Consider the following 144179-nt stretch of genomic DNA (forward strand, 5'->3'; position numbering starts at 1 on the left):
GTACCTGGATCGGGACATTCCCACCCAAATACTGCACTTTTCCAATGGCTTTAGCAAACTGCACATCAGGAGATTATATCCCGTGCCTGGCTCAGGGGGGTCCCATGCCCATGGAGCCTCGCTCACTGCTAGCACAGCAATCTGAGATTGAACTGCAAGTGGCAGTGAGGCTGGAGGAGGGGTGTCTGCCATTGCTGAGGCTTGAGCAGGTAAACAAAGTGGGTGAAGCCCACTGCAGCTCAAGGAGGCTTGTCTGCTTCTGTAGACTCCACCTCTGGGGGTAGGGCATAGCTGAACAAAAGGCAGCAGAAACTTTTGCAGACTTAAACATCCTTGTCTGACAGCTTTGAAGAGAGTAGTAGTTCTCCCAGCACAGAGTTTGAGATCTGAGAACGGACAGACTGCCTCCTCAAGTGGGTTCCTGACCCCCAGGTAGCCTAACTGGGAGACACCCCCTAGTAGGGGCAGACTGACACCTCATACAGCTGGGTGTCCCTCTGAGATGAAGCTTCCAGAGGGAGGATCAGACAGCAACATCTGCTCTTCTGCAATATTTGCTGTTCTGCAGCCTCCACTGGTGATATCCAGGTAAACAGGGTCTGCAGTGGACCTCCAGCAAACTCCAACAGACCTGCACTGAGAGTCCATGTAGATTTGGTCTTTTCACATAGTCCCATATTTCTTGGAGGCTTTGTTTCTTTTTACTCTTTTTTCTCTAAACTTCTCTTCTCACTTCATTTCATTCATTTGATCTTCAATCACTGATACCCTTTCTTCCACTTGATCAAATCAGCTACTGAAACTTGTATATGCATCATGTAGTTCTTGTGCCATGGTTTTCAGCTCCATCAGGTCATTTAAGGACTTCTCTACACTGTTTATTCTAGTTAGCCATTCATCTAATCTTTTTTCAAGGTTTTTAGCTTCTTTGTGATGGGTTCAAACATCCTCCTTTACCTTGGAGAAGTTTGTTATTACCGATCGTCTGAAGCCTTCTTCTCTCAACTCGTCAAAGTCATTCTCCGTTCAGCTTTGTTCCATTGCTGGGAGAAAAGTTTTACAATCTACCTGACAAAGGGCTAATATCCAGAATCTACAAAGAACTTTAAAAAATTTACAAGAAAAAAATCCAACAACCCCATCAAAAAGTGGGTGAAGGGTATGAAAAGACACTTCTCAAAAGAAGAATACATGTGACATTTATGCAGCCAACAGACACATGAAAAAATGCTCATCATCACTGGCCATCAGAGAAATGCAAATCAAAACCACAATGAGATACCATCTCACACCAGTCAGAATGGCGATCATTAAAAAGTCAGGAAACAGCAGATGCTGGAGAGGATGTGGAGAAATAGGCACGCTTTTACACTGCTGGTGGGACTGTAAACTAGTTCAACCATGTGGAAGACAGTGTGGCGATTCCTCAAGGATCTAGAACTAAAAATACCATTTGACCTAGCCATCCCATTACTGGGCATATACCCAAAGGATTATAAATCATGCTGCTATAAAGACACATGCACACGTATGTTTATTGCAGCACTATTCACTATAGCAAAGACTTGCAACCAACCCAAATGTCCATCAATGATAGACTGGATTAAGAAAATGTGGCACATATACACCATGGAATACTATGCAGCCATAAAAAAGGATGAGTTTGTGTCCTTTGTAGGGACATGGATGCAGCTGGAAACCATCATTCTCAGCAAACGGGAAGGATGCATATCACATGGTGAAAACCAGAGCAATAGAGAGAGAAAGAGTGGGCAGCAGGAGGTGCCACACAATTTAAAATGACCAGATCTTGTGTGAACTCCGAGAGCTCACTTATCACCAAGGTGTTGGCCCAAGCCATTTATGAGAGATCTGCCCCCATGATCCAAACACCTCCCACCAGCCCGACCTCCAACATTAAAGATTACAATTTTGCATGAGATTTGACTTGGTACAAATATGCAAACTATATCACTCACAAAGGTAAATACATACTTAACATATGGCACAACAATCCCACTCCAAGGTATTAATCCAAGTGAAATTAAAACTATATTCATATAAAAGCTGTGTATGAATGATACCACCACAAGAAATGGTGCAGTATGGACCTTACATAACAAATTTCCACCCCATTTTTAATAACAAAACAACTAGACAAAAGATAAAGAAATACAAGACTTGAACAATACTATAAAGCAGCTATATCTGTCACCAGGGAAGACAAACATGTATAGAACATTCCACTCAGCACTAGAAAAATGAAGTCTTCTTAACTGTATGTGGAACATTCTCCAGGATAAACCATAAGTTAGGCCATAAAATAATTCTCAACAAATTTAAAAAGGTTGACTGAAATCATACTAAGTATTTCTTCTGAGCGTGATGGAATAAAATTAAAAATCAGCAACAGAAAGAAATTTGGGAAATTCACAAATATGTGGAAATTAAACAAAACACTCCTAAGTAATTAGTAGATCAAAGAAGAAATTATAAGAGAAACTAGGAAATATTTTGAGATGAATGACAATAGAAACACATCATACCAAAATTTATGAAATTCAGACAAAGCAGTGGAAAGAGGAAAATTTATAGCTCTAAATATCTATGTCAAAAAAGGAAATCCCCAAATCAATAACCTATCCTCCACTTATGGCATAACAATCCCAAAGCCAACCCAAAGCCAGCAGAAAGAAAGGAAGAATAAATATTGGAGTAGAAGTTAATGAAACCGACAATTTTAAAAACAGACAAAGTCAATGAAACCAAAAATTTGTTCTTTGACAAGATTAACGATATTGACAAAACTTTGGCTAAATTGATGGAAAAAAAGAGAAGACTCAAATTACTAAATAAAATCAGAAATGAAGAGACATTATTTCTGACTTCTGAAAAATAAAAAGGATTTTAAGGGAATACTGTGAACAATTGTATGCCAACAAATTAGATAATCTAGATGAAATGGACGTAGATTTAAGTCCCTAGATCTGGCAATGTGTCCCTAGACCAGGCAATGTTCTCTTAGATATAATCCCCAAAGCACAAACAACAAAAGAAACAATAGATAATTGGGCTACATCCAAATTAAGAACACTTGTACTACAAATGATACCATCAAGAAAGTGAAAAGACAGCTCGCAGAATCTACAAAAGAGGAGAATGTATTTGCAAATCATAACCATGATAAGGGACTTGTATCTAGAATGCATAAAGAACTCTTAGCATTCAACAATAAAATGACAAATTCTGCAATTTAAAAATTGGCAAAAATTTGAATACACATTTCTCCAATTAAGATGCAAATGGCCAATAAGCACAGAAAAATGCTTAACATAATTTAACCGTTACTGAAATTCAAATAGTGAGGCAACATTTCACATCCACTAGGATTGCTAGTGTGAAAGTTAATTATTCAAATTGGGTCATTCTTGTCATACCCAAATAAATCAGTCAAGGGGCCACGGGGAAAAAGCTCTGGGAGCTCATAGTACCTGCTCCAATAATTAAATCTTCTACAAGCCCAGCTGGCAAAATGGCCTGCTGTAACCCAAAAAACAGCTTTACCTAGCAGCTGCTGAAACAACCTGCTGGGACCCTCACACTGGTTTTACTTACCACCATCACTCACTAATCAGAGCTAGCAAGAAGCTTGCTATCTCCCAAAAGCTTCTCTAGTGTGAATGAACTTTCTTTCCAAACCAGAATACGTCTCTTTCTAATAAAATTTCCAACGTTCTCTTTGGGACATACTGAGGACCACTTGGTCTGTGTGTGTGCCCTGAATTGCAATTCTTGCTTTCCGAATAAAACATTTTAAATGTAAAGATTCATCTCTACATTTCATTTTAGACACTACAATCAACACAACAGGCAATAACAAGTATTGACTCAGATGTGCAGAAATTGGAACGCTCATGCATTGCTGGTGGAAATACAAATTGGTACAGCCACGCTAGAAAAAAAAATGGGCAGTTCCAACAAGTTAAACATGAAATTATCCTAAGAGCTAGTAATTCCACTCAAAGTGAATTGAAAACGTACATTCATACAACATTGTACGTGAGTGTTCACAGCAGAATTATTCATAATAGCTATAAGTAAACAACCTAAATATCCATCAACTAATGAATGAATAAATAAAATGTGGTGTGCCTATACAATGTAATGTTTCCTATAAAAAGAAACAAAGTAGGGATACATGCTCCAACACTGATGAAACTTGAGACAAGCTAAGTGAAAAAAGCCAGAAACAAAATGCCATATATTTTGTGAGTGCATTTATATAATGAAAGGGGAAAATCAATAGCGACAGAAAATAGATTAGTGGTTGCCATAGGCTGGCAGCAGAAGCAAATTGGGAGTAAGTGCAAATGGATATGGGGTTCTTACTGGTGCGACGAAAGTGTTCCGGGATTAGATAATGATAATGGTTGCACAATTCTCTGAATATAGAAAAATTACTGAACTGTACACTTCAAAATGATGTATTTAAAGGCATGTGAGTTATAGCTCAATTTTTTAAAACTATGTATGAGTGTTTATAGTGGGTTCATTTTTTTGTAAGCCAGATAAGGAAGAGGAGGGGCAAGGGAAGAAAAGAGCAGAACAACTTCAAGTTCCTCAAATGGGGAATGGATAAACAAACTCACACAGTCATACATTGGAATACCCTTCAGCAATGCAAAACAGAATGAACTACTGAAACACAATGACATCGGTGTATAGCACATTCATTACACGAAGTGGAATAGCCAGACTCAAAAGACTACATACTGTATTATTTCATTCTACGACACTCTCGCAATGACAAAATTATGGGGATAGATTACAGATCAGTGGTTACTTGTAGCTGGGATGGTTGTAGTGGCTGACTACAAAGGAACATGGGGTACACTTTGGGGGTGGGTGATGGAACTCTTCTATTTTTCATGGTGGTGGTGATGATTACACAACTGCCTACATTTGGCAAAACTCACAACAGTATACACTAAAAAGGGTAAATTTTGCTTTCTGTGCATTATACCTTAATTTTAAAATGGGTTGTTTCTTCCTTAATGACTTAGAGTCCTGTCGGTACGGGGAGTGTTTGAGTACTGCATAGATTCCACACTACAAATATATTCTAATCTGTTTGTCTAGTCCTTAATTGATGATCACTGAGGTTGTTCCTTTTTGTTCTTTTTCTTTCCTTTTCTTGCTGTTATAGCATTGCTTCGGTAAATATTCCTGTACTTGCTTTCCTATCCCATATGTTTTTATTTCACTAAGACACACACGTAAAAATGGAATTCCTAGGTCCAGTTTTGCAGAATATGGAAAACTCTTGGAGATTTTTCTGCCAAGTGGCAGCCTGGAGCCTTCCTGTACAGCGTAGTATGGGGCTGAATGCTGAGTACTGCAGCTCAGCCTTTCATTTTGTAAGTTAGTTGATTTTTGGCTCAGAGACTTGTCTCCAGCATTATTTCTCTGTTTGGTGGGTTGAACTGGCTGATATATATCCCATCCGTGGTTCATTTATCTTGATTGCCAACAATCCTCCGTTTCAGGAGGTAGCCAATAGATGTGATTCTAAAGCTACACAGGATTTCTTTGGCAGAAATATTAATAATTTTAAAGCAATGCTTGACAACCTTAGTTACCATAATCAATGGCCTTTTTTACCTTCCATGGCTGATTGCTGCAGTGTGTGTGTGTGTCTAATTGAAAATCCCCAGGAAGGAGAAACAGTGGTTTCCCACAGTAACGTAATGTAAATACTATATTTTAAAAATATATTGTTACCCATGGACTCTTGAAACTAGAAGGGATCCACTAGACTCATAGGGAAGGAACCACAGGTAAGATATTCACTGTGAAATTCTCAGTGGCTAGCAGTTCCCGGCATGGAGGAGGTATGCAGTAAGTGTTGAGTAAACAAACCCCCAGGCATTCAGTCTGGGCCAGCCAGTTCATTACAGCATTTATCCTCCCAGGCTTTGTAATTAGACAGGACAGCTCCCGCAGCTCTTTCTCCACCCCAGCATTCTCTTCTGAGCCCTAGAGGTGCATGTCTGTTGCCTACCAGACCTCTTCGCTGGGATGGCCCATCTACACCTCAATTACTATGTGCTTAAAACTGGACATGGCTTCCCCACTCTGCTCCTCCTCCAGCATCCTCACCTTGGGAAAGAGTGGGCAAAACGGCCCACTTGCTTGGCCAAACCAGAAACCTGGGCATTTTCCTTCTATATCACTTCCCACATCTAATCAATCCCCAGTCCTAGTGAGTATACTTAATTTTCTCTCATAAATGTCTCTGGAAATTTCTGACTGCTATCCATCCCATGATCACAGCCACATCCAGACTGTGCCCAAGAAGGACTATAAGCTTTTCCCGGCTGATCTCTTAACTGGTGCCTTCCTTAATGTCATTCTCCTATTAGCAGAAGTGTTATCTTTTGAAAGAAGCCTGCTTAACACCCCACAACACCATCCTTGGAATAAAGTCGCGACTCCATGTGGCATCCCAGTCTGCTATGACCTGTCCCTTGTCTACCTCTCCAGCTTCACTCCACACTCCTGTCCTCCTTCTCCTTCACCTTCATTTAATAATCTTTGTGGTCTCCATTAGGTATTTCTTTCTCCCGTAAGCCTTTGCTGTCCCCTAAGTTGGGTTATTTGCCTGCCCTCTGTGCCTCGGTAACGTCTGGCACATTCTAGCTCTTTTCGCAACATATTGTGATCACCTATTTAGTCATTTGGTTCTTCCACACGGTGATCATGAGCTCTGTAAGGAAAGAAGGCATAAATGTGTTCTTAGTCATTTGGCCTCCAGAAGTGACTACGATTTCTCTCAGTGTAAGTAGTAATAAAATAGTAATTGGAAAAAGAGGACAAGGAGAAAGAGGGAGAAAAGGACAGCAGTGGAGATGAGGGAAGAGAAGGAGGAGGGAGAGAGAAGGAGAATGGGGAGAAAAAGGAAAAGGTGCTCAAAATATTTGTTGAATGAAGGATAGATGGGCAGATGGGTAAGTGGGTGAATGGATAAATGGATGAATAGATGGATGGATGGATGGATGGATGGATGGATGGATGGATGGATGGATGGATGGATGGATAGGTGGGTGAGTGGATGGATGGAAGAATGGATGGATGGATGGATGGATGGATGGATGGATGGATGGATGGACAGATGGATGGGTGGATGAGTAGATGGATAGATTAATGGATGCCTGGCAGCTCTGGGTTTTGAATCTCTGATTGGCCACTTAATCTTTGGAATGTGATGATCTTTGGTGCTACCTATGGATACAGAGCTTTCTCTTTCCTCTGACTATCTGGTAGACCACACTTCCTGCCTCTATATGGTAGATGGGGCCATGTAGCTATTTATTGTCAAAGAGTTGTGAGAAACGACCTATATCACTTTTGTTCCAGAGAAGTGTGAGGTCTTCTAATGCTTCTTTCTCTTTCACATGGCAACTGGCAACACTCAAGATGGTGGTTGCTCCCATCAGCCTGCGTCTTGGAATTCTGCCCTTTCCTCCTCCTTCTCTTTCTCCTCCTTTCCCTCCTTGAGTACAGTAAGCAGAACTCCACTTCCAATTTGCTATGAATATACAGTATGAATGAGAAACACCATTTGATATTTTAAGCAATTGAGACTTTCCAGTTGCTTACAGTGTAACCCATCCTATCCTGACTGATATAGAGTCTGAGAGAAGTGGTTAGCCTTTGTGAATCAAAATCTTTTCTGTAAATGAGAATAATAATGATACAACCATAGGATTGAATAAGGCAATTCTATGTGGTACATAACCCAGCACCTTTGCTGCTCCACCCTCCAGGGCCTTCCAAGGGGTGCCATCAGCCCAAGTTATCCTTGGGAAGCCAGTCTCTTGGTTCTGAATCCTCCAAAACTTCTCTGAGATATCAAAACTCTGCTTCCCCAGCTCCAATCACCTGTTGTTATGTACCCTCTGACCCCTCTTTCCCTAGCCCATCAATTTTATCTGCTTTTGTCCAGGAACTAGTTCTTACATCACTGTACATTCCTCTAAATTTTGTTGTTTATGTGATACTTCTTGTGTACTGAGTCCTTCAGGTTTTGACCCTTAATGTTCAAAGGCAAAATTTTGTAACTTCAACAAAATACTTGCTTTTACAATTGATTGAAACTGTCTTTCGCAACTGTTGTGTTGGCTAAGAGTATAAAAATAATGTACATAGAAACACAATTGACAACTTCGTTCTCTCAAATGTTGGCCATTCCCCTGAGGCTGTAAGCCTCAATCACCTAGTACACTTTTAGTGTTGGAATGATTGTGGGTAAAAAGGAATTACCTAGAATTAAACAATATATGTGTCAATATTTCAAAATGTTCTCCTTGCATCCTATTTGGGAGCAGAAGAATAAATGATATGAACTACACTGGGAACCTGAATGCTGAAGCTGCCATGGACATCTCAGAGGGCCACTCAGCGGCCAGCTCCATCTCTGAGTCTGGACCTGTGGGACTAAAGTCTGAGAAGCACCTGGACAGTATCAGTTCTTTGCCTTCATTAGTCACATGAGCACCTCTGCCATGTGTGGTCACCACATCTGCCACATCAAGAAGGAGGGCAGATGGGTGATCTACAACCACCTGAAAGTGAGTGCCTCTAAGAAGCCACCTGGAATACATCTACTTCTACCAGAGAGTGGCCAGCTAAGAGCCTGTCCTTATCCCTATGTAGCATGAGGGCAAGGGAAGACCACCTAGCATGAGGGAGAGGACCTGAGGGATGGACTTCAGCCCCCCTGCTCTATAACCTTTTTCCCTTTGTCTCCAGCAGCAGGGAAGAAGCTGGAGGCCATGAGAGAATGACCAGACAAAGCAGAGAAGCACTCAATAGACTCTGGGGATGCAGCAGGAAAGGGGACAGGAGGGACCAACCACTGATCCATAAGGAGACTTTCTTGCTTCCCCTGCCCCTGGAATCCACAGTGCTCGACTTCTCTCCATCACCCTGCCAAGCACCCTGTCATGGAGGGAAGGGATCTTCCTTGTGTGCATGTGTGGGTGTAGCTTTGTGCATCCTCTTCCAGGGGAGGGATCATCTGCTTTGTGTTTGTCCCATGTGTGGTTGAGAAAGGAGAAGGGTGATATGGTTTGGCTGTGTCCCCACCCAAATCTCATCTCAAATTGTAATCTGAATTGTAATCCCCATGTGTCAGGGGAGGGACCTGGTGGGAGGTGATTGGATCATGGGGGTAGTTTCCCCCGTGCTGTTCTCATGATAGTGAGTGAGTTCTCACGAGGTCTGATGGCTTTATAAGGGGCTCTTCCCCCTTCACTCTCTCTCTCTCTCTCCTGCCACCATGTAAGACATGCCTGCTTCCCCTTCTGCCATGATTATAAGTTTCCTGAGGCCTCTCCAGCCATGTGGAACTCTGAGTCAATTAAACGTCCTTTCTTTATAAATTACCCAATTTCAGGAAGTTCTTTATAGCAGTGTAAACATGGACTAATATGAAGGGATATGAGGAAAATGGGGACTCCCCTTGCCTTTCTATCTCAGTCTTTCTGCTACCCTGTCTCTTCCTTGTCCTTCTCTGGAAAATGCCAAAATACACAATGTGAATAAAAGTGTAGTGGCTAAAACTAATAATAATAATGTGAGCTCCACACACACGTAATGGACAGGGAAGCCTGATACCTGGGCTAAGATATTCAGTTCTGATGAGAGTAATCACAATAGCAGGTCCACTTCTTATTCTGTCTTCAGTTATGGAACAAAAACTTAAAGTTGATAAAATTTAATTTTTTTTCCTAAGAATCAGGATGTGCTAGAGTTATATAACTGCAAGGAATAGAAAACTACTCAAGTGAGTTCAAATACAAATGGACTTACTGAAATGGCAGTGGGAGGCTCATGAATATCAGGTATAGGGAGTCTCTGAGACTAAAAGGTGTCCACTCCTGCTGCCCACTGGCTTATGCACAGACGTGGTGGGGGTGCCTCTTGGATCAAGTGGTTGAGGGCAACACTGAGGAATGAGGGAATAATTAGACAGAAGAAGCCTGCAGTCCAGCAACTTTGCAGAGTAGAGCTCAGCAAACCAAGTTTTCCAGAGTGTGGAATGAACAGATGTGCTGCCCCATTTAGTAGGTCCAAGAAGGTATTCATGATGATAACACAGGCTCACTTGGATTGAATGCATCAGTAGATTCCCCAAAGTGATGATACTCAGCTTGGGAAACAATTAGCTAATTAGCATAATAATCCATCACTGGAAATCAAAGCCATTACCCAGGCAACCTGTCTCCTGCTGCCAAGCCTCTCTTTGGAGAGAAGGCAGGATGCCCATGAAATCTGCCTGTGCTCCGTCAGGTGGCAGGGCACCCCTCCCAAGGCAATGCAAGGTGGGGCCCCTCTGGCAATGCCAATGGCTCAAACACTCATGCTCATGCCCATCCTTTTCAACCAGGTGATGGCAAGATTGGTTTACATGTATGGAATACAAGACAAAGAGCTCCCTGTGGAGGAGCTGAGGACAGAGATGATTTGTGGTGGCCTGGACATTTACTTGGGGCACCTGCCTTTAGGACACCCAGAGCCAAAGACTGGGAAGTGGATCAGGCAGGCTGTATGCCTTAAGGTTACTGAAAAGATCTGAAAAGATCTAGGACTTGGAGCTTATGAACAAATAAAAAAATAAGTCAATTAACTATTAAACTAAGAATAATAGTAGCCTTTTTTGAGCATGGCTTATGTGCAAGTACTGGAACAGGCACTTTCTATTTAATTTCATGACAACCCTATGATGTACCATCATTGTGCTCACTTTACAAATGAGGAAACTCTTCGAAGTCCAGGTCTTGAAATGTTTCCTCTTCAACACCTGGAAGCAGGCATGGCCATGCCACACACGTCAAATCTCAGCACTGTGTGTTCATAAAATGTGGAAAATTCCATAAGCCTTTGGACATCCTTCTTCAACCAGAGAATTCTTTTTTAAAAAAATCTATATGCCAGGCATAAATACCACCCCCACCTCCCACATGCACATATGAGCACAAAATATCACACTTAGAAAACAAAATTTTAAAACATCAAATCAGATCTGGTTCTGAGCTGCTCTCATAAAAGTTTCTGAAAAGCCCAATATCTAATGCTGGAGGATTCCCTCCCACCTCCTTCAGTTAAACCAGAAACCCCAAAGCTTACGCAGACCCTAAAATTGGGAGAGAGACCTGCACTCTCCTCTGTGGTACCTATGTTCACTATTCTTATCCACAGTGGCTGTTTGTGGGAACAGAGTCCAGCCACACTCCACTCCAAGACACCCTAAATCAGCCCCTTTCCAAGCTCAAGACCACTCCATGCCCCTTCTCAAAGCTCAGAAATAGGCTCTTTTATGAGAAGAATCAGCTTAGTCATGAAAAACACAAAATTATTAAATCTTTTTGAGGCAAGAGAGCCTCCAACTTGGAACAGAAAGCCTGGCTGCCCATCCTATTGGGGTAAGGATGGACAAATTCCTTTTCACTTTTCCTGAAGAGTCCTCAGCAGTCAAAGAAGCCAGACATCAATTAATTTCTCAAACACTCACTCAGTCACATCTGTCTTACCCACTGAGCTTCTTTGAACGAAGTATGTCACAGCAAAAAATAAAATGGTTGAAACTGGGGCCCACTGTTTGCATCTTACAGATGAGAGTCAGAGGTGAAGAATTACTCCCAAGGTCTCTGAGCTACCAGAGAAGCTCATCAGTCCCAAGTGTTGCCAGATTCTAGGCTCAAAAGCTCAACAGTTACTAGATATTGGTTTCTTAATGTCAATTCCACTAAAAGAAACCAAGGCTCCTTGGAAGAATGACTGGTCCCCAGGCTGAGAAAGAAAAAGTATGACACGGGCCTATAACATCTAATTGTTTCTGAAAAGTAAGTAAGTGCTCAAAAAGAAAAATGATTGGAACATATAAAAAGGACACAGAAAGCGACCTGAATCAATTTGAATGGCCAGATTTCACAATGTGAGCATTAGAATAATGATTCTTGTTATGAACTCAATTGTGTCCCCAAATCGTTATGTTGAAGCCCTAATCCCCAAGGTGATAGCATTTGGAGATGGGGCTTTTGGGAAGTGATTTGATTTAGATGAGGTCATGAGGGTAGGGCCATGATGATGGGGTTAGTGCCCTTGAAGAACAGACACACGAGAGAGCTTGCTACCTCTTTCTCCACCACATCAAGACACAGTGGATGGCGTCACCTGCAACCCAACCATGCTAGCGCCTTGATATTGAACTTTCAGTCTCTAGAACTGTGAGAAAATTAATTTCTGATGTTTAAGCCGCCCACTCTATGGTATTGTGTCATGGCATTGCTAGCAGACTAAGACAATAGTAAGATCGTAGTTCATTGAATAAAATAAGAATCCAAGAAGTTCATACAGATAGGAAAGGAAACCTCTTTTTTCCCCCTTGGTCCAGAGAGGGTATTTCTAGACTCTTCTTGGAATATGTCTATCCCTGGTAGACTGTGAGATGTAATCACTCATAGTCCAAGTTTGGGTCATAAAGTAACGTCCAAGGCTGAGAAGCTGGAAGGTGGAGAAGTTGTCAACCTGGTCTAACCACTCTGTGTAACTATTGGCAAGGTTTTTGGAAGAAAAGCAGGGTTTTTAGAGCAAAAAAAGACCAGGGTGGGTGTGAGGCAGGCAAAAACAATAGATGTCAACAACATCCTGCCCTCTGACTGTCCAACTTCCATATACCAGTCTTCCGACACCCTCAAAAATGCCTGCACTTAACAGAATGCAACAAATCATGTACAACCAAACACTGCCCTCTCCCCTACCCCAAATAGAGACAACCTAAAGTCATGTTCACATCCATATCCAGTTCCCAAATGGGTAAATTTCACTAATCTCCATTAGATCTGAATGTAGTTTCTAGAGTTCCAGTAACCTACAGCTGAACTCCGCCACTCAGCCTATCTCTTGTACAACAGTGGAGAGACAATAAAAAAGAAAAATTGCAAGAAAAATTCATTTGGGAAAAGAGGAAGCAGCACAAGGTTGTCACTTCACATTATTTAGCTTATGCATAGCCGCTAGGGGTTCCTCCTGGCAATGGATGAGTTCCTTGCTTAGCCATGTTTGGCTGCCCCTGTTTCTGCTCTCTGGGGAGATCTCCCTCAGCTGCTGACCTTTACTGCTGGATCATGAAGGATGCTCCTTTGACAGTTACATGTCTTTTGCAATCCAGTTCTTGTTGGTGTGGGCTCAAAACTTCACCATTGTCTTGGGGGTTGAGTAACTCAGGCTTTTAATTCCCACGATTGGGATTTCTCTAGAAGTCCAGTAACTTGCAAACTCATTAAGATTCTGGTCTATTATGTCTGGACAACTCCATGGACCAGCACCCAAAGCTAGAAGTTTGTTCAAAGTCTAGTGCTTGCATGCAGGTTGTGCACAGCTTGGGAAATTCTACGGATTAGAAGCAGACCTCCTTCTGTTCTCTCTCAACCCCAATCATCCCTCAACAATGTGGCCACCACCTCGGCTAGGCAACCTAACAAACAAAGTGTGGAGAGGTGAACGTACTCACCTGCTCTGTGCCCAGGCTAAATCCTAGTGACGTCTTTTCCTGGAGCAACTCTCACCCTGGTGGTTGGCACACATGGGACATGAGATTGATATTTGGAGGGAGTGGAGTGTGAGGTGGATGTCATACTTTTCCAGGATCCTACATGTCTCTCTCTGCTTCTTTCCCGCAAATTGACCTGATTAAGGAACAGAACTGGTTTTTCTAATTCTGTAAGGAGTAAGATTATCTGACTCTCGGTCAATTTGGATTATTGGCCAGAGACCAAATAAAGCCTCTTGCAGGAAAGCCAGATTTTATTCTCTCTCACCACTTGGATGTGTCACTTTCCTTCAAAGCTCATCTCTTTCTTGTAAGGATTTACTGAAGTCTGTAAGAAGCAGCCAGCATGCTCCAAGATCCTTTTTCCTGCCATGTCTCTTAAAGTTCAATACCAGTCGGCACGCAGCCCCAGTCCCAGGACAAGCAAGCAACTCTCAGGCAGCTGATTTGCTCCTGCGTAACAGGGAAGGCCAACTTCTCACCTGCAGTTAGAGAAATCCTTGTCACTCTCACACTAGTCCCTTTCAGCTGATCCTTCATTCCAGGTTCTATCACTTGCAACGTCCCATTTCTGCTACCAACTTTAACACTGAGTAAGAGCTTTTGGTTGCAGGAGACAAAAACTCTAAATTATTTTTTCTGGTAGCTGAAAAGTCCAGGGGTAGATAGGCCTTCAGGCCCCAAAGGATCCAGATGCTCAAATGCTGTTACTGGAAACTCTCTCTTCATTTCTCAGCTCTGCTTCCCTACTTGTTGACTTTGGTAGGAAGATGGCAGCTAGCAGTTTCCCGTTTATAGCCTATCAGGTTAGCAGCTTCTCAGACTGACAGTTTCTCTTTCCAGTCAAAACGCCAAGGCTCACTCTCATTGGACCACCTTGGGATCATGTGTCCTCCCCTGAATAAAATCGCCCATGGTGATGAAGGATAGGATCAGCCCAGCTGAACTCCTTGGACAGAGAGTTGTTGATGGGGAAAACTGGAGCACAGTAACCAGAGGAGGGAGAATGAAGACTGGACAGGCACAAACATCACATATCCACTTTAAGGTGCCAGACACACAAGGCAGCTGTACTTGGACAGCACAAAACGAGAGGGAAAGAACACTTTTGGAATATCTACTATGTGTCTGTCTTCTGCTTATTTTTTCAACATAAAATTTTTAGCACCTATTATTACAAATAATAGTAACAGCTAATTCATAGCCTTTTTGTTGACTTGGCTTTACACTATTAATTCATTTAATCCTCACATATCCACAAAGTGAGGACTATAATTATCATTCTCATTTCACAGGAAACTGAGGTACAGAGCATAAGCAAATTGTTGAAGATTAGACACCATGAGTTGTAGAGTTTAGCATCTCTTTTCATTTCCTGGGGCTACTGCAACCAAGTATCACAAACTGGGTGGCTGAAAACAATAGAAATTTGTTCTCCACACTTCTGAAGGCCTGAAGTCCCTAATCACGATGTCAGCAGGGGTGTGTTTCCCCAAGAATCCTGGTGGAACCCCTCCTTGCCTCTTCCCTGCTCTCGTGGTGGCCGGCAGGCCTTGGCATTCCTCGGCTTACAGCAACAACAGTCCCGTCTCTGCTTTCATCATCATGCATTGTTCTTCCTGTGAGTCTCTGTGTCTCTTCTCCTTTTCTTATAAGGACATGAATCATAAGAGATTAGGACCCACCTTGTCCTGAATGGTACTTCCTAGGTTTTCCTCTAGGATTTTTATGGTATTAGGTCTAACATTTAAGTCTCTAATCCATCTTGAATTAATTTTCGTATAAGGAGTAAGGAAAGGATCCAGTTTCAGCTTTCTACTTATGGCTAGCCAATTTTCCCAGCACCATTTATTAAATAGGGAATCCTTTCCCCATTTCTTGTTTCTCTCAGGTTTGTCAAAGATCAGATGGCTGTAGATGTGTGGTATTATTTCTGAGGACTCTGTTCTGTTCCATTGGTCTATATCTCTGTTTTGGTACCAGTACCATGCTGTTTTGGTTACTGTAGCCTTGTAGTATAGTTTGAAGTCAGGTAGCGTGATGCCTCCAGCTTTGTTCTTTTGACTTAGGATTGTCTTGGAGATGCGGGCTCTTTTTTGGTTCCATATGAACTTTAAAGCAGTTTTTTCCAATTCTGTGAAGAAACTCATTGGTAGCTTGATGGGGATGGCATTGAATCTATAAATTACCTTGGGCAGTATGGCCATTTTCACGATATTGATTCTTCCTATCCATGAGCATGGTATGTTCTTCCATTTGTTTGTGTCCTCTTTTATTTCACTGAGCAGTGGTTTGTAGTTCTCCTTGAAGAGGTCCTTTACATCCCTTGTAAGTTGGATTCCTAGGTATTTTATTCTCTTTGAAGCAATTGTGAATGGAAGTTCATTCATGATTTGGCTCTCTGTTTGTCTGTTATTGGTGTATAAGAATGCTTGTGATTTTTGCACATTAATTTTGTATCCTGAGACTTTGCTGAAGTTGCTTATCAGCTTAAGGAGATTTTGGGCTGAGACAATGGGGTTTTCTAAATATACAATCATGTCATCTGCAAACAGGGACAATTTGACTTCTTCTTTTCCTAACTGAATACCCCTGATTTCTTTCTCTTGCCTAATTGCCCTAGCCAGAACTTCCAACACTATGTTGAATAGGAGTGGTGAGAGAGGGCATCCCTGTCTTGTGCCAGTTTTCAAAGGGAATTTTTCCAGTTTTTGCCCATTCAGTATGATATTGGCTGTGGGTTTGTCATAAATAGCTCTTATTATTTTGAGGTACGTTCCATCAATACCGAATTTATTGAGCGTTTTTAGCATGAAGGGCTGTTGAATTTTGTCAAAAGCCTTTTCTGCATCTATTGAGATAATCATGTGGTTCTTGTCTTTGGTTCTGTTTATATGCTGGATTATGTTTATTGATTTGCGAATATTGAACCAGCCTTGCATCCCAGGGATGAAGCCCACTTGATCATGGTGGATAAGCTTTTTGATGTGTTGTTGAATCCGGTTTGCCAGTATTTTATTGAGGATTTTTGCATCGATGTTCATCAGGGATATTGGTCTAAAATTCTCTTTTTTTGTTGTATCTCTGCCAGGCTTTGGTATCAGGATGATGTTGGCCTCATAAAATGAGTTCGGGAGGATTCCCTCTTTTTCTATTGATTGGAATAGTTTCAGAAGGAATGGTACCAACTCCTCCTTATACCTCTGGTAGAATTCAGCTGTGAATCCATCTGGTCCTGGACTTTTTTTGGTTGGTAGGCTATTAATTATTGCCTCAATTTCAGAGCCTACTATTGGTCTATTCAGGGATTCAACTTCTTCCTGGTTTAGTCTTGGAAGAGTGTAAGTGTCCAGGAAATTATCCATTTCTTCAAGTTTTCCAGTTTATTTGCGTAGAGGTGTTTATAGTATTCTCTGATGGTAGTTTGTATTTCTGTGGGGTCGGTGGTGATATCCCCTTTATCATTTTTAATTGCGTCGATTTGATTCTTCTCTCTTTTCTTCTTTATTAGTCTTGCTAGTGGTCTGTCAATTTTGTTGATCTTTTCAAAAAACCAACTCCTGGATTCATTGATTTTTTGGAGGGTTTTTTGTGTCTCTAGCTCCTTCAGTTCTGCTCTGATCTTAGTTATTTCTTGCCTTCTGCTAGCTTTGGAATGTGTTTGCTCTTGCTTCTCTAGTTCTTTTAATTGCGATGTTAGAGTGTCAATTTTTGATCTTTCCTGCTTTCTCTTGTGGGCATTTAGTGCTATAAATTTCCCTCTACACACTGCTTTAAATGTGTCCCAGAGATTCTGGTATGTTGTATCTTTGTTCTCATTGGTTTCAAAGAACATCTTTATTTCTGCCTTCATTTCGTTATGTACCCAGTAGTCATTCAGGAGCAGGTTGTTCAGTTTCCATGTAGTTGAGCGGTTTTGATTGAGTTTCTTAGTCCTGAGTTCTAATTTGATTGCACTGTGGTCTGAGAGACAGTTTGTTATAATTTCTGTTCTTGTACATTTGCTGAGGAGTGCTTTACTTCCAATTATATGGTCAATTTTGGAGTAAGTACGATGTGGTGCTGAGAAGAATGTATATTCTGTTGATTTGGGGTGGAGAGTTCTATAGATGTCTATTAGGTCTGCTTGCTGCAGAGATGAGTTCAATTCCTGGATATCCTTGTTAACTTTCTGTCTTGTTGATCTGTCTAATGTTGACAGTGGAGTGTTGAAGTCTCCCATTATTATTGTATGGGAGTCTAAGTCTCTTTGTAAGTCTCTAAGGACTTGCTTTATGAATCTGGGTGCTCCTGTATTGGGTGCATATATATTTAGGATAGTTAGCTCTTCCTGTTGAATTGATCCCTTTACCATTATGAAATGGCCTTCATGTCTAAAACACCAAAAGCAACGGCAGCAAAAGCTAAAATTGACAAATGGGATCTAATTAAACTAAAGAGCTTCTGCACAGCAAAAGAAACTACCATCAGAGTGAACAGGCAACCTACAGAATGGGAGAAAATTTTTGCAATCTACTCATCTGACAAAGGGCTAATATCCAGAACCTACAAAGAACTCAAACAAATTTACAAGAAAAAAACAAACAACCCCATCAAAAAGTGGGCAAAGGATATGAACAGCCATTTCTCAAAAGAAGACATTCATACAGCCAACAGACACATGAAAAAATGCTCATCATCACTGGCCATCAGAGAAATGCAAATCAAAACCACAATGAGATACCATCTCACACCAGTTAGAATGGCGATCATTAAAAAGTCAGGAAACAGCAGATGCTGGAGAGGATGTGGAGAAATAGGAACGCTTTTACACTGTTGGTGGGATTGTAAACTAGTTCAACCATTATGGAAAACAGTATGGCGATTCCTCAAGGATCTAGAACTAGATGTACCATATGACCCAGCCATCCCATTACTGGGGATATACCCAAAGGATTATAAATTATGCTGCTATAAAGACACATGCACACGTATGTTTATTGCAGCACTATTCACAATAGCAAAGACTTGGAATCAACCCAAATGTCCATCAGTGACAGATTAGATTAAGAAAATGTGGCACATATACACCATGGAATACTATGCAGCCATAAAAAAGGATGAGTTTGCGTCCTTTGTAGGGACATGGATGCAGCTGGAAACCATCATTCTTAGCAAACTATCACAAGAACAGAAAACCAAACACTGCATGTTCTCACTCATAGGTGGGAACTGAACAATGAGATTACTTGGACTCAGGAAGGGGAACATCACACACCGGGGCCTATCATGGGGAGGGGGGAGGGGGGAGGGATTGCATTGGGAGTTATACCTGATGTAAATGACGAGTTGATGGGTGCAGCACACCAACATGGCACAAGTATACATATGTAACAAACCTGCACGTTATGCACATGTACCCTACAACTTAAAGTATAATAATAATAAATAAATTAAAAAAAAAAAAAAAAAAAAGGACCCACCTTAATGATCTATGTTAACTTGGTAACCTCTGCAAGATCCTACTTCCAAGTAAAGTCACGTTTAACAGGTTCTAGGGGTTTGGAATTCAACCCCTAGAACCTGTATCTTTTTGGGACATGCATAACAGCATCTAGGCCAGCCTGGTTCCAGAGTCTTTGCTAACCTTTAGCCCCAGTCTAAGAGATAGCCACTGGGTCCCAGTGGCAAGGAAGCCAGGAGTGTATCTTCCAGGGACTTTTAGGGTGTAGGCAGATGTATCTGGTATGGTAAGCAATGAGTGCTCCAAGGAGGGTGGTCACAGAAACCAAGTACCCACTGAGAGCCAGCAGGTTCTGAAGGAGGGGATGTCTTCACAGAGCCATGAAGGAGGAGGAGGATGCAGCAGAAGGAGAAGGAGAGGGAAGGAGTGTGCTCTAGGAGGAAGGAACACCGGGGCAAAGGCTGAGGGTGCAGAGGGAGCATGGCTTGTTCGGAGAGGACAAATCAGTTCAAAGAGATGGCAGAGAGTGAAATGAAAAAGAGGAGTTAAGAGGCCGGAGGGAGGGCAGAACTGGAAGGGCTGGGGCAGCCATGCTGAGGAGCTCAGACATCAAGATATCAGGACATCAGGTCCTAGGTGATGTGAGGAGCATCGCAGGGCAAGTGAGGGGCTCAAACAGAGGCACTGAGATTGCAATTCAGTCCTGGCTGTCCTGTGAGGTTGGTAGTATTAGCTCCATTTTATACAATGTAGAAAGAAACAGAGGCTCTCGAGATTAAGTTGCTAGGTCTGGGCAGAGGCAGAATCCGGACCGTGCTCTCACCCTGCAAGGTTCCCAGGGGACTCAACTTACTCCAGGAAGCAGTGGGGCATGAGGCAGTGGCAATTACCAGCCTAGATGCTGAGTTCAAGGCCTACCTTTCAACTCATGAGCTGGGTGTCATTAGGAAAGTTGCTCCTCCTCTCCGAATGCAGACACCTTGCCCTGGCCTGGGCTGCCTTGTGGGGCTGCTCTGGGGAGTGACTATGTGATGGGTGCTAAGGGCTGGGAAAATCGACATGCAGGGAGACAGGAGCAGGCTGGAGACCACGTGATCACTGTCATCACAATTATTGTTGTTCTGCGAGATGATGGGACGTGGCTGCCCTGGGCAGGCAGAGCTGCAGGAAGAAGTATCTTACAATTTGCTTCCTGTATCACCACTCCGCCACCCTCCCCAGCAGAGCTGCATGTTCCCCCATCATTTCCTTCCAATGCAATCCGCATTTTACTTAAAGCGAGTTCATCAGACTCTTTGGAGGAGCAGCCAACAAAGGAAGCAAAAACAGCAATTACCTTCTGGGGATGGTGCCTGGAGATTTGCAAGTTTCCTGTGAAGAAAAGCAAGTGTGGGTGGCATGGAAGGATTTAGCTGGGGCTTTGGGGAGGAGACACTTTCCTCTTGGCATGTGGGAGAAGCTGGCAGGCATGCAGTGTGGGTTGGGATTGGGATTACTGAGAGGGATGTGGGCTTCCTGAGAGTGAGCATTCATATCCCAGCTCCCAGTTAAGGTGTTGGGTCCAGGCCTGGGATGCCAGGGTAGAGGGGGCTGTCATCTTCAAATACAGCATGGCTGCATTTGAAATGGCTCTGTTTTGTCTGCTTGGGAAACAGGGGCTTTATTCTGGTTAGAATTGCCTGTGCCTGGCTCCCTTGCTGGAGCACTTTGTCTGTTCCTTCTGCTTACGTGTCCCAAACCAGTCATCCTCGAGGGCCACGAAGCCAGCCTAGCCCCCTCCAGTCCTCCTGCATCCCAGCCCGGTCTCATAGATGAGCTGTACTGCGAATGGACGATGCCAGTGCTTGTCAACAGAAACAGACTGCAAGCCACTTGGACAATGTAAAATGTTCTAGTTGCCACTTTAAAAACATGAAAAAGAAAAGGGGGAAATTAATTTTAATAATATTCCCTTTAGTCCTGTATATCCAAAATATTGTCATTTCAACATGTGATTAATATTAAAAATCATTAATTCTTTTAGACTAGGTCTTGGAAGTCATGTATTTTACACTTACATCTTAAATTGGACTGGCCGTGTCTCAAGGGCTCAGTAGCCGCATGTGGCTGGTGGCCACCATGCTGGACAGTGCAGTCTGTGCTGTGTTTTAATGTTGGGTGTGGCCTTGTTTCCATTTATCAACTTGGTTCATTTTCCTCCTATGGAACGGTGGTCGAGGAAGGTATATTCACCCCCAGGGACCCTGGCACAATGCCTGGCTCTTGTAGGAGCTTAGTAATTGCTTTGGAGTAAATGAATGATCGGATGTGAGGGTTCCTCTGCTCTCACATTAAGAAATCATGCTAGAAAATGTGGATATTTAATTTTCCCAGTGTAGCAATGGTGAGGGCATCCTGCTCCTAGTGCCCTTTTCTTTCCCAAGCTGCAGAAACCTGGTGTCAATGAGGAAACTGGGACCAACAGGTGAGCTTCTGTCCATCTGAAAATCACTCAGTACAACTCTCAGCCCTGCCGGGCGCGGTGGCTCCCGCCTGTCATCCCAGCACTTTGGGAGGCCGAGGCAGGCAGATCACGAGGTCAGGAGATCGAGACCATCCTGGCTAACACAGTGAAACCCCATCTCTACTAAAAATACAAAAAATTAGCCGGGCATGGTGGTGCGTGCCTGTAGTCCCAGCTACTCGGAGGCTGAGGCAGGAGAATGGCGTGAACCCAGGAGGCGGAGCTTGCAGTGAGCTGAGATGGTGCCACTGTACTCCAGCCTGGGCGACAAAGCGAGACTCCGTCTCCAAAAAAAAAAAAAAAAAAAAAAAAAAACTCTCAGCCCTGATGGGTGTGCATGGGCAAAGGAAAGCAAGTGGGACCATTGAGATGGGCATAGGGAGATGTTTACTTTCCGCATTCTTCTGCCTACTTTCATCCATCCACTTACCCAGCCATAGATGCTTATGAGCTCATTAGTTTGTTCATTCGTGAAGCATTCTCAGAGCACTCCATTCAAGCCCAACATCTCCAGGTGCTGGCATGTTTTGTGGATAAACAAAAAGCTTTCCTGCCTCTTTTTCTGTAATCCTCTGGTGCACTTGTTCTAGCAGGACATTTGTTAAAACTAGAACAAACATAAGCACACGAGCAATCCCTGCACACAACAGGCCCCTCCCTCCCCCTGCGGTCTGTAACCTTCCTTCTATACTTCCACTGACAGAGTGCCTACTATGTGCCAAGTATGGCGCTAGGCGCTCTTACCACCATTTCATTCAGCCCTCCACTTTTACAGACGAAAATGTTTGGCTCAGAAAGGCTAAGTCGCTTGCCCGATGTCATCAGCTAGCAGGGTCAGAGTCAAGATGCAAACCTGATTCTTCAGCCTCCCAAATAGGCAACTTTTGGCCATACTTCAGCTCCTTGTCACTGCTGTTGAAACTCTGCCACTCTGGTCACCCTTTCCAGGCATACAGTGCTCAGCACATAGTAGGTGCTCAGGAAACATGTATTGGATAAATGAATGGAATACCTGCTGAATAAAGGAATGAATAGGTGAAGGAATGGATTAATTCTTCCTCATTTTAATTATTTCTGTTTTTGCATTGATCTGACTGAAATATAGATACAATAGCACAGAAGACATTGGGACTTTAGACTCATCTGGGTCTGGATTGAAATCCTGGATTTGCCCATATTTGCTCAATAACCTGAGCAAGTTAACTTTTCTGAGCCTCTGTCTTTTGTAGTTTACTCATGTGTGGCATAGTGTGATATGCTCAGTAAATTCTTATTAAATTTGAATTGATTTAAATTGAATCAAATTGAGTTGAACTGCAATTTCATAGCAGAGTCCTAGGGAGCCCTAGAAAAGAGAAGGCTTAATTTGGATTGGAAGAAAGATGAGTGGGCATCAGACTCACCTGGAAAAGCTGTAAGATCCACATTACAGAGCCCCCCTTCCAGAGAACCTGGTTCAGGAGAAATCTGTGTTTTAACAAGGTCCCCTGGTGACCCAGATATCCAGATACTAGGGTCCAGGGGTCACCTTTTCCAAAGTGCAGGGGGGAGGGACCCCCTGTAGAGAGTGGTCAGGGAAAAAAAATGTGTCTTACTGAGTGAGCGGACACAGGAGGGAGTGCTGGGGCCAGGCCTTGAAGGACAGCAGGATTTCCTGTGCATGTTGCTGTCCCTGCTGGCCTCAACTGCTTCTGCCTGTTAAAAAAGGGTGGGTCATGGGCTAGGTCCACCCACTGCGATGTGCCTTGAATAATGTATGAGGTCACTCAGTGAGAAGCTCATGAATGCTTAAACCCTTTTAAGGGCTTCCCAGGGAGGCAGTCATCCAGCCCAAGGCCTCTGTGGACCCCTGCCTTCTCCATCTGGATCCCAGATGAGGCATAGTGACAAGGTCATGCCCCCCTGCTATGGCCTTAAGGCCAAGAGCCTTTTAAGGAACAGAATGTTCCTTCTCACAGATTCCAAGTTCTCTGCACACATGAATTATGCATCTAGCACTTGGCGTAACAGCACTCTGGAGAGTGTTCCAAGATCCCAAGGTGCAGTCCCTGACTCCATCCCTGCGCCACACTGCCCAAGAGCGTGCAGGTGGCCCGGCCCGAGACTCGACTCCAGGTCCCCTTCCTCTCACCTCCAGCCCTCACCAGCTCTGTGTGGCTGGGTTAAATCACCTTGCTGCTCCTGGCCTCAGACGGGATAATTAGGTGATCTTGCCTGACTGCTGTGAGCATGGGAGGAGAGGACATGGAGGAAGCCCTCCGGTTCAGCTCCTCGTGCAGATCAAGGGCTGCCAACACAAAAGCTGGTGCTGTTTTCCCTGTTACTCTTAAAGGTTTTCCCCACGCCTCTGTGTCCCCAGGGAGTTGACACTTGTCTCATGATCAGTGTCTCTCATGCACTGGGTTGTATTACAGGAGGGCAACACAGAGCCTCGAGGATTCAGTGCTTTGAAGGTGAGCAGTGAGTGAGTCTGCTCTGTGTCCATGGGGAGATCTGACCCCACTGTCTCTAGGTGCTCACTAAAAACAGAATCCTTACTTATAAGTGGGAGCTAAACATTGAGTACACATAGACATAAATATGGGAACAACAGACCTATTAGAGGGTTGAGTGGGGATGGTTAAAAACACCACCTCTCTAGGCTGGGCCTTGGTTATTCACACCTGTAATCCCAGCACTTTGGGAGGACAAGGCGGGCAGATCACCTGAGGCCAGAAATTCGACACCAGCCTGGCCAACAGGGTGAAACCCTGTCTCTACTTAAAATACAAAAATTAGCTGAGCCTGGTGGCAGCCACCTGTAATTCCAGCTACTCGGGAGGCTGAGGTAAGAGAATCACTTGAACCTGGGATATGGAGGTTGCAGTGAGCTGAGATTGTGCCACTGCACTCCAGCCTGGGCATTAGAGTGAGACTATCTTAAAAAAACAAAAATCAAAACCAAATAAACTATCTCTCCAGTACTGTGGTCACTACCTGGGGGATGGGATTTGTACTCCAAACCTCAGCATTTTGCAATGCTCCCATGTAACAAACCTGCATGTGTACCCCTGTATCTAAAATAAAAATTCAAGAAAAAAAAATGCAACCCTGAAAAGTAGCCCAGGAAAAGAATCACCAGAACTTTGCCTTCCTGCCAACCCCTGTAAGACCTTACAGGGGATGCTCAGGGCCCATGGCAGGTTGCTTCTCCCAACAAGTAAATAATTTTAAAGTGGAGAAATGCTATGGAAAACACAAAACAATGTGCTATGATAGAGAGTGGCCAATTACTTAAGCTAGGGTGATCAGGGAGGGCCTCCTGGAGGAAGTGGCTTTTGAAATGAAATCTGAACCATCAGAAGAAGGATCTAGAGGGAGTCCCAAGTAGAAGGAATAGCAAAGACTAATTCCCTAGGGAGAAACACAGCTTGCATGGTGTGCTCCTGGGACAGAAAGAAGCCTCCTATGCTGGAGCACAGTGAACTCAAGGGTTGGTGGGCTGAGAATGGGTATAAGAAAGAGAGGAGATGAGGATGACTTTGTTAATTCCCGCAAAAGACGCTTCTATGAATTTTAGGCCCTCCCTGCCTCTCCACCAGGTGCCCTTGTGTAGTGCACAACCTTCAGAATCATACATGGAGGACTCGGGTAGTTCCATTCATTACTTGCCTGTGATGGAGCCAGGTGGGCAGGGAAATCAGCTCAGTGCTGGCTAGGCTAAATGTGAGATGCCATCAGCCACTCAGGAGACAGTGCTGAGGAGACAGTGGAATGTGCCCCTGAAGCTGACAACAGAGGTCTGGGTGTCCTCAGTGGGTCATTTTACAGGCCTGGATGAGGTCACTCACGCAGATCATGTAGGGTGATCTTTCTAATGTGTATATCTGCCTGGGAGGTGCTTACCAGATAGTGGGTGACGCCAGCAAGGAGCCAATGAATCAAAATTTAAGGAGGCACTCACTGCCAGGCTCCTGCCAATGTAGGGTTGGTGCCTGAGAGTGAGTGCAACCTTAAATTTTGTGTCTCCTTAAGTCTAGCCCCAGTCCTGGGTAACTGAGCAGATAGGATGGTGCTTACAACAAATGGTGCTGGTATAATTGCACATCCCTTTAGGGAAAAAAAGAACCTTAACCTTTCATTCAGACCATACATAAAAACAAAAATAGATTGGAACCCTAAGCATAAAGGCTATAACTATAAAACTTTTAGGGAAAAAAGGAGAAGCATCTTCGTGATCTTGAGGCAGGCAAAGATTTCTTAAATAGGACACAAAAAGCATGGACCTTGAAAGATAAAAAATAAATCAATAGGATTTTTATCAAAACTAAGAACTTTGAGAAACACTGCTAAGAAAATGAAGGAAAAAAGCCACGGACTGACATAGCTAAGTGTTGATGAGGATGTGATGAAAAAGAAATCCTTGCACACCATTAGTGGGAATGTTGACTGGTACAGCCATTATGGAAAAAATATAGAGATTCTTTAAAAATTAAAAATAGAACTGCCACATAACCCAGCAATCTGTCTTCTAGGTATATATAGAAAGGAAATGAAATCACCACATTGCAAAGATACCTGCATGCCCACATTCATTACAGCACCATTTATATAGCCAAGATACAGAAACAAACTACAAATAAATGGATAAAGACATTGTGTGTGTATGTGTGCACATATATAGTGGAATATTATTCCACTTAAAAAAAAGAAAGAAACCCTACTATTTGCGACAGCATGGACAAAACTAAAAGACATTATGCTAAGTGAAATAAGCCAGACACGGAAAGAAAAATACTGTATGATTTCTCTTACATACGTAAACTTTTAAATAAGCACATAGAAGCCTAATAGAACAATGGTTACCAGGCACAGAGCTGGGAAATGGGAACCTGTAGATCAAAGGGTGCAAAGTTGCACTTACGCAGCATGAGGAAGTCTAGAGATCTGACGGCAAGAGGACTGTGGCTCATCATATCATATTGTATGCTGGACATTTGCCAAAAGAGTACATTTTAGTTACTTTTACTATAAAGAAAGAACAACAGAAAGAAAGAAAAGGAAAGGTAACTATGCGATGATGAGTGCGAATTTGCTTGACTGCAGTAACCATTTCACTATATATGTGTATAAGAAGATAAATATATCAAAACAGCATGTTGTACACTTAAATATATACAGTTAAAAGACCAGAAACAATAAAATTAAATAATAAATAAAAAATTTTTAAATGAAAAAATACCATGGATTATTGCAGCATATGTATTTGACACAGAACTTGTACCCAAAATACATAAAGAACAACTCAATAATAAAAAATAAGAAAAAGACAAGTGATCCAATTTTTTAAAAAATAGGTGAAAGATAAGAAAATAAAAGAATGGCCAATAAGCACATGATTTGATGCTCAGCATCATCCGTCATCAGAGAAACGCAAATGTAAGCCATAATAAAATACTGGCTTACACCCATTAGAATGGCTAAATTAAAAGCAACGAAAATACCAAGTGTGGCAAGGAATGTAGGGCAATTAGAATTCTCATACACGGCTGGTGGGAATGTAAAATGTACAAACACTTTGTGAAACAATTTGGCAGCTTCTTACAAACAAGCAACTAAGCAAACAAAATATCTACACAAATTCTGACACACAAATGTTCATCAGCGTTTTGTTCATAATAGCCAAATACTTGGAAACAACCCAAATGCCCGTCCACAGGAGAATTGATAAACAAGTTGTGCTATATCCACACATCAGAAATTATTCAGCAGTAAAAATGGAACTACTGACGCAGGCAACAACATGGGTGATTCTCAAAAATATCATGCCAAACAAAAGAGTCAAACGAAGAGAAGAGTACAGTCGTATGACTGCATCTATAGACATTCTACAAAAAAAGGATATGCCACTGGCAAATAAGCATCTGAAAAGATGTCCAACATTGTTAGCCTTTTCTTAGGAAACCATAAAGTAAAACCACAATGAGATATCATGTCATGCCTATCATAATGGCTAAAATAAAGAAAAAAAAAAAGGACGATGCTCATATTAGTCAAATTTCTCCAGAGAAAAAGAACAAGTAGGACATTCCTAGAGATAAATAAGAGGAGGTTTATTATGAAGAGTTGGCCAAGAAGTCCCAGAATCTACCATCCACAAGCTGGAGACCAGGAGAGCTGGTGGTGTAATTCAGTCCAAATCGGAAGGCCTGACAATCAGAGGATATAGATATGATGCATATCTATATCCCAGTCTGAGAGCAGGACAAGATGAGATGAGATGTCCCCAGCTCAGGTAGTAAAGTAGGGAAAAAAAAAAAAAAAAAAGCAAATGCCTTCTTCTTCCAGCTTTTTGTTCTATGTAGGACCTCAATAAATGAATGACATTCATATGGTTTGGCTGTGTCCCCACCCAAATCTCACTATGAGTTGTAATAGTCCCCACGTGTCAAGGGTAGGGCCAGATGGAGATAATTGAATCATGGGGGTGGTTCCCCCATACTGTTCTAGTGGTAGTGATTAAGTCTCACGAGATCTGATGATTTTCCAAATGGGAAGTTCCCCTGCACAAGCTCTTGCCTGCTGCCTTGTAAGACGTGACTTTGCTTCTCCTTTGCCTTCTGCCATGATTCTGAGGCCTCCTCAGTCCTGTGGGACTGTGAGTCCATTAAACCTCTTTCCTTTATAAATTACCCAGTTTCAGGTATGACTTTATTAGCAGCATGAGAACAGACTAATACAGATGCCCACCCTCCTTGGAGAGGCCAATTTACTGTACTGAGTCCACTGATTCAAATGCTTACCTTATCCAGAAGCACCTTCAGGGACACACCCATAAATAATGTTTTATCTGGGCACCCGATAGAAACTGATTCATAAAATTAACTATCACAACACCAAATACTGGCAAGGATATGGAAAACCCACTCCTACGTTGCTGGTAGGAATGTAAAATGTTATAGCCACTGTGAAAAACAGTTTGGCAGTATCTTTGAAATGAAAACTGTAACTACCACATGATCCCGGGCCCTTATCCCAGAGAAGTGAAGACATGTTTATACAAAAAGCCATACACTATGTCTATAGCAGTGTCATTCATAACAGCCAAAAACTAGAAACGACCAGGATGTCCTTTGACAGGTGAATGGTTAAACAAACTATGATACATCCATAACATAGAATAATACCCAGCAATGCAAAGGAACAAACTATTGATACAGGCAACAATCTGGATGGACCTCCAGGGAACTATCCTGTGTGAAAATTGCTGATCTCAAAAGAGTATAAACTGTATGATTCTTTTATAACATTCTTGCAATCACAAAATTATAGAAAGGGAGGGCAGATGAGTGGTTGCCCCTGGTTAAAGAGTGGGTGGGGCAGGGAGGAAGTAGGTCTCCTCGTAAAAGAGCAAAGTGAGAAATGCTTGTGCTGATGGAAATGTTCTGTATCTTCACTATATCAATGTCAGTATCCTTGGGCCGATACTGTACTCTAATTTTGCAAGGTGTTATCATTGGGAAAAACTGGATAAAGGGTACATGAGATCTCTGTATTATTTCCTACAACTGCACATGAGCCTATAATCATCTCAAAATAAAAATTTTTAAGAAAGGCACCATGAAATGATTTCAGCAAAAGATTTGCAAGATCTTTATATAGAAATACTAAAGAAAAGTTAAGCATATAAAGAGATATGGCATGTTCTTGAAGAGAAATATTTGTTATCTGTAATATGTCAATGATACCCAAAAAGAATTAATAGAATTGTGTTCAAGTCCAGGTTATTTGGGGCAGCTGATGAGGTCACCCTAAAATGTATCCAAAGAGCAAAGAGCCACAGGTAGTAGGGAAACAAAGAACGCAGTGAGGAAACCTGCTCTCCCATACATGGATTAGCATGAAACTAAAGTAACTAATTCAGAATAGCATTAGTATTAAACAGATGACCAGCCAATGGAACAGAACAGCCTAGAAACAGACTCATGGCTAGATGGACACCTGACAAATTTGGTGTTGCAGATCAACAGGAAAGAGCCGATCTAGTCAATATGGGGCTGGAATAATTGAACATTAATATGAGAAAAATAAAATTGCTTCCTTACTCCCGCCTCACACACAATATATCAGTTATACAAGGCTGAAATATGAGAAAAAGTATTTAAATTTTTACTAAAATACTACAGGACAATATCTTTATGGTCTCAAATTGGCAAATAATTTATTAAACAAGGGCTAACTATAAAAGAAAATGTTAAAAATTTTGACCAAATTAAAATTATTTACTTCTGTTCATGAAAATACATAATAGAGTGAAAAGAAATGTAAACATGAAAGATGATATTTAAAAACCTATAACTAACAAGACTAGTATCTAAAATATATACATACTTTTCCTGAGTCAATAAAAAAAAATAAGCAAAATCTTAAAACACGCACAAAAGACCTGATGAAAGGCATTTCTCATCAAAGGAAATGAAACTGATCAATAGGTGTGTAAAAGATGCTTAGTGTCATTAGTAGTCAGAGAAATGAGGATCAAATCCGAATGAAACACTACTTCATCATATCATATTTGCAAAATTAAAAAAAAGTCCTAACAATACAAAGTGTTCGTCAATGTGGAGCAATAAGAACCCATGCCTGCTATAGGTAGGACAATAAAATGGGTGAAACCGCCTTGGAAATCAGAAACTGGAAAACAATGGGCATCAATTAGTAAAAGCACAGAGGAGCTGACCACAAGACCCAACTGTTCCATTCCTGAGGACCCCTTGCACCTGTGCATCCGAAGACAAGATCGAGAGTGTTCAAAGCAGCATTTTTTTTTTTTTTTTTTTTGGTGTTATCAGAAAACCTGGAGATGACCAAAGCATCCATCAAAGGGCTAGTGCATCAGTAAAAACTGTGATAAAGACATACAAATGGGACATTGTGTAGCACTGAAAAACAATGGACATCAACTACACAAACAATGCTGAGGAAGGAACAGAGAAGACATGGAAGAACAAATTTAGAGCAATTTAATTTTTCTACAAAGGGTTAAAGCAGGCAAACTATAAAGGTAAAACTATAAAGGAAAGCAAGAGAATTGACATGAATGAATACTAAATAGGATGGAGATGACCCTGGAAACGGGGCAGGTACGAGATGCCTTAGGAGGGATACACAGTAGGATTTGAAGACTGTTTTTTATTGTTCCATTTTTTTAACCTATGCAAGGCTATATTATATTTCAAATTGCACACACACAACATACATGCCCTTTGATTGTGAAGTATGACACTTCACAATAAATGTACATATTTCTCACAGCAGACGGGGAGCCCTGGACAGCCCTGGGCAGGCTGCTCTGCTATTGGCCACAGGAAGGATGGAAGGAGGTGGACGGCTGTTGGCATGGACTGTTTAGGCATGCCCCGTGTGGACGACGCTGGGAGGTGGCAGGAATGATGGGTGTGGCGAGCACAGTACTGACTAAAAACAGGGAGGGAAGGGAGGGCCAGGGAATTGTAAGGTTTAGAGACCAGAGGAGGAAGGGAGGAGGCAAGCATGATGGGAAAAGTGAAGAGAGAGAAGAAAGAAAAAAGTGGTGGGGGGCGGGTAGGGGAGAAGGAGAGAAGGAAGAGGAGGTAGAAAAGGAGAGAGAAAGGAAGGGAAGGGAAAGAAAGGAAAGTTATAGGAAAGATGACACTGAGAGCCTTCTATAAGTCAGTGAGGTTCTGGTCCCATTCCCACAGCCACAGTCCCTGCTGGGCCCCTAGCTGCTGCGGGACCTTGAACAAACCCCTCCATCTCCCTGTGCCACAGCTTCCTTGCCTGTGACAAAGTCTGGGAGTCCCAGGCTGCCCCTCAGAGAGGCTCATGATGACCATGAGTGTGAAGTACCTGGAAGAGATACCACCCGAAGGGACCAGTGGTACTCTACACACACACACACACCCACACACACACTGTTCCCCTTACTTGTGGCAGCTGCATGAGTTTCGATACTTCTTTGAGCAGAGAGCCATAGAGTACCCGCTGTGCAACTTGAGCACCGTGCAGTCCTCGAAGACACCACTCACAGCCTCATCTCTATTGCATGATTAGCCATGTTAGGGCTCTCATTTATTGGACACCGCGTGCTGTCTTCCCTATCTCATTTAATTATTCGGTTCTGTATTGTCTTTTCACAGATGAGGAAATCTAGGCTCAAAGACACTATCTTGTTCAAGCCTCACAACAAAACAGAGCTAAGATTAAACCTCGTTCTGCCCAGATGCCGAGCCGGGAGCACACTGGACTCTGGGAGGAGCGTTGGCGTGGAAAGCCAGGTCACTCCGATCTTGGTCCTCAGCACTGGATAACGTGTCAGCCCCAAGAGAGAGCTGCCCACAGCCCCGGGTGGGTTGGGCTCAACTGCACGGGGCGGGGCGCCAACAGCTCAGGACTTGGGTTCCAGGCTGGTTTTTGCACCAACCAGCGGGGCGGCCTCGGGCCTCAGTTTCCCTATCCCGCGCACGAAGGGAGGCGATTGTGAGCGCTTGGGGTTTCTGACGGACCCCGCCCCGGGGGTGGTCACGTGGAGGGGCGCCCCGTCCCCCGAGCCCCGCCCCGCCCCACCCGCCCCCGCGCTCGGAGCCCTCCGCCCAGTAGCTGTCTGGAGCCAGAAGCCCAGAGACAGCCGAGGGCGCCGTGCGGGCTCCGGACGCTAGCTGCTCCGCCCGATCCCCGCCAACTGTGCAGGCTGCTGACCCACAGCGGCAGCTGCAGCAGCGAGGACTCGAGCGCGGGCGGCAGCAACAGCCGCGGCGACAGCGACACCATGGATCTCTCCTTTATGGCCGCGCAGGTAACGGGGCGCCCTCTCCACGCGCCCCTGGCCACCAAGTTTGGGGAGGTTCGGGGCCACGGTCTCGCCCTCCACGCTGGGACTGGGCAGTGGCGCCCTCCCGCGATCCGCGTTCCGGTCCTTTGTCCCGAGCCGGGCACCCCCACCTGGTGCACGCGTCGGGGGCGGCGATCGCGGCTCTCCCGGGGTGGGGCGGGCTGCGCGCCCCGCACCCCCGTGGCTCGAGCTGTTCCCACTCGGGCCCCTCTCTCTGGCAGAGAGGCTGCGAGGAGCCTGGGCAACCCGAGTCGCCCCCTTCCTGCCCATCCCCCACTGCTGTCCCCCTTCTGGGGTCCCGGAGCCCTCCAAGACCGGGGCGGCTCAGACCCGCGCGAACGCGGATGGGCGCACAGTCTGGCTCTTCCTCGCTCTGTTTTGCCGAGGCGCCGGTAATCTGTCTCTTGCCGGTGACCTCGAGCGCCCCCTCTGCCGCCGCCCGAGGAAGGCGCTGAGACCCGCTTTGTGACCGTGAGCCGCCAAGCGTCGACGCGCCGCGGTCATTTGTCCTCTTTTGCTTTGTGTAGAGTCTAATGGAGCCACCAGTGCCCAGCGCGGCCGGAACCCTCCCCCGACACAAACAGGCTCCCAATGGCCGGAAAAACAAATCTCTCACAGCTTGAATTTTCCTCCAGCGGAATCCCCTGGAGTTCTGAGCTTGGGTGATGATTCTGTTTCTGTGCCTTAACTCTCTTGAGCCAGAACAAAGACAAATCCCGGATTTCTCCATCCGTCTGGGGCCCTAGAGAAGACCCAGAGCTGGCTCCAGGGAAGGGCTGCATTTGGCTTGGGAGAGTAAGTCCCAATCTACCAAAGCCACGTCTTGCAACTTCTCTGGTTGTGTTGGTTGGTTATGGTGGGAGCAGAGAGGTCGGGAGGCCACCAAGGCTCCCTTCTGTCTCCATGGTGTGTGGCAGGGACCCCATCTGCTGCTGTTTTCTTTTACAGGGAATGACATTTGAGGGGACGCTTTCTTTTTCCCCAAGCTTCACCTGTAGTGGAAGCCTGTTTGAAAAGTGACAGCAAAATCCAGGCTGTGTGTTGGCAGCGAGTCTGCAAATGGAAGCATAAAAGATGCAGAAGCCCCAAGTTAGCTCTAGGGGTCTAGATCCTGGCTCTCTGGCAGCCTCTTAAGTGTTCCATGATGCTAATTGCCCTTCTGAGTATTGCTGCCGCCCCTTTTTTTTTGCCTGATTTTACATCTCCTATGCCTAAATCCATACTTATAAATATTGTCATGTAAACATCATTTTAGATAATGATGGTTTTAGCTGCACGAAAACTAAGGAGGCTTTCCGGGATTTATTTCTAGAGTGGAGAGGAACTGTGTCTGCCTTCCCCTCTGGATCCCACCGAACCTCCGGAATTTCCATGGTTACAAGATGAATTGATCCTTGCTAACCCTGGAGCTGGCTGGAGCATCAGTGCTGCCATGGCAACTTGATAAAATAAACACAGGGCTTTTCAACGTCTTTAGGCAGAGTCTGCCCAGAGACCAGGTTCCTAGTTTTCCTTTTTTGTTTACAATTCACATTCCACTTGGTCAACGTATTCTCCTTGACACATTTTTGACACTGGTTACATGCGCAGTACTGTGCTAGCTACAAGGGACAGAAACATGAAGTGCCACACACGTGAGAACAGACCCTAAGGTTTGTTGGGCACCTACTAAGTGCCAGATGCTGGGTACTTGGCATATTTTATCACAGCAAACCCTTACAAGTCCATGACGGAGGCCCCATTTTACAGGTCAGGACACTAAACGAGATTAAATAATTTGCCCAAGGACATGCCGTTTGTAAGGAGGAGAACTGGATTTCAAATCTGAGTCTGAGTGTCTGCAAAGCCACTGGGGTTTCCACCTTATTGCTGCAGCCTGAGAAAGATTTGATGTAAGGTACAGTACAGATCTATTTCAGAGCGATTTCTCTCTTCTCCTCCCTCTGGGAAGTGGTCTTACTATTGTGCCTTTCTAGTGGATTGCTTTCTGTTGTTGATTCATCCCATTATCCCCATAAGGATGGGAACTGTTACTTCACTACCTGCAACACTTCGCAGTGCTTGGCTGGAGTAAGTGCTCAGACCCTGCCCCTGGTGTGTCCTGTGGCCACCAGGTGAGGGTGACAGTCACGGTCTCCCTGTGCAGTCTTTCCCTCAGCAGGGAGCAGTTTGCAGAGAAATGTTGGTGCATCCATCCACTTGCTCAGCAAATGTCTAGTACCTGCCTTGTAATAAGCTCCGTGTCAGGCACTGGGACAGGGATCCTGTGGGACAAACTTGAATGGAACGTAGATTTTCTTTCTGCATGCTTATCAAATCTTGGAGAAATGATGGGCCCAGTCAAGACCCAAAGAAGGGAATGGCTAAAGTGCTGGATTGAAGAAGGTGCCCAGCACAAAGTAGGTCCACAAGTATTTGTTAGAGGATTGGATGAGGACCAGATGTATGTTCACGAAGAGACATTAACAGGAAAAGACGGTGAATTCAAAGTGTCAAATGCCAATGCCACTGAACAGCTGTCATCATCAGGACTTTGAGAATGGGGACTGCAGATGGATTAGAACTATAGGCATATATCTCCTGGTGGGCCTGGGCGTTAAGACTGTTCTAGGTGGAGAGGTATCAAGATAGGGAAGTCCAGGAAATATTCACAGAGTCCTTCAGAAAGTTAGAGGATAGGGGTGCAGGAGGGCTGGGAGACAGAGGCCAGGGCCAGATTATAGAAGGTGCTGATTGCTGGGGTGAGAAGTTTGCATCTAATTGGTAGGCAGTAGGAGCCATTGCAAGTTATTGAGCAGGGGAATGGCATAGAGTTGGAGCAGTTCCTTGGGAAAACCTCAGCCCCTGTAGAGGAGAGAAGCTGGAGGGATGCCTGGGGCTGGGCGTGCACACTTGTGTGATTAACTAAGTCAGTGAAGCCAGATCCACGTGACTCCAAGCCCACGTTTCTTCTTACCCATGTTGTTAAATGTGATTCCTGTTTTTGGCTGAAGAGGACCCAGAACACATAAGCCATTTTAGAAAGATTTTCCACTCGGAAGCTAAGCATTAAATAGATATCCTCTTTGGGTGTACAGAGTAGACACCAGTTATCTGGCAAATCCTCTTATGCAGAGGCACCCTCCCTGGTGCGGTATACGTGGCTGTGTGACAGCGTAAGAGAGGCTGCAGGCACTGAGGGTGTGCTCATGGGCCCCATCTTGCTTCTGAGCCCTGGAGGCTCCTGGTTGCCCTCTCCCCCACCCTGGAAACACCCCAGCCCCACTCCACACAGTTCCTGAGTCTCTGGAGAGTCTGGAGGATGTAAACAGTGAAAAAGGGCATCCATTTCTCTTTGACCAGGCGTCGCCAAGAGGACAGGGTCACCTGGGCGCCCAGTGGGCTGGGGATAAGGGGAGAATCAGTCTTTTAGGACTGAGTCCAAAATCCCTGTGTCATTGGTGGGGTCACCCATGTTCAAAGACAGCTGCTGTGCATTTCCTCTCTCCCTCCTGGACACACTTGCTGCCCACCACTTCAAGAGCTGGAATCTGATTCTTCTCCCCTTAAATCTGGGACTATCCTTGGTGAAGAGAAAGTGTAATGGCTTTCTTGGTGAAGAGAATGCAGTATTGGTGACATTCTGTGGTTAAGTCCTAAAAAGCCTTAGCTTCCACTTGGGCCTGTTGGGACGCTCACTTGCTCCAGGGGAAGCCCACATCATCCAAGAAGTGCATGGTGCTGGGGGAAGGGAGCGAGCATTTCAGGAACGTTCTGCAGGTTAAGCCAGCACGTGTTACGGGGGATTGGCATGGACAACAGAGACAGGAGGACTCCTTTGCTTGTTCTTACGGTGTAACTCTCCTGTGAAAGCATGCCTCGGGCGTAAGAGCTCAACCTTATTTTTGTCTTGCACTGTCTCGTCCCTGTAGTGAGTGGTTTCAACCCAGTGGTTCTCAAATGTTGTTGCCATTAGAATCACCTGGGAGCTTTCAAGAGTCCTGTTTTTGCCCCAGTGGCATCAGCTGGAACAGCAGGGGCTGGAGTCTAGGCTTCTAGCCTGTAGCTTCCTCCGAACTTGTCTGGTGCCTCCAGGCAACTTGACCACTCTCTCCTCTTGGGATTTCATCCTGCAAGGGCTTCTTCAGGTGGCTTGGGCTTCCTCCCAGTATGGAGGTCCCAGGGTTGTTGCTCTTCTTGCATGGTGTTGGCTCCCCCAAGAGTATTCCAGCAGTTCTAGGTAGAAGCTGCAGGCTTACTAGACCTGCCTGGAAGTCCCAGAATGTCATTAACACTACATTCTTTCGGTCAAGAAAGTCTCCAGGCCAGCCCAGATTTAAAGGAAGGAGAGTCGGATTCCAGCTTTTGATGTGGCGTGTGTGTCTAGGAGAGAGGGACAGAATGGATGGTCATTGTCCTTGGGGACTGGCTACTACCTGGACCAAACGAAACAGGCGTGTGGGCTGGTTTCGTCCCGGGGCTGCCAGTGTATTATCTCTAGACTAAATAATGGTGTGTAGAGCTTGGCAAAACCTTAAAACACTGCCAGGCCCAGTAGAAAAGTCACTTATTCCTAAGGAGGTAGGCCATGACCTTATTAGGCTAAACCATGTGAAACTGCTGACATCTGACCATTTTTGACCTATCAAATGACCATTTTATTTGGTTCAAATTCATACTAGGGAGATCCAAGTAGGCTTCCTGTGCTTGAGGAGCTGGGAATTCCCCCACCTCTCTCTTCCGCCTGTCTCTTGGAATCTGGCCCTTGCTAGGTGGGAGGATTCAGTCTCACCTACATATTTACATCATATTAACACTGGGCCTGTCCTTCTGGGAGACACCGCACGTGTATCTAATCACAGCTGAGATGCTGGCATATCCCCTGCTAATTCCCCTTCTCTTTACCCCCAGGACCTTGAGAGACTCAGTTAATTTGCATTTCTGTCATTTTTCAGGAGGAAAAAGACACAAAAGACATCTCTTCGTATTGGAGAGGTGATTTTTTTATCTCCTGAAACTCTCTTAGCTACGGGGAAGGGCCTCATTCTGACAGATACGCAAGAGACTGGCAGAAATTGTCCATCCCCAGAGGAACATATCACTGTCCAGAAAAATAGAATTCCAGGGCATCTGGCAGTCTGCTTCTTGGAGAATATTTTCTTCAGCCAATGAGTGCTTCTTTTCCTTCAAGCAAGAGTTATCATTAAAATACAAATTGTCTGTTATCTTAGGGCTTGTCTTGTTGTACTTCAGGTTTCCATTGCAAAGATTTAAATATTTTATCCTTCCAATTAGACCCGCTTCAGGAGAGAGTACAAGGCTACATTTTATGCAGAGGTGTAATGAGCAGTTCAAGAAGTAAACATTCCAGTGATTTTTGTAGACTAATTTTCTAGTGTTTTAAGATTTCAGACATTTGACTTGAACAATGGAATCTCACAAAGCTAAGAGAACTGGGACATATGCGAGTGGATGGCAAGTCTCCAATGAAACGCTTGAGTGTTTAGGGAGCACTTGCTGTGTGCTATGTTCTGCTGAGGTCCTGTACCCCAGCTCTTTCTACACTGAGGTGATGGAGACCCATCTGTGTTCACTCCCTCCTCACTGTGTCCCCTCAAGACGTCCCTGTACCTTCCCATCACAGCTACCATTCAATGATGCCTTTGAGGTACCAGACAAACCCTGTGCTGAGCAATACACAGAATCTCACTGAATCCTTGCAGTGGCCTCGTGGAATAGGCACATTCAGATCCATTTTATAGGTGAGGAAACTGAGGCTTGGAGGGCACACAGCTGGGGATAAAACAAAAGCCTCTGCATCACGTCAGCCTATTATTTTTAAGAACTTTTTTAAAGAGACGTTTTAGGTTCACAGAAAAATCGAGAGGAGGGCATAGAGATTTCTCAGATACCCCTCTGCCCCTGTTTATGCACAGCCTTTTCCACCATCAGCATCCCCACTGGAGCTGTGCATTTGCCACAACTGATGAACCTCCATTGACACATCAGAATCCTCCATAGTCGCTGGGCGTGGTGGCTCATGCCTGTAATCCCAGCACTTTGGGAGGCCGAGGCAGGAGGATCACTTGATGTCAGGAGTTCAAGACCAGCCTGACCAACATGATGAAACCCTGTCTCTACTAAAAATACAAAAATTAGCTGAGCGTGGTGGTGGTCACCTGTAATCCCAGCTACTTGGGAGGCTGAGGCAGGAGAATTGCTTGAACCTGGAAGGTGGAGGTTACAGTGAGCTGAGATTGTGCCATTGCACTCCAACCTGGGCGACAGAGTGAGACTCCATCTCAAAAAACAAAAAGAAAAACAAAAACAAAACACTCCAAAGTCCATAGTTTACATTAGGGTTCTCTCTTGGTGTTGTACATTCCGTGGGCTTGGACAAATGTATAATGACGTGCATCCACGTTATAGACAGTATTTTCACTGGCCTAAGAGTCCTCTGGACTGCATGTATTCACCTCTTCCTCCCCTCAACCCCTAGCAATCACTGATCTTTCTACTGTCTTCACAGTTTTACCTTTTCCAGGGTATCATAGTTGGAATCATTCAGTATGTAGCTTTTCAGATTGGCTGCTTTCACTTAGTAATATGCACTTAAGGCTTGATAGCTTTTTCTATTTTATTTTTTATTTTTACTTATTTTTTATATTTTTGAGATGCAGTTTCACTCTGTTGCCCTGGCTGGAGTGCAGTGGCATGATCTCAGCTCATTGCAGTCTCTGCTCCCCGGGTTCAAGTGATTCACCTGCCTCAGCCTCCCGAGTAGCTGGGATTACAGGTGCATGCCACCATGCCCAGGTAATTTTTGTGTTTTTACTGGAGATGGGGTTTCACCATGTTGGCCAGGCTGGTCTCAAACTCCTGACCTCAGGTGGTCTGCCTGCCTTGGCCTCCCAAAGTGCTGGGATTACAGGTGGGAGCCACTGCGCCCAGCCTGCTTTTTCCATTTTAGTGCTGAATAATATTCCATTGTCTGGATGTGCCACAGTTTGTTTATCCATTCATCTATTGAAGAACATCTTGGTTGCTTCCAAGTTTTTGCTTTGCTTTTTGAGATGGAGTCTTGTTCTGTCATCCGGGCTGGAGTACAGTGGTATGATCTCAGCTCAATGCAACCTCCACCTCCTGGGTTCAAGCAATTCTCCTGCCTCAGCCTCCCAAGTAGCTGGGATTGCAGGTGCCCACCACTACATCCAGATAATTTTTTGTATTTATAGTAGAGACAGGGTTTCGCCGTGTTGGGCTGGGCGTGGTGGCTCACGCCTATAATCCCAGCACTTTGGGAGGCCGAGGCAGGCAGATCGCCTGAAGTTTTGGCAAGTATTAATAAAGCTGCCATAAACATCTCTGTCCAGGTTTTTCTGTGGACATAAATTTTTAAGAGCCTATTTTAAAATCCAGTCTAACAATCTCTGCTTTTTAATTGAAGTGTCGAAACTTTTATTTTATTTTATTTTATTTTATTTTATTTTATTTTATTTATTTTGTTGAGACAGAGTCTCACTCTGTCACCCAGACTGGAGTGCAGTGGCATGATCTCAGCTCACTGCAAGCTCCGCCTCCCAGGTTCCAGGATGGTCTCGATCTCCTGACCTTGTGATCCGTCCTCCTTGGCCTCCCAAAGTGCTGGGATTACAGGCATGACCCACCACTCCTGGCCAAAACTTTTTACATTTAATGTGATTACTGATATGGTTGGGTTTAAATCTATCATTTATTGCATTTATTTTCTATTTTTTCATCCTTCCTTTGCTCTGTTTTTCTTCTTTTTCTGCCTTCTTTTGGGTTGGGAAATTTAAATGTTTCCATGTTATCTCCTCTGTTGGCTTATTAAACACAACTCTTTGTTTTGTTAATTTATGGTTGCTTTTGTATTTATAGGATAGATCTTTAACTTATTATAACCTATTAAAAGAAGGCGGAAAAAGAAGAAAAACAAAGGAAAGAACAGATGAAAAAATAGAAAACAAATACAGTAAATAATAGATTTAAACCCAACCATATTAATAATCACATTAAACGTAAACAGTTTAAACACTCCAATTAAAAAAGCAGAGATTGTCAGATTGGATCTGCAGGTGTACATACAGAAAGAACTTTAAAACAGTACAACTCTATTTCTCCCTTCTTAGTTTTTGTGCTACTGTTGTTATACATTTTACTTGTACATATGTTATAAACCTCAAACTACATTGTTATTTTTGTTGAAAGTCAGTTTTCTCTTAAATGGTTTAAATAGTAAGAAAAATTTTCATTTATTTTCCCATGTTGTTATTATAGCCAGTGCCCTTCCTTCCTTTGTGCAGATCCATGTTTCTATATGGTATCATTTCCCTTCTGCCTGAAAGACTTTTTTAGTAATGCAGAAGTGCTGATGAATTCATTCTTATATCTTTTGTATGTGTGTGGGGGAAAGGGCTTTTTTTTTTAAAGTTTGTTTGTTTGTTTGTTTTTTCCTGGGTATAGAATTCTAAGTTGACAGTTTGTTTAAAGATATTGTTCCATCATCTTCTAGTTTACATTATTTTTAGTGCAAAATCTGCTGCCATCCTTATTTTGTTTCTCTGAACGTAATGCATCTTTTTGACATCTGGCTGCATCTAAGATTTTTTTCCTTATCATTTTTTTTGGGCAATTTGATTGTGATGTACTTTAGTGTCATTTTCTTCATGTTTCTTGTGCTTGGAGTTTGGAGAGTTTCTTGCACTTGTGGATTTATAGTTTGCATCACTTTTGGAATTTTTCTGCTATTATTTCTTTGGATATATATATATACACATATGTCTATATATGGAGATATATATATATATATATGCATCAACTCAGGGAGTCCATTGAGCCCTGACTGAGTTTCCTGCTCCATGGCCTGGAAACTTTCCACAAGCAGTAAACTGGAGCACCTGTATGGCTCACCTTGCTACTTTCCCATCTCTCAAGGGTCACTGTCCTTCATGTATATATATGGATATATATATGGATATATATATATGTATGTATACGTGTGTATATATATATACTTATAGTTCTGTCTTCTCTCTCCTCTTCTTTTGCCACTAATACACATATATTAGGTCACCTGAAGTTGTCTCACTGCTCACTGATGCTCTCTTCTCTTTTTTTTGGTCTTTGTTTCTGTTTGTGTTTTATTTGGATAGTTGTTATTGATATGCCTTCAAGTTAACAAGGTTTTCTTCTGAATATCCAATCTGCTATTAATAATAGCACCATCCAGTGTACTTTTGATACTAGATGTTATAGTTTTCATCTCTAGAAGCTAATTTAGATCTTTTACGTAAAACATATCTCTTCCATTCTCTTCTTAAGATGTTCATTGTTTCCTGTAGCTTTTTGAACCTATGGAATATGGTTATAACAACTGTTTTAATGTCCTCACTTATTAATTATGAATATGTCAATTCTGGATTGCTTTTGATTGATTGCCTTTTCTCCACATATGGTTCATATTTTCCTGCTGCTTTACGTGCCGATGATTCTTGGTTGGATGCCAAACGTTGTGAATTTTACTGTGGTGTATGCTAGATATTTTTATATTCCCATAAATATTCTTGTGCTTTGTTCTGGGATGCGGTTCAGATGCTTGAGAACAGTTTGATTTTTGTAAGTACTGTTTTTAAGATTTGTTAGGCAGGATCAAGCCATATTTAATCTAAGAGTAATTATTCCCCATCACTAAGGCAATGCTGTTCTGAGTATTCTACCTACTCAGTGCCCCATAAATGATAAGATTTTCAAAATGGCTGAGGGAAACAGGCACTGTTTCTGGCCCTGTATGGGTGCCAGGCACTCTTTCCTGCAATTTTTTGGGTGATTCTTTCCCTGCCTCAGGCAGCTTCTGCACAAACATGCACTGTTGAATGTTTGAGTGGTCCCTTTCTCAAAGCCCAAGGTTCTCTCTCTGGGCAGCTGTCTTCTCTCTGTACTCTGCCCTGTGGTCTCCAGCTGCCTCACTCTCCCCAGACTCATTTCCATTCTTCAACTCAGGGAGTCCATTGAGCCCTGCCTGAGTTTCCTGCTCCATGGCCTGGAAACTTTCCACTGGCAGTAACCTGGAGCTCACCTTGCTAATTTCCCATCTCTCAAGGGTCACTGTCCTTCATTGTCTGATGTACAGTGTCTTGAAAATCATTTTCAAGTATTTTATCTGGTTTTCAGTTGTTTCAGTTGGGAAAGTAAATCTAGTCCCTATTACTCCATTTTGACTGGAAGTGGAATTTTCTTAAGCCTGTGTTTTTAACAGCTATATTTCCACCCTTCTTCCTTTTCTCCAATTGTGGGAAAAGGAATGTTAACACTTGAATCTAAATCTAGACCGTCACCCTTACCTCCCAGCTATGGACCCTGGTCCAGCCAGCACTTCTCTTTCTCCCTGTCTCCCAAATGCCACAGAATGTGAGTAACATACATACATACTCTACAGGTCAAGTGAGCATGGGGAACATCAGTGAGAAAACCAAATCATGCATGGACCAGCCTAACTCCTTTCCATCCTGCCATTGCCACTTGGAGTTCTTCCGGGTATCCTGTGACAGGATGTTCCATGAGACATTGAGGGAGCCAGTCTGTAATTCAGGTGTGGGGTCTGCATACCAGGAGCCAGAATTGGGTAGTTCAGTGAACAGGGATGGGTTATTTAGGCCTCCATCCCAAATACCTGGGCCCTAGGAAGTCTGGTTCCCCAGAAGGATGAAAGTGAAGGGAAATGGTGGAAGGAGGATGCTCCAGCCTGAGGCCCATGCAGTTTGCCAGCCTACCATTTAGCCAAGAGCTGGAATACTGCTTATTTCCTCCAGCCCTCGTGAAGACCCCGCATCCATTTCCTCAGCATGAAGCTCTGGAAGCTGATTAGAAATGAATTAAGACTTGGTTTCCAGCAGCTTTGAGGGACACCTGAGGGGGGGTGACTAATGTGCTCTCCCAGGCACCCTGCACCCCTGTCTCTCTGCACCGAGTCCTAGCAGCCCTTCCTGCATCTCCTGCTTTCTCTCTGACCTCCTGCCAATCCTTCTTCTCTCCCTGAGGAGGTTCCATCTGGGCCCTGCTGCATATCCCAATAATCAAATCAATCAGGCAGGGCCAGCCTTGCAGGCAGGCTGTGTTGGGGAATGTAGAAAGCCAGAAAGAAGTGATTGCCAGCCTTCATCGTCTTTGTCATCCTTACCAACAGCATGAGAGCACACATTGCATACAGAACATCATTCCTAGGCACGAAGACCCGTGAGGCAGGAGCCCCACCCTCTGGTGGAAGAAGAGGACAGATGGTGTAGGTGAATCTTGAGCACCTGCTAACAGCCAGGTTCTGTGCTGCACGGGCAGCCTATGAAGGCAACACATTCAGCATGCCCATTTTAGAGAAGAGGATATTGAGGCTCAGAGAGCTTTGGGGCCTTGCCTAAAGTCATCCAGGTGAGAAGAGGCTAAGCTGGGGTCAAGGCTAGATCTGAGCCCAAGGCTAGGTCTGAGTCACAGCTGATGGATTGTAGAGTGTTGGGGTGAGATGGAGGCAGATCTGAACCCCAGAGAGTGTGGTTCTCTGTCACAACCCCTTCCAGCCTTGCTGTCTCTGCAGCCTGTCCGGGCAGAGTGGATTGTGGCTGAAGACAGGTGTCCCACGACTCAGACGGGCTGGTGCCAGAGGTGGAGGTGAGGACCCCACAGGAGGCTGAAAGAACTGAGAGGGGCATTGGAGGACAGGAAGCTTGCTCCCCCCAGGAGGGGCCATGCCTCTCCTCTGCCCCTGCAGCTCCAAGCAGCTCGCCATCAGGGCATCCCTCCCTTCTGAGGTTCCCTTGAGGGCCCAGCAGCAGACTCCTTTCTGCCAAACATTGCAGGAGTGATGTCTTCTGCAAAAGGGGAATCTGTTTGGCCTCCTGCTGATGAATGATGTCTATCGGCCCTTGGAAGTGGAGTCCATTTTTTATATTTTTGGTCAGGAAAATCACACGGTGCTAGCAGACATCCTGGGAGAGGATCCTGCAGGCCTCCTGTAGTCTATCTGGAAGGAAGCTCGCCTCCACCCCTGAATCCTTTGTGGAGACCAATGTGAAGGCACTGAAGCTTTTTCCTTCTCTTGGTTCCTATCATGAAGGTTGGAGAAGCTAACCTTCAGGTGCCATTGGTCGCTTGAGTCACCATAACCAGAACTGACCATACCGACCATGCTAACACCTGCCTTGCTGTGTGCCAGGCTCTCTGTGTTACACGGAGCAGCACAGCTAAGCCTCGCCACCATGCTCTGAAGTCGAGATTACAATTAAGCCCAATTTTCAGGTGAAGCAACTGAGGTGCAGATTTGAACCAGCCACCTGGCTCCCACGTGCTGCGTCTCATGGCTCACTCCCTCAGCTCAGGGTCTCCACTCTCCTCCTTGCCCACACTTCATGGGGCAGATCCTCCTCACTCGGTCACTCTACACCTCTGTCTATGTCCGACTTACTCACAAACACAACTTGTGGCTCCTGGAAATAACTGCCTCTGTGACCCAGTGCTATTTTATTCCACCGGAATAAAGATCCTTAATGACACCATTTCTACCTCCCCTCTTCCCTGACTTCCACTCTCAACTCACCTTCCCCTTCTTTTAAGAATCTTGTGAACATTGGCTTATTTATACTTATGCACCATCTCAGACCTCCCGGGGCAGGTTTTAATCATCTACCTTCTTGCTGGAGACATCTTGAAAGACTCCAATCCCTCACCCGTGCTGAGAACATTTCAAGCAAAGCAAGATGCATGAGAACAGTTTTTAATTGAAGTTACTATTGTGGCTTTTCCCACACAGCCAGACACTGAGGCATGTTGGGGAGATTAAAAGTGATGTCGGAGAATGTATCCACGAGTCTGTGCCCTCAAGCAGAAAGCAGCAGCCACCTGGGCTCATGGATCAGACAGGATGCATCTCAAACAGGGAATGAGAAGGATGGGCCTCCATAGATTCCCCTACCTGGCCCAGCCCACTCAGGTGCCTCCCGAAGCATTGTGGCAGTAGGGCTGCCACTGGCAGGGCTGGGAACAGCTGGGGGCTATCTTCTGTGCAGGGTAGCCACAGGTTGCCCAAGGGGCTTCAATTCCCCAGTGAGCCTGATTGCATGTCCCCAGAAAGTCATGACTGAGCCTGTTTGCATCTTTGAAGAGAGGCTCAAGATTACATTCCCCAGGCTGGGCGCAGTGGCTCACACCTATAATCCCAGCACTTTGGGAGGCTGAAGCGGGCAGATTGCTTGAGGTCAGGAGTTCAAGATCAGCCTGGACAACGGAGTGAGACTCTGTCTCTACAAAAACTACAAAAAAGTTAGCCAGGCGTGGTGTTAAAAAATTAGCCTAGCCAGGTGCACACCTATAGTCCCAGCTACTCAGGAGGCTGAAGAGGAAGGATGGCTTGAGCCCAGGAGGTCGAAGCTACAGGGAGCCATGATTGCAGCACTGCACTCCAGCCTAGGTGACAGAATGAGACACTCAGAAAACAAAACAAAACAAAAAACCTGCTCCATGGGTTTATTTTGAACGTTGGAGGGGGTAATTTGTGCAAATAGCTTTGTAAATATAACAGATAGTAATGACACAGCTTGACATGTATTGAGCACTCATGAAAGGCCAGGCTCTGCTCTCAGCACTTCTTATCATTCCCATTCTATAGATGAGAAAACTGAGGCTCCAGGGTTATGGCACCAAGCCACACAGGGAGGAAGTGGCAGAGGGGGATTTGCAGGTCATGTTTGGGCATCCTTGCTGTCAGCCACTGTGCTGTGCTCACCTGTCACACGGCAGCATAGCTCGTAGGATATTCTTTAACCTGGCAGCAGTTTCTGCCGAGGGGGTCCTAGATGGGCTGGGTATTTCTTGACCCAGTAACATCCGTCCAAATCGCCATGCCACTGCTGCAGCCCTCGGCCCCGCCTCTCCTCCTCCCTGGACCACTGCAGGTGCTTCTCACCTGGGGGGTGTCTCCAGTTGCTTCCTGATCTGTTTCCTTTCTTCACCCTTGCCAGAGGGAGCTTCCTCCTGCTGAGGGTCTTCTGTGGCTTCCTCCATCCATGGGATACAGTGCCAAGGCCTTGGTCCAACCCTTGTTCCCATGAACAGACCCCATCTCTAGGCCTGGGCCCGAAATGCGTCTTCCTGGTGCCCACACCAGCCAGGCTGAGACACATGTAGCTCTCCATAGTGGTGTGCCAAATTTTCCGTGCCTTGTCCCTGGGATGCCCCCCTCCCCTCCTTCAATGCTGGATTCAGAATCCCCTTCCCACAAAACCAGGTGCCTGGATCCCACACTCTAAGATGCTGACCTTCTGAGTGGCCAGTGCTCTTCTGTAGCATTCCCGGGGACTTCTCCCTCCCTATCCGCTAGGTTGTCATTTGTGGAGATGATTGGCCGGTTCTTGTGTGGCTCCCCCTAGCACAGGACATAGGGCTGGTATGAAGTCGATTCTGCACAGAAGATGAAGGAGGTGGGATTGGTGTCACAGGCCCAGGTCTCTGCTGGCCCCCACACTGGCTGTGGGATCTTTGCAAAGGTGACCCCCTACAACCACCGTCTCTGCAACAGTAAAAGTGGAATGACAGCCATTCTATTGTCACAGCGAGCACTGACCAGCCAAGGGAGCTGCGATGTGCTTTGTGACATGTAGAGAGTTCCAGCGCCGTGCATGTTTGTTGCTTGAGTGGCTAAACAGAATGTTGAGTTTCTTCAGCAGATTTTTTTTTTTTATCCTCTGCACCCTCATTCTTGTGCTACCATCTGGGGACTCAGGGCTCAGCTTCCTGACAGAGCAATGTCCCTCCTCACTCTGTCTTCCTCCCTTGCCTCACCCATTCACCTGATTTCCTCGTTAGCCACCCCAATTCCCACGCTGCGTGCCTGAAAGAGGCGGGAACTTCACCTCTATGCTTTGGCCAGAGGCCTCTTCCCTCCCACCCGTGCCCAGTGCCAGGGACGCAGCCCAGCATCAGCAAATCCAGCAAACACATCTGTCTAAAGAGGAATAAGTCCCACATCTCTCATGCCAGACTTCCAAAGAGCTGAGATGGGAAGGGTCTGGGTAAAGGGTTCCCTAGGCCCCGAGACACACCCCTGCGCATTTCCATAGCCCGTTGTGTATTTGCTGTAGACCTTTGAATAGGAACTGAAACAGTAAGCTCATAATTCTCAAGTTTGAAAAAGTTCTTCCCAGAACATGCACCATCTTAAATTAGTAAAAACAAAGACAGTGCCACGACCGTCACCTACTACTAGTGCTACCAAAACTAAACACAACGGCAGCTTATTAAATTACCATTTCCCTGGTGCTAGGCTCTGTGCCTAGAACCATGCACTGGGTCTCATTCTCAGGGCTTTTCTTCTGTCAGCTCAAGAAGCCTTCACAGCACCTCAAGGAGGGAAATATTTTCATTACCCACATTTAGAGATAAGAACGATAAGGCCCAGAGAGGGTGAGGGATTAGTCCACAGTCACACAGCTCCATGGTAGCCAAGTCAGACAGGGGTGCGGACGGCCCAGCTCTTTGTTCCTGCACCTTCTCCCTGTTGGAGTAGCTGGGGTTGGTGTTATCTGTTGCCATTGGGCATGTGTAGTCACACCCCTCATTTTAGTTCATAGGTTCATTTAAGGAGCTACCTGTGTGTGTGACAAACAGCAAATGTGGCTGCCTGGAGAGCCCACTGCCAGAGCTAGAGCTGTGTGTGATGAACGTCTGCAGTGGCAGATATGATTCACGGGGATTCTGATTGTGTGTGGATTTAACTTACTGTGTTTTCTTTTAGGTAGCACTAATTAGCCATCATGTGCTTTTGGGTGGGCAATATTCAAAGAAATAAACATCTCAGGGTGGGCGCAGTGGCTCACACCTGTAATCTCAACACTTTGAGAAGCTGAGGCAGGAGGATGGCTTGAGGCCAGGAGTCGGAGACCAGCCAGGCCTGGTCTCTACAAAAAATAAAGTTAGCTGGGTGTGGTGGTGCATGCCTGTAGTGTCAGCTACTTGAGAGGCTGAGGCAGGAGGATTGCTCGAGCCCAGGATTTCGAGGCTACAGTGAGCCAAGATCACACAACTGCATACAGCCTGGGTGGTAGAGTAAGACCCTCTTTCTAAAAATAAATAAATCGATAAATAAATAAATAAATAAACATCTCAGCATAATTCCACAACTTTCTTACAAATGCTCAACAGAACCATTATTCTAATACTTTGTCTCTATCTAAGTCACCACATTCCCCCTTAACGAGGAGTTAATCAAACTTCCTGAGGATAAACCCTGTATCCAGCTGGTCTGGTCCTTTGGTACAGGTTGAAGTCAAAAGCCCTTGCAGGCAGCTTTTCTTATCTGCTCATGGCTTTTCTCCAGCAAGTCGCTCCATGGATTGTGTCCCTGCTATGTACATATGTCATCTCTGAACCTTCCACAGTCTGCCCACTGGAGTGAAATGGGCTTGGAGTGAAGGAGTGGATGTGTGGCTATATTACCAGTTGGAGACAGAGCCTGACTTTGCACCCTGGCCTGAACCCCCAGTCTTCTTTCCCCCTCAACCATGAGATGAGCATCACCAGCTCTAAATGTTCCCCATTAAGCAAGAAAGAAAGCAAAAAGGACCAATGGATCTTCGTGTTTTCCTTTCATTAATCTACTTTATATCTCCCCTGCCTTTTGCAAAAGCTGACATGGGGATCGCAGCCCTCCACATGTGTCTTTATGTGAATAATTTGAAACACCAGCACTGTCTGTTTCAATTGGAAAGGAGGCATTTTCTGCCTCTTAAGAAAAAGTCCTCCTGTCTAGCTCCCTTCTCACAGATGCTAACGCTTACAACCCCCTCAATTCCACCACTCTGAGCTGCGTCCGTATCAGAACCCCTAGAGAGTGGCCCAGATCCCTTTGCCAAACATTTCGGCAACTGGACTCAGGTTTTTCAACAGCGGATTAAAGTGCTGTCTTCTCTCCTGGGCTGCCAGGTACATTCTTTCTCGGCCTTCGGAGTGCCCTTACATACTCTCAGGACGAATCCAATCTTGTTTCTGAGATGATTTTCTCTCCAACAGACAGGTTACTTATGGAGCAAAATATAGACTTGATGTTGCCCAAACAAGCCACTGAGCGTTTATTGAGTGCCTGCTATGTGCAAAACACTGAGGATCAAAGAGATACCACAGACCCTTTCTGCCCAGAGTCACAAAAAGAGTGGGTATCAGTACCTTTATTACAGAAAATGTTTATTTTCATCTGATGCTTTTAAAGAGTTTGGGAGGTGGATGAGGCAGGGATCATCATGTCTGTTTGAAAGCTGGGTAAGCAGAGGCCAGGGAGCTGTGAAGCAGCCATTGACTTGCAGCTGGGGTGAGTCTCAGGCCTCCTTGCTCCTGTCCAAGCTGCCGTCCCCTCAGAAACAGAGGGTGAATAGGAAGGAGGTTCCTTATAAGAACTGACCTCTCGAAAAGTGCTGCCCACCCAAGGAACAGGACTGTGGCATCGGCATCCTTTTTGTTTGTTTGTTTTGGTTTTTTGAGACAGAGTCTCTTCTGTCACCCAGGCTGGAGTGCAGTGGTACAATCTTGACTCACTGTTACGTCTGCCTCCTGGGTTCAAGTGATTCTCCTGCCTCAGCCTCCCTAGTAGTTGAGACTACAGGCAAACACCACCGCTCTCGGCTAATTTATGTATTTTTAATGAAGACAGGTTTTCACCATGTTGGCCACGTTGGTCTTGAACTCCTGACCTCAGGTGATCCACCTGCCTCAGCCTCCCAAAATACTGGGATTACAGGGGTGAGCCACCACGCCCAGCCATGTGGCGTCCTTTTGAGGAACAACAAAAGTCACGTCCCTACATTGGCTTAGGCAAGGATTTCATGACCAAGAACCCAAAAGCAAATGCAGTAAAAATGAAGATAAATAGCTGGGACCTAATTAAACTAATGAGCTTTTGCACGGCAAAAGGAACCGTCAGCAGAGTAAACGGACAACCCTCAAAGGGGAAGAAAATCTTCACAATCTACACATCTGACAAAGGACTAATACCCAGAATCTACAACGAACTCAAACAAATCAGTAAGAAAAAAACAATCCCGTCAAAAAGTGAGCTAAGGACATGAATAGACAGTTCTCAAAAGAAGACATACAAATGACCAACAAACATATGAAAAAATGCTCAACATCACTAATGATCAGGGAAATGCAAATCACAACCACAATGCGATACCACCTTATTCCTGCAAGAATGGCCATAATCAAAAAATCAAAAATAGTAGATGTTGGCATGGACGCGGTGAACAGGGACCACTTCTACACGCTGAAGGGAATGTGAACTAGTACAGCCGCTATGGAAAACAGTGTGGAGATTCCTTAAAGAAATAAAAGTAGAACTACCATTTGATCCAGCAATCCCTCTACTGGGTAACTACCCAGAGAAAAAGAAGTCATATGAGAAAAAGATACTTGCACACACATGTATATAGCAGCACAATTTGCAATTGCAAAATCATGGAACCTACCCAAAGGCCCACCAATTATCAAGTGGATAAAGAAACTATGGTATACATACATATATATATATATATGAGATGGAATACTAGGAAGCCATAAAAAGGAATGAATTAATAGCATTTGCAATGACCTGGATGAGACTAGAGACTACTATTCTAAACGAAGTAACTCAGGAATGGAAAACCAAACATCCTATGTTCTCACTGATATGTGGGAGCTAAGCCATGAGGGTGCAAAGGCATAAGAATGATACAATGGACTTTGGGGACTTGGGGGAAGAGTAGAAGGGGGCATAAAAGACTACAAATGTGGTGCAGTGTATACGACTCAGGTGATGAGTGCACCAGAATCTCACAAATCACCACTAAAGAACTTATCCATGTAACCATAAACCACCTGTACCCCAATAACTTATGGAAAAATCAAATTTAAAAAAATTAAAAAAGAAAAAAGTCACATCCTAGTCTTAATTTGCTTTCCTGGCATTTTGCATTTTCCATGCTGGGATTCTGTTCAGGCCAGCTCTGTTGAACAGGCTTGCTGGTTGGCAGGGATTGTGCACACACATGGTGCCACCTCCCTTAGCTTTTCTGGCCCTGTTTTCTTCCTAACACAGTGTGCACTCTTCCTCCCATACACAGGTCGGGGGTTTTGACGTGACTTCCTGAACATCATGTGTAGTGGTGGGGGGAGTTTTGTCTGGCTTCTGACCCAGCTGGGTGTACTGAAATAACTTTGAGGCTGCAGAGTCCTGAGCCGGATTGTGTTGGCACAGGATGGCCACCTCTGTGCCTTCCTCTTCTGCTCATACAGGTGCCCCTGGGGAGGAGGGTGCAGTGCGTTCCCCTGAGAGCTACATTGGTTGGAGGAGACTGTAGCATTTTAGAATGTTCTCCTGGAGATTCCGATGTGCACCTCCAGTGGAGAATCTGGCCTTTTGTTGCTGTTGTTTCATGCTGTGATTACGACTGAAGACAATTTTGCCATATAGAGGAGAAGATGTTTAAAAATAAACCAAAAGGATCCACTCAGGGAGGTAAACATGCTGGACTTGCCATTGCCCCAGCCCCCGCTTCACTCCAGGATACACATGCTCACTGATGGAGAAAGATGCTCAATTTCACTTTCATTCCTTTTGTCTTCTCTTCTCAGCCTTCATCACCCACCACCACTTTCCCGTTCTCTCTCTCTTCCTCCAAAATAGGGATTACATAGTTTTTCTCTTGGTACCTCTGGCTTCCAACCTGACTCCCTGGCATGTCGTAGGTGCCCAGTAAAATGTCTGTTTAGCCAATGAACGAGATAACAATGAAACAAACAAATTCCCCACCCATCCTCCTAAGGCCCTGATACTTTATTCTCCACAGCGGAAAGGAATCTAATCTGATTAGGAGGCTGCTGGCCCACACAGGGGACATCCATTTGGTTCCAATGACACTGCTGAATCACTTGAAAGATGCTATCGAGTTAATTGGGGTAGAATAAATACTAATTTATAGCAATCTTTGCCAGCTATTCCCTAAGGGAAAATTTTTAAACTCCCCATCCTCTTGCTTTGCTTGACTGCTGAGATCCAGTGAGAGTGGCCTGAACTTCTCATAGCTGAACAAACAGAGGCACAGACTCCTCCCCGCTATCCCCACCTCAGGAAGCCACAGCCAGGTGGAGGAGCTCCTCAGGTACAGCCAGGGAGGTGAGGCATCTCAAACTGGCCTTGGCTGCTGCTTCTTAAGGTTCTTAGCCAGCCTCCTCTGAATGCAAGCTGTGGCTCTGGGGCTTGTCCCAGTCCCCTGAGTTCTTACCATGGACCATGGGATGCATATGGAGGACAAGGTTCCCAGGGCCCTGGACAACACCATCTGAGCCTTCCTGTCCCCCCAGGGCAAGTGCTTCCTCCATTATTGCTAATCTGAGATGATGTACTCTGATGACACAGCGTTTTCTCCCCCTGCGTTGTGCTGAGTTACTATGGCAACACTTTCAGAAGAGGTGAATTTGCTTTTTCCTCTTAATTCTGAAATGCTCTCAGGCTTTCCAAAAATATCCTTATTTCCTTGGGTCCTACATGTCGGACACACAGAAAATACAGCCATCTCCTCCACCATGTATATATTATACCAAGTAGCTCAATGCACAGCTATTGATTGGGTACACTTTTTTTAATAAAAAATATTTTTAGCATCTGCTCTATGTCAGTAGATGTGCTAGGCACTGGGATTCAAAGAGAAGTTAGACTCAACTCATATCCTATAAGTGCTCACAGTCCCTAAGAAAAATAGATAAGTACACAGCTAACTATAATGTAACGTAAGTACACATCTAACTATAAGGTAATGTAACATAACATAATATATTGTAAAGTAATATAATGTAATGTACTATAATACATGCAATATAATAAATATAATGTAATGAATATTTTGTCAGTTCTAGGAATAAATTAGCATTTATTCCTTTCTCTACTGGGAGAGAAAGCTGTTTCTCTCCCAGTAGAGAAAGCTGTTAATTCAGCCTGGAGTGAGGAGGGTTAGGAGTTGGTAGATCTGGAGTTTGATTCCTGATCACTTACATACGAGCTGTGCCAGCTCAGGGAAATGAACATCCCTCTCTGAGCTCCAATCCTCCATCTCATCCTGAGCTGTTGTGAAAATAAGGGGACACCACAAAGTTACAACAGCCAGTCCCGGAGCAGCTGTTACTCGAAAGATACTGCTCCTCCCTGCCCAGGTGCTGGGGCGCCCAGAAGGGGCTCAGGAGAGGAAGTGAGCATAGACAGAGGGACCCGCAGGCAGCGAAGAGGCAGGCCAGCACTTCCGTCAAAGTCAGTCGCGCCAGCAGCAAGGCGGCCACGTGAGCACACCTGACACATCAGTTCGGGGGGAGATAGGACAGCCAGTGTGGCCAGTGCGGGGAACTGGATCTGAACCCATTGCCATCCTTGGGCTCTGGGTGGGACCCCTTTTGAAAGTTTCCGCTGAACCAGAAAGATAGCACAGCGGTAAAGTGCTTACAAGGGAGTCACCGCAACAAACATGAACACTGCTCTAAAAATTAGCATGCACTTTGGGAGGCCGAGGCGGGCCGATCACCTCAGGTCGGGCGTTTGAGTCCAGCCTGACCAACATGGAGAAACCCTATCTCTACTAAAAATACAAAATTAGCTGGGCGCGGTGGTGGGCGCCTGTAATCCCAGTTACTTGGGAGGCTGAGGCAGGAGAATCGCTTGAACCGAGGAGTCGGAGGTTGCTGTGAGTGGAGATCAGACCACTGCATTCCAGCCTGGGCAACAAGAGTGAAACTCTGTATTTAAAAAAAAAAAAAAATTTGCATGCACTCAGCTTAGGTCCCAGTGTCATTGTGCCTGGTCACATTTGGAGTGCCGTAGGTGTGCCCTTTTACCTTCCTCCAGCTTAGATGCTCTTTGAGGGAAGAAAGCAGCCCTCTTTGTCCTGCGCAATGTAAGGACATGCAGGTGCCACTTACAGGGGTTCCAAAGAGGGTTATGTCTTCTTTGCCATGTGTGCCTGTGTCCTCGCCTGTCAAACAAGGGTGACAATAGTACCCACCTCATAAGGTTGCGATAATAAAACCCAATCATGCCTGTAATGTGCTCAGCCCATACCTGGCACAGAGCAGGCTCTCAATAAATATTAGCTTTCATTTTTATTTCATCCACCTCCTTGTAAATTGAAGACTCTCCAGCATAGAAACATTAGCCAAGGAGAGTGGCAAGTACTGATATCCAGTAGCAAATCTTGCCCTTAACTGCAGCCTGCATGGGCGAGCAGCACAGAAAGGCTTGGGAGCTCCCTGTGCACTGGAAAGCTTAATGAAAGGGCAGATTATGTTTTTTCAGCAAAACAGCCAGATTCGGAGGCCAATTCTCTGCAGGATGTCACCCCAACGTGTTGCAGGGCTGGGCAAGTTAACGAGAAAGCCTTTGGGATTTGGGGATCGGAGGAGGCCTGGACGCCATTCCCAGGTGTGTGATGTGAGTGATCTTAGGCGGGGTGCTCCATGCCCCGTCCAGCAGGCACTCACTGTAGATGCGTGGGCACTGATTCCAGCCTTCAGCCCCCTGTCTGTAGAAAGAGGCAGACCCCACCCACTGATAACCTCTACAGGGAGTAGAAAAGAATTTCTCACTTCCAGATGTGACCAAAGCAGGGACTCTTTGGAGCTCTCTATTTCCACCTCCATCAGGATGAGCACACGGACCACATAGAGAGCAGCAGCCGCTTAGTACCCCCGGGAGAAAAGCTTGGCCACATTCATCAGCAAAAGCCTATGTACCTGGCTTCTGTGCAAAATTCTGCCCATTAGCTCTTGTCACCTTTAGCACGTGCTGTGCTCCAGGCGCTGTGCTGAGCACCAGGGGACTGTGATGGTTCATTTAAGGTGTCAACTTGGCTGCACCCTGGGATGCCCAGATTGGGTGTGTCTGTGACAGTGTTTCTGGATGAGGTTAGCGTTTGAATCCGTGGACCCAGTAAAGCAGATGATCCTCCCCAATGTGGGTGGCATCAACCAGTCCACTGAGGGAGAAGGAAAGAGGAATTCACCCCTTTTATCTCCTGCCTGCCTGCTTCAGCTGAGACATTGGCCTTCTGCTCTTGGACTGGGTTTTACCACTCTAGCTCTCTGGTTCTCAGGCCTTTGGATTTAAGACTGAATTATGCCACCAGCTTCCCTGGGTCTCCAACTTGCTGGTGACAGATGGTGGGGTTTCTCAGTCTCCATAATTGCGTAAGCCAATTCCTCATAATCTCTTCATATATGTATGTATGTGTGTGTGTGTATATATATGTTATTAGTTCTGTTTCTGTTCATATATATACATATTGGTTCTGTTTCTGTTTCTCTGGAGAACCTGGTCTAATACAGGTTTGATAGAGACTATTGATTTCTATAATCCTGGAATATTGCAGAGTATACCATGATACTCAGGCAGTTTGAATTTAGTTTCTGGTTCTCTGGAAATATTTAAACTGTCAAAGTCTCAGTTATAATACCTGTGTGGTGGGAAGACACCACCTCCACCTCACTGTGAGACACACCGTGATTAGCCAGGGCAGGCACGGGGTGTGCATGAAGCTGTACAACAGGCAGCCCAGTCTGGAGCTGGCACAGTCAGCCTGGGCAGACAGGCAGCTTTCGAAGGCTTCAGCCTCCTGCACTGGCTTCAAGGGCCCAGGACTCAGAGGCTGACATCTGACCAGGGACCTCCATGAGTTACTCATGTAATGGTGTTGAGGGCCTTGATGATGTGGAATTGCACGCCACAAAATCCTGCTTTTTTATTAAGTTTTGAAGGACCTCAATATGTATTATTTTAGAGAGGATGGCTTTCTACTTTGAGATCCCTTCTTCCCAGCAAACACCAATCAACCTTTATTTTTACAGCCTGGAAGTTTGTTTTGATGCTCTTGGCACAGACATCTCACTAAGGAGAAGTCTTCAACCCTGTGCTCGTTAGCATTTCTTCCAGGGCCTTCCAAAGACCCCTGGGAGGAAATTCACAGAGCATGCTATTGTCCTGCTTCCACTTAATATTCCACAGCGGAGAGCCCTGCCCCAGGAAGAGGGGTTGACTTTTGTACTAAGCCAGGCAGATTTACTGAAATGCACCCCCAGACCTCACCTCCATTTGTAGCCAGGGCTAAACCAAGAGCCTGTAATGTAGGAACTCTGTGGACAAATGAGGGTTTTCCACTGTGGAGGGCACTCAAGTTGTGCCCCTTGGAATTGTCCCTTTTCCTTGGTAATTAAGTCTAGGTGCCTAGAGTCCTACGTTCTTTACCTGGTTGTTTACTTTTTAAATAATTGATTGCCTACCTCAGTGTGTCATGAGCCAGGTAGCCATCCTTCCCTTGGATCACTGGAGCTGACCTCAGCCCAGCCTGCCTTTTCTGGAGCCGGTTACCTATCGCTGCCTCATTCTTCTTCTGCACCATCTAAAGATCTCTCCTTTTCTCTCTCCTTGAGGAAGCCCATGGCAGATAAAACTGAAGCCAGGTTTGTAGAAATGCAAGTCCTCAGGGAGGAGGAGATACTTGAGGCATGTCCCAGGAAACCCAGATTCTGATTTGAACTGGATTGCAAAGGTTCATTCACCAGTGTACATGAAGTCTCTCTCTCTCTCTCTCTCTCTGTCTCTCTCTCTCTCTCTCTCTCTCTCTCTCTCACACACACACACACACACACTGCACTGACCCCTTCTACTCCTTGCTAGCTGAGGGACTAACCTTGGGCAAATCACTTAACCCTTTCTAGGGGCAGTTTCTGCATCCCCTTTTGTTAAAGGCATGGATAGAAATTACCCCACCAGAGTCACTGGCAGTTCTGAAGATTCCGATGGAAGGTGTGCAGGGGAGTAGCTGCATGCCCTGCATCCTCGTGGGGTGCACCTATATCACCTTAGTTTCTTCATCCCTAGGGTGGTAGGGTCTCTGAAAGGCAGCTAAACCACTGTGAGTTAATGACTGCCGCACTGTGAAGGTCATTGATCATTGTCTGCCATTTGCAGAGACAGCTGAGCTCACTCTGAGCCTTCGGTGATGTGCTGAGAAGGGGAAGCAACATCCAATGAGGTTTGTATTAGTCCATTATCATGATGCAAATAAAGACATACCTGAGACTGGGTAATTTATGAAGGAAAGAGATTTAATTGACTCATAGTTCCACATGGCTGGGGAGGCCTCAGGAAACTTACAATCATGGCGGAAAGGGAAGCAAACACATTTTTCTTCACATGATGGCAAGAAGAAGTGCTGAGCAAGAGAGGGGAAAGCCCCTTTATAAAGCCATCAGATTGTGTGAGAACTCACTCACTATCACGAGAACAACAGCATGGGGGTAACTGCCCCGGTAATCCAATTACCTCCCACCAGGTCCCTTCCACAACACGTGGGGATTTAGGGAGCTATGATTCAAGATGAGATTTGGGTGGGAACACAGTCTTTTCACTCTCCCTCTGTGGCCCATGTCTCCCTTCAAGGCTTCATCACCAGGGGTCTTTCTCCTATAGTGAAATGCAAGCAAGCCCCTGTCTCTTCTCTACCTTCCCTGGATTTGGTGGCATAAACTCAAGTGTTCTGATTGTCATCATTGCTACTACTGTCACCCCAATTAAGCCATGAACACACACACTTCCCCCTGGGGATCCCCAGTCTTTGACCAGCTTGCCACAGTCCCAGCCCTCTCTCCTGAAGGGGTTCAGGTGGCAGCCTGTGGACCCAGCCTTTTGCCACTCTGAGGGATGGTGCCGCTCAACCTTGGGAAGCTGGGCCCTGGTCTGTGGTGAGTGACAGCCCCAGATGTCTCAGCAGGAGACCAACCCCATGGGGAGTATGGAGAGCTACAGGGAGGTGGGGCACACAGGGTGCTCTGCCAGGGCTGGTGGACGTCTCCTTGTGCCTGTCCAGCCCTGGGCCTTCATCACAAAGGACTTTTGCTGAAATCAACCACCTTGAGCCTCAGCTCCAGGGCATGCCTGGGAGAGCCATGTGAATGTGGCCTCACAGAGAGGTGAAGGGAGACCTGGTGTGAAGGGAGAAGCTCTCTTTGCAGTTGCCTCTGACTCAGACTCCACACTGATCATGCAGGGCTCAAGAGAGCCCCCAGGTCGGAATGGACATCAGGGTTAAGGTGGGAGATGTGAATGGAAAGGCCTGGGACCTGGAGAGCCGTGCCACGCTGCTGGAGACTTCCTTCTGAGCACTTCCTCAGGAAAGCTGTCACATGTTCTGCAGGCCCTCTGCAGGCCTGTCGAAACGCCACAGTGATCTCGGCTGTGGGCCGAGGTCCACTGAGTCTCGATTTGCCAAGCACCTTTGTCATACATGCAGTAAAATCTTGGCGCTGTAGAAAGAGCTTGGGACATGGAGGCAGATGTGGTTTGGGGTCCAGCCTGACCCTGGGCGCTGGGGCCTCAGCTGAGAGACTGTGCAGTTGGAAGGCCACCACCACCTCCCAGGGGCCCTGAGGACTGCATGGAATGGCGAACGCTGGGCTTGTCACAGCGCCTGGCTCAGAGCAAATGCCGCAGTCTCCTTCCCAGGTGTGCTTTTGATTTACTTGCTAATATGCATACCAGAAGATTGTTTTGGTGGAGGGGATGATATGGTTCTCTAACTGGTAACAGATGCACAGAACCCTGTGACCATGACCACAATCAAAATTTAGAACTTTCTATCGCCCCAAAATATCTCCTCCTGCTGTCTCTTGCAGCCAACCACCCCCTACTGCACACACCCCTGTCTCTGCTGTTGTCCACCCCATTGTTTTTTGCATCATCCAGAATACCATCTAAATGGCTTTTCCCATATAGCTTCATTCAGGTAACCTAATGCATTTGAGATTCACCCATGTCATTGTGGACATCAATAACTTCTTCATTTTTATTGTCAAGTGGAATTCTATTGGGTGAATGTAGACAGTTCACCCATTTACCAGTTGAAAGACACTTGCATTGTTTCCAGTGTGGGGCAGTTATGAATAAAGCTATTGTAAACATTTGCACACAGGTTTTTGGTGAACATCAGTTTTTATTCCTCTTGGGTAAATATGTAGAAGTGGGATTTCTGGGTCATATGATAAACATATGTTTAACTTTGTAAGAACTGGCTTAACTGTTTTCTTTAAATGGCTGCATAATTGCTTCCCATAGCAAGGTACAAGAGTTCCGGTTGCCCTACTTTCTCATCAGAAATTAGTAACACGAGGGTTTTTTTTTTTTTTTTTTTAAGTTTAGCCATTGTGGTAGATGTGTAGTGTTATCTCATGGTAGTTTTAATTTACATTTCCCTAATTAATGATGATGAGCACCTTTTCAAGTGTTTATTTGCCCTCTGTGTATGTATCTCTTGTTCAGGGATATATTTCCTATTTAACTGTTCAGATCTTTTACCTATTTTTAAAAGTGGGTTGTTTTCCAACCCCATTAAAAAGTGGGCAAAGGACATGAACAGATACTTCTCAAAAGAAGACATTCATGTGGCCAAGAAACCTATGAAAAAAAATTCAACATCACTGATCATTAGAGAAATGCAAATCAAAACCACAATGAGATACCATCTCACACCAGTCAGAACGGTGATTATTAAAAAGTCAAGAAACAACAGATGCTGGGAAGTTTGTAAAGAAAAATAATGCTTTTATACTGTTAGTGGGAGTGTAAATTAGCTCAACCATTGTGGAAGACAGTGTGGCACTTCCTCAAAGATCTAGAAGCAAAAATACCATTTGACCCAGCAATCCCATTATTGGGGCTATACCCAAAGGAATATATAATAAATTATTCTATTGTAAAGATACATGCATGCATATGTTCATTGCAGCACTATTCACAATAGCAAAGACATGCAATCAATCCAAACGCCCATTGATGATAGACTAGACAAAGAAAATGTGGTACTTATATGCCATGGAATACTACACAGGCATAAAAAGGAATGAGATCGTGTCCTTTGCAGGAACAAGGTTGGAGCTGGAAGCTGTTATCCTCAGCAAACTAACACAGAAACAGAAAACCAAGCACTGAATGTTCTCACTTATAAGTGGGAGCTGAACGATGAAAACACATGGACACATGTGGGGACACTGGTTTCAGTGTTCTTTATACATTCTACTTATAAGTTTTTTTTGTCAGATAGATGATTTGTAAATATTTTCTTCCAGCCTGTGGCTTGTCTTTTCATTCTCTTGATGGTGTTTTTCATGGAGAAAACTTTTATAATTTTAATAAGATCCAGTTTGCAGTGTTTTCTTGTATGGATTATGCTTTTGATGTTGGAGCTAATAACTCTGCCTAACACAAGGTTACAGGCATTTTTCTCTTACGTATTTTCCTAAAGGTGTTATAGTTTTATGATTTCATTTAGGTCTAAGATTCATTTTGAGTTTTTGGTATGAGGCATGAGTTTTGTTTTATTGCTGCAGCTGTTTTGTAATTTTTGTGTAAGAGATTGGGTTCCAAGTTCACATATCTATCTCTCTATATATTGTTGCATATTGATGTCCACTTGTTCCAGTATCATTTGTTGAAAAGACTATCCTTTTTCCATTGAATTGCCTTTGCAATTTTTTCAAAAATTAATTGGCCATATTATGTGCATCTCATTTCTGGAGCTTCTATTTAATGTGTGTATCCATCCTTTTGCTAACACTACACTGTCTTGATAACTGTAGCTTTATTATAAGTCTTGAAATACGGTAGCATGAGCTCACCAAATTTGTTTTCTTTCTCAAAATTGTTTTGATTATGCTTAGTCCTTTGCCTTTGCAAATAAATGTTTGAATCAGCTTGTTGGCATCAACAAACATTCCTGCTGGGACCTTCATTGGAATGGCATTGAGGTTCTACATCAATTTGAGGAGGATTCACATCTTAACAATATGGAGTCTTTGATTTCATGACCATAGTATTTCTCTCTATTTATTTAGATTTCTTTGCTGTTTCATCAGTATGCTGCTTTCATGAAGCATTCGGATCCTGCACGTATTTGTTAGATCTAGGCTAGATATTTTATTTTTTGGTGTTGTTGTAAATAGTGCTTTTTGGCTAAAGTTCATATTGTTTGTTGCTTGAGTGTGGAAATACAATTGATCTTTTAATATTGACCTTGTGTTCTCTGATCTTTCAAAATTCAGTTATTAGTTATATTCTGTTTTGGAAATTCCTTGAGATTTTCTGTATAGACAATCATGTCTTCTGCAATTAGAGACAGTTTTATGTCTTCTTTACATATAAGGCATCTATGTATATATGACTTTTATTTCTTTTTCTTGCTTTATTGTACTAGCAAAAACTTTCAGTGTGATTTTGAATGGGAGTGGTGAGGTTAGACATCCTCTCGTATTCCCTAGATCATAGAGGGAAGCTTTCACTCTTTCACCATTAGGTGTGATGTTAGCTATAGGTTGTTTGGTTTTGTTTTCTAGATGTTCTTTGTCAGATCCAGGAAGTTCCCTTCTATTTCTATTTTACTAAGTGTTTTAAATCATGAGTGGATGTTTACTTTTGTCAAATGTTTTTTCTGCATCTACTGATATGACTGTTTTGTTTCTTCGTAGTTCTGTCAGTGTGGCATAAATTATATGGATTGATTTTTTTAATGCTGAATATTTGAATGCTTTGCATTATCTTGTTTATATATTGCTGGATTTAATTTGCCAATATCTCGTCGACTGCTTTTTGTCTGTGTTCAATTGAGATATTGATCCACAGTTTTCTGCTTTTGTAATGTCTTTGATTTTGTTAGCAGAGTAATGCTGCCTCATTAAGATGATTTGGGAAGTGTTCCATAAAATGAGTTGGTAAATGTTCCCTCCTCTTATTTTTTGGAACAGAATGTCTACAACTGGCATTTTTCTTCTTCATATTTTTGGTAAATTCTTCAATAAAATCATTTGATGATTTTTCCCAGGAGATTTTAAACTAAAATTTTAATTTATTTAATAGCTAAAAGGACTATGTGGTTTATCTTTTTTCCTTGAGTAAGTTTTGGTAGCTTGTGTTTTTTAAGGAATTGGTTCATTTCACCTACATTGTCAAACCTATGGGTATGTAGTTGTTTTTAATCATCTCAGTAATTCCTTATTGTCTGTCCTTTTGCTGTCAGTAATGTCTGTGGCAATATCCCTTTTCCATTTCTGATATCGATAATTTGTGTGTTCTCCCTTCTTGCTCAGCCTGGCGAGAGGTATTTATCATTGTTATAGATCTTTTAAAAGAACCCTTTTTTAGAGTCATTGATTTTCCTCTATTGTTTCTGTTTTCAATTTTATTGAGTTTTGTTCTTATCTCTATTGTTGCCTGCCTTCTGTATGCTTTGGGTTTAATTCAACTTTCCCCTCGTCCTAATTTCTTAAGGTATAGTTTAGATCGGGGGTGTCCAACATTTTGGCTTCTCTGGGCCACATTGGAAGAAGAATTGCCTTGGTCCACACATAAAATACACTAACACTAGTGATAGCTGATGAGAAAGAAAAGAAAAAAAAAACGCAAGAAAATCTAGTAATGTTTTAAGAAGGTTTATGGATTTGTGTTGGGCCACATTCTGTCCTAGGCTGCGTGCAGCCCGTAGGCTGTGGGTTGGACAAGATTGGTTTAGATTATTGAATTGAGACCTTTCTTCTTTTCTCATATAAACAATTAGTACTGTAATTTTTTCTCTAAGCACTGCTTTAGTTGCATCAATGCATGCTGATAACTTGTATTTTCACTTTTATTCAGTTCAGAATATTTGCGAGTTTCCCTTGAGACCTCCCTCTTGACCCATGGATTATTTAGAAGTGTGTGGTTTAGCTTCCAAGTTTTGGGAGATTTCCCCGATACCTTTCTGTTATTGACTCCTAGTTTAATTCCATTATGATCAGAGGACATATTTCATAGGATTTTGATTCCTTTAAACTTGTGAAGGTTTGCTTTGTGACCCAGGATATGATCTGTCCTGGTGAGTATTTCACGTGCCCGTGAGAAGAATGTGCATTCTGTTGTCAGGTGGAAGGTTCAGTACACTTCAGTTAGAGCCTGTTGGTTGATGGTGGCATTCGGGTCTTCTGTGTCCTTGTTGATTTCCTATTTCTTCCTATACCAAGAGAGAAGTGCTGAGGTGTGATAATTTGGATTGGATTCTGGGTGTTTTGAATATTATGTTGTGAGATGCTGGCGGCTATGGGCTGAGTTGTTGCCCCCTGCCCCACCCCCGCAATTCCCATGCTGAAGCCCTAACTCCCAATACCTTAGACGTGAGTGTATTTGGAGATAGGGTCTTTAAAAGTTAAAATGAGGTCACTAGGGTATGCCCTAGTTCAGTGTGATTGCAGTCCTTATAAGAATGGGAAATTAGGACACAGACATGCACAGAGGGAAGACCATGGGAAGACACAGGGAGAAGGCGGCCACCTGCAAGCCAAGGAGAGAGGCCTCAGAATAAACAAGCCCTACCTACGCCTCGATCTTGGACATCCAACCTCCAGGACTGTGAGGATGTAAATCTCTGTTGTTTAAGCCACCCAGTCTGCAGTACTTTGTATGGCAGCCAGAGCAAACTAGTATACTATGTCTTGTTAAAAGTTTTAGAGCATTGCTTTGTTTTAGCAGGTTGCGTCTGGTCTGAAAATTCTCTGTCACCTTCTATAAGCAGTGGTTGCATGTCGCTTGGGTGTGTCTTGCAAGTGCACCCCTCAAGGGTTAGTCTCGACATGGCAGGGGTTTGCACCGTAGTTATCAGAGCCTTTACTGTGCTCCTTTGAATCTCTTTTGTGCATGCAGTTTGGGGTGAGCCCAAAATGCGTAGAGGTTCACACAACAAACTTAGGGCATTCCGTTCTCCAGCTTCCTCCCTCTGGGTTCCCCTGACACTGTCTAGCTCCCAGGAGCCTTTCTGTCTAAACCTCTGGCTGCAAAGCCGGTGTTTCTGCCTGCTGCATCCTCCTGTGCTGCTACACCGGTCTGCACCGCCGGGGCACCCTGCAGGCAAAGCAGTGAGAGAAAATGGAAGAGATCAAGGGAGCCCCCCACACTCTTCAGAACATGAGGCCCTTCCCCGGGTTCCTCTGGCCAGTGGGAAGGTTTTCTCTTGTGTTTAGGTCACTGTCACTGCTGCCGTCGCGACCGTGGCAACACAGCTCAGCAACTGACACTGCCTTGTGAGGTAGGGCCAGGAGATAAAAAAGAGAAAACAAGCAAAAATCAGGGATTCCCCTCAAACTGCCAGCTCACAGGAGCCTGGCTTCTCAGTCTTCTGTCTAGAGAGAGGGGGTTTCTTCTAGAGCTTTTGTGCTCAATCCTGGGAGATAAAAAAGTCAAAAACCCCAGTAAGCTCATGACGCCTGTCTTTCTCCAGGTTTATTTTCCCTCCCAGAGCCAGCTGCTGCGGCTTTCTTGTCAGGGGCCTCGCCGTTGCTTATTGGAGCCTGCCTGGGGTTCTTAGTTGTAATCTGCAGTGGGCTTACTCTATCTGCGCCGGCACTGCAAGCATTTTATCATATTCTCCTAGTTTCATAATGGTCCCGTGGGTCCCAGGCAGGAGTTCTCGTGTTGAGACAGGGAACAGATCCAGCAATAGAAGTGGCCTAGTCCAGCAGGCAGACTGGGCTGGCACCAGGATCTTACATCTCCCTTGGGGCCCCTTCAGGTACCACCCATCCCTTCAGGAGGACCTGACTGCCTGTTCACGGTCCTGCGGTCCTGCCCGTCCCAGGTCAGGAGGCCACTGTGCCATTCAGAGCCCAGCCTCCCAGCAGTTCCTGCTGATTTGTAAGAGCCCATGAGTGGGCAATGAAAACTCAGGCGCCTTTCCATCCTTTGCTGACCCTCCTGCTCTGTGGGGCTTCAGCCCTCCCCATCAGAGGACATTATGAGGGGATCAGCGTGTACCTCGCCATGCGCCTTTCATTTCTTCTCTTACGTTCCCAGTGGAATCCACATAAAGTAAACCAGACCCAAAAGTGGAAAATGGAGAAAATCAAAAGAGACCCCACTCTAGAGAGACCCTGAGACAGCAGGTCCAGCTCTTTGCCTTGGAAGCCACAGGGCCACACGGCAAGGATGAAACTTACAATGACAGCTCACGAGCATGGAACACACACAGCCGGGTGCTGTGAGTTTCTGTCACCCCACAGCACCTTAGGAGGTGGTTCCTGCTCTTATCTTCATTTTACAGATAAGGAAGCTGAGGCATGGGATGGTTAGTCATTTGCCCTCATCATACAGCTAAAAAGGAATCACGCGGGAGCTCAGTCTCATGCCTGATTCTGCGGCTTTTGTAAAGAATCCCGGCCTGTGTTGCTTCTTTCTAGCCGAAATGTCTTCACCCCATCAAAATCCCATCGCCTTTTTCCTCTCTCTGTGAAAGTGCACACGACACTATTTTATGACTGTGTGTTTAAGTCTATATTCTTTTAAAATGTTGAGCCCTTCAGAGGTCATGAGTAACCCTTGGTGTGCCTAATGTCTGTCTGTCACTTCCTGGTGCCAGTGGGCCTTCGGTATTTGTTGAATGAATGACGAAAGGATGGATGGATGGTATTCAAATCTATCCGGGCTTTATGTTTAGACCACAGAGAGCCTGCGAGAATTTAGCAATGAGAGAAATTATCTTTATAATGTTTGTACACTAATTGGAGGCTTCTCTGGAATTTTCTGATGTGCTAGGTCCGCCAGAGAGCCTGGGCCACAGATGGTGTGTTCTGAAGAGACAAAACTGAAGGCGTGGCCCCTTGTACAAATTCTGAAATTGCTGCTATTTTTTAGATTAGCCACATATTGAGTTGTCAGATGTAGCAAATAAGAGATGCACAGCTAAATTTCATTGTCAGATAAACAACAAATAATTATTTAGGATAAGTATATGCCATGCAATATGTGGGATACACTTATGCTAATATGCGGGATATACTTATGCTAAAAATTGTGTTGTTGTTTATTTGAAATTCAAATTTAACTGGGCATCTTATATTTTGTTTGAGAATTTTATTGAAGGCTTTGTGTGGCAATATTTGCCACACAGGCTGTCACTTTAGGCCTGTCTATAACTGATTTCAGCCTTCTTAGTATTGGGCAGGGACTTCTGACCTTAGATATCACCCCATCCAAGCTGCTCCCTAGTATGTAAAGCTCCAAGACAGGGCAGGGCTGGAGCAGGGCCAGATCTCAGCTCTCCAGACCCAGAGCAGCATGGGAGCAGCACAGCCCACTGAGGACATGGTTGTCTTTACCCCCATACAAATTTAACTTTAAAATTCACAGCCCAGGAGCATCAGATTCTAACTGTTCTGGGCCAGGATGCCACAGGACGGGCGAGGCCAAGCCGGGCACTGAGACTGCATCTAAGGGAGGAGGGTCTGGTGGCCCCGTATCACAAGCCATCACAATTACACTTCTGTTGTTTTGTGTTTACCCGTCCTCTGAAAGGCCTGCCAAGGTCACCTCTGATAACCATGCTTTGAAGATTTCCTTCTGAAAGCATTTTCCATTCCTTTCTCTGTAGAGGTGGCGCTTAGGGGAGATTTATATAACAGTCACCTCCTTAGCAGGAACAGGTGGAGACCTAAAGGCCACCCCACTCCTTAGAGCAGCTCTGCTCTGGGAGCAGGATGGAGACTGTCGGGAAGGCAAGGCCCTCTGAGGCCCCTGGGGGGTGTCATCCCATTGTCCACAATGGCCCGGACCTCCTAGAACACCCCACATCACACTCAGCCACCACATGCCACATGGTGCCCCAACACTGCAGGGCAGGGACTCCGAGCCTGGGGCACCCTCCTGAATTCAGAGAGTGCTTAATCCCACAGCCACGATCGATTGTAACCATCACGCGTGGTGCACTCCAATGCTCGAAGCACTGCTCTTAATTTTAGGAAGTTCAAAAATACCAGACTATAGCAGACACTCATATACCCACTGACCAGAATAGGCCATTTATGATATTTCATCATGTCTGCCTTGTCTTTCCTTATAAGAAATGACTTCTGATGAAATCAGTCTCCTTTGTCCCATCTTCCCCTTTCCCAGAGGCAGCCGTGATCGTGAATCTGGCTTCGCAATCCAAGTTGGTGCTTTTACTAACATTTGTATAAATCCATGCATACTACATGGTAATATTATGCATGCATGTTTTTGATTTCAAGAATGCTGAGTTTATTTTGTGACTTGCCTTTTTCCCCTAGAAAGCATTTTTCATCCAGTGTTAAGAACCTCCCAGCAGCCCCCTTCTATGAGCTGTCTTTATTATTTTCCCTGTTTTTAACTGAGAACCCTCTGCCTCAGACAGGTTAAGAAGTGGGCCTAGATCACACCAGGAGGCAATGTTGGCCCTGGGGCTAAATCTCATCATGCCCTCAGGATTCTTGACTGATGGTCCTACTATTCATTCATTCACCAAATATTTTTTGAGTGTCTGCTCTGGTCTAGGCATTGGGGATACTGTGATACTGTGGAAGATCCCTGCCTTCTGAAAAGTGTAGGCAGAAAAATACAGCCTTCTCTCTTCGACAAGCCAACCAGTGTTTCTGTTTTCTTTCTTTTTTTTTTTTTTTGAGACAGGGTCTCGCTGGTGCCCAGACTGGAGTGCAGTGGTGCCATCATACCTCACTACAGCCACGATGTCCTGGGCTCAGGTGATCCTCCCACATCAACCTCCCTAGTAGCTGGGACCATAAGTGTACACCACCACACCCCGCTAATTTTTTTTATATTTTGTAGAGATGGAGTCTCACTACATTAGCCAGACTGATCTTGAACTCGTAGCCTCAAGCAATCCTCCCACCTTGGCCTCCCAAAGTGCTGGGATTGCAGGCATGAGTCACCGCACCCAGCCAACAAATGTTTTTTTTTTGTTGTTGTTGTTTGTTTGTTTTTAATCTTGACATGAATATCTCCTCCAATAAGGAATCAAGGCCACCATCACCCCCCAGGTCACCTCGTGTTGTCCTGGTTGCCAGTGTCTAACTCAGCAACAGGAGACTAGTTTTCTTGTTCTGCCCCCGTAAGCCACTCTCTCTTCTGCACAGTAGCTTTTCTAGGGTTTAAGGTTAGGATCACACTCCCAAATCTGAGTCAAAACCTCATCCAAGAGTCCCATTCTCTGAAGGCCGGTGGCCACCCCTGCCCACTGGTGTGAGAAAGCCCAGCTGCTCGCTTCCAGCAGTGGCGTGCCACCAAAAGGGGCAACAAAAGTAGACTGGAGCTGGTTGGGCGGGCTTTGAGAGTGACATTCTCTCACCACCTGCTTCCAGGATGACCTCAGCCAATACCCCTTGTGCTGACCACAAGCTAGATCCTCATCAAATTTTTGTAACTTCCAAATGTTGGAATTGAGACTGACTTTTTGTTTTCGAGTCATGGAATTCTGCTGTTTGAAGTTATTTTTTTATTTTTATTTTTATTTTTTTGAGACAGAGTCTCACTCTGTCGCCCAGGCTGGAGTGCAGTGGCAAGATCTCAGCTCACTGCAAGCTCCGCCTCCTGCATTCACGCCATTCTCCTGCCTCAGCCTCCGGAGTAGCTGAGCGCCCGCCACCACGCCTGGTTAATTTTTTGTATTTTTAGTAGAGGTGGGGTTTCACTGTGTTAGCCAGGATGGTTGCAGTTGTTTTTATGTCTAACTCAGCACTTTCCATTTAGAACCTATTTTACAAAGAAAAAAAATATCAAAACAAAATAAAACCAACAAACTTGAGACGGATGGAGCAACAGGGCTGACCGGCTTTGGAGCACCTCTCAGCCGCCTGTCTCAGCATACGGTGGGGGCACGGGCGGCCATCTGCTGACAACTAAAAATGAGTATCTAGTTATCGATCACACAAAAAGCACATGACTAGAAATGCCGTGTTCCTGATTTCCTCACTTCAGCTTAAGCAGCTGGATAAGAGATGCATGTAATACTCTCCTACAAGGACGACAGAGGGAAGGAATACTGCTTGGTAATTGTTGTGTAACTGTTTGGGGCCATGCTTTCTTATACATGATCTTATCCATTGCTTGCAACAGTCTCGCTGGTTGGACTGCATTCTCTTCATCACTTCCAGAAGGGAAAGTGAGGCAAGTGGGTAAGTAACTCACCCAAGCCCCACCGTATGTGGATTCACCCCGAGCCTTTCTGACACCAGAACCCACCCTCGTTTCCTACGCTCTGAGACAGCAGAATCCATCCAACACTGACCATCCTCTCTGGCAGTTCTGAGCTCCCACCACAGGTGCAGGGCAAAGGGGACTCCCCATGAGGCCTGCCCCACGTCTGGGAGCTCCAGGATTGGGGTTTATGAATCACCACCTGTGGGGAACCCTCCTGCTGATTTCATATTCATTAATTCCGCATGCTTTTACTTGTCACTTTTTTTGTATGTTAAGGATGGGGCTGAGGGAGTTTGTGATGAGTAGACCATATCCTTGCCTTCAGGAGTTCTCTGTCTAATGGGAAGTGGACATCCAGGTATGCACACCATCCTGACTCCTTTCTGGAACAGAAGTCCGGGGTGTGTTCGGCAGAATGATGCCCCCACCAAGGATGTCCACATCCTAACCCCTAGAACCTGTGGACGGGTTACCGTTCATGGCCAAAGGGACTTTGCAGGTGTGATTAAGTTAAGGATTTTGAGATGGTAGGAGTGGCCTGGATTAGCCAGGGGAGCTCAGTGTCATCACAAGGACCCTTATAAGAGTGAGGCTGGAAGATGAGAAAGAGAGATTGGAAGATGAGAGAGAGAGATCGGAAGATGCTACACGGCTGGCTTTGAAGATGGAGGAAGGGGCCATGAGCCCAGTCATGAGCCCAGGAATGTAGGCGGCCTCTAGAAGCTGGGAAAGAGGAGAAAACAGATTGTCCCCTAGAGCCTCCAGAAGGAGTGCAGCTCTGCCAACGCTTCGATTTTAGTCTAGTGAGGTCTCTGAAACTGTATGATAAATTAGTGCTGTTTTCAGCCACTGTGCTTGTGGTAATTAGTCACAGCAGCAACAGGAAACTGACATGCAAAGGTATTAAATAAATACCTGCAGGGAGGCAGAGAAGTGAGGGGTGCAGAGGCTGGAGGGCATCACTCTGACCTGTTTGGCAGGAGGGTTTGGAATACAGGTGCCGAGTGCCTCCTGGCAGGAGCTCATCGGAAGCAGGTGCTCAAGGGCACGGGAGGTGCGGGAGTCCTACAAAAGGATCTGTCCAGATTCCCTCCCTCTTTCCCCAGTAATTTGGATGAAAATACTCATCTCATTCACATTTGCTCTAAAGAGAGGAGAGAGACAGAGAGCTCCATGGGGTGGAAGAGTGGATCAGATCCCATGCGTGGAGTCCAGGAAGCCATCTGTCTAAGCACCCAGCAGCATGGGCCTGGTGAGGGAGGAGAGACAAGAAGCAATGAGTGGGAAGGGACGGGAACTCTGGTTAATTCCGGGGAATCTGGCAGGGGTCATGGGGGGATGTGGGGGCAGAACAAGCCCCCACAGCCCTCGTCACACCAAAGAGGAAGAAAGCACAGCTTCCTACACTGAGCCTGCTTTCCAAGAGGCCACCAGCAAATGTTGGTGACTTTACCTTAGCCTGGGAGGCCTTCTGTTGTGGACAGGCTGGGCAAAGGCACTGACGATGTCACCTGGGGAAGGGGAAGCCGCCCATTAGGCTGGCATGTGTCTGATTCACCCGCACCCCATCTGACCTGCAATTCTTTTGTTTCCACTTATAATTGTATTTTTAGCCTAAAAAAGCTGTTGTAATATTCTTGTTTGCATTGGTCATTATATTTAATTTAAATATATTAATAGAATATGTTATACATATAAGAAGTACTTATATAAAAATGTACCCCTCGAGGGGTGAACACAGCATGGTAACCTGCAGCCCCCACTCGGAAATTGCACCTGGTCTGCCCTGAGCCCCATAACAGTCCCTTCTAGTCACTGCACTGTCAAGGTCCACAACTGCCTTGCTCCATCCCCTCAAGGACAGCACCATGTTAGGAATATAGGTGCCGAGTGCCTCCTGGCAGGAGCCCATCAGAAGCAGATACTCAAGGGCCACCTGGTGACCTGGTAATGGTCATCCTTTAAGAAGAGGCCACCGAGACTCAAAGCAGGCCAGAGAGCTTCTGAGCAGCAGCTGCCCAGGCACCCGTGTGCCTCTCATGTTCCAGGAGCCTGACCCTGAAGCCCATGGGGCTGCATGCGGAGCAGGGAGTACCTGGGCTCATAGTCGGACACTCCTGGCACTCAACCCTGACACCACCACAGATTAGTGCTATGTCCTTGACCTCTGCTTATCCATCTGTAAAATGGGGTTGCAGTAGTAGCCTCCGCCAGGATAGTTGAATGATTGAGAGTATTTTAATATCTCTAGCACCGCCCCTGACCATAGCAGGAGCTCCACGCAGAATACGGTTTCATGCAGTGCTTGGTAACTGTGCATCCAACGCAGGCATCACTGTGTCGTGTTCATTCACTCAGGTTCCCTTCAAAAGAAACATTGATTATAGGCCAAATAGGTGTCGGTGCCAGCCCGGGAATGCAGATGCACATTCTGCCTCTGGAGAGGGCCTGGGAAGCCTGGATGTGGGCCTCCTGGGCTGGGGCAGGGAGGGGCCTCCTCTTCACTGCTGTGTCCAGGATCACCCCCTCCCTTGGAGCACCTCACCTCCCACCTGAAGTCTGAGCAGCAGAGAACCTTTAAAAACAGAGATGGGAAGTTCTGATCCATGAATGCAAACATTCTGGCGTCCCGTGTGCAGTGGTGTGCGGCGCAGGCGGTGGGAATTAGGGTCACTCTTCTGGGGCATTTGTTCCTATCCACCGGAAGGTATACAGTGTTCATACTCATTGACTCAGAAATTGTGTGTCTGGGAGTCTGCCCTAATAAATAACAATGTGTGTACAAGGATGCAGGTACATGCTAAAGGATGTACAAGGATGTTGATCGGTGCATTATTTTTCATAGGAAAAGTGGAAATTGCTAAATCTCCAACTCTAGGGCAGTGGTTACATTTTGGCTTATGTTCGTGATAGAATAATACACAACTGTTAAAATGGAATTTTGATGGTCATTTTGAAACATGGATTAAAAAACACATTTAAATGTGTTTTCACTCGCTCTCTCTCTCTCTCTCACGTACACACACACACAGAGGAAAAAAGATTGGAAATAAAAACCATCAAAATGTTAGCAGTGATCATGTGGTGGGATCATGATTCTCATTTTTTTATCCTGTTTTGTGTTTTCTTAGTGTTCTATGCTGAGCATATATTATTTTTAAAATTAGAAGAGGAATGAAGGTATTTTACAACCCATATTGTCATGGAGGAGCCTGGCATTGGGGGAGGGGAATGGCTGGAGGGGTTGCTGTGAGTCCTAGTGAGTCACCAGCTAGCTGTTGGGTGAGTTCCTTGATGCTTTCATCGTAGCGTGGGCATGACAACGTCTGCCTCAACAGGCTGCTGTGAACACTAATTTTTTTTTTTTTTTTGGAGACAGAGTCTCGCTCTGTCGCCCAGGCTGGAGTGCAGTGGCCGGATCTCAGCTCCCTGCAAGCTCCGCTCCCGGGTTCACGCCATTCTCCTGCCTCAGCCTCCTGAGTAGCTGGGACTACAGGCGTCCGCCACCGCGCCCGGCTAATTTTTTGTGTTTTTTTAGTAGAGACGGGGTTTCACCGTGTTAGCCAGGATGGTCTCGATCTCCTGACCTCGTGATCCGCCCGTCTCGGCCTCCCAAAGTGCTGGGATTACAGGCTTGAGACTAATTTTTTATAGACTACCATATGCACCATCAATTATAAAACCATGAAAGCAAAGCCCTGTTTTGCAGGTGCAGTAGAAGTTGTAGCTTCATGTGGGGCTGTTTGGCCAGGCCACTTCCCTTTCGGAGGGCACATCTACCCAAGCTCCCATGGCCCTGGATAATTGTCTCTCTCTCTCCTTCTTTGCAGCTGCCCATGATGGGAGGAGCTTTCATGGACTCGCCCAACGAGGACTTCAGCACCGAGTACTCCCTGTTTAACTCCTCTGCCAATGTCCACGCAGCTGCCAACGGCCAGGGCCAGCCGGAAGATCCTCCTCGGTCCTCCAACGACGCCGTCTTGCTATGGATTGCCATCATAGCCACGCTGGGGAACATCGTGGTGGTGGGTGTGGTGTACGCCTTCACCTTCTGAGGACGGCGCACCCTCCACCACCATGGGGTGAGGCTTGGCATGTAGCTCTGACTTGCTGTTGGCCTTTGGCTGCTCTCATGTTCTAGAACCAGGAGTTTTGACCAGAGGCAGCAGCCATCCTTCTGGAATTTCCCCCCAGCAGCCCTGATTTCAAATATCCCACGTTGTGGTCAAGCTGAGTCAGAAGACATGGAAGTATGGGTCTCCCACCCCTAGAGGCATGATGGGGCAAGGCCTTCGGAGGGCAGATTGGGGATCCTTGAAACTACATTCCAGGAACAGGAGACTAGATGGAACAGCTAGTTAGGTTTAAAACATAGGCACGGTTTGATGGTCGCTTGCTGGTGGTAAATAATCACTCGTGTGTCTTGTTTTTATGCAAACTTATCGAACCTAGGGTGTGGGGTGCTGGGGCAGGAGCGACCCTCAGGACTTCTGTGTTCCCGACCCAATTCTGGTTTAACATTCAGTCCCTTGGCCATCTAGTAGGGCCATTGGATGTTCCTAATTTGACTTTGAAATGGCACCTTTGTCACGAGACACCCGGTCCCTTCCAAGACCCAAGTGCATCCGGAGACCCAGGGATAGGGGGTTACTGGTCATAGGGTGGGGTTTCTGGGAGGGTTGTTGGTGGTTTGTATCTCCTGGCTGGACTTTCTCTTCTTTTTAAGAAGAGGAGGGGAGAGGATGGGAGAGGATGTCTTTAAGAGCTAGATCTGCCAGGCAGTGGACTCTTCAGGCCACCCACGTGAGGATGCTCTTTCTTCTCTGAGGAATCGTGGAATTTTAAAGATGAACAAGATTCATGTCCACTGAATTATTCAATGCATGGGTCAGAGATGGGGGTGATTTGCCTGTGGTCACCAGGCACGTTCATGGAGGAGTTGGGACAGGAAGATGTGTCCTTTCTGTTTCAGCTCACTGCTCTCTCTCACTGCTCAGCTCACTGCTCTCTCTCACTGCTCAGCTCACTGCTCTCTCTGCCCCAACTAAGCACTTCCCTGAGGAGGTTGCTGAGAAGCTGCCCTGGGGAGAATGTCCAGGCATCTTGAAGGTGGATGCAAGATTGGCAGGCTGCTCAGTCACCCGTCCTTTACACTCAGTGTGGATACCGTGCATTCTCCTGCAGCGTGAAAGTGCTTCTGCCCAAGCCACTTCCTTAAATTCTCAAAAATCAGCATCTGAGGTCCTGGCAAACAAGGAAGCTTCCAAGTAAAAACCAGAAAGAAGGGCACACTTTTCTTTCTTCCTTAGGAAATCGTATTGCACAGGACCGACCCCCACCCCCACACCTTCCCAAGGCAGCCTCCCTGTGCAGATAGAGTGGCAAAGGTCCCAGAAGGGGGCTCACTCACCTCTAGGCCCAGAGAGGCTTTCTCCTCACTTTGTACACTGCAAAAAAAAAAAAAGAGAAAAATTGTGTCAATAACACCCTCTGTGGTAGAGAAACTTAAAAAGCTGGTTAGGAAGCTCGCGTGTAGGTTTAGGGACAATTACAAGAAAGCTGGACTTTTCACTCTGGTCTCGGGAGAAATGAGCGTTCTTGACGACAGGCAAAGGGACATCTTAGGTGTCCAGAAGCAGCATTCTTCCCTGGAAGCCGCCATGGTAATAGGATTCCTAGCTTGGCTCCAGACAGTGCCTGCTCATGGCTGCCAGTTCTTACTGATCACTTCCGTCACTGCCGCCGTATATCATCTGCCAGTGCGTCAGCTTCAGGGGAGGTCACGAGTGCAAAGAACCTGACTTTGGCATTAAGGGAGAAGGGACACGGACCACCTGCCTGGAATTCCTGGAATCACTGACAGGGCGGAGGCTGGGCTGGGGAGTTAGCCCCGGCGTTCGTGGGTGGCTGTGTCTCCAGCAAGTCTCTCTCCATCAAACCCCAGGTCTGCTCCATAGGCAAGATCTTTAACAGATGGATGTCTCCATGAGAAAACCCAAGGCGAGAAGCCCAGAGCCAAGGCGGGGTTGCGTGATGTCCTCATGGAGTCACTCTGCCTCACATGCTCAGATCTTCCCTTCTGGCCCCACATCCCCAGGAGGGCCTGACCCCTGTAAAGATGCAGGAGGCAGCTGCCTGGCTTCCAAATGGCCCGTGGAGATGGCAGTCGAGAGAGGAGGTTCTGTGTTTGCTGCGGCAACGGGAGGAGAAGGCAATGGCAGGAGAAAAGGATGGCTTCTAGCCCTGAAGAGGACTCCAGCGTCCCAGGAACTGGGCCCTTCTGGCTGCAGGAGTTTTCCCTATGGAGGCCCCTGAGCCTCCAGCCCTTAACATAAATATCAGTTAAATTCAGTTTTCAAGCCTCTCTCGCTTTTCAGTATCAGAGCGGTAGATGGTCCAGGGCATTGGAGACCTCGACCACTCTGCATTGCAGATTACAGTGACTTCCTTGGGGTTGCTCCATCTTGGTCTCCTATGGTTTCTTTATCAACTTTGTTTACCACCATCTCTCAAACAACAATGAAGATAGATGTGCCCGTTAGTGTCTGATTAAGGAGCAAAGGATGGATTTCCGGCCAGAGCGAGCTGCACTCTCCCTCCTGCCTCAGCGGGGGTCCGTCTTAGCAGTTCGGAAAGGGGAGAAAGATGCCGGTCCTCACTGCTTGAATTATGTGTCCTGGTGCCGCTAGACTTGCATGCACACTAACTCCTTACAATCACCACACAGCATCATCGCCCCAGTGCACAGATGAGGAACCAGAGGCTCAGAGGAATGAAGTCGCCTTCCTGAGGTCACACAGCACGAAAGTGACAAGCTAGGATTTGAACCTGGGAAGTTGGGCTCTAAAGCCAGGCTCTTTCTGCCACACAGTACTGCCTTCTGTGACTGGATGACACCTCCAGGGCACATTTACACCAGGCCCTGAATCTGCAGAGGCTGTTTCTCAAGATGCCCGTCATGGTGTGGCCTGGGCCAGCTCTGGCTTCCACAGGTCCCTGACCACCCTCAGAGTGGAATATGCTCAATCTCCTGCCCAGTGCTCTCTCTCTGCCCAGATTTCAGGGGTACTGGTCCCGAAGGCATGCCCGCTTCTTTAAGACTGAGCTCAAGTCTCCTTGGAAGTCTCCGGTGACGTTCCCAGAGACTGGTTTTCTTGGGATGCAGGCAGAAAGGCGACCCTCCCTGGCCAACACCCAGGACCCCAACAGAAGCACCCACACATAGAAAGAGGCTCACAGCGGCCAGAAGTGCAGAGTCAGAGTCCTGGGACCATCTTGTTCTGCAAGGTGACAGGGGAGAGGGATCACCCCTTGTTCAGACTCTAGCTGGGACCTCTGTACTGGCTTCTCCCTTGATGGGGTTGCCTGTTAAATAGCTGTGCCTCAGAGAAAGTGTCCTGCATTTTCTGGAATGTTCTCTGTGCTTGCCCTTCTGTGTGCCCCTCCATTGCTCCTCTACAAGCAATTAGGTGATTCAAAAGAGCAACTTAGCCTGGGCACAGTGGCTCATGCCTGTAATCCCAACACTTTGGGAGGCTGAGGCGGGCAGGGACAGGAGTTCAAGATCAGCCTGGCCAACATGGTGAAACCCCGTCTCTACAAAAAAAAAAAAAAATTAACCAGACATGGTGGCATATGCCTGTAATCCCAGTTACTCAGGAGGCTGAGACAGGAGAATTGTTTGAACCAGGAGGCAGAGGCTGCAGTGAGCTGAGATCGTGCCACTGCACTCCAGTCTGGGCAACAGAACGAGACTCTGTCTCAAAAAAAAAAAAAAAAAAAAAAGAGCAACTTGCTGCTTTGTGAGGTTGTGAGCGGCCACCACTGGAAGTCTTTGAGAAGTGGCCAGACACCACTGTAGCCAGGCCTGTCTTAAGAGGACTTGTGCCTCCAGGGACCCAGGCAGGCAGGATGATGGCGCAGCTCTTCCTACTCCAAGACAATGCTGTCCTTCCCCTTTCCCATGAAGTCAAGGTCAAGAAGCAAATAAGACTCCCTGCTCCACTCTACCCCCAAGAGAGAAATGATTCTCTCTCCTTTCAGATCCCCCAGGATCTGAGGGAGAAAGGCTGGGAGGAGGGGCAGCAGCACTTCGCTGGAAAGGCAGCAGACGCTTTTCCAGCCCCGGTTCAGCTGGAAGGCTTGGAGGCCGGCCAGACCACTCTGGCATATCCCGGAGTGGGTCCCTGGAGACTGAAGAGGCTCGGTGGAGTCTGTCTGTTGTCAGCGCTGCTGCCTGATCCCTGCAAGACAAATGGCACTTTCCTTCTTCAGAAGCATGATCTGCCTTTGTTATTAGCAGTAATATTATTACCAGTTATTATTCTTGCTGGTGCCAGTTTTGCATATCTTTTTGTTGCTCTATTTGTATCTCATTTACTTCTCAAATTGCCCCTGGGGGCAGGAATGAGGATGCAGAGAGATGCACATTAATTACTGTCGCATTTTTCTGTGGAGAAAACTGAGGCCAGAGCCGATTGCTCACAGCTAAGGAGCTGTGATTCAGACCCAGTTCTGTCAGCTCTAGAGGCACCTGCATCCGTGCCCACCAGGGTGATCCCCCTGGGATGGACCATCTCTGGATATGGGGCCTCGGAGACTGGAGTTGAGGTTTGGTCCTGAAGAGCTTGTAGCCAGATTGCCATGTTCAAGTGTAAGTCCAGGAAAGGGGCAGGCAGCAGTGCACATGGATTTATCAGTTTCAGAACCTCGCAGTGATAAAGAGGCTTTACAGAGCATCTAATCAAGACCTTTAATTTTGGGGGGAGAGCAGCTGAGGCCACATGGAGAATTAGTGGAGAGCTGACAAGAGTCTGGGCGCCTGGCCCAGGGGTCCGTCGTCCAGCATGTTGTGCATTCAGTGGGAAGCAAAGGGCTTGCCCAGGATTGCCTGCTCCAGCCCCGAGGTGGCTTGTACTCACTGCAGCTGCCACCGGTCCCCTTTGCTTCATCCTGGCAGATGCCCAGTGATTGTCCCTGAGCAAGTCCCAGGGTTGGGCTGAGCTGCTGTGACAGGGAGGCCCAGGGAGCTCTGCTCAGGGAGCCAAAGGGAACAGTCAGAGCCTGAATGTTCTATGTTCACCTGCCCCAACCCCTCCCACCCTGGCCCATTCCACAGGCCCCTGACCATGGTCACTCCCTGAGAGGGATGGAGGAGACGGTGGTTGAACTGAGTGCTGAGAACCCAGAGGGACAGAGTCCACAACTTCCAAACAGGAAAAGGGACCTCTCTGAAAAATCTGGATAAGCAGAATTATCACAGCACCCACACATTCCCAGTGCGTCCTTCTGAGATCAGACCTTGAGCATTTACTGGGTTTCTTTTTGAGGAGGAGGGAAAGTGACAAAGGACAAAGCAATGCAACCCATCATGACTGAAGACGATAAAAGACTCCCTGGAGCGAGAAAACAGTTACTGCCAGAAGCAGAATGGAAGAGCCAAAAAGTACACAAAATTGACTCCATAAATTTTGAAATAAAAGTGTGTGGTGTGTTCTGAGTCACTGTAGAAGCCATGCGTTTATCATCAAGATAGAAAATAAAAGCAGAGAATGACGTGGCCATTGGTCCTTGCAGAGGCTGCACAGGCGGTGCGTCCCCGGAGGGTTCCGGATGCTGGTCTTCTGACCGTGGCGGCCGCCTCACCCCTGCCCAGATGGCTCCATCCAGACATCTGGTAAGGTCGTCATCTGCTCCTGGATCCTTTTTCAAGCTGGTTTCCTGCCTCCCCAAGAGGAGATTTGAGCCCCATTCTGCCTTGGAAATAAATCCTGACAGTTGTGCACAGCATATTTGCAGGGAATTTGCAGGCCTTGGTTATTGGGAGAACCAGAGCCCACTCCACACCGAGCCCTGTCCATGTGGCTGAGCAACACCCCTGTGTCCCCTGTATCTGTCTCACTGGCTTGCTTTCTGCCAGTTTCTTAAAGAACCACACCATTACCGCGTTTGCCGTTCGAAGCATTGTCCCAACAGTGCAGATGGTCCTGACAAGGGCTCTATACGCTGGCAGAAGGGAGCTTCCAACCTTTTAACCTGAGGAAACTGAGTCTCTGAGAGGCTTGGGAGTGTTGCCAGGTGGAGCTTCTCAGAAGACAGGGGTCTTGAGCCCAGGACACCTAACTATCGAGTTTTCACTAGAAGACTTAGTGGTGACTTTCATGAGGCCGGTCGTTCTCAAGGAAGGGCTAGGGGCCATCAGCAATGTCTGGAGACCTTTTTGATTCTCACAGCTTGGTGGGGACTGCTACTGGCATCTCATGGGTGGAGAGCAGGGATGCCACCGAACATCCTACAATGCACAGGGCAGCCCCCCACAAATAAGAATTATCCAGCCCCAAATGCCAACAGTGCCGAGGTCAGGGAACCCTGCCCTGGACCATCCTATCTCTGATTCCAAAACGATGCGTGCTTTCCACTTTTCCCCATTTGTGAGTCATTGAATAAATCAAAGCTCTTCTGAGCAGCAGCGGTGATCATGGTCACTGCCCTGAGTTCAAATAATGCCAGCTGAGGACAGTGATCTGGAACTCCCAGCATGTCATATGGGTTTCTTAGAAATTCATGTGACTGTTTCCACCATCTTGGGCATTTGTGGGGACCCCCAGACTGAAGGCAGAAAACCCTACAAAGTGGATGGGAGTGTGGGGCTGGATTTTTCCCCACCCCTAACTTTGTGTCTCTGGGATCTGCAGGGACCTGGCCCCTCACCAGTGCCTCTGAGGCGCATGCTTGGGGAAGAGCTTAGGAATGGGATGGGCGTGGGAGTGCTGAGTAGCAACCTTTGAGCAAATCTGCATCTTATTTCTGACCTTTTTCCACATGCTCAGTCCTATTTCCGCCAGTTGAAGGCATACTAATATTCTTTATACTATTTAATCTTTTGCAGAAACCTTATTATTGTAACTTGCTGCTCTCCGGATACCAGTTCTTCGTGCCGAGAGCATCGGAAATGTTTCTGTGTCTTACTGGTGTTTTCATGATCAACTTGTAAATGTAAGCAATTGACTTCATAAAAGGTATTTTAACTATTCTTGGACCTTTGCTACCCAAGCACCTGGTTTCACCATGCGATCACTCACTTTTCTACAGCGAAGACTCTTTCTTAATGTAGGATTTCGATGTGCTCTTTTGATTAAAAATATCTCACCTTAAAAGATGTAAAAATGTATCTGTGAAATCTTCTCACTTTGTTAGCATTGTTGCTGTTGTCGTTTTCTATTATGATAATTGAAGAGAGAAAAGAAGAAAACATGAACACCTCTGTGTCTGGTTCTCATCTGTGCTTTATATAAAGCAGACAATCTACTCAGCTTTAAAAGGCTCAGCCCCAGTGTCACCTCCACTCTGATGCTTTTCCTGCCCCACTGGGGCAGGACAGGTCCCCTGCTCCCTATCCGCTCCTGATCCCACTTCATCATCACACCTGTAGCAAATCGAATCACAAAGCTACATTCAGTTTTCCCAACTATCTGAGTCATCTAAGAGCAAAGTTTATCTTATTCAACACATTATCCCCACCACCCAGCATAGTGCCTGGCTCCTAGCAAACACCCGCTATTCTGTGAATGAGTGAATGATACCTGAATGACCAGCCCAGTACATTTCAACACTACAAGGAGCATGGACCATATCATTTTCTTTATTAGTTCACTGATAATGACAAACATTCGTATAGCACTTATGAGATGTTTGGTGCAGCTCTGAGCTCTTTCCACACATGTTAACTCACTTAATCCTCATTTTACAAATGAGGAGTCTGAGGCATGCAGAGGTTTCTTGCCCAAGGCCATGTAACTGGTGAACCAGGACTGAAACCTGATTCTGGGTCAGTCCTGGGCTTAGGCCTTAAGAAGTCTCTTTTTGGTTCTGTCTTTGGAACCCTGAGAATGCAAGCAAGGCTAGCCTGCTGGATGTGGAGAGACCACAGCCTGGCCATTCCCAGCCTGCCAACAGCCCAACAGATAAGTGAGTCAAGGGAGGGGTTAGAGCAAGAAGGTGTTCCATAATGTCAAGAGCTGCATGGACTTTGTAGGCCGCAACTAAAGAGATCACTGAGGGCTGCCTGGAGGAGGCAAGACTTAACTTGGCATGGAATCTGCAGAAGCAGGTGCACAGCAGAGGGCGCATGGGGGTTGGACTACAAGGCCAGGCTGGATGAAGGTCAAGGCAGCAGTGGAGCTGAGGCTGCTGAGGATGAAGGGATACAGCCAGCTGGAAGGGGCCTTGAATGTCAGGGTGGGCGCCATGGTGGGCCATAGGCCACCACTGGCCATACGGAAGCAGGGCTGGTTCTCAAGTGGAGAGAGCTGCAGTTTCTGGAGCAGGGAGGCAGCAAGAGAACTGGGAAAGGGCTCTTGATTTTTCCCCCCGAACCTGCCCCTCTGGCATCTTCCCTAGCTCACTGGATGGCACCTCCGCCCTGCACCCATCGCTGATAGGCTAGGGTCTCCCTCCCAGTCGTGTGCCTTGCAAAGATGGCAGAGGCTTTCACATGGCCCAAAGGATTGCGTTCTCAAGACTGATAAGCATCATTCTGAAATAGCAAAAATGGCTAGCAGCAAGGTTTTTCAAGAAAAGGAGGCATCCCCGGTCCAATGCTGCTGAATTTACGTCTCAAGAAGCTACAGCCAGTCCAGCCCAGGCCACAACATGTCCCTCACTTCCTGTCCCACCCTCCTTGCTAACATTTAATTGAATTTTTGGTTTTACCAGTCAGGATTGTAAACACATACATCCTCATGCAATGTGCCTGTTCCTAGTCAACCCTGGTATTGTAAGGGTATGGGAAGATTTCCTGGAACAGAATGTCCATCTGTAATGTGGGGCCTATAAAGAAATAAAGGTTCAAACAACCACAGCTCTTCGCTTCTGCCCAGGAGCCAGTTACGCTGTGGGTGTTCCTCTTTCCTGGGGATGAGCTGGCCCCCCATTAGCTGTGTACTCTTGGAAGGCTAATGCCTTCTCTGGCTCACCCCTGTGTCCTCCCCAGTGCCCAGCCCAGGGATGGCAGTGTCAGGCTCTCCATAAATGAACTAATGAGGGGGGCAGGGATGAACACCACAGCCTCCCTTCAGTGCCTGCTGGAATGGCCAAGCCCTGCATCCGCTCCCCAGAGCTTCCTGAGCCTTTAGGGGTGGAGGAGGGGGAGAGAAAAGGAAGGGACAGGTTTCTAAGGCCGAGATGGGCCCCTTAGTGATTCTGGCGAGGCTGCCTGTTTATTTAGTTGCCTGATACCCATGGTCTCCAAAGCTTGCCCTCGCTGGGGATTTTCCATTTGACTTCCAGCGGCTCAGGCTCCCGCAGGGTGCTGGCCATACCAGGCAGGAGAGATGGTCCAACAATTAATATTGATGAGAGCCAGCTGCTGAGGCCTCTTCCGCAAGCAACACAAATAATATTAACTACCACAGCAACCAGCATTTGAGCCGTGCTGCCCTTAGGGTTTGTGAGAACTTTCCATTCCAGCTTTCCATCCTCTGAACAGGTGACCTGTGTCGGCCCCTCCCACGCCTCAAGCACAATCAGCCAGGGCACCTACTCTCTGTCCTGTGTGGGGGGCGGGGTGGGGAGGCAAATGATCAGATGAAGACAATAGGTTGTAACTGCATGACAGTGAGAAGCTGAAATGGGCAGGGGTGAGGAAGGCCACCTAACCAGGCTAGCACTTCAGGCTAGAACGCCAGGGAGATAAGCCTCCAGTTTTTAGAAAACAAAACTGAAGTTCCTTGACTTGTTCATTCAATAAGCAATGACTGAGCACCTGCCACGGGCCAGGTGCTGTTCTAGACACTCAGGGTGTAAAGTGAACAAAACAAAGCCCCCTCCTTCTGATGGCAAAGGGAAGGTAGACAAGAAGCCAATTAAGAGATAAAGATCAAGCCTTACTTTCTGAAAAACCAAAAGAAAGAAACAGTGAAAGAATGCGCTGCGGAATAGAGACAGGTGTTGGGGGAAACAGAAGGTAAATGTGGGGCTGGAGCAGGAGGGGCATGCGGTTTTGGGGAGGATGATCAACGCATTCCTATCTCCAGGGGAGAGGTGGTGCCAGTGGCTCAGGGTAGGGTGACAGTTCAGAGAGGTGACCTGACAACCTGCCTGGCCACCCCAAGCTTCTGGATAGAGAGAGTTTTGTACTGAGTTCTTACAGAGTGTTGTCTTGTCCCGGAAGTGCTTTTGGAAATAGCATCATTCATTCATTCATTCATTCACTCACTCACTCATTCATTCGTCCATTCCTTCACTGAGTCTCTACTCTGAGCTGGACAGGCAAGAATACCCCCTGGCTGCTGCCCCCACGGTGCTCATGGTCCAGGTTCAAAGTTCCTATGTCGTGTTCATGGTTGGGGCTGCAGGACCCAGTTCTCCCCTGAGACTAAGTCTCAGAAGATACCTGGTTAACCAGCCAAAGTCTGCATGCGGGTGACAGTGGCTGGAGACTGCTGCCTACAGGGAATGCCCAGGTGGTGCCCTGTACCTCGCTGGACCCTTGTGAGTGGGAAAGGCACCTCCCTGTGTGGCTCCTGCAGGTGCTGCTGGGGCCTAGCACCCTAGCACCTATCTCAACAAGTCAGACATGGCTGCTGGGGTAGGTGCATGCTGGTCTTGGACTCTCAGCATCTGCTGTCACTCCTTTCAGTAAAGCATGCTATTTCCTCTTGGGGAGCCACAACCCACTGTCTGTGTACTTGATCCCTCCTGGGCTGGGTGGCCTGAATGCCCCATGGCCACAATGATATGTACAAGGTGGGTGCATGGCTCTGGCCTGAGCAGTGGCGACCTTGCAACCCCCTGATCCCAGTGGCTGGGCCAGCAGTGATTACACAACCAGGCAGATGCAAGCAGCATAGATGCCCGGATTTGTAAGGGAGCACTGGGAAGTGAGGTCTGCAGGGGGACTCTGTCTCTCTGCTGGAAGGAAAGCCAGGAAGATGTGAGCCTGTCCTCGCAGCCACCATCTCACCACTGTGAGAGAAGCTGCTGAGAGTGAAGCTGCAGGAAGCGGAGCCCAGAGATAGGAAGAAAGAGATTGGATCCTGATGGGTTTAACTGGACCCCCGTGGATCAAGCCACATCTGATTCTCCTTATGTGAGCTGATCAATTCCCTGTCTACCTGAAGCAGTTTGAGTTGAGTCTCTGCCCCTTGTCATAGAAAGGGTGTTGGCAATACTACTTCAGTGCACTCTGACCTTCACCCCACATAGGAATGGCCACCCCCAGTTTGAGGAGCTCCAGGGCGCCGTCCTATTCATTCTCGGCCATCCTGGGCTCTCCTGCCTGGCTGCTGCCTCACTCTATTCCTGCTCTCACCTAGTTCCATTTGTCCCTGGAAGTTTGAACTGTGAGTCGAGCCACAGGTTCAGCTTTTCTGGCTCGACACGTTGTCCCTGGTTTTGGTCTTATCTGCTGGTTTCTGATGGCCCCAGAATCTGACCACCAATGAGGCTCAGCACCTAGGACCTGACCCCAGCATTAGCCTGACCCTGCCTCCAAAGAATTAGAATGTGTCAAACAAACTCGCTTCTCATTTTTGTTTCATGCCAGTAGAGTGGGGTGGGGGGCAGCCCCAGTACAGCCCTTTGCCATTACTGCTGCTCCGGGAAGCCTACCATAACCAACATTATGCATCCACTTCGTAGTTTGCAGAAATCTTTCATGCAGTGGACTGAATATTTCCGCTACCCCCCGAAAAAATTCCTGTGTTGAAATTCTAACCCCTAATGTGATGGTATTAGAATGTAGCAGGCGAGGTGGGAGGGGATCTTTTGAAGATGATTAGATTATGAGGGTAGAGCCACATGAATGGGAAGTTCCCTCATCAAAGGGACCCCAGAGAGCCCTCTCGCCCCCTTTCTGCTGAATGAGGATGTAATAAGATGGCCCTCTGCAACCTGGAAGGGGTGCACCAGAACTCAACCTTGTTGGCACTTTGCTCTTGCACTTCCAGCCTCTAGAGCTGCAAGAAATAAATCTCTGTTGTTTCTCCAACCTAAGGCATTTCACATACATTTTTAAATTTGACCACACAGGAGCCCTGCAGTGCACTGCCCAGATATCCTCAGAGGGCTGGTGCATTTTGGTGTGCACACCTCCCAGCAGCAGTGTGCCTCTGTCTCTAACTGAAACCCCTGCAGGCCGCCCTCTGGCTACGGGAGCAGCAGCTTTGCCCACACAGAGGGAGCAGCGGGGAAGGCCAGGCAGTTTGCTCCCTTCCTCCTCCCACATGGTGGCACTGACGACAGGTGTCCCAGCCCCTTTGCCTCCAATGGGGCTGTAACAACTTACACCCCAGAACTCCCTGCAGGACCGAACTGAGACTGCCCCCAGCAGGACACTGCCTGAAACTGCTACCCTGGCTTTGCTTCCTGCAAACATTCCCATTTCCCGGAAGCACTTCCTCAATAAATCACTTGCATTGAACCCTGGTCTCAGGTCTGTTTCTGGGGAACACACCAAAAGAAATGACCCTAACTCCCATGAGAGCTAGACATGCTCATCTACATTTTACAGATAGGGAAGCTAAAGCTCAGAGAGGTTAAGCAACGTGTCCAATATCACACAGCCAGTGAGTGACAGGGTATCCTTCAAATTCAGTTCTTCTAGACCCCACAACCCAAGGCACTCCATCCTCCATTGATTAATTAGATGCCTGGGATTGAAATTAGCAATCAGCAATCAGTCTTGAGAAGCTGGACGCTAACACCAGAGCCTTAGAGAGCTCTCTGCAGCCCAGGCTCATCGTAAACACTGACCACAGAAGCCACAGCCCTGGGTTTCGTCTGCCCTCTCACCCAAGCCTTGTCCATCCTTTTTCTTGCTCTGTAAGCCAACTGTGTGGATCCTAGGATGGAAGCCTTCACGTCCATCCAGATAGCCCTGAAGAGGAGAAATACAGAGCCCCATTACTACAGGGTCTGAACCCAACTGTGACTGCTTCCACCCTGTGAAAAAGATACTTGTTATGAAGCCACTGACGAAGGTTTTCTTATATCCATTCAAGGCTCCCCCCTCTCTTGCAGTGTGCTTAGGGTTCCTTTTGTTTGGAGGAGGGGGCAAGAGCACTACTGGGCAAATGTGAACATGAAAACACCGTGTGATGGATGACCGGTCAGTCGCAGGCACGTGGCTGTGTGATGAGCCCGTGTGACTCCTATTGGCTGGCTCCAAGTGCTGCTAGAAGCTGGATCAGAGGCGAAATCCTTGGTGGGCCGCTCAGAGCCATGAGCTCCTGGGCTCCCTTATACCCATAGGCCTGCAGAATCAGGAGGTCGTGTGAGCTGGAGCTGCCTTCAGAGGAGCACGTGGTACAGCCGAGATGTCCTCCCTTCTCGCTTACCTACACTACCCTCCTCCCTACTTCCCCCTTCCCTCCCTACCTCCCCCTTCCCTCCCTATGCTCCCCTCCTCCCTACCTCCCTCCTCCCTATCTGTGCTCCCCTCCTCCCTACCTGCACTCTCCTCCCACAGGAGCATTGTGTTTGTCTGCACCTGTGTTGACCCTCAATCTTTGTCTCCCTGGAAGCACATTCAAAATCCTGCCTTGCCCAAGAAACTCCAAAACATTTAATTTATTACCAAAATTTGCCCCCAGGGGCAATTATGAGTTACTGGTCCTAGAAAATCAGTGGTATGGAAAAATGCAGTGAGCCAGGACCAGCAGGGGGCAGTGTGGTGTTAGGGATGGGAAGAGCCCCCAGCAGCCTCTGGGGTCAGTGGGTTGTCGCCCACTGGTGGCTGCAAAGAAAAACAGAAGAAGCTCTGAGATTCCCCCTAGTACTTTTCAGGAAATCATGTTCCCTTATGAGAAATAGCCCCTAAACCCCGAGGTCCCAGAGAGGAAATTAACTGATAACTCCCTGGGATCACCCTGCCCCACCCCCAAAATAAATGCCAAGCAAACCTTCTAAGCCAGGACCCAGACAGGTGAACAGGCCGAACCCAGTCCTCAGACCTCTGATGGCTCTGCTTTGTTTGAATAAAGCTTTGCATTGAAGTACAACAGACAGAAAGAAAACTATGTATATTGTTCAACAAATTTTGACAAAGTCCTCATACCCCATAAACCCAGAAATGGGGCCAACGAGCGGAACATTCTCGGAAACATCTTCAGCCTGCACCTCGTGGTGAAACTCACTTAAACTGGTTGCCAACAATAACAGCAACAGAAAATTTGGATTTCTGTTTTTTCTGGAGAAAATGGAAAGATTCACACAGTGGCTGGCTGCCCGTGCTTGGAACAGCAGTTCATGCCCGGCCCCCTAGCCCAGGGAAAAGGGGAGCCTGCCCTGCACCCTCTGTTTTAAAGGCCCTCCCTGTCCTCCTCTTACATGCTCCTTCCCCACAAGGCAAGGGCTCCAAAGGCCAGAAGACATGTCCACCTGACTCTGCTATCCCCCTTCTACATCACACTTCTGTACTCAGGACCCCAGAATTCTGTCGGTGCTCGTACTTTTGAGAGCTGACTGCCATGGTTCAGGAGCAGCTATCTGTGACATGAGGAAAGGGCATGTTCAAGATGTTCAAGCTGGCCGGGCACGGTGGCTCACACCTGTAATCACAGCACTTTGGGAGGCGGAGGTGGGCAGATCACCTGAGGTCAGGAATTTGAGACCAGCCTGGCCAACATGGAGAAGCCCTGTCTCTACTAAAAATACAAATTAGCCAGGCATGGTGGCACATGCTTGTAATCCCAGGTACTTGGGAGGCTGAGGCAGGAGAATCACTTGAACCTGGGAGGTGGAGGTTGCAGTGAGCCAAGATTGCACCACTGCACTCCAGCCTGGGCAACAAGAGTGAAACTCCATCTCTAAATAAGTAAATAAATACAGTTCAAGCTGTGGGTGGGAAGACAAGGAGGGCAGACCTGGGGCCAGGCCCACTGTCCTGGGCGCCACACCCCAGCTCAGAACCCTGAAAAGCCACTATTAGAGTTCACAAGAGAAACAGACCAATATAGTGTGTGTGTGTGTGTGTGTGTGTGTGTGTGTGTGTGTGTGTGTATACATGGAAGGAGAGAGAGAGAGATTTATTTTAAGGAATAAGGAATTAGTTTGTGCAATTGTGGGTCCTGGCAAGTACGGCTGGCTGAAATTTGTAGGGCAGGCTGGTAGGCCAGATATTGCTGTCCTAGGTCCAAATTCCAAAGGGCAACTGGCTGGAAACTCAGGCAAAGTCTATCTCCTGAGACCTTCAACAGATTAGATGAGGCCCAGCCACATAATGGAAGGTCATCTGTTTAACTCAAAGTCTAGTAACTTAAATGTCAATCACATCTAAAAAATACTTTCACAGCACCAGCTAGACTGGGTTTGACCAAATAACTAGGCCTCCATAGCTTAGCCAAGGTGACATAAAAGTCACCATCACAGATTCCCAGAAGGCTATACTCAAACCCAGCCATCCTTCCAGGGTGCAAAGGTGCATCTGTCCAGGTAAAAGGAGAGGGCATATTTTGCTCACAATTCATTAGCCGAATCCTATCTTTAAAACGTTTTGACAAATGGCGTGTTGTCCTCCATTTGCACAGTAGCCCTGGCCCAGTGTGAGTTAAGGGAAGCCTCCCTGAAACTCCAGGTTGTTCTACAGCAGCTGTTTAGCCTCATCTTATTTGTGTGGCCCTGTAGGTATTGTGTTTACAACCCTGGACTTAAAGAACATCTGTTTGGAAAGGGATACAGGGGATGAAATTATTAGCCAGCCTATTAATTTCAGACTGGTTCTAGCTCTGTGAATATTTATGAATTCCCATCAAAGTCACTCCACCCCCGCCTTTGTATTGGGTATTGTGGTGGGGGATGTGAGGTTGTTTATGGTTCTACTTCCTGGGAATATAATGGAGGAGCGTCCTATAAATTTAAGGAGGTGACGTCAGCAGTTGTCTTACACACAGTGTGTGCTCACAGACCCTAGCAGTGACTGCCCCTGTGGGGGCTCACCGCTCAACAGAGCAGACCCCTCCCACTAAAACCCATTCCCTCATGGTTGGAAGAGTTGGACAGGGCCTCATCTGCCTTAGAGTTCTTTAGGGAGCACCTTTCTCCTTGGTTAGTATTTGGGAGGAGGCAAGAGAGAGAAAAGTGCACTAAGGAGAGGCCAAGTCTGGCCCACTGCCTGTTTTTATAAATAAAGTTTTATTGGAACACAGCTACTCCCAAAAGTTTAGTCCTTGTCCATAGCTGTTTAAGCACCACAATAGGAGCTGAGTATTGCAAAAGAGGCCATATAGCCAGCAAAGTAAAAAATAATTACTGTCTGGTCCTCTATAGAAAACGTTTGCCAACCTCACCAGAGAAGGTAAGTCTGAGAACTAGCCCTTCCTAAAGACCAGGCAAGGTCACTTGGCTAGTACAGCAGGAGAGTCTCTCTTCTTCACCCTCCCTTTTATCATCTTTGGGCACAGCTGCCCCTAGGGGACTTAGGAGGAAGCAGTTCTGTACACAACTGGCACAGAGAAGGCAGCCCCACAGTCATTTGTCCTATCATCCCATCTTCACCCCAAGTAGGCCACTTATCATTAGCCCTCAGGTTAAGAGAGACGACGGAAGCAGCCTTGGAGGCCACATATGGCTGCACAGTGACAAGTTGTCACTACACAGAGGCATCTGGCTTAGGGGCATCCAGGGGCTGATGTGCAGATCATGCCACTCACCAAGCTGTGCACCCAGTGTGGGCCACCTGTGCCCAGAGGACAAACACCTCCTCTTAGTTTTCACAAGGGGACCCACGAGCCAAATGAGCTAATGTGGTGGCCCTCCAGGGCCTGGGCTGGATACCCATCCTAGCCCTGACCTTGGGCAAGACACACACATTATCTGAACCTCAGTTTCCTCATCAGTATAATGGGAGCAAGAGTAGCATTGTGCTAGGCTGATGAAGGCCCTCCAAAGATACCCCTTGAACCCATGAATGTGTTACCTTAGATGGCGTAAGGGACTCTGAAGATGTGACTAAGTCAGGATCTTGAGATGGGAGACCATCCTGCATTATCCAGGTGGGCCCAATGTCATCACAAAGGTCCCCATGAGAGGGATCAGGGGTCAGAATGAGCTGTCAGAGTGTGACAAAGGAAGCCAGAGGTTGGAGTATCACAAGGAAGGGGCCACAAGCCCGGGGGTGTGGGCTGCCTCTCCAAGCCAGAAAAGACAAGGAAACAAGAAAAGAAAAGGCTCCAGAAAGCCTCCAGAAAGACCCAGCCCCACCAACACCTTGACTTTAGCCTAGTGAGAATAATTCTGGACTTCTAGTTCCAGAACTGTAAGGTACTAAATTGATGTTGTTTTAAGCACTAAATTTGCAGTCATTGGTGACGGCAGATGTAAGAGACCCTACCACAAGCACCTCCCTTAGAGGATCGCTGTAGGGGTGAACTGAGAGGAGGCCTCTAAGCATCTGGTCCCTGAGGCACAGCTTGGAGCTCAGTAAGTGGGAGTCGCTGCCACTCGGTTAATACTGGGGCTTCTGAACCTCTGCCCCTATCTGCCTCCTGCCTCTTTCCGGCCCCAGGACGCTCCTGGGGGAAACGAGGAGTGACCTCTGACCATGTGAGGAAGGGAAGGAGGCCATATGGTGGAGATTACAGTCATTGCATCCCCAGGCCCCTTCCAGACTTGCCCAACCACGGGATGCAGGCCAGGTGGCTGTGAAGTCATTATTTACATGCCTCGGCTTGCGTCATTGGTTTCAAGTGCAGCCAGCGGTGAAAGCAAAAGTTCATCTCAGGCTGGTAGTGGGTGGCCAGCCGGCCAGACCATTCCCTGTAGTAATAACCCAGGCAGGGATGCAGTCACCCCGCCCACAGCCTTTCCCTGGGCTGCTTCAGCCCGCACCACATTCCGGACCCAGCTACAGCTCGTCTAGCCTCTGGGAGGCTTCGCCCAGTGACCCAGCCTGAGGGTGATCAACTCATCCCCATTTGCCAGGACTTTCCTGGTTTTAGCACCGAGAGCCCCGTGTCGGGGGAAGCCTTTAGGTCCTGGGCAATCTGAGACAGTTGGTCACCCTATTCAGCTGTTGGAGTGGAGGCAGCCTGCCCGGTGGTGGGTTCCCATGGCGCCTGATCCCTCTCCCCAGTACAGGACAGCCTCCTTCTCTTTAGGCTCTGCCTGGTCTCAGGGCCCGCCCCACTCTGACCCCTGCCCTCCACCCAGCATCTTCTTCCTCTGGTTTGCCATGGCTGGCCCTGCCCTGGGGCCCTGATCAACCCACTTTGTTGGGGTCACTGTTCCTGTGTCTTTCTCACAGGCCTTCACTGCTACGTATTTGTCCCCAACTAGATCGTAAGCTCCAGGAGCCCTCTCCTTAGTGCACTTTCCTCTCTCTTGCCTCCTCCCAAATACTAACCAAGGAGAAAGGTGCTCCCTAAAGACCTCTAAGGCAGATGAGGCTCTGTCCAACTCTTCCAACCATGAGCGAATGGGTTTTAGTGGGAGGGGAGGGGGCTGCTCTCTTGAGCACTGAGCCCCCACAAGGACCCTTCTACTTGACTCAGGCTCCTGAAATCCTCGGTGCCTGCCACGCTGCCCCACGTATCGCTGCCCCTCAATATATCATGTCTGGAGGACGGAGGGGAGGAAGGAAGAAAGAAAGAAAGGCAGGAGGAGAATCCCCAAGACACCTGTGTCCTTCGGACTTCCAGCCCACAACGTGACCGATGTCACAGAACATGCGTTCCAGGCAGAACACAGGCTGCTTGGCGTTTAGCTGTGCGGTGGGGAATGGCCTGATCTGGCATGTGAGTCTAACGGGTCGGAGAGCAGTGAGCAGTGGGGATGCATCGGGCGCTCCTGGGACTTCAGGCTCCCCATTTTTCAGGTCCCTTAGACACAACCCTGCCCTAGAAACCGTCTGTACTGAGACTTCACACCAGGCCACATCTGTGTGTGGATATAAACCAGAGCAGCTGAGAAATCCGCCCTCCCCTCTGAGACCTGGGCAAGGCTCGAGCACAGTGGAGGAGGCTTGAGCGCATGCGCTTTGATCCTCCAAAGGGGAGGTGCCCCCACCTCGCACATCCCTCCCCCAAGTTGCTGAAGTCTATGCCCTCCACTCTCCTCCCCACTTACTCTGTGCAAGCAGAGTAAGCCTCGTGTCCATGGCAATGACTGTGGCCTTCGAAGTTCTTCTTCCCATCCTCCCATGAGATGCCAGGGCCGCGTGCGGGGTGGTCCTCCCCGGAGCTCTAGGCGGGGCCACCAGGACTCAGCTTGGAGTCGCGGGTGTGCAGACTGTGAGGCGGCTGTGCCGGAGCAGGGCAAGCCGGGCGGGATGACAACGTCACTGCCCATGTGCGTTCTTTCAGGCGCTCCCTCAGCAACGACTCACTGAGAGCATGCCATGTGCCAGACCTCGGGCGGGAGGGCTGACACACATCCGCAGAGAGGCCGCTCTTATCTCGATAAAGGTTCTCCAAAATGTAATCACTGGGCAAAAGTGCAAATGGTTGAAAAATAGTGACGTAATGCCATTTAGAAGTTGGAAAACTCCGCTTTGCAATGTCTGTGGGTTCACAGAGAGAAATGCACAGGGAGAAAGGGGGGCCCAGGATTACCCTGGGGAGAGGATCGGAAGGCAGACGTGGTCAGAAGGACCTCGACTCAGATGTTCCAGGTTTTTGCGCAGAGAACACGTACACAGGTTATCTGTATAATTTTTACGTTCGTATAATTAAATATTCAGAGGAAGAAAACAAGGCCATAGAGCAGTTCTGATGTTGTACCCCTCAATAGCAACTCAGAGGTCATCTTCCAGTTTAATAAGAAAGACAAAAATCCCTCGTATTTGCCAAGATCTTTGCCATGTACAATATAAACACACGCCAGCAAGATGGACAGATAATACAGCTACCACTTAACTTTTGCTGGGCTTAAAAACAAAACAAAACAAAACACTCCAAAATGTAATGACTTACAGCCACAATCTTTTTTTTTTTTTTTTTTGAGACGGAGTCTCGCTCTGTCGCCCAGGCTGAAGTGCAGTGGCCGGATCTCAGCTCACCGCAAGCACCGCCTCCCAGGTTCACGCCATTCTCCTGCCTCAGCCTCCCGAGTAGCTGGGACTACAGGCGCCCGCCACCTCGCCCGGCTAGTTTTTTTTTGTATTTTTAGTAGAGACGGGGTTTCACCGTGTTAGCCAGGATGGTCTCGATCTCCTGACCTCGTGATCCACCCGTCTCGGCCTCCCAAAGTGCTGGGATTACAGGCTTGAGCCACCGCGCCCGGCCCACAATCATTTTTTGTAGCTCGTAATTCTGTCAGTCAGCTGGCTAATGTTCCCGGTCTGGGCCAGCCAGGTTGATATTTGCTGGGCTTCCCCAAAAGTCGGTGACCAGCTGGCACCTGGATGGTCTAGAATACGTCTCCTCACTCTCCTCTGCCTCACTCCCATGACCCAAAAGGCTAGCTCAGGCTTATTGACAGGATACCAAGAGAGGTGACAGGGAGGGCTGCAAGGCACCTGGGGACCCCAGCTCTCAAATTCAGTGTCCCTTCCACACATTCCATTGCTCGAAGCAAGTCGCAAGCCCAGCCATTGCCAAGTGGTGGGCAACAGACCCCATCCCCCCGGCTAGCTAAGAAGAGAAATATCTCCTGTGTGCTAGACCCTGTGCTCAGCACTCAAGATAGATTTTCTCACTATCATCTCATAGGAGCCCTGTGAGGAAGTTGTGTAGTTTCACTTTATAGATGAGGAAACTGAGGCACGCTGGGAGCGTCAGAGAAGGGAATCTCTCTGATGGACTCTGGGAAGCCTTCTCCCTACCCACAAACTCTCCCCCAAGGATGCCTCAAATGTCACCTTCCCAACTGCCTCATGCTACAAACTAGATTGTGTTCCCCCAAATTCATATGTTGAAGCCCTAACCCCAAGTGTGGTTGTATGTGGAGTAAGGAAGTAATTAAGGTTAAATGAAGTTGTGAGGGTGGAGCCCTGATCCAAAAGGGTTAGTGTCCTTGTAGGAAGAGACACCAGAGGTGGAATGCTATCTCTCTCTCTCTCTCCCACCCCCGCTTCTCCTCCTCCCCCGTCTTCATCATTTGAGGACAGAGACGCAGCTGTTTGCAAGCCAAAAAGTGAGCCCTTATCAAAAACCAAACGGCCAGCCCTTTGATCTCAGACTTCAAGCCTCCAGGACTGCAAGGAATACATTTCTGCTGTTTAAGCTGCCCAGCCTATGGTATTTTGTCACGGCAGCCAGAGCAGACTAAGCCTCCTCCCTCCCTTGTCTGTCCTCTTCTAAAATGCGGCACCCCTTGATCCATGGTCACACGTTCCCCAGTCCCTCAGATGCACCTGTTGTTCACTTCACCACTCCCCTTCCCATGAAGACAGACTCCAAAAAGTTCCCAGGACAGTAGATTTCTGTTTAGAACCCATCTCAGCCCCCATTTTTCTCCGCTGTTTCTCCTTTTTACTTATCTCCTTGGAAGACACAGGCTAAGCAATGAGTGCTAGGATCCAAAGGGTGTTTCTTGGGTCTAAGGGAAACTGGAAGAGAAATAGTTTGGACACACCTCGGCTGTTGGTGGGTGTCAGCTGTGAATATTTCGTGTATGATGGGAATGGAGAGGGAACACAGCTCCACCTGGCAGAGCAGGTGCCCCGTCCCCACCCGCCCCCACCGCTGGAGCCCCCAGTTCCTCACATGCAGTCAAGGGCAGAGGCACTGATGCTCAGACCTCTTCTCTCACTATTAGCCATGTCACCTGGGTGGGGACGTCTCTCAACCTCTCCAGCCCTCAGTTTCCCCACCTGTCAAAGAGAGACAGCAATGGCACTTTCTCCTAGGGTTGCTGTCAGCATTAAATAAGCTATCACCCATCAAGTTCTCAGGGCAGTCTCTGACCCCCAGGAAGAACTAATCCGTGTCCACCACAGTGTTCCCTGGAGGAAAGGGCTCAGGGGCAGGGACCTCAGTGCTGTCCACACACAGAGTCCAGCCCAGAGCTCCCCTCCCTCTCCTCCCCCCAGTGCTTACAGAGAATCCCCTATGCGTGGGAACAGAGCATGTGCACGGGTTTCACCCAGTCCACTCCTTCCTCTTAACAGCTACGTTCTCCATGTTCCTAGGTGGTTCAATGAGGCTAAGAAACTTAAGTACTTGTCCCAGGTGACACAGCTTGTGACACAGCTTGTGAACTGAGACTCAGTCTCCTACTTATGTTTCTGGTTTCCTGGGGTCTTGTAGGTACCCTGTGAATGAGGAGAGATGAATCCTGGAGGTTGTTCAGCGTCAGCTGCCACCATGCCCCCATTGAGAGCCAGTCTCAGCCCGAATTCAGTGCCACCTGTGCACCCACCTTCATTCATGCACATCACCTATCATGGTATTCACTGTGAGAAAAACAGAGACCTGGGCTGATTCAGTCCCCACCACCTATCACTGGGGTAAGCCGCTCAGCCCTTTTGAGCCTCCGTCTCTCAAAGGTAAATGGGCTGATCAAACGTACTGACACGTGTAATCCCCTGGCCTTGTACCGATGCACAGGGTAAATTGAGGATTCAAGGGTGAATGCGGATCCCTCTTCCTCAGCTTGAAACACCACACCTGTGAGGTCTGCAGACCTCCTGGGTTCTCCCACGCACCCACCAACACTTCCCACAGGTTTTGGCACATAGTAGGTCCTTAATACACCTACTAAAATAGAGATGGAATTTTATTAGTAGGGGCTTGAGATAGAGATGGAATTTAATTAAGAAAGTATTTGTGTGAAGTGTTTCCAAGGTAAATAGCTTTTTGATTTGTGTCTATTCTTGAAAAATAGACATGTCCCAGAAGGGGCCACTGGGGGGCCTTGTATGGGCACTGGAGTGACAGATTTGAGATTTAGATCTCAGATGCAGACAGAAATACAGACAGTTGAGGTGTGGTGGAGCTGGGGTGGGGTGGGAAAAACTGAAGAGAGACAAGACTTGGGGTGGGGCAGGGAGACTGTTGGGGGGTCCATGCCGGGAATACCATGGACACTGTGACACAGGAGTGGAAGAGGCCAGTACAGCCAGGCCTTGGGCTTCAGGGCCTGCTTATAGATTCAAGTCGCCTCCTGAGCTGGGTAGCTCGAGCATGTTCCTTCCTCTGTAAAATGGAGGTACCACAGGTCCCCATCTGTGTGCACATAGTGCACCCGGGACTGACGTCATTGTGTGTTGACACCCTGCAGCCATCTTATGGGAGGCAGCTCCAGAGTGGGGGCACAGCTCTGCAGCTAGTGTGGATGCCAGCTCTGCTACTCTCCCCACAGGAACTTGGGCCAGTTGGTTAACACCCCTGAGAATTAGCTTTACCATCTGTAAAGCGGGGATCACACCTGCTCTCTAGGATCGTGTGCAGATTCCGTTGGATTCTGCTGGTAAATGCTTGGCACTGAGTAAATGTTGGACAGAGGGCACTGTCCTTCCTGGCTTGACTCAAAAGGTGAGGGAAGAGGCCAAATGCCTCACTGCCTCCCACTGCCTGGGCCCAGCAATTCACCGTGCTTTGGTTCTCTCCCAAGAACCTGGGTGTAGGCCCTGGGGTTCCTCAGTAGGAACTCCTCCAGAAACTCACTGGGAAACATCTTAATCTGCGCTGGCAATGACCAGGGGCTGAGTCAAAGGAGGGGAAACGAACATTTTGGAAGCAGGTGTGTCAGGCGCGGGTCTCATTCGTTGAAAGATATTTGAAAGCCTCTTTATCTAGCCTGGATGTGGCCTTTTCCAGAGATCAAAATGTTTCTCACTTCCCAGTGTTCCTGAGAAATCATGCTTGGCCTTCCATGGAATAAGCCTTTATTGAGCACCTACTGTGCCAAGCCCAACGCTCCACACTAAAGAGACAAAAGTGTCCTCTCTATCACTTATTCAGAGCACTTTTCTGAGTGCCTGCATGCACTGAGCACAGTGCAAGAACCAGAGGACACACAGATGAGATGCCCACTACCTGCCCTGAAGGACGCCACAGTTCCAAGTGCAGACAGCAAGAAACACAGCAAGCATGGAAAAAGTCACTCTTGTCTCCCACTGGTTCTCCAGAGCCTTCTTTCATCCTGTGTGTTAATGACGTTTGAGAAGGAGTAAAGTGTTCAGCCACAAGCCATCATGGGGCAATTCCAGACATCCCAGGAAAAGCCATGGAAAATATGGGAAGTGGGGGAGTGGATCCTCTACAAAAATCTTTGAACATCAAACCACATACATGTTAGCTAAGAGCCAGTTCATCCATCCATTCAACAAATATTTGTTGAGTGCCTATTAGGTGATGGGCACAGGATCAAGAGCTTAGCGTACAAGTCTTACTTGTTTTCACTTCATCTCAGACAGGGCAGAGGCTACAGTTCTGGAAATCTACGGGCACATCCCCTGCATCTTGGGCATTGGCTCCTTATGTGGGCACCCAAGAAGCATATTGGAGACCCTTTTAAGAAAGCAACCACTATCCTCTCAGGAGACCTATTGCCATTATTAATTCAAGAACATCTTAAAGAAATCACTTGCAGTCTGGGATGTTGGTTTGTGCAGAAAAATCTCTCTGTCTCATATGCCATGTGGTCATTAAAGCTTTTAGATAAAGCTTTGTCTAAAGCTTTTAGATAAATAAGCCCCAGACCAACTTGGCCTCCATTTCTGTAGCTATGGAAGTGGATTCTGGCTTGAATCACACAGACATGGGTTTCCCTTTGCCACAAGTCAGTCACATGGTTGACCTGTAGCCTCAGTATACAGATGAGAACTAGGGAATTGGCAAAGTAAATTATCGAGAAGTATCATGAATTATTCTTTTTTCAGAATTTAAAAAGAAAAGAAAGGCAGGGGGGGTAGAAATGCCAATCAGTTCAGAGTTTGCAGGTGGTTCCCAGGAATAGCTCCATCAGGGACCTGCCGTGGAGCTCCAGAAGGGAAAGTTGCTGTTAGGAGCTGAGGACACAAGCTCAGGGTAACCATAGTAGCTCCCATGTAGGGTGTGCCAGCTCCTGCTGCTCCCATAGAAATTACCAGCCAAAATTTGAGGTCCTGATGTGTTGACACGTGAAAGGAAGAGGAAGGGAGTTCCTGCAACAGAGGAGTGAATGTTAGCAGCAACGCATCCATAGAGGTCTGCAGCAACTCAATTCTTCCCTCCTCTGGGGAAATTATTCATCTGAGGGGCATAAGGCAGAGTAAGAGACCAAGCAAGTTTTAGAACAGGAGTGAGTTTATTAAAAAGTTTTAGAGGCCAGGTGCAGTGGCTCACACCTGTAATCCCAGCACTTTGGGAGGCCAAGGCAGGTGGATCATCTGAGTTCAGGAGTTCGAGACCAGCCTGGCCAACATGGTGAAACCCCATCTGTACTAAAAATACAAAAATTAGCCTGTGTAGTGGTGGGCATCTGTAATCCTAGCTACTCGGGAGGCTGAGGCAGGACAATCATTTGAACCCAGAAGGTGGAGATTGCCGTGAGCCGCGATTGTGCCATTGCACTCCAGTCTGGGCAACAAGAGTAAAACTCCATCTCAAAAAAAAAAAAAAAAAAAAAAAAAGTCTTAGAGCAGGAACAAAACAAAGTACTCTTGGAAGAGGGCCAAGCAGGCTCCTTGAAAGATTCAGGTGCTGTTTAGTCCTTGACTTGGGGTTTTTATACACTGGCATTTTTCCTGGATCCCCATTTCTCCTCCTCCGATTCTTCCCTTGGGGCAGGCTGTCCTCATGAGCAGTGGTCTGCCAGCACTTGGGAGGGGCTGCATGCACAATGCATTTACTGAAGTTGCATGCATGCTCACTTGAAGCGTTTTTCCCTAATCAGTCCAGTGTTCCTAGAGGAAGGTCATCTACCAGTTAAACTCCACCATTTTGCCTCTTAGTGCACATGCTTGAGCCCACTCATCCAACTCCCGAGATCTTGTTGGGAAGATGCTGATCACCAGCTTCCATTGTTTTCAGTTGTTTTTGTTGTTCCCTGGTGCCAGCTGTAACCAACTATTATCTTAGCAAGACAGATTAATAACTGCCTGACCAGCACCTAATGGTTGCCTGACATTCCTCGGTGTCAGAGCAGGGGGTTGAGAAGGCAGTGCTCTCCTGCCCTGCTGTAACGTTTTCCCACTCAAGAGTTCAAGACCCAATTCTTTGGGAAAAGGGATGAAGGTCAGTCTTCTCTAACTGCTTCCTGCTGAGAGAGGGGTGGTGGTGGTTGTTCTGTGGGTCTTGGACTCTTGCTAGCTGTCAGGGCAGGGTGGCTCCATGGGTTGGTGAAAGTGGTATTCAGCCAGGTCCGAGGGAAACAGGGGCAGGATTTGACCTCTGTCATGTCCCTCTGCTGGGCAGTCTAACTGTCCTCTGTAGAATGGTGACTTGAATATTGAGAGGACGGCATCCCTCATTGAGGATCATCTGGAGCTTGATGACCTGAAGGCGAGAGGAGACAAATGGAGTTATTAGATTTATAGGACATGGACCAAAAAGGAGCAAAATTCAAAGACTAATGAGTGGACCCAAAAAAAGAAGAAGCCAGGAGCATTATTTCCAGGTTCCTTCCCGATTTTGCCAACTCTGGGAGCCTTGTTCCTGTAAACTGGAGGCTCGATTTAGCAGTTGTCTGATGTTGTCTTGTATGTTTCCCAGTTGATTTACACAAAAGCAACATTTTTCATCTAAGGCTAAACAAATTGTACTGGCCATTAACATCTCTAGTCCTTGATTATTTTGGAGGATTACAGCTGCTAGAGTTGATTTGTTCTTGCAAGATTGTTAAGGTTTTGGCCATGGCCTCAATGTTGTTGATTTCCTTTGAGAGCTGGCTGTAGGTTAAGGAGGCTTTTGTGATTCCAGTAATTCCAGTTCCTGTACTGGCTATGATGCCAAGTCCTAGGAGAAAGGGAATTAATTGGATAGCCCTCTTCACCCTGGGCAAGATGGAATGCCAGTGTACTGGTACTGGAAGTGAGAGATTGCCAAGGGCTATGAAGATGTTCAGGGATCCATAGTCTATGGTGCAAATTTCAGTCCAGTTAGTGGGAAGACATTGGTGAACTAATTGGCCACAAAGATAGAAGACGCCTTGAGTTTTAAGACAAGTAGAGATGTTGAAATGAAATAGAAGTCTCAGCCTGGCACAGTGGCTCATGCCTATAATCCCAGCACTTTGGGAGGCCAAGGCAGGTGTATCACAAGGTCAGGAGTTCAAGACCAGCCTGACCAATATGGTGAAACTCTGTCTCTACTAAAAATACAAAAATTTGCTGGGCATGGTGGCACACACCTGTAGTCCCAGCTACTCAGGAGGCTGAAGTAGAAAAATAACTTGAACCTGGGAGGCAGAGGTTGCAGTGAGCCGAGATTCCACCACTGCACTGCAGCCTGGGTGACAGAGTGAGAATCCATCTCAAAAAACAAAAAAGCAAAAAAACAAACAAACAAAAAAGAAAAGTCTGACTCTTTAGCTAGGGGTCATGGCTAACTCCATATTTTCCTAAGCTTTACTTGGAATTTAATGGCTTTAAAGCAGGCAAATTGTAGAGTTATTAGGAGTTATAGTAGCAGTTTATGACCTTAAAGCCTGTAGTATGCCTAATGACCTTTGAAACGGTACATTTTTTATAAATTCCCTTTCACAAATCTTTTCACAAATTACATGGACTGGCTATGACATGCTTGGACTTTCTGACTTGTCCTAAATATTCCTCTTTTAAAACAACCAGTCATTTTACTTTATGGCAAGAATTTACCATACAAGATCCTTTCTCATATAAAATCTCTTTTCTTTATAATGTTCCTTACCAAAAATACCTCTTTACCTTTATAACCTTTGAATTAGGCAAAAGTCATTTTCCTTCTGTTAGGAAGTGTGGCTTGCACTACATGTTGCTGTGCAAGTCCTGTGAAGGGGAGCAGATAAGGAGGTTATCTACATACTGTAGAAGTTATCCACCCCCTCCCCCCCTAAGAGATTGCTCAGTTAGATTTCTTGCTAGGGCTTGTCTGAATAAGTTTGGGTTATTTTTAAACCCCTGAAGTAGGACTGTGCAGGTTAAAGTTATTGGTTAAAGATTTAGGTAGTTTTCCAAGGAGAAATAGGGCTATTAGAGGGAAAGATGAATTTAGAGGTTGGGTAAATATGAAGGAAGCACCCATCTTGGAAAGTATATTTTTACCCCAAGGGGAGTGAATTTTTTCTTTTAGAGGGAGGGAGTGCAATTTGCCCCCACTATCCCATACGATTTGGAGGAGAGTTGCTCAGAGAAGGAGATTAGCACAGAGTAGGCAGCTCTTGAACCCAGAAGAAAAATGTATAATTTTACTTGATACCTCCAAGAGTTGTCCTTGGCTTTGTCCTGTTGATGACGACGTCTGATTTGGAAGCCAGCTGAGCAGAGAGCTCCTTCAGCTCACAGCATTCAGGGGTTGGGATTCTGTCCCGGGAGCCATTTGGCCCTCAGAGCAGTCCCATTTTCAGTGGATGAGCTTGTGGCAGAGGGGTCAAACTGTGAGGGGCTTTTTCCCATTTATCCCCTTGGGCCAGTTTGCCTTCCAGCAGCCTGGCTTTCCATGCCAATGGCAGTTACCTGGGGGAGTGGCCTTAGGGCAATCTGGAGGGGGCTGGGGGCTTGTAAAGCAGCCAGTATGTGAGCTGCCTCTTGTCCTTGAGTTTCTCCTTTTTCTTAGCCCTGTCCTCCTTGTCCTGATCTTAGTCATAAAAGGCTGAGGAGGCTAATTTGAGGATTTCCTTCATAGGCGCACTGGATTCTAAGGCTGACTTTTGTGATTTTTTTTCTCAGTTCATTTTTAGGCCAAACTGTATTACTAAGGAAAACTAGCTTTTTGTTTTAAAGTTTGGGAGATCAAACGTTTCCGAGTTCCTAGGGATGCATCCAAGTGGGGTGTCCTGTGTTATGGAGACACAATTCCTCAACTGCAAAGAGAGAACAGAGGAGAAAAAGGAAAAAGAAGGTGTCCCATCTGTTATCCTTTTCTGAACACGGCATCCCCTATTCATCCTTAGGGTTCCAGAATGAGCCAATCTTACCAGGTACCCTTAACCTTGGTCCCATCTCATCACGATTACCCACTTGAGAACAGAGGAGATACTGGAGTGAACAGGGGACCCCTTATTCATCCTTGGGATTTTGGAAGAATTGGTCTTACCCAGTACCCCAACCTTGCCTTCATCTCTGTTCTAATGATCATCTGTTCTGTGCCTGCAGCCTGGGATCAGTCTTCAACTCTGTCCTATGGGTACTTTTTTTTTTTTTTTTTTTTTTTGAGATGGAGTCTTGCTCTGTCACCCAGGCTAGAGTGCAGTGGTGTGATCTTGGCTCACTGCAGCATGATCTCGGCTCATTGCAGCACAATCTCAGCTCACTGCAACCTCCGCCTCCTGGGTTAAAGCAATTCTCCTGCCTCAGCCTCCTGAGTAGCTGGGATTACATGCACCTGCCACTGTGCCCAGCTAATTTTTATATTTTTAGTAGATACGGGGGTTTCCTTTTTTTTTTTTTTTTTTAAGACAGAGTTTCACTCTTGTTGCCCAGACTAGAGTACAATGGTACAATCTTGGCTCACTGCAACCTCTGCCTCCCAGGTTCAAGCGATTCTCCTGCCTCAGCCTGCTGAGTAGCCGGGATTACAGGCATGTGCCACCATGCCCAGCTAATTTTGTATTTTTAGTAGCGATGGGGTTTCTCCATGTTGGTCAGGCTGGTCTCGAACTCCCGACCTCAGGTGATCTGCCTGCCTCAGCTTCCCAAAAGGCTGGGATTACAGGCATGGGCCACCACACCCGGCCTAGAGACAGGGTTTCACCATGTTGGCCAGGCTGATCTTGAACTCCTGACCTCATGATCCACCCACCTCGGCCTCCCAAAGCGCTGGGATTATGGGCATGAGCCACTGTACCTAACCCTTATGGGTACTTTTGTCTCTTGCACCTGTGGCCTTGGGCTGGCCTATATCCTTGTCTCCATGACCTTATAGTGACTCTCACTCAGAGAAACAAAATGATGATCTCTTTTCTCAGATTCCCATTTCCGATGTGCTTTAAGTAGATGAGAAGCCTGCTTTTTTGCCAACTGCCACAAGGAGCTGGACTTTCCTCCCTTTGAATATGACCTTGAAGGTCTTGATGCATATTGACAAGGGCATGGAAGTGATTAGAGAGAGGAAAGAAAATGTGTATTTGGGGTTCCTCATCCTCCCAGGGCAACACGCAGAACAAACGCTTAAGCAGACAGGACAATCCTGCTACATGAGGAAGTGCGAGGAAGTGAGAAGGACACTCGTGGAAAGCCTTCACAGGCTCGCAAAGACAGTAACCCTTGGATTTCAGAGGGCAACATTTATTTACCCTCTTGACATAAAGAGGGAACTTCTAGAGGACTTGGGGCTTAAGATAAGGGCTTGCAAATGTCAAAGGAGGAATTTTCTCTCCTCCCAAAGGGATGCCAACTCAAAAAGAGCAAGTAAGTGGGATCCTTAAAGGACCCCAGAGTGAGGCCCTATCCAGGCGACAAGCTGTTTCAAAAGCCACCAAAACATCTTGACCCTGGAGTGTAACAGGGATGAAAAATGTATGGTAATTTATAAGGAGCTGGCAGAGCTGTGGTTGCAATTAGTGTCTGCCCTGGCAATGAGCCAATAGACATTTGCTGGGAGCCCATGTCTTTGCTGCTACACAAATACAGCAAGAGCCGCCAGTGCACAAATAACAGGGAGTGTGTGTTTTGAGGCAGATAAGGAAGTCAGACAGCATGCAAGGTGAAACCAGGGAAGAGGCAGACCTGCCCCTGAGGCAGACAGTGCAGAGGGTGCACAAGGCCATTTCAAAACACACACAGAGAAAACAGGAGAACAGGATGTGCAGGTTTTTTGAGAAAGAGCCTATTTTAGTTAAAATAGCAGTGGAAACCCCAGACATTCCATGGTCTCAGGCCTTAGCCCTACCACTCTCATGAGCCTCCTGTCCAGGAGAGCTATTAGTGCCTCAGGTCTGCTTGTTGCAGATGCCAGAGTCCTTCCTACTCCCACAAGCCACCTGTCAGGGTGAGCTGAGAGATCAGCCTGCGGGAACAGAGCCACAGTGACCAAGAGGGATTGTTCCGGGGGTTGGTTAGTAAGCAGGAGTGTGAAAGGGGGAAAGAAAACCACACACGGGGATTAAACACCCCCAGCCAAAGGTGAGGCTTGGCGGTATCTTGCCGATGGGGACATATCTGAGTCACCACACCAAAGTATGTTAGCAGCAGCAAATCCAAATGGTTCTGCAGCAACTTGATTCTTGCCTCTTCAGGAGAAAAAGTTCATCTGAGGGACATAAGGCAGAGTGAGGAACCAAGGCAAATTTTAGAGCAGGAGTGAAAGTTTATTAAAAAGTTTCAGAGCAGGAACGAAAGGAAGTAAACTACACTTGAAAGAAGACCAAGCAGGTGACTTGAGAGATTCAAGTGCCATTTAGTTATTGACCTGGGGTTTTATACATGAGCATGATTCCAGCATCTGCATCTCTCTTCCTCTGATTCTTCCCTTGGAGTGGGCTGTCCTCATGTGCCAGCACTTGGGAGGGGCTTCATGCACGATACTGAAGTCACGTGCATGCTCATTTGAGGTATTTTCCCCTTACTACTTGAGTGTTCCTAGAGGAAGGCCACATACCAGTTAAACTCTGCCGTTTTGCCTCTTAGTGCTCATGCCTGACTGAGCTCACTCGCCCAGCTCCTGAGATCTTATCAGGAAGTTGCTGATCATCAGCTTCAGTTATTTTCTATCTATTGGGAGACTGCCTTTCCCCGGCACCTGCTGCAACCAATTATTATTTTACAGAGAAAGTTTAACAACTGCCGGACCGTTACCTGACGGTCGCCTGACTTTACTGGGTGTCAGTTGTGGTGGGGGGGCCTCTCCTGCCCTGCTCATGTCTGCCTGACTCTCTACCCTACTCTCACAAGAAGACAGCTCCAGAAGACACAAGCCCAGAGGAATCCTGGTTCCTTAAGAACAAACAGCAGCCAATTGAAGGGACCATGAATGAAGTGGCCCATTCAGGGCAATGGAAAGTTTTGACTTCAAGAAAGAGAATCTACTCTCCTCCTTCTTCCCTGTCTTCCCAGCTACTGATTTGTAGTTTAAGTGAGACACTGAGAATCGGGCTTTGGTGAGACCTACCGTTCCCAAATGCCGCCCAGTGTTCTGTAATTAATTCTCTCTGTGCTGCTGTGACTACTGATGCCTGTAAGGTGCCGAGGAAGATTCCAGAACATTCACCAGTAGAATAACACATACTCACATAGTTTTGGGGCAAGTATTGAGACTTCCATGCGGGGCCAGGATTAGGTGAGGCGAGTTAGGTACTAACCTCCTCACAAAATTTAAAAGGTGCCAAAAAACAGCTGTGGTCATGAAGGTAAATACTATTCTAATACAATGTCTTAAAAATTCCAAATTAATGCAAAATAAACCATGCAAAACATCAAAGTTTTAAATTCCATAGTAAGTATTTAGCACCATGCCTGGGACATAGCAAACTAGTAATTGGCCATGGCGTTTTGGAGCAACAGAGTTTACAGGAGTAAGGCAAGTCTCCTGCTTTCCGGGGGCTCCCTCCCTAGTTGGAAGGATCCAGCACATTGGCCTCCAGAACTCAAGGAAACAAGAGAAGTTTATATCAAGAAAATTAGGAAAAGGAACATTTCTTTGTTAAAATGATTTTTTAAACTCAGCCCTTTGCCCAGCTCTAACCACGTAACAGGTGCTTTCAGTGTTTGCCAAAAGAAAGAATAAAAAGATAGAACAAGGCGGTTCATGGGTGCAGGTCAAAGGATAGTGTCTGGGCACAGTTCTGAGAAGTGCCAGTCGGGAAAGGATGATGCCTGGGCCTTCTCCTACCTCTCTGCAAAGGTCAACTGCTCTATCTGAGCTTTGTGCTATTTTTTTTTCCTTTTATTTAGGATTCTAAAAATAGACGTAAAAGTAGAAAGAATCATACAGTAACGCCTCCCATGTATCCATCATATTTATCAATCATTATTGACATTTTGCTAATCTTATCCATTCTGCCTCTTCCCTGTTTAACTTTTCCTGAAATATTTTAAAGCCAATCCCAGATGTCCTGTCATTTCACCCACAAATACTTCAGTTTGTATCTCTGACAGAGAGAGCTTTTGAAAATGCATAGCTGCAAAATAGTTATCACATATAACAAAATTACAAGTGATTCATTAACGTCTGCTAATGTCTGCAGACACATTTCTCCAACTGTCTCAAAGTGTTTTTTACAAACAACTGTTCAAATCATGATCCACAACATGTGACCTATGCTTTGCATTTGGCTGAAGTATGTCTTAATCTTTTAAAAATCTATAATAGTCCCTCTCCCCTTTTTACCTCTGGAGGACAACCTGGCTATTTGCCCTGTAGAATTCCCTACATGGTGGATGTGATCGAGCACATCCTTGTTGTGTCCTTTACTGGGTTCCTCTAACCTTTTAATTTCCTGTAAGTGAAAATTAGGTCTACTGGCTTGATTAGATTTGCATTGAGTGATCTGGGCAAAAGAAAAAAGCTCATAGCTGGTACTGGGTACGTCCTATTGCATCAGCCCGGGAGTACATAATGACTGTTGTCCCACAGTTTGTGAGTCAGAGTCACTCCACATAAGGACTCCCTTTAGCATTTCATCATCCACTGGAACTTTCAGCATCCAGCCATATTTTTTAGCTCATTCATAAAAGATAGAAAAATTCCAGGTTTCATTTAAGACAGGATTCCTCTGAGCTCTGTTCAGTGCTCTGACCTCTAGTTCCTCTTCTTGTCTCACATTATGTCTAAGGTTAGAAATAGATGGCTCACACTCCAAATGCAGTCTGGTGATGTGTTTTGTTTCAACTTCACAGTGTTTTTTTTTTTTTTTTTTTTGATTTTTTGTTTTTTTTGTTTTTTTTGAGACAGAGTCTCACTCTGTCGCCCAGGCTGGAGTGCGGTGGCTGGATCTCAGCTCACTGCAAGCTCCGCCTCCCAGGTTCACGCCATTCTCCTGCCTCAGCCTCCCAAGTAGCTGGGACTACAGGCACCCGCCACTTCTCCCGGCTAGTTTTTTTGTATTTTTTTAGTAGAGACGGGGTTTCACCGTGTTAGCCAGGATGGTCTCGATCTCCTGACCTCATGATCCACCCGTCTCGGCCTCCCAAAGTGCTGGGATTACAGGCTTGAGCCACCGCGCCCGGCCCACAGTGTTTTTTTTAAAACAGCTGAGACAATTATCTGAAGTGATGATAACATACATTTTTAAATATGCATTTTCGGCTTCCTTTGAAATACCAGAAATCCAGCAGCATCGACTCATGGCTGACACCCTATAACAGTGTGCACTCTTGGTTGTCAGTCATCACTGCCACGCACTCCTGTAGCCCCCCAGGCTGAGGCTGAGCATCTCTTGCATCTCCCAGGGATCTGCAGTGTTGTTTTTCTTTGGATGGAGAACTAGTTCCATGTGCAAAGGTTACCATCAAAAGGCTGAAACCAAGAGATATCCTGGAAAGGAAGCTTGTTTTAAGAAAATCAGGAATAACGTTTGTTTTGACATTAAAAAAATGAGAATAATAGTCAAATAAAGTGTATCTGTGCCAGAAGAGTATGACTTGAGATGCCATTATGTTACTACCAGCCCCCTTTGCTTATTAATCTCTATGACATAGAGTTTGCAACCCCTCTTTTATCCTCTCTCGGTAAAATCATCCATTCCCATAACTTAGGTACCTTCTTGGGTATAAACTGAATCGTATTCCTCCCAAATGTATATTGAAACTGTAATGCCCCAGGAGCTCAAAATGTGTCTGTATTTAGAGATAGGATCCTTAAACAGATGATGGGGTCAAATGAAGCATTTAGTGGAGGCCCTAGTCTAACCCAATCTTTTTATCTTTAGAGACAAGGTCTCGCTCTGTCCCGCAGACTAGAGTGCAGTGGAGAGATCATAGCTCACTTTAGCTTTATCATTTATGCCAGAGGTTGCAAATTTTTTGTGTGAAATATCAGACCTTGGTGATGACCTTGAGCAGTAGGATATAAATAACTCCCACAAGCTTAGCGCTCCAATAATGGATTAAACTCCTGGGCTCAAGTGATCCTCCTACCTTGGATTCCCGAGTAGCTAGGAGGAAAAGCATGGCTAATTTTGTTTTTATTTTTCTTTCTTGTAGAGAGAGTGTCTCTCTTTGTTGCCCAGGCTTAACTAATGTCATTATAAGAAGAAGAGATTAGGGCACGCAAAGACACCGGGACATGCGTGCACAGAGGAACGACTATGTGAAAAGGCAGCAAGAGGGTGGCCGTCTGCAAGCCAACGAGAGAGGCCTCAGAGGAAACCAAACCTGTGGACACCTTGATCATGGACTTCCAGTCTCCAGAACTGTGAGCAAATAAATGCCTCTAAGCCACCTAGTCTGTGGTACTTTGCTATGGCAGCCCTAGCAAACTAACATACATCTCTGTGCTGAAAATCCCACATCCAAGTCCCCAGCCCACACTACTGTGCTAAAACTCCAGACCTGAATACCCTACCGCCTCCATTACAGGTTCAAGGAAAAATTTCACAGGGCTAAGCAGAGCTGCAGAGGCAGGAATTGACTATGGAGGGAGGATATAGGTGTGGCTACATTAGACAGTACAGTAGTGCCCCCTATTCAGGAGGGATATGTTTCTAGACCTCCCAGTGGATGCCTGAAACTGAGGCTGGTGTGGAACCCTATGTATACAATGTTTTTTCCTTTACATACATACCTACAGTAGATTATAATTTATACATTAGGTGACAACAATAGCTAATAATAAAATAGAACACTTATAACAAAATGCCAGTACCACCTCCCTTGTACTTTGGAGCCATTATTCAGTAAAATAAGGTCGACTTGAACACAAGCACTGCTTCACTGCGACAGTCAATCTGATAACTGGAGTGGCTACTAAGTGACTAACAGATGGGTAGAGTATACAGTGTGGAAACGCTAGACAAAGGGGTGATTCACTTCCCGGGCAGTACAGAGTGGGATGGCAAGAGATTTCATTACACTACTCAGAAGGGTATGCAATTTAAAACTTATGAATTGTTTATTTCTGGAATTTTCCATTTAATATTTTTAGATCACTGTTGGCCACAGGTAACTAAAACCAAGGAAGGCAGAACCTCAGATATGGGGGAAACTCCATAAAGGGAAAGAAGTCTGAACAGGTAGGTTGTGTTGGGATTGTAAAGCACTAAGAGGTAGTAGGTTTTCTGAAGACCACCCAAGATTTCAGAGTTGCATTTTGGAAAGTTTAATCACAGGACTGTTACCTTCCCTTATTAGGAACAGTTAACATGGCTTAAGAATGTTTTGTTGTTGTATTTCAATCCTGAATCCCTCCAACCAAACATTGCAGACCGCAATAAACATTTGTTGAGTTCAATTGACCTAAGTCATTCCACATCAGAGCAAAAGGGCACTGCGAGGCTGAATTAGCATTGACTGGGTTGTGCAAACTGCCTCAGGGGAGAAGGCCTGAGTTTTGACCTAGGTCAGGATGAGATGTTGCACACGATTCACAGAAGGGGCTGGGGAAAAAACTAGAACGACAAGGGAAATTCTCCTCTGGAGCCTTTGGAGGGAGCATGCCCCTCCCAGCACTTCAATCTGGGGCTTCTGGCCTGCAGAACACTGAGAGAATAAGTTTCTGTTGTTTACAGTCACCAAGTCTGTAGTAATTTGTTGAAGGAAACTAATTTGGTAGACAACCAGATTAGAACCACACATATATAGTCAACTGATTTTCAACAAAGGTGCAATGTAATTCAATGAGAAAGTAATAATCTTTTCAAGCAATGTCACTGGAACAATTAGATATCCAAATGAAACAAAACAAACCTCAGCCTCTACCCCCCCGGGATATATAACATTTATGTGAAATAGACTATAGACCTGAAAGCTAAATCTATAAAACTTCCAGAAGATAACAGAAGAAAAAGTTTTTATGACCTTGTAGGCAAAGATTTAAGACACAAAAAGCACTGACCATAAAAAAAATGATGAATTAGAATTCATAAAAATTCAAAATGTCTTCAAAAGACACCATTGAGAAAGTGAGAAAAAAAGAAGAAAATATTCACAGTACATATATCTGACAGTTTGTGTCCAAAATATACCAAAAACCCTCAAAACTCAGTAATAAGAAGACCAACAACCCAATTAAAAAGGGGAATGGCAAAAGACTAGCAAACAGACTTCACCAAAGAAAATATAAAAATCACCAAAAAGTCCATGAAAAACTGTTCAACATAATTAGTCATCAGGGAAATGCAAGTTGAAACCACGATGAGATACCACTTCACACCTAGAAGAGTGGCTAAAATTAAAAAGTTAATACCTAGGGCTAGCAAGGCTTACTATCCTTGGTGCAAAAATTACTTTTAATGGCAAAAACCACAACTATGTTTGCACTCACCTAATAGAACACTCATGCCCTAATGGCAAGAGTGTAAAATGGTACAGATGTTTGGAAAACAATTTGGAAGTCCTTACAAAGTTAAATATATACTTATCATATAACCCAGCCATTATACCTCTAAGTATTTAGTTCCCCACAAAATGAAAACATGCATACACACACACCAAAAAAAAAAAATGCTTACACAAAAATGTTTCTACCAGCTTTATTCATAAAAGCCGGAAACTGAAAACCACCCCAAGTCCATCAACAGGTGAATAGATAAACAAATTGTAGTATAGCCGTCCAATAGACTACTCAGCAATAAAAAGGAATGAATTACTGATACACACAACACAGATTAACCTCAAAAACACATTACCCTGAGTGAAAGAAGCCAATCCGGAAAGGGTATGTGGCTGCATTCCTAAGAAGTTCTAAAACAGACACAGTCCATCTATTGTGATGGAAATCAGATCAATGGTAGCCTGGGGTTGTTGATGGGAGTGGAAGTGACTGGGAAAGGGTGCAAGGGAAATGTTTGGGGTGCTGGAAATGCTTTTATCTTGATTGAGAAGGTGGTTATGTGGCAAATTCATTTATCCAAGCTCATCAGTCTGTACACTATGATTTATATACATGTAAATCGTACCTCAATAAAGTTAACTAAAAACACATTTCACCTCTGAGTTTTTTGTTTGTTTAAGCACTGTGTGAGTCCGTTCTCATACTGCTATGAGGAAATACCTGAGACTGGGTAATTTATTTTAAAAAAAGAGGTTTGGTTTTATTTTATTTTGTTCTGTTTTTGAGATGGAGTCTCAGGCTGTCACTCAGGCTGGAATTCAGTGGTGCAATCTCGGCTCACTGCAGCTTCCACCTCCCAGTTTCAAGAGACTCTCATGCCTCTGCCTCCTGAGTAGCTATTACAGGCGTGTGCCACCACACCTGGCTAATTTTTTGTATTTTTAGTAGAGATGGGGTTTCACCATGTTGGCCAGGCTGGTCTTAAACTCCTGACCTCAGGTGATCTGCCTTCCTTGGCCTCCCAAAGTGCTGGGCTTACAGGCGTGAGCCACCACACCTGGCCAAGAAAAAGAGGTTTAATGGACTCACAATTCCACATGGCTGGGGAGGTATCACAATCATGGTGGAAGGGGAAGGAGAAACAAAGGCACATCTTACATGGTGGCAGGCAAGAGAGCATGTGCAGAGGAACTGCCCTTTATAAAACCATCAGATCTTGTGAGACTTATTCATTAACACAAGAACAGCACAGGGAAAACTTGCTCCCATGATTCAATTACTTCCCATCGAGTCCCTCCCACAACACACGGGGATTACAGGAACTACAATTCAAGATGAGATTTGGGTGGGGATACAACCAAGCCATATCAAGGACCAAAACTAAAAGGAAATTTTACATAATGAATGTCTCAGATGTCATTTATATGAATGGAGGTAACAAGGAGTAGACTAAGTTTAAAAAGACAGATGAGGCTGGAATATGACTTTGAAGGATTTTGCCAGTCCTACTAAGATATTTGGACCTTATGGTAGAGGCAGTGAGATAAAAATTTTATGGATTACATTCTATCTACACTGTCATTATATCTTTATAGGGAAATGCATTTATTTTTCAATATAGGCTATGGACGCTGATGCTTACATCTTCTACACAGGAAGTATGCAATTTATCAATATGCAGCTGGGATAGCAATCCATTCAAACAAATTCTGTTCATAAATATGTATGGATTCAGGTGTTTCATGTGTGATACCTAATTTTGCTTACACAACAGCACTGAAAGACAAGCACATTATATTAGTTAGCATTTCCTTCATAATAAGCTACTCCAAAACTAGTGACTTTAAAAAAACAACCACTTACATAGCTCACCATTTGGCAGGTAGACAGTTGTATTGGGCTTAGCTGGGAGATACTTCTCGCCTTATCTGGGTTCACCTTTGCCTTTGTACCCAGTGCTAGGTTGACTGGAAGCTGACTGATTTAGAATGGCCTTTCTTGGAATGGTTCCTTTCAGCTCCACGTGTCTCTCATCCTCCAGCAAGCCAGGCCAGATCTCATGCATGGCTACTGGGCAGAGTTCCAAGAGAGACACGTGCAATGTGTCTTCTAAAACCTAGACTCAGAACCAACACCTATCATTCCATTGGCCAAAGCAAGTTAAAAAGGAATTGGAAATGGACGTCACTTCTTGATAGGAGGAACTGCAAAGCCCACTGCCAGTGGTGAGCATCTTGGGAGGAGTGGAGGATTGTGACCATTTTTACAATTGACTAAAATTATTATCTCCATTTTATGTAAAGAAAAAACAAGATTCAGAGAAGTTAAGTAACTTTTATAAGGTCACACAGCCAATAAATTACAATGAGTTGCTGGGCTTTGATTCCAACTCATTTCTACAGCAAAATGTGGATCCTCATTTTAAGGAACTTACAGTATTTTATGCTGCTTAATCCATTCTTCCATCCCTCTATAATGTTATAGAATCAACCGATCAGGGGATGAAGGAACAGAAAGTTTATGAGCAGTAGATATTTCTGAAATGATTTCAAATGTGACAGATTATTTCCTGAGATATAAATGGAAAAGAAATTCACTTCCTTTTGGTGGCATCGGGGGCTGAAAATGTCCCCGGTGAAGATTCCATTTGCCCCCACATTTCCTTATCCTTCATAAGAAGAGGAACATATAAAAGCCAAGCAGGCTCTTGACCCAGAGCTGGCTGAGGATACAGCGCACACACATCCATGGTTGCATCTGCAGCGTTTGGGTGCAGTCACAGGCAGCTTCAAAGGAAAAAGGAAAGGGAAAAAACCTTCTCTCTGTAGCTAGGCTACCAGTTCCTGTGTAGATTTCTCAAGATTCAGGCAAGAGGACATGTGGAGAACTTCCCCGTGTTTAGAAACATCAGATGGTTGCCAAAACAAGCCAATTTAGAACTGAGCGTGACAAATGCACATTTGAGCTTGAAAAACACATTTGAGGTCACCTGGGGAACCCACTGTTTCTGAGATCTCCACAATGGGGTGGGGTGAAGCATAGCGGAGAATGCGTTCACTGAGCACCCAGCCAGCCTGGGTGGGGCGGGCACAGCCTGGTTGCTACAGGATATGGGGCAAGGCATGGTATCCTTGGAAATATACACATATACATTGACATTGACAAAAGGAGGAAGTGGCAAGGAAAGAAATGTGGAAACCATCGGAGCTGAAAGCTTTTGTCTCTAAATTTGCTTGCATGTGAGAACTAGAGAAAGTTGCTTACTGTTGCCTCTGTACATTTGAATGGGTTGATTAGATCCTTCTTACCAAAGTAAATGGAGCGCCATGGTGATCTCCAAACTTGCCCAACTGTAGGCGGCACTCAGCTGGAACGTTTGTGCACAAAACACCTGGGCCTGCCTCAGGAGATTCTGATTCTGTAATAGGTCAGGATGGGGCCCAGGAGTCTGTGTTTCCTGAGAGCTCCAGACGGCTGTGATTCTCAGGCAAGCAAGGATGTACCAGCGTGCGGCTGTGCAGAGCTTCCCGGCTAAACACACACAGAACATCTTTGAGGGGAGGGGAGTGCTCTCTTCTTGGTGGAAGGCAACATACTCAAGGACTGGTCAGTATCTTAGCACATCTATAGTAGGTGTGATATTCCAAATATGTAGCTACAACAGGGTACGGTCTCTGGCCACTGGGATCCCTGTTCTGCTAGGTGTCTGCTCTTTGCACAGTTACTACACTTTGAGAGTCTGGGGTAATCTGGGGCAGCAGGATAAGGCTGGAGGCCTCCACAGACTTAGGCCTTGGTGATATATCACCTTATAAGGAAGAAGTCCAACATTCAGCATAGCTAGATGGGGGTGTCCCTCTGAATAACAGAACTGCCTGAAATACATTCACCGGGCACCATTTAGGAGGTTTTTGAGGTTTTAGGAAAAGCCTGACATTTGGAGTCCCAAATCTGTGTGTTCCCACACAGGCACTAGCATGTACTATGTGATGCTGGCTGTGTGGAAGCTTCAGTTTCCCTGTCCCCAAAGGAGGGAGATGATGTGTCTTATTTCATAAGGTCACGGTGAGTGTCTAATAGACAGTGGAGCCCCAAGCACTTTCATCAGGTCTATAGCAGTGTACAAGTGTTGGTTTACTTCTTCCCATCATGAAATTTAAAGACATCTTGGGTACCTCCGTGTATACACTGTTTGGGATTTTTGTTTTGTTTTTTCCAATCTGTGAAATGATCTAAGAGTTCACATACAGATCCGTAATCCCTTATCTGAAAGTTCAAAAGCTTCAAATTCCAAAAGACTTCCCACATTTGGTGGGACAATCTGACCTCCCTGAGTTTGTTTCCCAGCTAAACCTAACATGAGGCTTTTCGTGGTTTGTGTTTGTCACCTGCTTATGGTTTGCTCCAGAGTTACTAGTGTGTTGGCTTTGGAGGGCTTTCCAGACTCCCCTAGGGGTGTTATATAATGCAAGTTATATGCATACATTATAAGATATGAAAGTCCTGAATTCTGGAATAATCTGATCCCAGTGGTATCAGAGAAGGGACTGTGGACCTGTCACTCCTCCACTAAAAGTTATGGAATTATTAGCTTTAAAGGGAGTCTTAAGGATCACTGTACTCATGTCAGGAGTCTTCTACCACATCTCTTAGACATCTTCTAATTGCTGTTTGAAATCTTCCAGAACCAAGGACTTTACTGAAGTCCCAGACACTCATTCCACTGTGGATCACTTCTTCAAAGGACTTCCAGCATCTGCAACAGTGCAAAATAAAAACATGGAGAAAAATGCCACTAAAGGTACTAAAATATAAAGCTTTCCTCCTCTCTCTCTCTCTCTCTGTCATGGAATTTTTTTTTTTACTTGCTATTTAACTTTGTAAGCAAAGAAAAATTAAAATGTTAAATGATTAGCATAAATTGTGTTCATCTTGACATTGTGCATTTCCAGTTTTAAATGCAAATAGAGACATTTAACTTACATGTGGAATCACTGATATTATGCAATTTGTATTTTGTAGCTTATACGTGTATATGTATTTGTTCTCACCAGTACAGCTAAGACAGAATACCAAATTAGCTGAGCTATTTTAATTCAATTCTGTGTGTGTGTGTGTGTGTGTGTGTGTGTGTGTGTGTGTGTAGAGACAGGGTCTTGCTATGCTGCCCAGACTGGTCTCAAACTCCTGGCCTCAAGTATTCCTTCCACTTCGGCCTCCCAAAGTGCTGGAATTAGAGACGTGAGCCACCATGCCCAGCCCCTTCATGTCTTGATATGGGTACATTCTACCCAAACACTACCCTCCTCTTCCTGAGGAATAAAGAAGGACTGAAAGGAAAGGGACCATCCTTCCTTGTCCTTCTATGCCGTCATCATCACCCTATGTGGTTGGTCAATACAGGGAAGCAACATGAATGAGAATGGATGTGACAAGATGCCTTGATTGTTCCTGTTTCTTAGAACACCACTGCCTACTTTGTGCCTTCAAAGCAAATTCTGGTGTGAAAAGAAAATGTGACCCCTTGGGGAGTGGCAGAGACCCCCCATTCAGTCGTAGCTGTAACACACTTACCTCGTGCTCGCTTTGAGTCTCACCGATCACTGACGCATCGTGGGTTCAGAGAGCATCTTGAATGCTCTGTGTGAATGAGCAGCAAGGGACAGAGACACACAGGTTGCACTTCCCTCCTCGGGTCACAGTCATGCTTCAGTGTCCCATCAGACTTCACTTACAAAACAAATTCAAAGATAAAAGTGTTAAGAATTTCAAGGCAGCAACAGCACAGCCTTAATCCAAGCACTAGGCCTTACTGAGCAAGGGATCCTGTAGGGCTGCCCAGGCCGCTCACCCAGGAAACTGGGCCTGCAGGGTCTACAGAGGTGGGTTGTTCCGGTCCTTTCTACGTTTGTACTACTCAACTTTAGGGCCCCTGAGGGAGCCCGTATCTAAGTCACCTAAGGGTTCTAAGTGGGGGAAATTCATGTGTGCAGTTGTCAGGGGCTGAAATGCCTTTCTGTGCTGGCCTTAACAGATGAAAATGTAATGTCTGGAAATATGGAATATGGCTGCCATTTTATGACCATGAGGAGATAAGCCTCAGGACCAAAGCTAACATGTCAAAAGTGGCAGAGCAGAAAGCAGTTGGATCCTCATTATTGAACCACAAGACTAAACAACCCTTTAGCTGCCTTGCCTCAAGAATTCTTACTATATGAGATGATAAATGCCCTTCAAGTTGAATCTACCTTTGGTTGACTCTTCTATTAGTGCAGGCAATAGCATTAAATCCCATAACACAGACACAACCCTACATTTGCAGGAGCTGTGTCAGCCTTGATGCTGCATCCCCTGTACTTGGAGGTGTGTGTTCTGCAACCTGACTTAGACCACCTTCCTGGTGGAGAGGAAGGTGGAGGTAAGTGCCTACTCCAGGTCTCTAACTTATCTACCTGCTTTGTTCCCAGTGTAGTAACCACCTCTCCCTTTCAGTTGCATTTCAGGCACTTCAACCAACCTAAGATGAGCACAATCTGTGTGCCACTTGCCAAGACCAGGAAGGCAGAGAAAACATGGGCCTTGACCTCAAGTTGCTCACAGCCAGGCTGGAAAGAAACGTTGACAAAGATTGTCATTAGTGTCTAAGATTCAGTTCTCTGGAAAGGAACTGTAATATGGAGAACCAGATTCAGAAAGGTTACTGAGTATTGCTCTCAAGGGATACACCAGTAGGAAGAGAGGAAGACAGAATTGGGAAGAGAGAAGTGACCCACATTGTGGTACAGCTGAGACCTCAGACAATCCCATGTGAAGCTCTGGAGCTGGGGAGGCCCTTCAGAGTTGCCCCAAATTACAGTAAATGGGCTGGATCTTCATATCCCTGATCAGTCAGTCATCAGCCATGGGCTTCCCCAGGAGACAGTATAACAGCGGGTGAGACACAGGACGGTTCCCAGTGAAGGATGCAGGGCAGGCTGGGGTGCCAGGGGGAGTGGGGCCACAGTCCATGCGCAGTTACAATGAACAAAGGAAGGCAGCTCTGACATGAATGATGATTGAGATTTTTATTTGCATTAATGAGTGAAATAAAAGTGATATTCCCAGCAGGGGGATGGGCATATTGCCTGAAGAGGGAACCTTGATTAGGCTTTATAATAATCATATCAGTTAGGTTGATCATATAATTTATCCAAACTAGGACCCTTTCAAGAGAGAAAGGGAACATTATTAATGATTACATCAGTACAACGGTTTCTGTGCACTGTTCTCATTTTACAGATGAGGAAACTGAGGCACAGAAAGGTTGAGAAACAACACCATTTGCTAACCAGCAGAGGCGAAGAGCCAGGACCAGTTTTCACACTCTGACAGTCTTACTCCAGTGACTAATTCTCGACGCTGTAGAGATAGAGTTGGCAGAGTTGGCGATGGATTGGCTAAGGGGTCTAAACTGGGAGGGCCAGAAGGGACCCTGGCATTCAAGCTTGAGCAACTGGGAAGACGGTGGGACTCTTGACCTGAGAGGGTGTCAAAGCGAGGGGAGGGGAGGGAGGAAAAGGGGATCTCAGACCTTCAGTGAGTGGCAGTGCAATCACTCCGCTGGCTTCTTTTATTTTTTGAGACAGGGTCTTGCTCTGTCACCCAGGCTGGAGTACAGTGGCACAATCATAGCTCACTGCAGCCTCAAACTCCTGGGCTCAAGGATCCTCCCACCTCAGCTTCCCCAGTAGCTGGACTACAGGCACATGCCGCCAAGCCCAGCACATACTCCACGCCCGGCTAAATTTTTTATTTTTTGTAGAGGCTGGTCTCAGCATGTTGCTCAGGCTGCCCCACTGGCTTCAGTGTAATAAGTGGAAACTGAAAGATAGCTTTCTCAAATTATTCATGATTATTGTAGAATCATCCAATATAAAATAGTATCTTGTCTAGAATTATTCAGTCTTTCTGAACCAAAGCTTCCTAGTGATGCACCCCCTGCCCCTATACACTTTTTTAGGTTGAGGTAAATAGCCACAGTACCTCACCCTTAGGTGAGTATCTCAAGAGCCTATTGGTGCCCCAATAGCTACGGATGCTGTCTCTTCTCACTGTGGACTGTATTTGCTATAAGGGCTCTCTCAGAGCAAGGAGCTTCCAGCCAGAGGCTCACCCTCTAGCGATGGGACAGGAGACACAGCATGCAGTTCCATGGCGGCAACAAGGGTGCCTGGGCTGTGAAAGCTCAGAGTTCTGCTCCAAGTGGGACATTTCCTTCTGGGATTGGTCCTCCAGTGACATTGCTGCTCACGTCCTTTTGATCAGTTACATGCAAACTTGCAAACCCTCAGGGTTGATCTTATATACTGTGAGTGCACACGTTGACTCCGCTACCCCCATCCATTTGGCCGTGGGATTTCCTGATATGCAAATTGGGCAACCCTTAGAACAAGAGCTGATAAAATGTCATGGCCAGAATTGAGACTTAGAGTCCCAAATGATACACTTAAGCATGTTGTAGAAGGGAAGCTGAGAAGAGAAGCAAATTTGGAGAGAAAGACTAAGGATTCAGCCCTGCATATGGTTAGTTTGAGGTACCAGTGAGGCGTTCAAGGGAAATGTGTGCCCACGAGAGGTTGACTTTGTAGTCTAGGTGTTTAGAGAGATCTTGGTTTTCTATAGAAATTCGGGGATCATAAACTGGTTCATGGTTATTATCTGCCATGTGAGAAGTATTGGCATGGAGAGTAGCTAGAACAGAAGTATGAGGCCCTACAGCATTTAAGGGTTGGATACAAGAGGATGAGCTGGAAAAGGAGTTCGAGGAAGAACAGGTGGGAGCCGAGGGGACCCAGGAGAGATGACTGTCAGAGAATGCCCGGGAGTGGGTTTTAAGGAGGAACAGTCAGTAGTATAAATACTGTGGATAGGTGTACAAGAGAAAGTCTCCAAAGCACAGGTCACATTTAGACATATGCAGGTCACCATGGCAAGGACCAACTTCAGTGAGTGGGGGTTGGTGGGGGGCAAAAGCCAGAAGATTGGTTGAAGAACGAGCAAGAATAAGTAACAGGAGTTACAGAGGGTAGATAATTTGTTTAAGAAGTTGCCTGTCAATGACTGGTGGGGGTGACAAAAAAAATAAAAAGCCCTAGTGGGTGGGGCATGATTTCAAGAGAGACATTTTCAAAGATAAGAGAGCTAAGCATGTTTTTCGCTGATAGGAACTAATAAGGAGATAGAATGGGGCAGGCTGAAGATACAGAGAGGGATGAAGCATTGAAGAGCTTGAGATCCAGAGAAGGAAGACATTAACGACAAGAATGAACAATTCCCTGCTCCCTCCATGAACGCTGCTTTTGTGGATGTCTGTAAATTCCACAACCCGAAGAACAGGTCAACTAAAAGGACAACTACAAAACCACTCAGCCTGCACCATCAGTAAGTGCCAACTGTGAAATAGAGATTCTCAGGGAGAAAACTCAGCACAAAGAAAAGCAGTGGGATGGGGGAAGTCCTCCACCTATCCATCCATCTATCTGTCTAGCTATCTGTCTATTTATCTATCTATCCATCCATCCACCCCCTCAGCCACCCATCAATTCATCCATCCATTGATCCATCCATCTATTCATCTATCCATCTATGCACCCATCCATCCATCCACCCCCTCACCACCAACCTACCCATCCATTCACCCATCCATCTATTTGCATATGAATGAAAATATGGTGAAATTAAGCAGCACGAAGGACACAGACCTGGAGGGGTTAATGACTGGGAGGGTGAGTGAGGCTAACGTATGAGTGCTGCTGGCTTCACTCTCTGTGGTCATTAACTTGCTTGTAAGTCTTTACCTCCATTAGCTGGGTGACCAGTAAGCCAGATCAATGGGACCATGGATGTGCTGCTCTAGAGCTTTCCTTAGAGCCAAAGTCCAGCTGTCTAGACTTGTGATCTGCCCTTGGGTCAATCTGTGAAGAATAGACTATGTGGGGTGACCGGAGTTCAGTTAAGAGCTCCGATTTCTTGTCCTAGTTCAGTCATTGCTGTGTGATCTTGAGGATATCTGTGCACCTTCCTAGGTTTCTGTTTTCTCATTTGTAAAACAGGAGAAATATGGGCAGGCAATAGACGATCCCCAAAGCCCTTTTCAGCTCTGAGGTGAAAAACTATGCTAACCCAATTAAAAACTGATCAAAGGACTTAAATAGACATTTCTCCAAAGAAGATATACAAATGGCCAACAAGCATATGAATAGATGTTCAACATGTTAGTCATTAGAGAAATGCAAATCAACACTTCAGTGAAATACCACTTCACACACACTAGGATAGGTATAATCAAAGAAATGGAAAATAACAAGTGCTGACAAGGATTTGAAGAAACAGGAACCTTTGTATATTGATGGTAGAAATGTAAAATGGTACAGCCAGTGTGGAATGCAGTTTAGTGACTCCCCAAAAAGTTAAACATAGAATTACTATATGGCCCAGCAATTTTACTTCTAGATATATACCCAAAAGAACTGAAATAAATTCAATTAATAAGTACTTAAATAAATACTTGTGCCTAAATAGTCACAGCAACACTATTCACAATAATCAGCAGGTGAAAACCGCCCAAATGTCCATTGATGAATGAATAAACAAAATGCAATGCAGTACATCCATACAATGGAATAATATTCAGTCATAAAAAGAAATGAAGCACTGATATATGCTACACTGTGGATGAACCTCAAAAACATTGTGCTAAATAAAAGAAGCCGGGTCACAAATTATATGGCTCCATTTATCTGTCTTTTGTTTGTTGTTTGCTTGTTTGAGACAGGGTCTCACTATATTGCCTAGGTTGGCCTCAAATTCCTGGGTTCAAACCATCCTCCTGCCTTAGCCTCCTGAATGGCTGGGATTATAGGCATGTGCCATAGTGCACAGCAATTACATGGCTGCAAAAATATCCAGAATAGTTAAATCCAAAGAGACAAAAAGCAGGTTGGTAGCTGAAAGGGGTTGGGGAGAAAAAGGAACAGGGAGTAACTTACTGGACAGAGAGTTTTCTTTTTGGGTGATGAAAATGTTTTGGAATTGGATAAGAGTGGCGGTTGCACAATAATGTGAATATACTAAGTTCCACTAAACTGTGGGCTTTAAAATGATTAATTTTATGTTAATGTGAATTTTGCCTTAATTTTTTTTTTTTTTTTTTTTTGAGATGGAGTCTCACTCTGTCACCCAGGCTGGAGTGCAGTTGCGCCATCTCGGCTCACTGCAACCTCGACCTCCCGGATTCAAGTGATTCTCTTGCCTCAGCCTCCTGGGTAGCTGGGATTACAGGGATGCACCATCATGCCTGGCTAATTTTTGGTTTTTTAGTAGAGACAGGGTTTCACCATGTTGGCCCGGCTGGTCTCAAACTCCTGACCTCAAGTGATCTGCCTGCTTCAGCCTCCCAAAGTGCTGGGATTACAGGTGTGAGCCACCGCACCCGGCCAATTCTAGAATCTCTTCATGACAAAACAAAACCTATGCAACTCCTTCAAGTCCCTGTTTTGGAATTAGTCCTGGCCACTCCAGGCCACCTCTCCCTCTCTCACATCTGATTAATGGGCTTGGAGTTCACAACACCAGACGTCACATTCCTTCCTTAAAGACCAAGTTCAAAGGTCTCTCTGCCTTCCCTTTCCCCATTTCCATCTCAGGATATCTTTAACCTTTTTTGGAAGACGCCCTTCCCTAATTGAGTAGAATGGAGACACTTCCGGAGCACCTATTTTGGGAATTAGCCCAGAGTGTACACAAACAACCACCATATAGGGAGACATTCTTGGGTGAAGGCATTCTATGGCCAGAGGTGAGAGGTGAGACCACAGAGCTTTGAGGAAATGGACACTTTAAAGTTTGGCCAAGGCGGCCATCCAGGTTTCCTGTGGTCTGAGAAGTGGTGGGGAAGTTGATGTCCCAGCTTTGTGTAGCTGCACGGACATGGATATGGAAATCAGTCACACCCACGCTTTTTATCCAAAAGAGGGACCCTTGAGCAAATTGATTCATAACCAGGAGGCACTATTTTCAGCCTTCTTTGGGAGTACAAATGTTAGGCTGGAAGGCAGGGAAAGCGGTGGAGGAACAAAAAAGAATAAACTGGAAATGGGGGAGAGGGCTAAGCAGAAACAGTATGGCTGATTCAGTGGGTGACCTTCAACAAGTCCCTTCACTTCAAATTTAAGTCGAGCTGGTTGGATTAAACTAGACAAAAGGAAGAACATTTTAAATGCCAGTGCAAATGAGTTTGTGATTAAACAGAAGCAGTCACGCAGTTCTGTTGATGCTGACACTGCTGAAGGCCTTGTGAAGGGACCTGCAGGTCTTATGAACTGAAGGGGGCCAGGGATCAGCATAGTCATAGACCATAACACTCATCAGGAGTAAAAGATGATTTCAAGACAATATCATGTAGTAAAAGGCGTGCAAGTGTGAGTCTGGTAGGTCTGGACTTGAGCCACTAGTTTTATCCATTAAAGATAAAACACTTGCACGCCTTTTACTACCTTACTTGCTCCATCTACAAAATGGGACACACACACACACACACATATATATACACACACACACATATACACATATATATACACACACATATATATACATATACACACACACACATATACACATATATACACACACACACATATATATACACACACACATATACACATATATATACACACACACATATCACACACACAAACACACCTACACACTTATTAAGGTTGTGGATATGAGAATAATGAATGTGACATGACTGGAACATAGTAGATTTTAAATAGAATAGTGTCCATTATTTTCCTGGCTCAGCCCTTCACCTTCTCTCAATGTGAATTTGGGCACCAATCAGACCATCATGAGTCAGACCCCTGGAGGGGCCACCCCCTTAGGCATATCAGAAAGGTAGGGTGAACAACATTTAGGCACCTTCCCTAGCACCCCTTCTGTACACACCAAGAGCCAAAAAAAAAAAAAAAAAAATAGCATTCCTGTTCACTTTACTTCTGGGAATGTATCCAAAGGAAATTACTGGGGAAGAAATGAAAAAATCACATACATACAGATACTCCCTGTTATAGGATGGTTTGACTTAGGATGTTTTGACTTTATGATGGATTTATCAAGACATAACGCCATCATAATTAGAGGAGCATCTTTCTTAAAAGGTTAGCTTTTTCTTAAAAGGTTATTTATTATGCACAGCAGGAATGTCTATTAAAAAGCCCAGGAAATATGACTTGTTGATGCCTAATACTATTAGGTTAGTGTAAAAGTAATTGTGGTTTTGCCATTGAAAGTAGTGGCAAAAACCACAATTACTTTGGCACCAACCTACTATACATTTACAATGATCAATGTGATAACTCTGTAGAAAGATGAAAGCACGTAAATGTCAAGTTTTTAAAAGTTGGCCATAAAACTGCATGTCTACTAGGATATTAACTCTCCAGCTTAGAGCTAAAGAGTGCAAGGGGCTGTGGAGAAATGTAAACAGTTGACGCACTGGAGGAATAGCGTTATGGGTATAATATTTTTGGCATGATAAAACTGTTTAATAATAAATTTCTTTCTTATTTCTTTTAATGACATGAACTAGATGGTTTCTAAGACTTCAGCACTCTATAGTTAATTTGCTTCTCTTTATTTCCACTTACGTTTCCTCATCTGTAGAATTACCTGGTAGATTTCTAGCCACAATCCTTAGATTTGTTATCTAGAGCTACATAACAAATTATCCCCAAATTTAGCAGCTTAAAGCAAGCATCTGTTGTCTCACACAGTCTCAAGCGTTGGGAATTGAGGGGAGGCTGAGCTGGGTGGTTCTACTCAGGGTCTCTCACAAGGGTGCTGTCAAGCTGTTGGTTGGAGCTGTAGTCATTTGAAGGCTCAACTGGGGATGAAGAGTCCATTTTCAAGCTCACCACATACTGGCAAAAGTCCTCAGTTCCTTGTCATGGGGTATCTCCTTAGAGCTGCTCACAGCATGGCAGCTGGCTTCCCTCAAAGTGAATGGCTTGACAGAGAGCCCAAGACCAAAGCCAAAGTCTTCTATAACCTAATCTTGGAAGTCACATCCCAGCAGATAGTGAGTTTTTGTTACTGCTGTGTCACAGCAGCATCCATTTTGAATATCAGCTGTACTTTCTTATACCAGAATTAGGGTTTGGTCACCCTCGATACACTTGCCAGTTCTCTACCCTCCAGTTCCTCAGTGTGGTCATTCCAGATACCTGCCTTACCAGCCACCTCCTGGTAACAACCTTCCCATGGACAACTAGATACAACCTACTTGGCACACCCTACTGATTCCCATACACCACATAGAGAGCACAGATATGCTGCAGTGACCACCCTCTCAGTCACAGTATGACTCTATGAAACCTGTGCCTGTTTCCTCTAAACCCACCAATTAGAACTTCCCAGGAGGAAACCTGCTTGGGTAATGCCCTGGACCCAATAACAGCTTGGGCCCACAGGCCCAAGTAGGTGGGTGGGGAGCCTTATAGCTCTCTCTTGCTCCCCACCCATTGTTTGAACACATTATCCTGGATGGCTTCCTATTTCCCATTGGCCCTATGAGGCACGCTGCCTTCTTCTCTCTGGGATCTGTCAGTAATAAGCTGCTTCTGTTATTTCATATGTTTTGCTGTGTCATCTCCTCTGAGTCTCATCCAACTAACACACCCAAACCCAGCTTCTTTCCATCAGGGCTTTCCCGGAGAATGGATATCTTGGTGGGAACAAACTGGACAGAGGTCAGACAAGAGCCACAAGGGTGTCTGCCAGTGTAAACAAATTTTCAGTGAGAGGGACACCTGGTCATGGGTCTGGCACTTAGGCATTAGGTCATCTGCCAGAATAAAGACATATCCCATGGAAGGCACACTATAAATATCCATGGCCAGATCCCTGGAGCCACATCACAGCAGGGGTAGAGTTTACAGCCACTCTCATGAGAGGGACCTCAAGACCTAACACAGGAAAACACAGCACACACTTCTACCATGTGCTATTGGTTGCAGAGAACACTCCTGGAACAATACAGATAGGGAATTACACAGCTGTGAGCACCAGAAGGTGGAGGTCACTGGAGGCTGTGTGTGGGCTGCCATATCACGCCACAAAGTCGTACTTCTATCCTGCATGAATGGCAGCTTGTTCCTGTACTCCTCCCATGGACTGGTGGCCTGTTGGACATCACATTATCCAGCACACTGTACGAAGTAGGTGCCCAAGAAATCCTTATTGATCAAGTGTATGTTTTTCTGAATGCATTCAGGGCATGCGAGTATTAGAGACAGTGTCTATAATGTGTCTGGCTCACCAGCTGCACCCCATGAAAACGCAGATATACTGCTGTCCCCACTACTTACAAATGAAGACCTTGAAGCTCAATGTACCCAAGATTATGAGCTGATCCATAGGAGAGCTTAGATTCAAACCCAGGTGGATCTATCTGACTCTTAAGCCCATGCTCTTCCCACTCTACAGGGCTAGTTTCCGAATAAAACCCTCCCTCTTTCAGGAAGGAATTAGGAGCTGTTAACTCTCACTGATTCCTACATGCCTGCCTACCACTCTACCTGTTGCCCACTATGTGCTGGTAAATGTTTAACAACCAGCTCTCTGGGGAAAAAGAAGTCCCGGTCTGTAGCACTTGCTGATTGCCATGGTGTAAATATTCCCACCATGGCCACTTGCAAACTACCAACATGATATCCTTGATCAGAGAGTTGGAAAGAGAGACATGATCTGCCATTGTAAGCCCATATGAGCCACCTCCAGCACACCACTGCCCACTCTGGAAGTATATGAAACTTCTGGAAAAAGACATAGAACCATCCCCAAACCCATTCTGAACTGTTAACATGTTTTTGCCTCTCTAGTTGTTGCTGCTCTGGCTCGTCCTGTGTTAGCCATCTCGTCCATGATGTGCACACAGCATTTGGAGCCTATCATCAACCTGTGCCCCACCCCCACCAAGCCTAGTTCATCTCTACAGCTCTGGCCCAGGGCTTGTGTATATGGGGCTTAGAAATACAGACCTATTCCTCAACCCCTCTCATAGTATGCCCTAGATAAGACTTCCCATATCCCAGAGACCCTCCACCTGACTCCTTTTATATTGCCAGCTGCCTAAAACTCAGTGGGGGTGGCTATGGCTCTACCTAGACCACCATCACCAAGCCTTCATTTGTGGGAGGTTGAGGAGGCATACATTATTAGACATCCTAGTATCAGGGCAGTCAAGAGCACACACATCATACACAAATGCACTCCAGAAGAATGTAAGAAGCTGACTGGGCTTCACCACTGTCTGAGTCATATCATCTGACCCATAAAATTCCCCAACCCCACAGGAGCATAGGGTTGGGATTTAGGAGTAGCTCTTTCACCCTAGTCAACTCACCTCCCGCTAGCTCCTTAATTTACACAAGCCTCCTCATATTGCTACTGGGAACAACTCCACCAGGCCACCCACCACAGACATTGAATGAGCCCCATCTCCCTTCTCTTTACCCTCTCTCCTCATTGCCCCAGGTCCTTCCTCTGAACCTCTGGTCACTCTAGTGCCATCTGGTTTCAGGCTCAAGGAAGAACCCCCAGGACCTGCTGGTGGAACATTGAAAGAAACCCAGACTTTGTGAGATGTCTGCAGGGGCCTCCTATAAGTGTCATGTGCTCTTTGACTACAAGAGTCTGTGAGTCCGTTTTCTGGGTCATGTTCCTGAATGTCCCATCTTAGCTGTGCAACAGATCTCGACAAGTGGGTGGAGTTGGGGGAAGCCAGCCAGCACCCACCCCACTGCTCACAACCTGGGCTGATTCTTCTGCTTCCCAGCAGCTCTCAAGAATGCTTATCTCCTTCTGAGACCCAACAGAAGAATGCCGAAGCTCACCTTGAGGACACAGTCCAGTTTCCTACTTGAGGAAAAATTCTGAATCATTTTGTATCTTGAGTTTTTGTGTTCTGTTTTTTTTCCTGCCGCTTTTTCTTTTCCCTCTAAGCTTTATGAAAAGAATTCTCTTTTAGAAATTCTTATAAGGAAATGAAGAGGTTATTGACTTCAAGATAACGCTTACTGGAAGCCCTTTGATATTTCATTTAGGAAACCCTTCAGTGTCTGATATTCTAGACATCTGAAAACTCTATTGTGGGAAGACTTGTTGGACCTTGGAATAAGTCAGCTTCCCTAAGGATGGTTGCTTCCCCCACAGTCTCTTTTCAGACAATGTCATCCACTCATGCCCCTGTCATCTTGGAGAGGATTGTCATTGTTCTCCTTATCTGCAGTTTTATGTAAAACTCTCAGGGGTGGAAGTGAGTGCCCACAAGGTGAGCATCCCAGGACATCCGCAAGCTGAATTTTGAAAACAACAGTCTAAACAAATTAGAACATCATCGTCTAGACTTTGGCATGCCTGGGGAAACTGACCAAGCCTGAGCAGAGGCTAGAGGACAGGCTAGTGGAGGAAGGCAGATGTCCTGGGGAGGATGAGACAGACAGAGGGTGGAGTGAGACTAACCAAGGTGGGAAGTCCATGTTCCTAGGCAGAGCCCAGATGGACTCCTTGCTATTTTAAAATGTGCCTGGGATCTTGTTATAATGATGGTAAGTTGACAGATGTGGAGATGACAGCCTTGCAAGGAGAGTTCAATATTTCTATTTCTATTTCTTAAGAGGAAAGGATCCGCCACACCATGCAGTGCCATGTCGGGAGGCAGTAGGAGCGAGGGACAAGCATGACCAGACCCTGAATCGTGGCTTTTGTGGAAAGGAATGGTCCACACATGGTAAATATTCTAAGTAAGCTTAGAGGACTGAATAGTTGGAATAATTTCAGTGGGCTCTGGACTATGGGTGTGATCTCCAGTTGTCTAGTATCTGGCCCTGAGATGATTTAGGATACCGGGAATGTTGGCTTGGTATGTAAGGGTCTGATAAAAGAGGTGGTTGGGGTGTGGGCTCTGGACTGGCTGTTTTTATATCAAAGGTGTGCTGGCAGGCAAGTTTTCTGTTATCTCTAGGAATTAGCTAAACCTGGGAGGAGCAGACTCTCCCAGATCTGCAAGGCCTCAAGACATCAACACATCACGAAATACAGAAAATAACAGGCAAGATTAATGCACTCATGCTGGCAAAAGCCAGGCTGATCCGAGGCTTCTGGGATTCCAGACTCAGGCAGACTGGGGTTGGAATCCTGGCTCTTCTCTCATCGGTTGGTCTGACCTCAGGAAGCTATTGAATCTCTCTGAGGATCAGCCTTGTCTACTGTGTAGTAGTCATACTGGTATCCCACTGCAGTCGGTGAGTCCCAGGCATGGTGTCTGACACACAGCAGGCACTAGAGAAACAGTAACTACCACTGTGATTCTGGGTGAGGGATATCTCATATGGAAGGTTTGTATTTATCTCCATAATATTTCCCCTTGTTAAAATTGACAGTATCATTTGTCATGGCAAACACCAGAAACAACCTAGATGCTTGTCAACAGAGATTTATTAAATAAATTATGAAACCATCCATACGTGGAAGGTTAGGCAGTATAAATAGTTGAGGAAATGCAATCACAAACGCGATATATGCTTTGTTATTGAGTAAAACGGACATGTTACAGAATCTAAAATGTCATACCATCAAGTTTAAATGTATACACACACACACGGAATACTGTCTGGAAGGACAGATAACAAATGATTAGAGGTGATTCTTTGTGAGGAGTTGGAAATGACTGAAGGGCAGAAAACTTTCCCGTTTTTAGTTATCATTCTATTCGAATTTTTACAAACAAAATGTGTTGTTTACACAAAATCATACAAAAATCCCCATTTGGGAGAATAAAAGTCAAGTTGTTTGAAAGAGTGCCCTCTTTCAGCCAGCCCCCATCTGAGTCCTTGGTTGAAGACAGAGATTTGCCAAAGTATATAGAAACTGCCACATGGTGCCACAGGGGCTTAGGTATCCACTGGCCACCCAGGCAGGTGGGTCCCACTGGTGGGAGCAGCAGCTGGGGGCAGACTGGGTACTCTCACTGTTCAGAGGCTCTGGCCCTCCCTGCCCAGCCCACCTGAGTCACCGGTGACATTGTGGCATGTTTTTATTGTATTTACATGGCAAAAATTCTATGTAATGATATGTACATTTCCCAGCTCTGCATTCAGGAATGTCCATCAGTAGCTTGAAATTGGCCATAGGAGAATTTACACCACAGGAATCAGCAAATGCTACAAATAAAAGCTTGACTTGTTAATTTGTTGATTGTCTGCTAGTAAAAATAATGGGTAAGTGTTAATAATGTGGATTCAACTTAAAAGAGTGCCGTGTCTGTACATGTTATATTGTGAATTATACAAAAAAGAAAAAGAGAAAATATTCCTCCAGTATTCAAAACCCATTTTATAATCCAGCAAAAAAGTAATTTATGCCATTGATAAATGAGTGAGGTTCTGGCACGTGTCTTCCTTGTTTCACTTTCATCTTACTCATTATGAAATGAAAATAATCGTTGTTCATGGCAGGACTATATTCCTTTGTCATTCACAACTGTAGATTGACTATGGCCTGAAAAAAGCTTTCTGTAAGAATCTATTGTTATAAAGCTGGAGGCATCAGGTTATCTGACTTCAAACTATACCACAAGGCTACAGTAAACAAAACAGCATGGTATTGGTACAAAAACAGACACATGAACCCAGAAAAAAAAGCCACACACCTACAACCATTTGATCTTCAAAAAAGCCAACAAAAGCAAGCATTGGAAAAAGGACTCTTTACTTAATAAATGGTGCTGGAATAACCAGCTGGCCATGTGCAGAAGATTGAAGCTGGACCCATTCCTTATACCATATACAAAAATCAACTCAAAGTAGATTTAAGACTTAAATGTAAAACATAAAACTATATGGAAAATAACCTGGAAATACCATTCTAGACATAAGCTCCGGGAAATATTTCATGATAAAGATGCCAAAAGCAATTGTGACAAAAACAAAAATGAGCAAATGCAACATAATTAAACTAAAGAGCTTTTGCACAGCAAAAGGAACTATCAACAGAATAAACAAACAACCTACAGAAAGGGAGAAAATATTTGCAAACTGTCATGTGCGCCGTGTGAAGAGACCACCAAATGGGCTTTGTGTGAGCAACATGGCTGTTTATTTCACCTGAGTGCAGGCGGGCTGAGTCTGAAAAAGGAGTTAGAGAAGGGAGATAAGGGTGGGGCCGTTTTATAGGATTTGGGTAGGTAAAGAAAAATTACAGTCAAAGGGGGGTTGTTCTCTGGCAGGCAGGAGTGGGGGTCACAAGGTGCTCAGTGAGGGAGCTTTTTGAGCCAGGATGAGCCAGGAAAAGGAATTTCACAAGATAATATCATCTCTTAAGGCAAGGATGGCCACATTTCTCACTTCTTTTGTGGTGGAATGTCATCAGTTAAGGTGGGGCAGGGCATTTGTACTTCTTTTGTGATTCTTCAGTTACTTCAGGCCATCTGGGCATATAAGTGCAAGTCACAGGGGATGCAGTGGCTTGGCTTGGGCTCAGAGGCCTGACACAAACTATATATCCAACAAAGTCTAATATTCAGGATTTATAAGGAACTTAAATAAATTTACAAGTGAGAAACAACTCCATTAAAAGGGGGCAAAGGACATGAACAGACACTCTTTCAAAAGAAGACATATGCATGACCAAAAAGCTTATGAAAAAAGGCTCAATGTCGCTGATCATTAGAGAATTTAATTCAAAACCACAACGAGATACCATCTCCCACCAGTCAGAATGGCTATTATTAAAAAGTCAAAAAACAACAGATGCTGGTGAATTTTCAGAGAAAAAGGAATGCTTTTACACTGCTGGTGGGAATGTAAATTAGTCCAGCCTTTGTGGAAAGCACCATGGTCACTTTTCAAAAAACTTTAAAAAGAATTACCGTTTGACCCAGCAATCCCATTATTGGGCATATATCCAAAAGAATGTAAATCATTCTGCCATAAAGACCCATGCACATTTATGCTCATTGCAGCACTTTTCACAATGGCAAACACACAATATCAACCTAAGTGCCCCTCGACGTAGACTGGATAAAGAAAATGTGGTACCTATTCACCATGGAATACTATGCAGTCATAAAAAAGAATGACATCTTGTACTTTGCAACAGCATGGATGGAGCTGGAGGCCATTATCCTAAGCAAACTAAGGCAGGAACAGAAAACCAAATATCACATGTTCTTACTTATAAGTGGGAGCTAAACACTGAGTTCACATGGACGCAAAGAAAGAAGTAACAAACATTAGGGCTTATTTGTGGTTGGAGATGGAAGGAGAAAGAGGAGAAACTACCTGCCAGGTACTGTGTTTATTGTCTGGGTGATAAAATAATCTGTACCCCAACCTCCCATGACATGCAATTTACCATATAACAAACCTGTACATGCACCCCGGAACCTAAAATAAAAGGTAAAATAAATAAACAACAACATAAAATAATCTATTATTATTATGGAGTTTACATTAGAGTCCTGCATATTTTTAATTATTTGTAAATTGTGTCCTACACATTCTTTGTATCACTAGATATATAATAAACGTATGTGCATGTATAATTACACATACTTTTTGTGGATTGCTGATTGTTAAATATTTACCTGCACATCACTGTTCAGACTCCATTCCTGGTAATAACTGATCAGCCAAAGCATTGGTATTTTTTAAATCTATCCCCTGCTACTAGCATGCAGAGGAGTTGAGAATCACTACCTTAGAAGCAGATGGCAAAGAAGAGGAAACTACTAGCCTCTGGCCAAACATGAGCCCCCCTACTCCAATGGGTGCAGTTCAGAGTCTGAGCACTTTGGGGTTAGAGAGAGGGCAGCAGGTTTTAGGGAGAGTAGTCCTCTATTAAATAAGTCTGGCCTGTGGGTTCTTCTCGCTCTAATACAGTGGATCACAAGAACTTCCCCCTGGACTGAGAGTTTCTTAGGAGACAGGGCTATCTTATTTATCCCTGAAGACCTGGCAAATGGTGGATGCTTCTTGGATGTTGAGCAAATGAATTAATAAGCTGTATTAAGATACAGTTATTCCAAACATCCAATAATAATACTTCGGATAAATCAATTATGGTACCAAATTCAAAGGATTACTCTGCAACCATTAAAAATGATATATAGTGAAGTAAGAAAATGCTCATGACATACTGTAATTGCAAACAGAAAGCTACAAAATAACATATAAATTATGAGCACAGCTTTGTTTTACAAGAAAACACACAAAATTTATTCCTGAGTTTGACAGGGTATAAAATCAACTTCTGGCTTGTATATGATTCATTTTGGAGAAACAAGTGCTTCCTGACTCTTTGGACTTTTACTGAAAACTCAGTCTCCAAGGGAAGAATTTGTTCAGTTCATGACTATTTTCATAGTCATGGTATGGACTAGAAAGTGGGTGCTGGGATTTGGGGTAATGTTTTGCCACAGGGAGTAAAAGAGTCCTCCCTAAGGGCAGCCCCCTGCCCTGTGGTATATTCACATAGGACATCTCACCAATTTAGATGTCTAGACATGACATCCACATGTTGTACCAGAACAAACAGAAGTATGATTCTGCTATTGAGTGGGTTAGGACTCATCTGTGATTAATGTTTTAAATTTTTGATCTTTTGAATTGTTAAATGGAATCTTTTAGTTTTCATAACATTGATTGCCCACAGCTAAAAGGTTGGGAAGCACAGTGGCCATCATCCCCAAGTTAGGAAGATTGAAAGGAAAGCTAAACTAGTTCCTTGAAAGGTCATATAAACTATGTGGAATTCCTCCTGGATGCATCCAGAAACTACTGGCTGGGACTGAGCAAAGAGAACAGCTATTTAACATGCTTAGCAACACTCTGGAACTCAAATACACTTCACCAAATAAATCACTCACCATTGTTCTAGGCCTGGGGCTCCCCTGGCATTGCAGGACAAACATGACTGTGTTCCTGTGCCAAGAATGAGGAAACACAGCCAGCCAGTTCCCTCTGGAGCAGGACATGAATTGATAGTGTGTGAAATCAGTCTTAGCTCATTCCTCAAGACCTTCCCCGCCCAGTCACTCAGTGTGTGGAAGTGAAGAGTGTTTAACAAACAGGGTAGAGTTAACTTCCAACACAGGGGTAAAAACTCCCAGGCCACCCCACCCTGCATCCTGTGGTGTACAACTACAGGAACTCATTAAGGGCAAAACACCACCAAGAACTCAAAGATTCAAGTAAGAGTTAAGTCTGACCTCACATGTCCCCCGGCATGCAGCAACTCAAGCAAACACGTCCACTAAATCTGAAAAAATATATTTGATAGAATGCTTACCCTTCCTGGTGACCCCAGAAAATGTGGGCCCTTTACAGTGTTGAGAAAGAAATGTGCCTTCACGCCAGTTTTACAGCCTGGTTCATTTCATTTTGCATTTTGAACATTTACTTTGTTGACTCTCTGTCTTAATGACCTGTCTAGTGCTGTCACTGAAGTACTGAAGTCTCCCACATTATTATGTTGCCATCTATCTTGTTTCTTCTGTTCAGTAGTAACTGTTTTATAAATTTGGGAGTTCCAGTGTTTTTTTATATACACACACACACACACACACGTATAGTTACAAAATATATATGCATATATGTATAGCTACATATACATGTATGTATATATATAAAACATATATATATATACACAAAACATATATATGTATATATATGCCTGTGATATTTTCCTGTTGGACTATTCCTTTTATCATTATATAATGTCTTTCTTTGTCTTTTTTCACTGTTGTTGCTTAAAAGTCAGTTTTGTCTGATATAAGAATAGCTAGCCGGGCGAGGTGGCGGGTGCCTGTAGTCCCAGCTACTCGGGAGGCTGAGGCAGGAGAATGGCGTAAACCCAGGAGGCGGAGCTTGCAGTGAGCTGAGATCCGGCCACTGCACTCCAGCCTGGGCGGCAGAGCGAGACTCTGTCTCAAAAAAAAAAAAAAAAAAAAAAAGAATAGCTACGTCTACTCTCTTTTGGCTTCCATTTGCATAGAATATCTTTTTCCACACATTTACCTTAAGTTTATGTGAGTCCTTATGTGTTGGGTGAGTCTCTTGAAGACAGAAGACACTTGATTGGTGGATTTTTATCCCTTCAGCCATTCCATATATTTTAAGTGGAGCATTCAATGTTAGTATTGAGATGTGAGGTACTGTTCTATCCATTATGTTAGTTGTTGCCTTAATACCTTGTGGTTATTTCCATTGTGTTATTGTTTTATAGGCCCTGTGAGATTTATGCTTTAAGTAGGTTCTATTTTGTTGTATGTCAAGGTTTTGTTTCAAGATTTAGAACTCCTTTTAGCATTTCTTATAGTGCTGGCTTAGTAGTGGCAAATTCTCTCAGCATTTGTTTGTCTGAAAAAGGCTATCTCTCCTTCATTTATAAAGCTTAGTTTCACTGGATACAAAATCCTTGACAGACAATTGTTTTGTTTCAGGAGGTTGAAGATGGGATCCCTCATCCCTTCTGGTTTATAAGGTTTCTGCTGAGAAGTCTGCTGTTAATCTGATAGGTTTTCCTATAGATTATCTGACGCTTTTGTCTCAAAGCTCTTAAGATTCTTTCTTTCATCTTGACTTTAGATAACCTGATGACTATGTGCCTAGGTGATTGTCTTTTTGTGATGAATTTTCCAGGTGTTCTCTGAGTTTCTTGTATTGGGAGGTCTAAATCTCTAGCAAGGCCAGGGAAATTTTCCTCAATTATTCCCTCAAGTTTTCCAAACTTTTAGATTTTGCTTCTTCTTGAGGAACACCAATTATTCTTAGGTTTGGCTGTTTAACATCCCAAATTTCTTGGAGGTTTTGTTCATTTTTTAAATTTTTTTTGTTTGTCTTTGTCTGATTGGGTTAATTTGAAAGCCTTGTTTTCAAGCTGTAAAGTTCTTCTACTTGCTCTAGTCTACTGCTGAAACTTTCCACTGCATTTTGTATTTCTCTAAGTATGTCTTTCATTTCCAGAAGTTGTGATTTTTTTTTCTTTATATCTATTTCTCTAGAGAATTTTTCATCTATATCCTGTATATATATTTTTTAATTTCCTTAAGTTGTTTTTCACCTTCCTCTGGTATCTCTTTGAGTAGCTTTAATAATCAACCTTCTGAATTATTTATCTGGCAATTCGGAGATTTCTTCTTGGTTTGGATCCATTGCTGAAGAGCTGATATGATCTTTGGGGGGTGTTATAGAACCCAGTTTTGTCATAGTACCATAATTACTTTTCTGATTCCTTCTCACTTGAGTGGGACAAGGCCTGCTGTTCAGATTCTTTTGTCCCATGGAGTGATCCTTTGATGTGGTGCCCTTCCCTTTCCCCTAGGGATGGGGCTTCCTGAGAGCTGGACTTCAGTGACTATTATTGCTCTTCTGAGTCTAGCTACCCAGTGGGATACCAGGCTCTGGGCTTGTGCTGGAGGATGTCTGCAGAGTCCTGTGATGTGATCCATCTTCAGGTCTTCCAGCCGTGGATACCAGCACCTGCTCTGTGAGAGTCGTTGATTGCAGATATATTTAGTGTGCTGGTTTTCTTGAATGCTGCTTATGCTAATGGTGAGGTTTCATGTGAACACCCTCAGGATCTCTGGTTAGCCAGGATATTGCAGGCAGTGAAATTAGGTGTTTTATTCTCCTTCCTGGGATCGAAGTTATTCTGTCCTGAGTTGTTACAATGACCTGAGTTGGTTGGCCTCCAGCCAGGAGGTGCTGCTTTCAGGAGAGCACCAGCTGCAGTAGTAGTAGGAGGCTCTAAGCTCTCTAAGCTTGCCCAAAGATGGCCATGGTAAGTATTTTGATTTCTCAGACAATGGATAGGGCCATAAAGCTCCCAAGAGTTTCTGTGTTTTGTGTTTGGCTACGAGGGCAACTAGGGAAATACCATCAGGTCCAGGCAGGGTTAGGCAGGTCTGGGTTCACACTCTTCTTGGGGAGGGCTTACCATGGCCACTGTGGGGAATAGGGGAGTGGCTCTCAGGCCAATGGGGTTAGTTCCAGAGGGGATTATGACTGCCTCTGCCATGTCATGTAGTTTGCCAGGGAAGTGGGGGATAGTCGGTAGCGAGAAGCCTCACCCAGCTCCCATGTAGTTGGCAAGACTGCTCTTGCTCTTGCAGTGCTGCACTCAGACCTTGCCCCAGGCTGTGAGTTATCCCACTGAGAAAGCAAGCACAGCTTTCAGACCTTGCCCCTCGCCCCTCCCATCTGCCCGCTCTGACAGTGGCAGCTCTTGTGCCCCTATGCTCCCTCACTCACTCCTATCCAGCTCTTGCTCATCCCCGGACTCCACTCAAGAAAATGTGTGCCCAGTCGAAACCACTACCAATTTCAGTTGGGAGTTTCCTTTGTCCCATGACTCCTCCCCAGTTCTCTGTCCGCCTTCCCCAAGGGCCTCTGTGAAGTACAGTCAGGGATGGCTTCCCAGGGCTTGAGCTGGAGACTGGGAGTGCGTTAAGGCTCTTCCCTTGAAGCTAACTGCACTTTTATATTTCTTGCACCACCCTAAACCCGTTTCATTTCTAGGTAGGGTTAAATCCTTCTCTGTGATCTGGATTTTCAGATTCCCCAGTGGGGATGTGTGTTGAGAGGTAGATTTTCCCCCTCTCACACTTTGGGAACTCACAGTTTTTCACCTGTTTCGTGGAATTTGCATCAGGGTGCTGCTTCTTTCAACGGATCTGTGAATTCTTTTGGTTTTCCTGGTACATTCCTATAATGGTTCTTGGAGCAAAAGATCATGGTGTGAGTCTCCACACGCTGTTCTGTTCATCCATGTGGGAGCTGCATGTTAGCCCTGTCTCCTATCCACCATTTCTATCCTTAAACATCATTAACTGAGTGGTTACTATATGCCAGGTACATAGTACAACACACATGATTCAGGCACAAAAATCAGAGGCAATTTCTTTTTTCTAGGAAATTTTAGTTCAGAGAGAGAGATAGGAAACAATAATCACTGAATTTCAAACAAAGTTAACCAAGTAATCACAACCATCATCACCCCATCATCATCACATCTGCTAGCATTGATCGAGAGCCTATTACTCTGGTGCTAGAGTACTCTACATGTATCACCTCATTTAATTCCCACAATGATTTATGAGGAAGTTCCCATTATTGATTCCAGTTTACAGATGAGAAAACAGAGACTTAAAGAGACTAAGTAATTGCCCCAACATCTTGAAGCCAACATGTGCCAGACCCAGTATAAAACTTGAGTCTGTCTCCAGAGCTTCTACTTATTTCTATTATTTTTCATTAAAACAGGATATGAGCAGATTCCCATGGGGAGGTGATGGGCAGAGCAATTCTGAGAAAGAAATCAAGGAAGACTTTATGGAGGAGGAGGCACTGAGGCAGAGCTTTGAATGATGGGTTCAATTCCAAAAGATGAGGAAGAAGGGTAATGGCATCTTACATGGTAGAAGCTGCCAGGGGCTGGAGCCTGGGTGCCCTGCAAGAGTAACCCAAAATTTTGGCCACTGCTACAATAAATCAATTTTATTTAACATTCAATGGCTACTTGATTGGTCTTCAAAGGAGGCCTCTCCCACATGTTCTCACTTGTTATGTAACTCCTACAACTCATCAAAACATAATCTCAAATTCCTCTTTAGTAATTGGAGAGTACCAGCCAGGTGCGGTGGCTCACATCTATAATCCCAGCACTTTGGGAGGCCGAGGCAGGCGGATCATGAGGTCAGGAGATCGAGACCATCTTGGCCAACATGGTGAAACCCCATTTCTATTAAAAATACAAAAATTACCCAGGCATGGTGGTGCATACCTGTAATCCCAGCTACTCAAGGCTGAGGCAGGAGAATCACTTGAACCAGGGAGTTGGAGGTTGCAGTGAGCTGAGATCATGCCACTGCACTCCAACTTGGCAACAGAGTGAGAAATTGGAGAGTACCATATTGTACATGATGGCCTCGATGGTGTTAACATTGCTTCTCTTTCACTGCCTATTTTTATTTGAAACATTACCGGACACCAGAGGCTGACACATCAGGTGAGTGCTTTCGCCTCGTGAAAGCTGCCAAATAACAGGCTCAAAATGGGGTATTTTCAAAGTGCCAGCAAAGATGAAATTCTTGGGGACACTAGAATGTGGCTTGCCGTGCTCGGGGGCAGGCTGAAAGAAAATGCCCTGCTCACTGGCCTCCCCACTGTCCACCACGTGTCCTTTGGCAGGAGAGCCTTCATGGACACTTAGATCACGCTGCTTGGTGAAGGTGAAGCCAGGGAAGCAGGCAGCAGTGGATTCTAGAGGGCCTGGAAAGCCGTGCTGTGGAATTTGGCCTTGCCCTGCAGACGATGGGCAGCCTTTGCACGTTTTTGAAGAGAAGGGTATTATGATCCAAAGTATGTTTCAGGAAGAGAACTCTGGCTGTAGCCTAAAGAAGCTTTAACATCCTTCTTTCCATAATTGATGAAGCAACTTGAAAACAATGTTAACAACTTTGAAACAAAGTTGAGTAGGACGTAGATGAGCTAACGGTATCAGTCACTACGCTCAACAGTTGAAGACTTTGTCTGTCAGTGGACAATGTCTGTTCACCTGATGCTGGGTCAGAAGCTAAGTCTCAATAAGTTCACGAAGATTTAAATCATGCAGAGTAGAAGTAAATGGAAATAAGTTAAAAATCAATCATCAAACTGTATCTAGAAACTCAACAAGTATTTGCACATTAAGCAACAAACTTCTAAATAACCCAGGACAAAGATTTAAGTCATGCAGAGTAGAAGTAAATGGAAATAAATTAAAAATCAATGATCAAACTGTATCTAGAAATTCAACAAGTATTTGCACATTAAGCAACAAACTTCTAAATGACCCAGGAGTCAAAGAAGAAATCACAAAGGAAATTGGAAAATATTTAAAACAGACGGAAAAATCTGTGTAATAAAGTTAATACAGCACTTGGAGATAATTTATAGCTTTAAGTACTTACACTAGAAAAGAAGGAAGGTCTAAAGTTAATAGTCTAAGTTTCTACAGTAAGAAATTAGAAAAAGAAAAACAACGTAAAATCAAAGGAAATAGAAGAAAGAAGGTAATAAGGATAACAGCAGAAATAATAAAATAGAAACAGAAACACTACAGAGAAAAATAACAAATTCAGAAGTTTATTCTGTGAAAAGACACAAGAAAAAAATAATAAACACCTAACTAGACTGACCAAATGGGCAAGGTGGCTCACGCCTGTAATCCCAGCACTTTGGGAGGCCGAGGTGGGCAGATCACCTGAGGTCGGGTGTTTGAGACCAGCCTGGCCAACATGGTGACACCTCATCTCTACTAAAAACACAAAAAGTAGCTGGGCATGGTGTCGGGTGCCTGTAATCCTAGCTACTGGGGAGGCTGAGGCAGGAGAATCTCTTGAACATGGGAGGCGAAGGTTGCAGTGAGCCGAGATGGCACCACTGCGTTATAGCCTAGGTGACAAGAGCAAAACTCTGCCTCAAAAAAAAAAAAAAAAAAAGCTACAGCCAAATCATACTTAATGGTGAAGTAGTTAATATTTTTACCTAAAGACCAGGAGTAAGGCAACATATATGCTATCATCTCTTCTACCGAATCTTGTATTGGAGGTTGTAACCATACAATAGGCAAGTAAAAATCAAAAGACACAAAGGTAGGAAAGAAAGAAATAAAGCGTTTTTGCAGATGACATCATTGTTTACATAGAAAATGTTAAGCTACAAAACAACTACTAGAATTATAAAATGAATCCAGCAAGGTCACAAAATACAGGGCAAATACACCTTAAAAAAATCTATCAATTTTTATTTTTTTTCTTGAGATGGAGTTTTGCTCTGTTGCCCAGCCTGGAGTGCAGTGGCGCGATCTCAGCTCACTGAAACCTCCCCGTCCTGAGTTCAGGTAATTCTCCCACCTCAGCCCCCAACTAGCTGGGATTATAGGCATGCATCACCACGCCCGGCTAATTTTTGTATTTTTAGTAGAGACGGTGTTTCACCATGCTAGCCAGGCTGGTCTTGAACTCCTGACCTCAGATGATCCGCCCGCCTTGTCCTCCCAAAGTGCTGGGATTACAAATTTGAGCCACCAGGCCCGGCCTCAAATTTTTATATATTAGCAGCAAACAATTTGAAATTTGCATTTAAAAAGTAATGTTACTTGTCACAATATCAAAAACACAAATATTTATAAATAAATGTTTCTTTAAAAAAATGGGAAAGATCTATACACTGAAAGGTAAAAAGCATTGTAAACAATGAGAGAAGATAAATAGAGACAGAACGAGACTATTGTTCATGAATGTCAAGACTCAAGTTTTATAGACGTCAGTTTTCTTTTAAGTGATATATGGATCTGATGCAATCCCAATAAAATCAGTTACAAGCAGACTTTTTTATTTGCATAAATTTGACAATGTAGTTTTGAAATTGAACTGAAAGACCAAGAACCTAGAATATCTAAAGCAATCTTAAGAAGAGAGAACAAAGTTGGAGGACTTACACTATCTGACTTTGGACTTCAAGATTTACTATAAAGTTACATTCATTAAGAGAATGTGATACCGACACAAGGCTTGACAAATAGATCAATAAAGCAGAATAGACAGCTATAAATAAATCCACACTTACATGGCTATTTGATTTTTGATAAGGTGCCAATGTAATCCAATGGGGAAAGAAAAGTCTTTTCAACAAATTGTGGAACAATATGGGGGACAAAATGAATCTAGACCTGTGCTTCACACCAATAAGCAAAGCTAATTAAGATAAATGGTAAGCATACAGGCTAAAATAAAAATTTTAAAAGAAAAGAGGAAAATATTCTCATGATTTAGGGTAGGCATGAATTTTCTAATTAAGATAAATGGTAAGCATACAGGCTAAAATAAAAATTTTAAAAGAAAAGAGGAAAATATTCTCATGATTTAGGGTAGGCATGAATTTTCTACACATGACACAGCAACAAGCATAAACTTTTTTTTTTTGATTGACAAATCAGAATTTATCAAAATCAAAGCCTCTGTGTACCAAAATACACTGTCTAAAAATGAATAACTGGGTGGGTACGGTGGCTCACACCTGTAATCCCAGCATTTTGGGAGGCCAAGGCAGGTGGATCTTGAGGTCAGGAGTTCGAGACCAGCCTGACCAACATGGTGAAACCCCATCTGTACTAAAAATACAAAAATTACCCAGGTGTGGTGGCATGCACCTGTAATCCCAGCTACTCAGGGGGCTGAGGCAGGAGAACCATTTGAACCCAGGAGTCAGAGGTTGCAGTGAGCTGAGATTGTGCCACTGCACTCCAGCCTAGGTAACAGAGCGAGACTCTGTCAAAAGAAGAAAGAAAGAAAGAAAGAAAGAAAGAAAGAAAGAAAGAAAGAAAGAAAGAAAGAAAGAAAGAAAGAAAGAAAGAAAGAAAGAGAGNGAGATTACACCACTGCACTCTAGCCTCGGTGACAGAACAAAACTCCATCTGAAAGAACGAGAGAGAGAGAGAGAAAAAGGAAGGAAGGAAGGAAGGGAGGGAGGGAGGGAGGGAGGGAGGGAGGAAGGAAGGAAGGAAGGAAGGAAGGAAGGAAGGAAGGAAGGAAGGAAAGAAAAAGAGAGAGAGAGAGAAAGAAAGAGAGAAAGAAAGAAAGAAGAAAGAAAGAAAAGAAAGAAAGGAAGAAAGGAAGAAAGAAAGAAAGGAAGGAAGAAAAAGGTTGCCTTTGAGAGGTGAAGGTTGACTAAAAGCGGCCATGAGGGAAATTTGTGGAAATGAAAGTATGCATTCTCTAGATTGGAAGTTGGTTATATATACATATTTGTCAAGATCCACCAGATTGTACATTTAGGATCTGTGCATTTTGTGGGATGAAAATTTTACCTTAATTTAAAAAGAATTGCATATATAAATAAATATAAAAATGAGAAAGGAAATTTATACAGAGAATAAAATAATTGAATGGTTAAGCAGAAAAAGTAAAGAAAATAAATATTAAGAAGGCATAGCTTCTCCCAGGCATATGGGCCCATGCTGTAGAGCATGGCTTGGAGGATCGAAAGCGAGCTTGATTTTAGCTTAATTCATTCTTGGCTAGACACCCTTGGGCAGGGTGCCACCTGCACAATTCTACAAAGCACTCGTGCCCAGCTCTCTCCTCCAGTGGAAGGACAAGGATGTACAAACCAGTATATGAAAAGCCCAGTTCCTAGGCTAGTTGGAGCACTAGCATGGGAATGTGGAGACCTGGGCTCTTTTTATGGCATTGCCATAAACTCCCTGCATGTCCCCAGGTAGGTATGTTCCATCTCTCAGGCTCATTTTTGTCATCCCTACATCAGCAACCTTGTGCCTGTGGGAGGGCTGTGGCTGGGGAAAAAATGGGTGCTGGAGCTTCTAGGTTATTGACTCTAATTTTGTCCTCGGAGGGAGTGTGGCGTTGAGGCCCAAGAGCCAGCCTTTGGAACAGCATCACAGGTGACCCTAGTGTAGTTACTCTAAGAATCAGACTTGCAGATTTCCAAGTTACCCTTCCCAGTTTCAAAATTCTGTGATTTCATCTTCTGCTAAGTGTAAAAGAGCATTTTCTTGAGGAGTCCACGTAGATGAGAAGGCAGCCCTGGCAGTGGGCCTAATGTGCATACAGAGAGATCTCCGGAGACCAGCTGTCTGTCTGGAGGCAATGATAGCAAAGGCATAATGACATTAGCCTCCCAAAGGCCGCTGCAGAATCCTATCCTTTGCAAGGCTGATCGCTTTTGGGAATTACACTTCCTGGATTGCGGCGGGCAGTGGCCCAGGATGCGGCTCAGAGAGCTCAGAACTATGTGGCAGGTCTATTAGCTGGAAACCCTCCCCACCCCAGCTAATGAATTGTGTGAGGCCTGAAACCTGGGAATGAGGGGAGCCAGCCACCTGCAGCAAACCACAACCCCTTTCCTGGGTAGGTAATAGTTGGTTCCTGCAGAAACGAGTTGTATTAGCACAAAGAGTGGATCCCAAGAAGAAACCAGGAGTTGCATGGAAAAAAAAATAACTGTATTCCTAATTACTATTCATATATATATACACACACACACACACACACACACACACATATATATTTGTTTTGTTTTGTTTGAGATGGAGTCTCGCACTGTGGCCTGGGCTGGAGTGCAATGGCGTGATCTTGGCTCACTGCAACCTCCACCTCCTGGGTTCACGCATTTCTCCTGCC

The 144179-nt window shown here is 45.5% G+C and overlaps 1 protein-coding gene across 3 annotated transcripts; it reads left to right on the plus strand.

The window, feature by feature from the left end:
• The first annotated feature begins 32158 nt into the window (after positions 1–32158).
• On the plus strand, positions 32159–80733 carry C7BH14orf132 (chromosome 7b C14orf132 homolog). Of its 3 annotated transcripts, none has more exons than XM_025392163.1 (3): positions 32159–32374; positions 73307–73558; positions 80365–80733. In XM_025392163.1, the coding sequence occupies exons 1-2, from the start codon at positions 32348–32350 to the stop codon at positions 73529–73531; spliced, it is 252 nt and encodes an 83-aa protein (XP_025247948.1). In that variant the 5' UTR covers positions 32159–32347; the 3' UTR covers positions 73532–73558; positions 80365–80733. The 3 variants fall into 3 exon arrangements, with proteins under 3 accessions (XP_025247948.1, XP_025247947.1, XP_025247945.1); XM_025392162.1 differs by lacking the exon at positions 80365–80733 and adding an exon at positions 42846–42943 and having other exon boundaries at positions 32197–32374; positions 73307–73867; XM_025392160.1 differs by lacking the exon at positions 80365–80733 and adding an exon at positions 33113–33205 and having other exon boundaries at positions 32219–32374; positions 73307–73895.
• The last annotated feature ends 63446 nt before the right edge of the window (positions 80734–144179 follow it).

This window comes from Theropithecus gelada, chromosome 7b, assembly GCF_003255815.1.
Source record: "Theropithecus gelada isolate Dixy chromosome 7b, Tgel_1.0, whole genome shotgun sequence".
NCBI classification, from domain to species: Eukaryota; Metazoa; Chordata; class Mammalia; order Primates; family Cercopithecidae; genus Theropithecus; species Theropithecus gelada.

Coding starts and splice junctions, on each gene's coding strand:
- C7BH14orf132 (XM_025392160.1), top strand. CDS start 32,348: ATGGATCTCTCCTTTATGGCCGCGCAG. Junction 32,375..33,112: donor TCTCCTTTATGGCCGCGCAG/GTAACGGGGCGC, acceptor CTCTTGAGCCAG/AACAAAGACAAATCCCGGAT. Junction 33,206..73,306: donor GCTGCATTTGGCTTGGGAGA/GTAAGTCCCAAT, acceptor CCTTCTTTGCAG/CTGCCCATGATGGGAGGAGC.